Genomic DNA, 144,179 nt, shown 5'->3' with positions numbered 1-144,179 from the left:
TCAACCATTTGAATTTACTCTTTTGAGAATTCTGTTTACATCTATACTCCAATTTTTAATTGAGCTATTTGTTTTCTGATATCTACATTTTGTTTTTAAAAATGCATTTTAGATATTAGCCAAGTATTAGATGTGGAGATGGTGAAAATCTTTTCCCTTTTTTGAATTCTGATCTTTAATTCTATTGATGATATTCTTTGAGATGCAAAGCAGTTTTCATTTCAAGATGACATATTTATTTTTTATTAATCTCACTGCCAGTGTCAATGGCATTCTGTTTAGAAAGTTTTTTTCCTGTGCCAATGAACTCAATACCAATCTCTGCTGTTTATCTTTTGTTTGCTTTGTATTTTTTGTTTGTTCTGTTTTTGTTTTTTATTAGGTGAATCTGTAAAGATGGGCTTATTTTATTCTAAAATCTTATCTGGATAGTATACATTTGGATAAAATTTAAATGCTGCCATTTAAAATTCACTGGGAAATGTATGGACAAAAAAACTGTAATAGTAACCAATTTGGTAAGAGCATTAAGACCTAGGCTCACAAATTTACTGAGAATGCATATATGACAATGACATTTTTGTACCTCTTCAACAGTTTTCAAGATGAAAATAATGTTGTAAATTAGGAAGGGAAAGTTTAGATTATTGTATTTCTATTCATGTTTTCAAAATACCACATATACTACAGTAACTCCTCTTAGTGGAGCCAAATGGTAAAGTTTAAAACAATCCACTATCTTTATTCATGATCTCTCTGCAATAATCATGGACAGATACAAGTTAAAAGTGGTTAACCCACCATACTTCAAATTCTTCATGGTGCCAATAATTTCCTAAATTTTTGAGAAAATTGATAGTATTTGGGGATTTCTGTTTTAGAGCTGTAGGCATCATTAATATGTCCCTTTGCATTTCTACATTATGACGTTTTGGGATATCTTGTATTTAATACCACATTATAGACAGAATACAGTATTTTCTTGAACCTCTCCCCTTGCCCTCTGCAAGCATTTACTTTTAACAGTTAGCATGGGTCTTTGGAATTAACATAAACCAATGTGTAGTATAAAATTTGGCTGTTTGCCAGGATTTTTCCACCAGAATATCAGGACTGCTTTCTGTTCAAAACAATCATTGGTATATAAATTAGCTTATTTTGAAATTTAGGAAAGGATCATACCTTTTGATAGTTGAATTCAAGCTGAACTCCGGTTCACGTGGAGAAAATGTTTTCTCCTTGAATATATGAAGTAAGAGGTTTAGTTGCTCACAATCTATTTCTTGTCGTGAATACTCTGATAAATTATCCAGTGGCATATGTCTTCATGACTCAGATGCTTCTCCTTGTTGCTTTGTCTCCACTGTCTATTAACATAATTACATCAACTTTGGCTTTGGTAGATGTGATGCTACCTGACCCCTGATAACCTGGTGTTGATTTATTGATAAAATAAACAAACCAGAACTTAATAATCAATGCTTTTGACCGAGGAATGTCATTCAGCATATGCACCATATCATTTTACAGGATTCCATTATTCAAAATCAATGCTCTCAATTAACTGTAGATTAATTGGCCTTGGATTTGTTTAGCTTTGTTTATTTTCATCTTTAGAGTTCCATGGTTATATGAGAGATTATTATTCAGGGTATACTTAGAAGCTTTCAATATATATATAAATTTGGAATGTAAATCTTTCATCTTTCATTTCTATTCATTTTCTGACAATAGTAAAAAAAATAGAAAACATTATAAATATTTAGATTTTCCTAAAAATGTTCAAAAGTATTATTTGATTTTATGCTAAATAAGCACCCAGGTTTCATATCTGTGTTCACCAGCCTGTGGCCTATTTAGGACATGCTAGACCCATTGGGAGAAAATTTATTGTGGTATTCAAAAAAAAAAAAAACCAGAAACCACTGTTATTTAGAAAATTTAGAAATAAATTTGATTGTATATGGATTTAGTTAGGTTGTGTATTGCTGTGAAAACTTAATATAAAAGCAACTTGGAAAAAATTCTTTTATTTCCAGGCCCACAATAGAGTATTTCTTTCAAGTTCAAGACAGGAATTCAGGTAAAAACTAGAGGAAAAATCTAAGGCAGAGCCTATGAAGGAATTCCTTCTCACATGGCTTGCTCATCTTGATATATTTTTCCTTTTTTTTTTCCTTTTTCTTTTGGTTGTGTTTTGTTTTCTTTTTTATATTGTATGTATTTATATTTCAAATGTTCTCTCTTTCCCCCACTACCCTTCCCCTTTCCCTCCACCTGCTTCTATGAAAATGCTTCCACTCCTATCCACCCATTCCCACGTCATTTCTCTGGCATTCCCCTACACTGGGAAAACTAGCATTTACAAGACAAAGGGCCTCTCCTCATACTTATACCAGGCATTGTCATCCTCTGCTACACATGCAGTTAGAACCATGGATCTTTCCATGTGTACTAATTGGTTTGTGTTTTACAGTCCCCGAGAGCTCTGCAGGGTTTTGTTGGTTGATATTGTTGTTCTTCATATGGGTTACAAACCCATCAGCTTCTTCAGTTCTTTCTCTAGCTCCTCCATTGGGGTCCCTTTGCTCAATCTGATGGTTAGCTGCAAGCATCCTCAGTTCTTATTGTATCCAAGACTAAATGTCTCAAATAGCTCTGGATTCTATAAGCTTGTCCTTCCTACATCAATCACCAATCAAGAAGTATAGTGCATACTTGTGGATAGACTCGGCTACTTGGTAATTTTTTCAGGTATTTCTATTCCAATATGACTTTAACTTATATAATGTTGATATTAAACTATGTAACATTTATGTGATACATAACATTGAATATTCATTTATCAGAATTTATAATCATAAAGTATGTAGTTCAGCATTGCTAGAGAAAGTATATACTTGAGTGTGGGCTTTGCAATTTATACCCTGAGTTTACTTCCTGTTTGTTCTGTCTTCTTCATATCTGTATTTGCAAAAGTGATTTTTTTAGCTCCCTTTTCCTACAATTTGCCGACGTGTCTTCCCCAATATTTCATATTTTACTTGTGGAACATTTTATAAATAAACTCTTCTACAAGTTGTTTTTCATGATATTTTATCACAATAACAGAAAATAACTAAACATGGTATCTCATATATTTATAAAAAACATTAAATTAAAATTAATTTCAAAAGTGACTTAATGTAAAAAAAGAATATAATTATTTGAGATGGCTGTTAGAATAACCAGTATATCAAAACATAATAAAATATTTCCTCCAAAAATTTTTACTTCAAATGTCAAATTGTAGTATTAATGACTTGAAAAATTATAAGAAAATGCATAAATTGAATATTTTATAATTTTACAAAGAAGGAAACTTGAGTCCTATCTAAAATATATAAAATAATAAGAAAAGTAGATTTTAAATCTCATTTAAAATTGTAAATGTTGTAAGTTCACAATCTAAAGAGATTTAATTACTATGGATAATGCAATTATTTTGACTAATTTAATTGCTTAATAAAATTACAGGTAAAGCTACATTTTAATGATATCTCCAAAATTTATATATCCTATGTAATAAACTAGTTAAAATAATGTTTATAAATTGTGTATTACAATGTTTTAAAATAATCAGAACAACATGCTCATTTTGTAAATATTAATGAACATTATCCAACATCTTTCTGGTTTGATTGTTGCTTGTATTCTGAGCATGGGGCAAAAATGTTAATCAACATTCATATAGAAAAGCAAAGGCCCAACAAAGGCTGTCAACCAATTTCTGGGTAAGAAAGCTGGTGTTTGTTAATTGTACATGTAATTACCCAATAGCACATTCAAGCATTCTCTTTTGAATAGGTTATGACCATAATATGAAATTGTAGGAAGTAAAGATATGATGTTCATACTTAAGTAATATGGAAGAGAAAAGAATGTTTACAAATTATTTCTTTTTTCTTTTTTATCTTCTTTTAATAAATTGATGCCTACAAAGATGAGGGCTTTGCTCAGCCATCTTCTGAAAAGCTTCCTCTGGTAGTAGAGTAGAAGAAATATAAAGCTCAACAACTAGACAATGTGCAGAACCCTAAGAGACCTAGAAACTTTCTGTCCTAAAGGAGATGTCTTCATTATGTCTCTCCTCATAGGACTCAGGGAAATTTTTGTAAGATAGAACAAATATATTGTAACTGTGGGCAGGTAGAGGACACCATGGAACCAAAGTCTTCTAAAAACAAGACCAAAGAACATGTGATTTCCAAAATGGCAGCATGCGCATGATCTGCTCCAATGTGTGATCAGATGATAATCCTAGTCCTAAGAGAAATATGCATAAGTTATTTTTGCTAAACAAAAAGCTATATCCAATAGACAATTTTTCACTAATGAAAAAAATTGTTTTCCAAAATGTAGTCTAATTGAAGATACAATTCATTCTTAAGGTCTGGCTCGAAGTAAGGGTACAGAGTTTCAACACAAAATCAACTCAGTGCAATCTGTGGAGGTTCATTTTCTCATGATGTTTTCTCAGGGCATTTTGAATTTTTCATACTTCTAAATTTAATGTATTTGTTTACTTGTTGATTTGTTTTATAATGCATAGGTTATTTGTGTGTATATTATGATTCGTTTATTGAAGCTCATGGTTCATGTGTGCATGAAAATGTATCTGTGCCTTGATGTATATTTTGTAGTTTTAACTTTGGCTCATTTTCTTGTTTTTTTTTTTTTTTGTAGTATTTGAATTAATTTATTTTTATTTTATCCATCTTGTTTTATTACTAATATTCTAATGCCTGTTTTTTATTTCTAAGAAGAAACATAAAGAATGTGGTTTTGAAATGGCAGAAAGTTAGGGAGGACCAGAAAGTAGTTGGGGGAGGGGAAACTATAATCCAGTGGCTTTCAATTTTCTTAATGTAGCTACCCTTTAATAATATTGCTCCAGTAGTGGTGAACCACAAGCAGAAAATTATTTGATTGCTCTTTTAGGTCTGCACTTTTGCTCGTGTTATGTCTCATAGGACCCACAAGTTGAGAACTGCTGCGATAATCAGATTATAGTATATGAACAAAAACTATTTTTAATTAAAAAAGAACAGGAAAACAAAAGAGTCTTTGGAACTGGTGAGCTGTTAAGAGTATCAATAGCTCTTGTAGAAGCCTGAGCGTTGTTCTTAACATTCACAGGACAGATCACAAGTACCTGCAATTTCACTTTCATACAATTTGATATCCTCTTTGGCTTGCATGTGCAAATAAACCCATTCAGCCACACACAAATAAATGCAATTAAAAATAAACAAATGATCCATTCAAGTAAAGCATTCAAATTCAATATTATATTGAAACCTACTGAAGATATTACACATATAGAGTAAGAAGGCTATGTCCCACAATGATGATTATTTTTTACATAGACAACAATGGATATGTATTATTTCCAACTCAAATAAAAATTATTTCTGGCAATCAAATTCAACATATAGAAGCTTACATTGTCCTATCAAAGAAAAGATGAGACATTAAAGTATGCCTGTGAATTAAAATGCAAATATAAATGAAGTTTTTAATAAAAACTCCATCACTTAAGTAAATGAAGCTGTTGTAATTTTTTTTCATTTAAATAAACAACTAGAAAATCTAAATTCACTTTGACTAATATTCAGCATTTTGGAGGTAGAAAAAATAAAATACTATAGAAAATATACCCCATTTGAGAGTAAAAAGGTATAACTAGGTTTTCAGCCCACAGCACTAGCTGTTCAAACCTGCCAAGAGCCACAAACTACATCCACTCTCTTGCACTCTACATGTTCTACATTCGGGTCATAACTTGCTTAGAAGCCCTCAGCTTGCCCAGAATACACACCAGGTTTTGGGACACTTGTTAAGACACTGTTCATCACCTCCTTAACCTCCTTAAAGTCTACACAGTGGAGCTCAACAGGACTATGTCCCCCAAGGCTAATATTCCATTCTACAACTTTAGTAAAAGACTTCTGCTTTACTGGAGATCATAGAATCCTGGCATTCCAGAGACCAAGCCAGATATCCGGAATTCCAGAAGTCACAGAGGTACTTGGAAACTCAGAGGCAATGTAGGTACCCAAAAACCCCTAAAGTTCACTTGGAAACCCAGTGGCAATTTAGGCACCCAAAACCGCAGAAGGCGTGTTTGCCACAGAAACCTCAGAAGAGACACACTACTGGACTGGAAAACTTCCCAGGCCACTCAGGATAGAAGACAAGGGAGAAAGGCAAATCCAAGGTGAAAAAAAGATTGATCTAATAAAGCCTGATAAATAAGCACCTAAATCTATAATAACTTTATATTCTAAATTAACAGCCCAGGCAATATGCATGACAAGGCCCAGATATCCTATTACAACAAGCCCTGGGTATTCTAACACAGCTAAAGCACAAAAATGACCTTGAATTCAATCTTATGAAGAAAATATGAGTTCTTAAAGAAGAAATGAATAAATTACTTAAAAAAATCAGGAAAATACAAACAAGCAAAACAAATTAAACTGCTCAAGACCTAAAAGTAGAAATAGAAGCAGTAAATATAATCTAAGGAAATTCTGAACATGTAAAATGTAGGTAAGTGAACTGAAAATACAGACAAAAGTATCTCCAACAAAATACAAAATACAAAATCTCAGTGCAAAAAATAGAATGAAACTAACTGATACACCATCAAAACTCCAGTGGCATATGTAGCAGAGGATGGCTTTATCAGGCATCAAGAAGAGGAGAGATTCTTGGTCCTGTAAAGACTCAATGCCCCAGTATAATGGAATGCTAGGGCAGAGAGATGGGACAGAGTAGGGTGGTGGGTAAATACTCTCATAGAGAAAAAGTAGGGGGATGGGAGAAAGGGATTCCAGAGGGAAATCCAGGAGAATGGATAACATTTGAAATGTAAGTAAAGAAAATATCCAATAAAAATAATGATCATATTTTTAAAAAAGAAACTGTTACATATAAAAACTTCCTGACTTAGAATATCCAGGAAATCTATGATACTATAAAAATACCAAATCTCAGAATTATAGGAATAAAAGATGAAGAAACCTAACTCAATGTTCAAAAAAACATTTTCAACAACTTAGATGAAAAATTCCCTAAACAAAAATTATTCTTGTAAACAAACAAGAAGCTTACAGAACATCAAATACATTGGACCAGCAAAGAAAATGCCCTCACACATATTCATCCAAACACTAAATGTACAGAACAAAGAAAGGATATTGGAATCTTCAAGGTGAAAACAGCAAGTAACATAAAGAGGCAGATCTATTAAAATTAATATCAAATTCTCAACAAAATTACAAAAGTGAGGAGGGCCTGGGCAGATGCCTTGCTATCTCTAATGAAGACACAGATAGTATCCAGACTATTGAATTTATCCAAACTTTTAATTATCATAGATGGTGAAAACAAGATATCCCATCAAAGACACAAACACACTTAAACAATATATATGTATATATGTATATATATCCAACTCAACAGAAGGTAATAAAAGGAACACTTCAATCTATGTAGGTAAACCACACGCAAGAAAAACAATAAATCCAAACCATCAAAGCCCAAAGAAGGAAAACAAACATACACACACACACACACACACACACACACACACACACACACACACACACAAACACCACCACCAGCACAACTACCACCACCAGCAGCAGCACCACCACCAATACTGTCATCAAAATAGCAGAGATTAACAATTATTAGTCATTAATATCATGCAACATCAAAGGACTCAATTAATAAAAAAGATACAGAATTTAAGCATCCCCTTCTTTATCAATATGTCTCTGGCATAGCCTCTGAAGAGCCAACCATATCAGGTTCCTGCCAGTAAACACTACTTGACATCAGAAATAGTGCTTGGGTTTAGTGGCTGCATATGGGGTTGTTCCCCAGATGAGGGAGTATCTGGATGATCTTTTCTCTAATCCCTGTTTCCCTCTTTGTCTCTTTTTCTCCTCCCATGAGAGTTTTGTTCTCCCTTCTAAGAAGAACTGAGGCATCCACATTTTGGCCTTCCTTCTCTTTGAGCTTCAAAATTTCTGTGAATTATTTCTTGGTTATTCCAAACTTTTTGAGCTAATATCCACTTATATGTTAATACATAACTTTTGTGTTCTTTTCTGACTGGGTTATTTAACTCAGGATGCTAGCTTCAAGTTTCATTCATTTTACTAGGAATTTCATGAACTCACTGACTTTAACAGCTGAGTAGTATACCATTGTATATATGTACCATAATTTCTGTATCCATTCCTGTATTTGGGAAGGTTATATCATCCAAAATGTACATGAGGAGAATATGCAATAAAAAAAGAAACAGGCTAAGAGAGTATATGCAAAAGTAGGATCCATTCTTCTGTTACATAGAAAACCTCAACATTAAAGAAAGATATTACCTCATAAGAAAGGATTGGAAAAAACCCAAACAAATAGACCAAAGAAGCAAGTTGCAATAGGCCTCCAACCAAAATTAAACAAAAGAGATGCAACTCAAATTGTAACATTTATGCAGAAAATGCAAGAGCAAAAACCTGTAATATATAAGAAACATAAATAAAGCTTAAATTACAGATTTAACCTGACACATTCATAATTGTAAACTTCAGTACTAGACTTTTACCAATAAAGAGCTCATTCAGACAGAAATTATACAGAGAAATAATGGAATCCACAGATATTATGACTCAATTGTACCTTGATACCTAAACTACACAAAAATTAAACAAAGAGATATTCAGGCCAATTTTCCTCATAACCATAGATACAAAAATACTCAATAAAATAATTACACACCAAATCTAACAACATGTCAAAAAACAAAAACAAAAACAGAACAAAAAGACAAACAAACAAAAAAATGCACTTTTACTTTGATCAGATAGGCTTTATCCCAGAAATGCAGGAGTGGTTCAAGATATGAAAATTTGTCAAGGAGATCCACCATGTAAACAAACTGAAACAAAATCAAATTTGGATTTCACTTGATGCTGAAAAAGCCATTGACAAATCCAATGCTCCATCATGATAAAAGTTTTGGAGAGATCAGTTATACTCGGTACATACAAAAAATAATAAAGCCAATATAGAGCAAGTAAGTAACCAACATAAAAATAAAATATAGCAAGAAACATAAAGAAATTTTATTCAAGGAGGGCAGAAAACAAGGCACTTTACTCTCTCTCTCTCTCTCTCTCTCTCTCTCTCTCTCTCTCTATTTCATCAATATAGTTATCAAAGTTTCAGCTAACCCAATAAAGCAGCTAAATGAGACCAAGGGTATACAACTAGGAAAGGTATATGTCAAAGATTACTTGGAGATGTTATGACAGTGTACAGAAGTGACAACTACAGGGAAGTTATATCTAATAAACACACTCATAAAATTGGTTGGATACCAAAATAACTGTAAAAATCAATAACCCTTCTACACACACACAGTAAACAGGTTAAGAAAGAAATCCAGGGAAACAACCCTTCACCATCACCACAAATAACATCAAATATCTTGGTATAACTATAACCAGTCAAGTCTAAGACAAATGTGACAATAACTATAAGTCTTTGAAGAAGAAATCTGAGACGGTATCAGAAAATGGACAGACCTCCCATGTTCATGGATAGGTAGGATTTACACAGTAAAAATGGCCATTTTACCCAAAGCAACCTACAGGTTCAAAAAAAATCACATCAAAATTCCACACAGTTCTTTACTGACCTTGAAAACACAAAACTTCATAAGGAAAACCAAAAGTCCTAGGATAACAAAAGTAAACTTGCACAATAAAGGAATTTCAATAAAGATTATTGATTATCTCTGATTTCAAGCACTGCTACAGAGGTATTATAATAATATAAACCACATGAGATTTGCATAATACAGACAGGCAGATCAATGAAATGTAATCTTTAATGTAATCAAAGACACAGTATAAATCTTCATTCCTTTGGACATTTTATTTAAGACCCAGAAATCAGTATTATACAATGGAAAAAGAAAGTGTCTTCAACAAATGGTGTTAGTGTTACTGCATGTGTCCATGTAGAAAAATGCAGACAGCTTATATATCTGACAACTTGCAGAGATGATTAAATCTAAATGGGTGAAACATGTCAATTCAAAAACAATACACCACACCTGATAGAATAATAGGTGGGGAATAGCGATGAATACACTGGGACAGGAGATCAATTTCTGAACAGAATACTAAGCACAGAATTTATAATCAACAATTAAAAATAGAATATCATGACAGTGAAAAGCAATGGTAAGTCAAAATGCAATTTCAAAATAAAATTGGGAAACAATTCTCTCTCTCTCTTTCTCTCCCCCTCTCTCTCATTCTCTCTATCTCTCTCTCTGTCTCTCTCTCTCTGTCCCTCTCTCTGTCTCTCTGTCTCTCTCACTCTTTATGTCTCTTTCTCTCTCTGTGTCTCTGACCATTTCTGTGTGTGTCTCTCTCTCTCATCATATATATATATACACACAATGAGAGAAAAAGAAAAAGATAGATAGGAAGATAGATTGATATAGAGAGAAAGATAGAGATATATCATATAGATATATATCAAGAAATTAGATATCAACAAATCAAATAATACAATTTAAAAATGGGATACTACTTCAAACAGAGAATTCCCTACAGAGCACACTCAAGTGACAAAAGAACATTTAAATAAATGTTCATCGTTCTTAGCCATCATGGAAATAAAAATCACAATTCTCGAGGGAGCAGAGAGATCTCTGCGGAGTGCACAAGGAAAGTGCACCCCCTCCCTTGCCCTGCCCTGCCCTGCCCGATCCAGCGACCAGGAACAGAAATTTCGAACTTCTGTTTCCACCTGGTGGGGACGTTAGGACTCAGAGCGAAGACTGGCCCATCTGCCACCCGGAACAGCGGCTCCTAGAGGCTGAGCAAGTGGTGGGTGGGAGACCTGGGCTGCACCCCCTGCCTTGCCCTGCAACGCCCTGTCTGATCCAGGACCCAGGAATAGAACTTTGGAACTTCCGTTCCCACCCGGCGACTCTGAGGCATAGAACAGGGCTCGACCCATCTGCCACCTGGACCAGTGGAGATCCAGGGACACAGACCAGATACAAGGGAAAGGCAAGAACATATCACTGACAACAAAATGGCAAGAGGAAAGCAAAAGAGTATATCCCAAGGAAACCAAGACAACCTGGCAACACCAGAACCTAGCTCTCCCATAACAGAAAACACAGGAATTCCAAACATTCCAGAAAAGGAAGACACAGACCTGAAATTATACCTCAAGATGCTGATAGAGATACTTAAAGAAGAACGGGAGGAAAAGCAAAAAGATTCAGAAGCTTTTAAAGAGGAAACAAGAAAAACACTCAAAGAACTCCAAGAACTAGAGGAAAACAGAATCAAAGAGATGAAGGAATGGAAGAGGAAATTTAAAACAGAAACTGACACAATAAAGAAAACACAAAAAGAGATAACCCTAAAGGTAGAACACCTAAAAAAAAATCAGGAATCACAGAAGTAAGCATTTCCAATAGATTAAAAGAGATGGAAGAGAGAATCTTGAGGGCAGAAGACAACATTGTAAACATAGACAAAACAGCCAGAGAAGATGCAAAAAACAAAAAGCTCCTAACCCAAAATGTCCAGGAAATCCAGGACTCAATGAGAAGACTGAACCTAAGGATAATAGGAATTGAAGATGGAGAAGAGTATCAACTAAGGGGCACAGTAAATATCTTCAACAAAATCATAGAAGAAAACTTTCCTACCCTCAAGAATGAGATGACCACGAGCATAAAAGAAGCCTTCACAAGTCCAAATAGGTTGGACCAGAAAAGAAATGCCTCCCGACACATAATAGTCAAAACACCAAGTGCCCAAAGCAAAGAAAGAATGCTAAAAGCAGTAAGGGAAAAAGATCAGGTAACATATAAAGGCAGGCCAATCAGACTCACACCCGATTTCTCAACAGAGACCATGAAAGCTAGAAGAGCCTGGACATACATCATCCACACCCTAAGAGAACACAAGTGCCAGCCCAAGCTGCTATACCCAACAAAACTATCAATCACCATTGATGGAGAGATGAAGATATTTCAAGAAAAATCTAAACTTACACAATATCTGACCACAAACCCAGCACTACAACAAATTATAGGTGGAAAACCCAATACAATGAGGGAAAATACAGTCTAGTAAAAACAAGAAAACTCCTAAACAAGAAAACTAAAAGTAGAAAAAGACACAGGCACAACTCAACCCACAAAAGCAATAATAGCAGGAAACAGAAACAACTATTCCTTGATATCTATTAACATAAATGGACTCTACTCCCCAATTAAGAGACATAGGATATCAGCCTGGATACATAAACAAAATCCAGCATTGTGTTGCATTCAGGAAACTCATCTCAGAGACAAAGACAGACACTATCTCAGAGTTAAAGGGTGGAAATAAAAACTTCCAAGCAAACAGCTCCAAGAAGCAAGCTGGAGTGGCTATTCTAATATCGAATAAAGTAAATTTCCAACCAATAGTTATCAAAAAAGATAAGGAAAAACACTTTTTATTCATTACCACGGAAACCGGTCAGGAGAAACTCTCAATTTTTAACATATATGCTCAAAATAAAAAATCACCCACATTCATAAAAGAAATCCTAATAAAGCTCAAAAAATATATTTCACCTTACACAATAATAGTGGGAGACATTAATACCCCACTCTCACCAATGGACAGATCATGGAAACAGAAACTGAACAAGGACACTGCAAAAGTAGCAGAGACTTTGAACCAACTAGAATTAATAGATATATACAGAACATATTATCCTAAGGTAAAAGAATACACATTCTTCTCAGCACCCCATGGCACCTTCTCAAAAATTGACCACATAATTGGACACAGAGCGAGCCTCAATCGATATAAGAAGATTGAAATACTCCCATGCATCCTCTCAGATCACCATGGTCTACAGCTGGTTTTTAACAACAACAAAGACAACAAAAAGCCCACATACACATGGAAACTAAACAATGCTCAGTTAAATGATAGCAGGGTCAAAGAAGAAATAAAAAAAGGAATTAAGGATTTTCTAGAATTCAACGAAAACGAAAACACAACATACCCAAACCTATGGGATGCAATGAAAGCAGTAATGAGAGGAAAATTTATAGCCCTAACTGCTTCCAAAAAGAAACTGTAGAGAGCTTACATCAGCAACTTGATAGAACAGCTAAAAGCCCTAGAACAGAAGGAAGCAGATATACGCAAAAAGATTAGTCAGCAAGAAAAAATCCAAATTAGGGCTGAAATAGACCAAATAGAATCAAAAAGAACCATAGAAAAAATCAACAAAACCAAGATTTTTTTTTTTGTAGTTCTTTGAGAAAATCAACAAGATTGATAAACCCCTAGAGAGACTAACTAGAGGGCAAAGAGAGAGTTTACAAATTAACAACATCAGAAAGGAAAGTGGGGATATAACAACTGAAACTGATGAAATTCAAGAAATCATCAGATCCTACTACAAAAACTTATACTCCACAAAATTGGAAAATCTGGAGAAATGAATGAATTCCTAAAGAGATAGAAGATCCCAAAGTTATAACAGGACCAAGTAAACGATTTAAATAATCCTAAAACACCTAAAGACATAGAAGAATTCATCAAAAGGCTACCAACCAAAAGAAGCCCAGGTCCAGACAGGTTCAGTGCAGAATTTTATAAGACATTTATTGGGGATATAACATCAATACTCTTCAAACTATTTCAAAAGGTAGAATCAGATGGAATACTACCTAACTCATTTTTTGAGGCTAAAAAAACCCTCGTACCTAAACCACACAAAGACCCTACAAGGAAAGAGAACTTCAGACCAATCTCACCTATGAACATTGATGCAAAAATACTCAACAAAATCCTTGCAAACCGAATCCAAGAACACCTAAAACGATCATTTATCATGACCAAGTAGGCTTCATCCCTGGGATGCAGGGATGGTTTAATATAAGGAAATCCATCAACATAATACACCATATAAACAAACTCACAGATCAAAATCATATGGTCATCTCACTAGACGCTGAGAAAGCATTCGACAAAATCAAACACCCCTTCATGTTAAAAGCCCTGGAAAGAACAGGAATCCAAGGCCCATACTTAAATATAATGAAAGCAATATACAGCAAACCAACAGCCAACATCAAACTTAATGGCGAGAAACTTGAAGCAATCCCACCAAAATCAGGGACTCGACAAGGCTGCCCACTCTCCCCCTACCTAGTCAACATAGTACTGGAAGTCCTGGCTGGAGCAATTAGACAGCAAAAGGAGATCAAGAGGATACAAATTGAAAAGGAAGAGATAAAAACATCACTCTTTGCCGATGAAATGATAGTGTACTTGAGTGACCCCAAAAATTCCACCAGAAACTCCTACAGCTGATAAACAAGTTCAGCAAAGTGGCTGGATACAAAATTAACTCGAACAAATCAGTAGCCTTCCTATACTCAAAGGACAAACATGTGGAGAAAGAAATTAGGGAAAACGTACCCTTCACAATCTTCACAAAAACTATGATATACCTTGGTGTGACTCTAACTAAGCAAGTGAAGGACCTGTATGACAAGTACGTCAAAACTCTAAAGAAAGAAATTGAGGAGGATCTCATAAAATGGAAAGCTCTCCCATGCTCATGGATTGGAAAGATCAAAACCTAAAAAATGGCCATCCTACCAAAAGCAATCTACATAATCAATGCAATCCCCATCAAAATTCCAACCCAGTTCTTCATGGAACTGGAAAGATCAATGTTCAATTTCATAAGGAATAACAAAAAACCTAGAATAGCTAAATCCATCCTCAACAACCAAAAACATCTGTGGGAATCACTATCCCTGACCTCAAGCTATATTACAAGGCAATTGTGCTGAAAACTGCATGGTACTGGTACAGAAATAGGCATGTGGATCAATGGAATAGAATAGAAGATCCAGAAATGAGCCCTCATGTATATGGTCACCTGATTTTTGACAAAGGAGCAGTAAACATTCAATGGAAAAAGGACAGCCTATTCAACAAATGGTGCTGGTCCAACTGGCACTCAGCATGCAAAAGAATGAAAGTAGACCCTTTCTTATCCCCTTGTACAAAGCTCAAGTGTAAGTAGATCAAAGATCTCCATATTAAACCAGACACACTGAAACTATTAGATGAGAAACTAGGGAAAACCTTAAAAACACATAGGCACAGGAGAAAATTTCCTGAACAAAACACCAATGGCTCAAGCTCTAAGGTCAAAGATTAACAAATGGGACTTAATGAGATTGCAAAGTTTCTGTAAGACTAAGGACATGGTCAAGAAAACAAAACGGCAACCAACAGAATTGGAAAAGATCTTTACCAATACCACATCAGATAGAGGCCTAATATCCAAGGTATAAAAGGAACTCAAAAAGCTAGACAGCAGAGAATCAAATAACCCTATTAAAAAATTTTGTACAGAGCTAAACAAAACATTCTCAGTTGAGGAACACCGAATGGCCTCGAAACATCTGAGGAAGTGCTCGACATCCTTAGCCATCAGGGAAATGCAAATCAAAACAACCATGAGATTCCACCTAACACCAGTCAGATTGGCCAAGATCCAAAAATCAGATGACAGCAGATGCTGGAGAGGCTGCGGAGAAAGAGGAACACTTCTCCACTGTTGGTGGGGTTGCAAACTAATACAACCACTCTGGAAATCAGTCTGGCGATACCTCCGAAAATTCGATATAGTACTACCTGAAGACCCAGCTATTCCACTTCTGGGCATATACCCCAGAGACACTTTAATACACAACAAAGATATTTGCACCACAATATCCACTCTATTTATAATAGCCAGAAGCTGGAAAGAACCCAGATGTCCTTCAGAAGATGAATGGATACAAAAATTGTGGTACATATACACAATGGAATACTACTCAGTCACCAGAAACAATGACTTAACCAAATTCTTAAGATAATGGTTGCATCTAGAGAATATCATCCTGAGTGAGATAACCCAGTCACAAAAGGACAGACATAACATGCAGTCACTGATATTGGGTTGCTAACCTCAGAGGCTTGCACTCCCCTGAAACAACTCACAGACTGTTTGAAGTCCAAGAAATAAAAAAAAAAACAAAAAAAAAATGTATTTACAAAACAAGTAGACTTTGACTATTTCCATGTTGCGTTTTGTTTTGCACATACTCTATGCTCATAGTAACTATTAGGTTTTCAATGCATTCCTTCAAGCCCTTGAAAAAATCAAGTACTGACTAAAAAATATATTCTCATAGTTTTATGTAAAAATTATTTTAATATCTGAAAAATCAGTACTGTCCAAAATGTATAATTTTAAGCAAAAAATGTTTAAAATCTGTACATTTATCTTTGTTTTGTAAAATAAAGTCATTTAAATAAAATCACGATTCTCAGACTCCATTTGCACTTCTCAGAAGGCTTAAAAAATCACAAATAATAATTCATACTGGTGAGGATGTGGAGCAAGGGAAGTAATCCTTCTTTGCGGGTGGGAATGCAAACTTGTACAATCAATTTCCAAACCAATGTGCCAGTTTCTCAGATAATTGGAAACTGATCTGTCTTAAGATCCATCTCTCCAATTCCTGGGCTTATATCCAAAGGAAACCGCACCATACTACCAGGACACACATATAACTATGTTTATAGCAGTGTTCTTCATAAGATCCAAGATCTGAATGTGTGAGGAGCACTTCTGGAATTATCTTTTGACTTTTTGTTTGTGATGGATCATGAATGAGTCTGCAACATCTGCCTTTGATTTTAATTAAGACAGGTGTTATAACCTGACAAGTTTCTTTGCTTAAGCATACATCCTTGAGAGACTGTCCTAGCCAGAAGGAAACAGTCTTAGTCAAACATCGATACAGTGTACTATGACTTTACCATGTAAGAATTTGTGGTCATTGTTTCTTCATGGAATTGATCATGCTTTATATTGTTTGCCAATAAAAGACACTGAAAAAATACACTTGCTCACTGGTATGGCATTTACCAGTAATGTTTTTTGTATCTTGAATCTTATTTCTGCCTTTCCTTATCATTATCTTCACTCTCCTAATCAGGATTCCCATGTTTCCAGGCCAGAAGCCCCCACAGAGTAAAGGTCACACAGAAATTGTGGAAGTGCCCCAACTAATAACTTGTCCAGATTGAACCTCATGCCATGAATGGAAACCCCATTATGACACTACTCAATGGAGAGCCAAGACCCAGATGTTAGATAAACTAATAACCAAGAGAACTACAATAGAATCACACACACACACACACACATACACACATACACGCATACAAGGTCAATGTACTGATTCCTAATGATATTCTGCTGTACTCATACATTAGTGCACAGCAAGATTGTCATCAGAATGGCTTCAACAAGCGATTGATGGAAAGAGGTACAGAGATGGTACAGCAATTAATGGAAAGAGTGACAGAGATAGTACAGCAATTGATGGAAAGAGGTACTGTTAAGTAAAATTGTAGAATTGTTAGGTAGAATTGGGTAAAATTGTAGAAACACAGATGAAGAGGAAAGAAAGATTTGAGAAGCCAGAAGGGTCCCAGAGGCTCAAAGAGACTGAACCTCCAACCAGGTAGCTTGCATGGGGTGGACCTAGGCCCTCTGTACATGTTAAAATTGTGCTGCATGGTTCTTGTGGGAATCTAAACAGTAAGAGCAGGGACTGTCTCTGACTCCATTGCCTGCCTATGTCATTTAGCCTCTTAGGAGAGGAGGTGTCTAGTCTTGCCACCACTTGGTATGCCAAAGGCAAAGCTGGCATATTGATAGAAGGCCTGGCCCTTGTAAAGACAAACTGAGGAGTGATAGACGTAGATTGGAGAATGGAAGTTCAGGGGATGTACTACGAGGAGAGGATGAAGGAAAAACTGAAATAAATATGTAAGAATAAAAAACAAATAAATGTCAAAAATTAAAAAAAGAATGATTCAATACTATTTAGTAGGTACTTTTATAATTTAGACATGAAATAAAATTATTTTAGTACAAATCAACAAGTTTAGTAAATGAAATAAGTATGAAGTTCCTAAAATTTTCAATTACTGTTTCTTGCTACCAATTGAAAGATATGTGTACAAGGGCCCATAAAACAGATCTATACCTTAGTATAGATTGCTGTATACATAAATGGAATTCATTCAGAAGAGAAAAAATTTAGATATCCTATGAAAATATTTATATATATGCATGATTAACAATAAAATAACAATGAAAAATATGCAAAACAAAAATTAATTTAATATGTAGGTTTATGTTTGACATAGATCTCTCTAAACATCAGGTCTACCAACTTTTTTGTTTCTTTGTTTACAATGGAGGGATTTTTTTAAAAAACATTTATTGGATATCCTCTATATTTACATTTCAAACATTATAACAACTTAACATTGACATTGTATTTAAATGTAAATCACATTGAAATTACATCTGTAAGTTCTACATTCATTCATGCCTATAATGTGAAATATGTACAATTACAGAGAATATTTGTGAAATATATCACTTGAACTTTGTTAACTAAAACCAGATCTTCACATTTCTGGCCTCTATATTTATATCTTTAAAAATTGGATAATAGAAATGTATGAAAATAAAAATTGATTTTCGTACTGTAAAACACTCTCTCACTCATCTATGAATGTTTTATAATGAACACATTCATATGTATATATATATATATATATATATATATATATATATATATATATATGCACACATATATACCTATATGTGTGTGTATGTGTGTGTATACTGGATAATTAACTATAAGTAGCATAGTATTTAGTGACATTTAATGGAGAATATGCATAGCTTTAATGGAATATAATATCTTTTGTAGAGATTTGCCCATCTTTGGATTTAGACACCCATGGGGATCTAAGAACCTGTCTCTTACAGATAAGAAAGGGTGACTGGATTTATGACACTCAATGTCTATTTAAAATAATATATACTTAGTTGAATAGAAAAATCCCACTAATATACACAAGTAATATGGTAACCTAGTACCTGAAATACATAACCCAGTAATTTATTCAGGAAAGTAGATTGCTGAGGACTGAGTCTATAATGGAAAAAATAAAGTATCAACTTAAGGATCTCCTTGAATGTAAGAAGACTTCCTTTTATATCCATAGTTAATTAAGCTTGAAACTATCCTATCTGTAGGTCAAAGACCCAGATATTGTTTTAAAACTTTGATAAATGTTTGGCTTCAAATTTAATTCAAATTAGACTTTTATTGTACTAAAGCCCCAAGTATCACTAGTTTCCCTTACACAGAATATACTCATTCTTCATAACATACTCCAAAATGTTAATCTACTATAATCTTACATAAAATAATATCCAACTGAAAAACATTCTCCTTACCTAACAATCTCATAAATCATTTGAGGTTTTGTCTCATGATCCATTTGTCTGAAGCAAAGTTCTTTTGATGCTGTGGGACTATGAAACAAATATAAGTGTTTCAAAAACATAAGTAAATGGGTATTTGTAAATATAAAATGTAAGTATAACACACCATCAATTCATTGTAAAAGTTATAAGGAATCATGATGGGAAATTTCAGGTATACCACTATTTATGCAATTAGATTTCTGTTGTTGACAAAGTGATAGAAACTGATTTTTCTATCAAGAAAAACTCAAGAAGTAAATGAAGACTAATGTGCTTATATATTTATGTTTAATTTACATACAAATGTAAAATTTCTTAAGGAATTTTCATGTATAATATTGAATCATCTTTCCTCATAATTATGTATTCCATCTCTCTGTCACCCCAGTGTTCTCATACACACAGGACCACTATTTTCCAGAGATGTCTTACTATATATGCATTGTCTATTATTGGAGATGCAAATTCACTGACTGTCTGGCTCCTTCCATTGTTGTTGTGATTATTCTCCTCAGCTGGAGCTTCATTCAATTTAAAAGGTCCTCAAGAAGAAACACATTTCTTGTACAGCCTCTGAAATTTCAGTTTTTGTAATCTAATGAGAATTACTGTGCCTTATGCATCTTTTCCTGTTACTTTGTCAGAGCCTATTGTCAAAACAATAGGAGTTCTTGGTCAAAGCAATTGATTAGTCCTGTCTAATTATTCTTTGTGTTTGTTACTGACACCGGGAACCAGCCCTGTCAATAAGTTATTTATGTAGTTTAAAGTTTAAGTATGCCCCTTGCTATTATAAATCTCTTTATCCATAGTGGGGTATTTATTATGTGATCCAGGCGTTATTCATACATCCAACTTGAATATTTCCAAACACACAAAACAAAAATTATTTACCTATTTTTCAAGGGCTTCTTGAAAATATCAAACACTGACTCTCATAAAATAGTTAACTCTCAGGTAAATATTTTTGTCTTATTACACAGATCACCATGCAATGCCCTTTTTAACTCTTTTAATAAAAATCAATTTTTAATACACTATATACTTAAAAGGGCCTTCATCCTCAATTCCTGACATTATCCTGACCTTCCTTTCATGCATATCTGCACATGTCCTGTCTCTGTTATGAAAATAAGCAAGCATATAAACAATACAAATAAATTTAAAAATAAAACAAAACTAAGCACACTAGAAAAAGGACAAAACAAGCAAATGGAAAGTAAAATGAACTAAAAAAAAAGCACAAAGAAAACATTAGAGGAAGACAGGAGGCAGCAAGACAACAAGCCTGATGAACATGCTAACTTACAAAGATAATAGTTGTGTGCACAGAACCTGCACAGGTCTGTGCCATGTTCCGCACAGGTCATCACCAAGGCTGAGAGAAGAGGACACTAACGCCATCCATAACCCTGAAGCTTTTTACATTTAATAACCACTTGCAAAAATTCTTGTTATACTGTAAACTTAATGTCCTTTTTTCTAAGGGCATGATAAATTCTTCCACACTTAGATAAAACTGTTTTTTTTCCTTGCTGTTTATTTTTGTTTTCCTTCAATGATCATAGAAAATGATTTATTTTCTTATACAATAATCCTGATTATAACTTTTCTTTCCTCTACTAATTCCAGTCTGTCCCTAACACTCTTTGCTCTGAATCTACCTGCTTTCTGTGTCTCATTAGAAATGATCAGGCTTTTCTAAGACAACCACACATGACACAATATTTTCATGTATACACATATACATTTGTAAAAACTCTCATGTAAAGGTGGACAAGGCAAAGAAATAAGGTAGGGTGAGACTCAAAAGCATACATAAGATGCAGTAGCCTATTCATATCACAATCATGAAACTCGTGAAAATCCTAAGTGAATCACTGATTGCCAGAGAGGTTGTAGCAGTCTTCAGTTCCACCAGCAATGGAGGAATGTTCAGCTCTCTCTATGTCCTGGCCAGCATCTACTGTTACCTGAGTTTTTGCTATTAGCCATTGAGACTGGTGTGAAGTGAAACATTAGGGTTGTTTTGTTTTACATTTTTCTGATTATAAAGATGTTGAACATTTTTTAGGTCCTTCTTATCCATTTTCTAAGCCTTGGTTAAAATTTTTTTGTTTATCTCTAATAAGGTTATTTTGTTCTCTGACATCCCATTTCTTGAGTTATTTTTATGTATTAGATTTTAGCCCTATATTAAATGAAGGATTGGTATTGATCTTTTCCCAATCTGTTTCTTGCCATTTTGTCCTATTGACAGTGTCCTTTGTCTTACAGAAGCTTTGCAATTATATAAGGTCCAATTTGTAAATACTTAATTTTAGAGTATAAGGCACTGGTATTCTATTAAGGAAATTTACCCCTGTGGCCACTCTTTGCAACTTTCTCTTCTATTAGTTTTAGGTATTTAGTTTTATATGAAAAGTCTTTGGTCTATTTGGACTTGAGTTTTGTGCAAAAAAGTAAGAATGGGTTGGTTTGCATTTTTCTACATGCTAATAGCCAATTGAGCTAGAACCCTTTGTTAAAAATGCTGTTTTGTTTTGTTTTGTTTCTACTAGATGATTTTAGCTCTTTCGTCAAAAAGATCAAGTGTCCGTAAGTTTGTGGGTTAATTTGTAAGTCTTCAGTTATATCCCATTGATCTTGCTGCCTGTGTCTGTACCAATAACATGCAGTTTTTATACCTATTGCTCTGTAATATATCTTGAGGTAAGGGTTGGTGATTTTGAAGTTTTTTGTTGTTGAGAATAATTTTTTTATATTGGGTTTTCTGTTATTCCAAATGAATTTGCAAATTGCTCTTTCAAATTCTATATAAAATTGAGTGGAAATTTTGATGGGGATTGGAATTAATATGTGGATTGCTTTCAGTAAGATAGCCATTTTTACTATATTAGTCCTGCCAACTGATGAGTATGACAAGAGGGCACAAAGACAGTATTGACAAAATCAGCTACGACAGAAGAGAAATAGCCACAAAACCAAGTAAATGCAAAACTCTTCCTTGTACTCTTCAAAATATTAGACAAAATGGAAACAGGAAGAACACTAGCCAAATCGTTATATTTTTCTGAAATTAAATTCATACCTAAACCACACAGGCCCCCAAGAGAGAATAAGAACATTAGACCAACTTCTTTTATAAATATCAGTGTATATATACTCAATAAAATACTTGAAAACCAAACTCTAGAACACATCAAAATCAAGACAGCAAATGTTCAAAACAAAGAAAGAATACTACCAACATCAAGAGAAAAAGGACACATAACATATAAAAGGAAGACCAATCAGAATTATACCAGACTTCTCAAAATGTACTATGAAAGCTAGCAGATCCTAGACTGACAACACAGAAACACTCAAAAAGCAAAAATGCCAGCTCAGGTTATTATATCCTGCAAAACTCTCAGTTACTATAGATGGAAAACTAAGATATCCCACAAGAAAAGCAAATTTACCCAATTTGTGTCCACAAATCTAGCCATAAAAAATAAATAAATAAATAACAGATCGAAATCTCCACCACAAAGAGGGAAACATTGCCCTAGAAAAAGCAAGAAATTAACCTTCTTGCAACAAACAGCAAAGAAGAAAAGCACACAAGTATAATTATATCTCTAATAACAAAAATAGGAGAAAACAACAATCACTATTCTTTTATATATCTTAACATCAATGGATTCAATTACCCAATAATGAGACATAGACTATCACACTGGATACAAAACATGACCCAACATTTTGCTGCATACAGGAAACTCATCTCAGCAACAAAGACAGACTCTACTTTAGAGTAAAAGGTTGGGGAAAAGCTTTCCAATAGAAAAAAATGTTCCCAAGAAACAACCTATAGTAGCCCTTATATTATCAAATAAAATGCCTTTTAAACCAATGTTCATGTTTGACAAAAAGATAATTAAGGGCACTTTTTACTCATCAAAGAAAAATCCTATCACGATGAACTCTCAATCCTGAACATCTATGGTCCAAATACAAGAACACCCACATTCATAAAAAAAAAAAATCTACTAAAGCTCAAACTATATATTGTGCCACACACAATAATAGTAAGAGACTTTAACACCCAATTCTCATCAGTGGACAGATGTAAAAACATAAACTGAACAAAGACACTGGTAAACTAACAGAAGATATGAACAAAATTTATTTGACAGATATCTATAGAATATTTCATCTTAAAACAAAAGAACATACCTTCTTCTCAGCACCTCACAGCACCTTCTCGAAAACTGTCCATATAGTCAGTCACAAAACAGGCCTCAACAGGTACAAGGGCATCAAAATAATCCCATGTAATTTATGAGATTACCATGAACTGAGGCTGGTCTTTAATAACAACAAAAACCCACATACACATGGAAGCTGAACAATACTCTTCTCAATACTTTGTCAAGGAAAAAATAAAGAAATAAATCAAAGACTTTTTGGAATTTAATACAAATGAAGGTATAACATACCAAAACTTATGGGATGCAATAGTTAAGAGTAAAACTGAAAAATCTGAGCACCTCCAAAAAGAGAGTGGAGAGAGCATACATGAAGAATTTGACAGCACACCTGAAAGCTCTACAACAAAAGAAGCAGATACAATAAAGAGGGAATAATGGCAGAAAATAATCAAACTGAGAGCTGAAATCAACCAAATTAAAACATTAAGTACTAACAAAGAATCAACAAAGTCAGGCGCTGGTTCTTTGTGAAAATCAACAAGATTAATAAACCCTTCACCAGACTAACTAGAAGGCACATAGCAAGTATACAAATTACCGAAATCAGAAATGAAATGAGAGAAATAACAACAGAAACTGAAGATACTTAAAAAATCATCAGATCCTACCAGAAAAGTCTATACTCAACAAAACAGGAAAATCTAGAGGAAATGTACAATTCCTTAACAGATACCAGGTTCCCAAATTAAATCAGAATCGGATAAACCATCTAAGCAACCCCATAACCCCTAAATAAATAGAAGCAGTCATCAAAAGCCTTCCAAGGAAAAGAAGCCAAGGACCAGATGGGTTTAGTGCAGAATTCTCTTAGACCTTCATAGAAGATCTTACACCAACACTCTCCAAACTATCCCACAATATATAAACAGAAGGAACACTACACAATTTATCCTCCCGTGCAAAAATTATGCTTATTTCTAAGCCAGACAATGACTCTAAAAAGAAAGAACTTTAGACTAATTTCCCTTATGAAGATTGATGTAAAAATACTCAGTAAAATCAGACAGCAAAAAGCATAAGAAAAATACAAATGAGAAAGGATAAAAGTCAAAATATCACTATTTGCTGATGCTATTATATAAAATTAAGTGAATCCAAACATTTCATCAGAGAACTCTTACAGTTGATAAACAAGTGCCAAAGGAAAGAAAGAATACTAAAAGCAGTAGAAAAGATGATCCTAGAACAATTAAGAATGCTGGAATCAACAATGGTAGGGACACAGTGAGTGACACAGTAATATATCAAGCACCACATTACTGAGGTATCAATGTCAACTCCAAAGCAAAAATTGTAGTTTTTGGTTTTAATCTAAGAACCTGAGAGACAGAGACAATTATTCTAAAAGTTTGAAACAAGTCTGCTCTACATAAAGATTTTTGTGCAGCCATGGAAAATGTGGCAAGGCCTTGTTATAAACACAAAGCAAAACAAAGTAAAGCAAAATAACAACCAAACAACAAATGATGACCACTAAGAACAAGAACAGTTTTGAAAGTGATCAACCATGTAATTTATGTGCCTTTAATACAATTTAACAGACACTTTTCTACCTTTGTGATCTTCATGCAAAAGACAAGTAAAATGTCATAGTTATTTCCCTCTAATTCTGTGATGACATCAATAAAAATGAATACAGTGGCCTCATTTATTTGAATGTTTGGCATGAGGAACTGGCACTACTTGTAAAAGATTAAGAGGTTTGGGCTTAGTGGAGTAGGTGGAGACTTTGTAGAGTTGGGTTCTGAGGTTTCAAAAGTCCTAGCCAGGCCCAGTATCTTTTTCTTTCTCTGCTTACAGCTCCAGGTGTTAACTTTGAGCTACTTGTCAAGCATCTTGTCTTTCTGTTAGCTACTATGACCCCACCCTGATGATTATGGACTAAACCTCCAAAACTTTAGGCAATAAACGTTGAGACTAAAAGAGACTCTCTGTCACCTGTGGGAGTTAGGATAGGAATTCAAGGTATGTGAGTGAACCAGAAACTTCAGTGAAGCACAGCTTATAAGCTTGCTCTTCATGGATTACTCAACGTTTTTCCTCAGACATCTGTCACTGTCCACTGAGTGCAGGATTTCTTACTTCAATCGTTAATCAAAAAAGTGGCCCTACAGACTTGCCCACAGGCCAACCTAATGGAGGCAATTTTTCAGCAGAGTTTCCCTCTTCCCAGGTGACTCTAGTTTGTGTCAAATTGACAAAAACTAACCTAAACATGCAACAAAACAACATTTGTGAGATTGTAAAGTTAAAGGAGAATGAGAAAAATATGGACTTTGTTTAATAGTGTTTTAAAGATATTTTGTTAATAGAAATAATCAGTCTTCACTATCAAGTAATGCTAATTAAAAAATAAAACTGAGTTGTAATCACTAATATATTGTTTTGTAATTTCCCCCATAACTCTAAATCTATTTTAAAATGTTAATATACATATTTAAAATTAAAAATAAGTATACATCAATAGACAGACAAATGCTGAAAAGGGAAAAATATGAAGGCAGAAATATTAAGAAAATATGAGGGAAATGCTAAGACTTCAATATTTAAGCAAGAGGTGGGAGCAGTGAGGTCTAGGTAAGGAGTGATGGGGGAATCATTAATTAAAACTGAGGATGAAATTAGAAACATTATGAAATATTATTAGCTAGTAGGCCAATTAAAATTAATTATTTTCTTAATGGAGTTTTAAGAAATGTATCCCATATATATTGGTTTAAACAAGAATGGTTAGAATATTTCAGAGATTCAAAGCATGCTTATTGTCCTGTTGAGTGTAAGAGAAGGATTAGGAAATATGACCTTGTTGGAAGCAGTGTGTTCTCTTTTTTTCCCACATTTTTAAAACCTTTTATTGGATATTTTATGTATTTATGTTTCAAATGTTATCTTCTTTCCTAGATTCCTCTCCAAAATCCCCCCTAACCCATCCCTCTGCCCCTGCTTCTACAAGGAAACTTCCCTATCCACCCACCTACTCCCACATCACCATTGGGCTTCAAGCATTCCCGGGACTAAGGGCCTATCCTCTCACTGATGCCAGATAAGGCCATTCTCTGCTACATATGCAGCTAGAGCCCTTGGTCCCTCCATTTGTACTTTTGGTTGGTGGTTTGATCTCTGGGACCTCTAGGAGTCTGATTGGTTAATATTGTTATTCTTAATATGGGACTGCGACACCTTTCAGATTCTTTATTCCTTTTTTTTTTCTTTTTTCTTCCTTTTCTTCTTTTTTATGATTTTATTGGATATATTTTATTTACATTTCAAATGTTAACCACTTCCTGAATTCCTCTCCATTCCCCTTACCCCTGCTTCTACAAGGGTGTAAACCCACCCATCTGCCCCCTCCTGCCCCCTACGCTAACATTCCTCTACACTAGAGCATTGAGTTATTCTGGAGCAAGTGCTTCTCCTCCCAACAAAACCATCCTCTGCTACATATGCAGCAGGAGACATTTGTACCCTTTGGATAGTGGTTTAGTCCCTGGGAGCTTGAGTTGGTAGGTATTGTTCTTATGGAGTTGCAAACCCTTCAACTCCTTCAATTCTCTAACTCCTCCATTAAGGACCCCATTCTCAGCTGTATAGTTAGTTGGCTGTGAGCAACTGCCTCTGTCTTTGGCATGCTCTGGCAGAGCCTCTCTGGAGACAGCTCTACCAGGCTCCTGTCAGCATACACTTCTTGACATCAGTAGTGTTGTCTGGGTTTGGTGGCTGTATATGGAATGGATCACCTGCAGGGGGTGGGGGGAAAGGGGAACACAGCCTCTGGATAGCCTTTCCTTCAGTCTCTGTTGCAAACTTTGTCTCTGCATTTTCGTCTGAGAATATTTTTGCTCCCTCTTCTAAGAAGCACTGGTACATCCAAACTTCTGTCATCTTTCTTCTTGAGCTTCAGGTGTTCTATGAATTGTATCAGGGGAATCTGAGCTTTTGGGTTAACATCCACTTATCAGTGAATGCATGCCATTGGTGGTTTTTTTGTGATTGGGTTACCTCACCCAGGATATTTTCTAGACACATCTATTTGCCTAAGAATTTCATGAAGTCATTGTTTTTAATAGCTGAGTAGTACACTATTGTATAAATGTACCTATTTCTATCTTTTCTTTCCTATGTATAATAACATCTAGGTTCTTTCCAGCTTCTGGCTTTTATAAATAAGGCTGCTATAAACAAGGTGAATCTGTGTCCTTGTATGTTAGAATATCTAATGCGTTTATGGCCAAGAGTGGTATACCTTTTTTCTCATGTAGTTATTACTATGGCAATGTTTTTGAGGCACTGACAGATTGATTTCCAAAGCTGTTTTACCAGCTTGAAATCCCACCAACAATGAAGGAGTGTTCCTCTTTCTCCACACTCTCACCAGCATCTTCTGTTCCCTGAGTTTTTGAACTTAGTCATTCTGACTGGTGTGAAGTGGAATCTCAGGGTTGTTTTGATTTGCATTTCCCTGATGACTAGGGATATTGAGCATTTGTTTAGGTGATTCTTGGCCATTCATTATTCCTCAATTGAGAATTCCTTGTTTATCTTTGTATCACATTTTTCATAGATTTTTTCCCTTTCTTTCTTTCTTTCTTTTTTTTTTTTTTTGATTCTTTGGAGTCTAACCTCTTGAGTACTTGTATAAATAGGGTATTATTTCTCTATCAGATGTAGGACTTACAAAGATCTTTGCCCATTCCGTTGTTTACTGTTTTGTCCCAATAATAGTGTCCTTTGCTTTACAGAAAATTTGCAATTTTATGAGGTCCCACTTGTTGATTCTTTTTCCTCTCTTTTTTATTAGATACTCTGTATTTACATTTGAGAGGTTATTGCTTTACTCTCGCATGCTCTCATCACCCCTACCCCTCTGTTTACCTTCACAAAGGTGCACTTCCTTCTGATCTCCCTCTCCACCCCATTGCCTTGGCATTCCCTTACATTGGGAAAGGTCCCCTCTCTGGAACAAAAGTCTCTTCTCACATTGATGCCAGACACGTGTCTTCAGCTACATATGCAACTGATCAATAGGTCTCTCAAAGTGTGCACAAAGGTTGGTGATTTACTCCATGGGAGTTTTGGAGGGTTTGTTGGTTGATACTGTTGTTATCTTCCCATGAGGTTGCAACCCCTTTCAGCTCTTTAGGTCCTGCCTTTAGCAAATTCATTGGGGTCCCCAAGTTCAGACCAATGGTTAGCTGCAAGCATGCTCAGCTATATCTATATGACTCTAGCATAGTCTCTGAGGGGTCATCTCTGTCTGATTTCTGTCAGTTAGTACTTTTGGGGATCAACTATAGTGCTTGAATTAGGTGACTGCATATGTGGTGGATCCCCAGATAAGGCAGCTTCTGAATTAACTTTTCTTTAATCTATGTTCCTCTATTTGACCTTGTATTTCCTCACATGGGATTTTTTTTAATCTTTTCTAAGAAGAACTGAGGCATCCCCATTTTTGTTTTCCTTCTTTTTGAGCTTGAAAATGTCTGTGAATTGTTTCCTGGGTATTGGGTATTCAGAATCTTCTGGGGCTAGTATCTGCTTATCAGTGACTGCATATTGTGTGTTCTTTTGTGATTGGGTTACTTCACTCAGGATGATAGTCTCTAGTTCAATCTATTTGCCTATGAATTTCATGATATCATTGTTTCTAATAACTGATTAGTACTCCATTGTGTAATTGTACCTCACTTTCTAAATCCATTCATCGGTTGATGGACATCTGGATGCTTTCCATCTTCTTGATATTATAAACAAGGCTTCTATAAACATGACGGAACATGTGTCCTTGATATATGTTGGAGCATCTTTGGGGTAGATGCCCAGTAGTGGTATAGTTGCATCCTTAGGTAATAATATGTTCAATTTTCTGACGAACCACAAGACTGATTTCCAGAGTGGTAGGATCAGCCTACAAGCCCACCAAGAGTGGAGGAGTGTTCCTTTCTCCACATCCCTGCCAGCATCTGCAGTTACCTGATTTTTTTTTTTTTTTTCTTAGCCATTCTAACTGGTGTGAGGTGGAACCTCAGGGTTGTTCTGATCTGCTTTTTCCTGATGATTAGGGAAGTTGAGCATTTCTTTAGGTTCTTCTCAGCCAATTCATGTCCTCAGCTGAGAATTTTTTGTTAATCTCTGTACCCCATTTTTAAATAGGATTATTTGATTCTCTATACTCCATCTTTCTCAGTTCTTTGTATATATTGAATACTAGCCTTATATCAGATGTAGAATTGGTAAGTTCCTTTCCCAGTCTATCAGCTGCCAATTTGTCTTAACAGTCTCCTTAGCCTTACAGAAGCTTTGCAATTTCATGGGGTCCCATTCCTTATCTTATAGTGTAAACCATTGATGTTTTGTTCAAGAAATTTTCCCCTATGCCAGGGTGTTCTATGATTTTCCTCACTTTCTTTTCTAATATTTTCAGATCACCTGGTTTTATGTGGAGATTTTTGATCCACTTAGACTTGAACACTGTACAAGGAAAAAGAATAGGAATGATCTGCATTCTTTTGCATGCTGACTGCCAGTTGAACCTACACCATTTGGGGATGAGGCTGTCCTTTTTCTGTTGCTTATTGTTTTAGCTCTACTGTCAAAGGTTAAATGACAGTAGGTGTTTGGGTTCATTTCTTGGTACTCAATTCTGTTCCACTGATCTACCTGCCTATGTCTGTACCAATACCATGCAGTTTTTATCACAATTATTTGTAATATAGTTTGAGATCAGGGATGGTGATTTTTCCAGAAGTAGTTTTATTCATGAATATAGATTTTGCTATTCTAGGTTATTTGTTTTTTCACACAATGTGCCAATTGCTTTTTCCTTTCTTTTTTTTCTTACAACTTTATTGTTTAAAAAAAGGGATACATATATAAATTTTTAAAGGCATTTTGGGATAACACTGTATGAATATTTTTGTCAGTACTTAATTCATTTAGAGGTTTGATAGCATGCATTGAAATTTCACTAGTTACCAGAAGCATAAAGGGCTGCTATGAACATTGTGGTGCATGTGCCCTTATTGTATGTTGGCTATTTATAGTAGCCAGAAGCTGGAAAGATCCAGATGTCCTTCAGTTGATTAATGGATACAAAAATTATGGTATATTTACACAATGGAGTACTACTCAGCTATCAGAAACAATGACTTTACGAAATTCCACGTTCCTTTCTCATATTAGGTGTTTCTATCTATCATCCTTTGTAGAGCTGGATTTGTGGACAGATATTGTATAAATTTGGTATTGTCCTGGAATACCTCTTTTTCTCCATCTATGGCAATTGAGAGTTTTGCTGAATATTGTAACCTGTACTGGCATTTGTGTTCTCTTAGGGTCTGTGTGATGTCTGTCCAAGATCTTCTGGCTTCTATAGTTTCTGTTGGGAAGTCTGCTGTAATTCTGATTGGTCTGCCTTTATGTGTTTCTTGTTCTTTTTTCTTTACAGACTTTAGGATTCTTTCTTTGTTTTGAATATTTAGTGTGTTAACTATTATATTTCAGGAGGAGTTTCTTCTCTAGTCCAATTTATTTGGAGTTCTGTAGGCTTCCTCTATATTCATGATTATCTTGTCTTTTAGGAGAGGTAAGTTTTCTTCTATGATTTTGTTGAGGATATTTACTGTGTCTTTTAGTTGATATTCTTTGCCCTATTCTACACCTATTGTCCTTATGTTTGGTCTTCTCATTGTGTCCCAGATCTCCTGGAAAATTTGGGTTAGGAGCTTATTGGTATTTACATCTTCTCTGATTGTTTTGTTTATGTTTTCTATGTTGTCTTTCACCCCTTAGATCCTCTCCTCTATCTCTTGTAGTATGTTGGTGATGTTTGCATCTCTAACTCTTGTTTTCTTTTTTGGTTTTCTATTTACAGGGTTGTCTCTTTGTGTGTGTGTGTGTGTGTGTGTGTGTGTGTGTGTGTGTGTGTGAATGTGTGTGTGTGTGTGTGTGTGTGTGTGTGTGTGTGTGTGTGTGTATGTGTGTGTGTGTGTGTTTATTGTTTCTATTTCCATTTTCAATTCCTTAATCTGTTTAGTTCTGTTTCCTGGTAGTTCTTTGAGTGATTTTTTCCAAGTTCTCCTGTAATTGTTTAAGAATGTTATTAATGTGCTTTTCCAAGAACTTCATCATCAACATGAAGTATGATTTCAAGTTTAGATTTTGTTTTCCTGGTGTGTTTGGCAATCCACCAAGTGCTGTGGTGGGAGTGCGAGGTTCTGATGTTGCCAAGTTGTTTTGTTTTCCATTGTTTAGGATCCTTTGCTTTTCTCTTGCCATCTTGTTCTCTGTGATTACAGGTGCTCTTGTTGTCTCTGACTGGAGCCTGTCTCTGGTGTAGATCTGAGAGCCTGTAGGCTCAGGAAGAAAATTACTTCTGGTTGTTTGTCTCTTTGAAGACAGGTAGTGATTTCTGATTGCAGTGGCTTTGTTCTTTCTCCATGGGCTCAGGTGGAAGAGCTTTTGCAAGACTTCTCTGTGGGCTCACCCATGTGCAGGCAGGTCCTGATTCTTAATGGAAGTCCCAGTGCTCTCTCCCTAGTCTGGAAATATCCCAATCCCACAGTTCACCTCCTTATCTGCTTAGGAGATCACCAGGTGTTCCCTCCCAGGACAATCAGTAAGAGTATCTGGCAGGTTTAGGGTTTACCATGGGCTCAGGTGGGAAAGCACTTGCAAGGCTTCACCACAGGCTCAGCCATGTGCAGGCAAGTCCTGGATCTTGATGGTGGTCACTCTGCCCTCTCATTGGCCTGGAGAGCCCATTTGTTGACTCTTGATCTTAGAGCATAAGCCATTGGTGTTATGTTTAGGAGAATTTCTCAAGTTCCCATTTGTTCAAGGCTCTCCTCCACTTCTTCTTCTGTAGTTTGAGTGTATCTTGTTTTATGTGATCCACTTTGACCTGAGCTCTGTACAGAGCTGTAAGATTATTTCTATTTGTATTCTTTCATATCAGGACTGCCAGTTAAAACAGAACTATTTGTTGGAGATGCTATCTTTTTTTCCACTGGATGGTTTTAGCACCATCACCAGTTGAGAGTTTTGTTTTTTAAATCATAATATTGTTTTTCCAGAGTTTTTGGTTATCCAGGATTTGCAGTGGTGTGGGAACTGTGTTTTTATGATGCCAAGTAGCCTTAGTTTCTGTTGCTTAGGTTCTTAGACTTGCCTCTAGCCATCTGCTTATAATTGGTGTTAGCTGGTATTACTGATTTCAGGAGTAGCTTGATCCTCCTGTTAGCCTTTGTGTCAGCACTACTGGGGAACCAGCTCCTGCCCAGCAGAATTTAGGTATAGAGAGCTGTGTCACAGAGTCAGCCAGCACAAGGCAAAGACAGAAACTAGAAAAAGCATTATCCAACTACTCCTTGGTTGCTGTGTCCTGAATACTCTGGGCATGTTCCTCTTGAGCAAGAAATTGGAACAGGCATGGTGGTCTCTCCTGTGTTCTTAGGTCTGTCAGCACTTCTGTGATACTGGGTCTCTTCCACCAGGATGTGGGTACAGAGTCACATCTATCTCACCCCCCCCCTCTCTCTCTCTCTCTCTTTCTCTCTCTCTCTCTCTCTGACTCTTCTTGCCCCTCCCTCTATTCCTCTTTTCTTCCCTCTCTTTCCACCTTTTTCCCTCCTCCTCTTTCTTCTTTTTTTTTATCTACATGATATGTTTGAAGATCAGAAGGTAATCTCTGTTGCATCATTCCTTCCAGTTTGCTACCATATTGCCATTTTCCATGACTATAATGGTCAAACCTTCTGAAATTATAAGAAATTACATGTTTACTTTTTTCTCCATTTGTGTTTTTTATGTATTCACTGGAGAATGGACAAACTCTTCGTATCTTGCACCTCAAATAGAGCTGTGTCTGTCCCCTCCCACACCCTCTGGAAGCATCAATTTTAGACAGCTACACTTAGTGCATCTTTATCTGACTTTCAACGAGTTTCCTTCAGTGGCTTCCAGTGTAGTTGGTTACTTTTTATTTATTTATATTTTTGTGGGCATGGGAGTGGTGGGGATATTGTTTTTGTTGTAAGTTTGTCACAAAAGACTATCCTCTCCTTTCTTTACTGTGGATCTTTAATCATTTATATCATTGCTAAAGTAGATTCCTTGTCCTTTACCGTAAGCAGGAGAATGGACCATGAGCTTCCTTTTGGCTTTTCACATGGTTTTCAGAGACCTTGAATACAGTCTGCTGCTGCATTAGGGCTACAGACACAGAAAAAGGCTCTCAGAAGTGTTTCACACCACATGGCCTGGGGTGGTAGTGCAGGCAGCTCAGAGTAATATGGCTCCTGGAAGAAGCACAGCCCATGTATTCACTCTATAACACAGACAATGGCTATCTGCATGGCCTTCCATATTAACATGGGCCATGAACATCAATGCAGACCCAGGCAGCAGCAGGAACACAGAGCCACATATGATTCTTTGGCCAAAAGTGCCCAGACATTCCTATGGCCTCAGGTTTCAGCTCTCAGATTCATATGACTCCAAGAGGTAGCATAAACCATGGTAGAACTTTGAAAAGGGCCCAGTCCAAGAAGCTAACTGTTCCTTATCTTAGGTGTCCATCATTGCCCAGAGCCAAGGTGATTCAGCAGTCAGGCATGCTTGTAACTGAATCTGTGCTTGCATAAGCTCCAGCTACTGGGCAACACTGGAGGCTACCAACCCCACATGGAAATAGTATTTTGTACTGTAGAGTCAAACTCACCCTCACTCATACCTGTCACCACCTTCTCTCTCTTTCTTACTTTGCCCACAGTGCATACTGCTCCATTCTTCTGTCTTTTCTACCTTTCTTTCCCAAATTAAGGCCAGCCTGGCCTATAGAATGAGTTCCTGGGACATCCACATAAAAGAACTGCACATATACCTGTAATATTCAATACAATACAATTATGGTACTTAATATTTCATGTCAACTAGGTGACATTTATAATTATCATGGAGACATGCTTCTAGATGTGTCAATGTGGGTGTTTCCAGAAATGTTTAACTGAAGATGGAAATGTCATTCTGAACTTGGATGGTACATCAAGGAGGTACTTTCAATACTGAATAAAAGGGAAAAAGTGAGGACAGGAAAAAAAGTCTGTATATCAGCTTTGCTTCCTAGAGACACACAGTGAGCACCATGTGGTGATGCTTTTCAACCATGATAAAATGTATTTTTAAGCTGCTGAACTTCAATAGTCCTCCCTTCCTCAATTTGTTCTACTCATTCCTTCTATGTCAATATGCAGGACAAGAAGAAATTTCAGGTAGAAAAAAACTCAAAATAAAACAAACAAACAAACAAACAAACAAACAAAAATACCCAAATTAAAAATTGCATACCCACACAAATACAAAAAATAAAGCATTCACTATCAGATTAAAGCTGAAAATCAAATCCTCACAGCACATTACAATTAAAATGGTAAATTGTAACAGAGGATCTGGAGAGCATTAAGAGAAACATCACAAATCACATAACTAGAAATTCTATCAGAATAAGAGCTTACATTTTAATAGAAACTTTAGAAGCCAGAATACTTTGGAAAATACTACATTCTTTCTTATTTTTGGAGTCTACTCCAAAGTGTTAAATGTGAATATATAATCAGAAGCAAACACATGAACCAAAGAAATTGAAAAGAAACATAGTAGAGGGCAGCATAAAAGAGGCAAGGGAGTAGGAGAACTTAAGTTCTACATAAGTGAAAATAGGTTAAAAGGCAAGCTGGTACAACTGCTCTAGAAATCAGTCTGGTGGCTCCTCAGAAAACTGGACATAGTACTACCTGAGGACCCAGCTATACCACTCCTGCATATTTACCCAAAACAATACTCTAATACACAATAAGGACACATATTCTACTATGTTTATAGCAACCGTATTTATAATAGCCAAAAGATAGAAAGTACCCAGATGTCCTTCAACAGAGAAATGGATAAAGAAAATCTGGAACATTTGCAAAATGGAGTACTATTTAACTATAAAAAATGACTACATGAAATTCTTAGGCAAATGGATAGATCTAGAAAATATCATTCTGAGCAAGGTAAACCAATGTCTCTCTCTCTCTCTCTCTCTCTCTCTCTCTCTCTCTATCTCTCTCTCTCTCTCTCTCACACACACACACACACACACACACACACACACACATACAAACAGAACAAAAAAAACAAAAAACACCACCCATGGTATGTACTCACTCATAAATGTATATTAACTCAAAATCTCAGAATACTTAAGATACAGTCTAAAGACATATGAAGCACAAAAAGAAGGAAGACAAAATTAGCTATAAGTCAAACTTTCTTAGAAGGGGGAACAAAATAATCACAAAAGGAAGTCATGAGACAATGTGCAGAGCAGAGACTTAAGGAAAGTCCATCCAGAGACTGTCCCACCTGGGGATCCATTTCATATACAACCAGCAAACCCAGACATCATTGCTGATGCCAAGAAGTGCATGCTGACAAAAGGCTGATATAGCTGTCTCCTGAGAGGCTCTGCCAGCGCATGACAGATACAGAGGCAAATACCCAGAGCCAAAAGCAAATAGTGTCTTTAAGGGAAAGTTAGAGAAAGATTTGAAGAAGGTGCAGGGGTTTACAACCCCAGAATAATAGCAATACCAACCAACCAGAGTTCCTTGGGATTAAACCAATATTCAAAGAGTACACATGGACAGACCCATGTATCTAGTTGCAAATGTATTAGATGATGGCCTTGTTGGGCTTCAGTGGGAGGAGAAGCCCTTGGTCCTGCCAAGGCTTGATGCTCCAGTGTACAGGAATATCAGTGCGGGGAGCATGAGGGGTTGGGTGGGTGGGACAGCACCCTCATAGAAGCAGGGGTGTGTGGGATGAAATAGGAGATATGAAGGATAATCCAAGAAAAAAGATAATATTTAAAATATAAATAAAATATATCAAATAAAATCAGTAAAAAAATAAAACAGAACAATATAGGAGAGTTGGAACTTACTAGGAATGAGGAGGGAAGAAAACAAACAGAATGAACTAGGAACAGTGACAAAAAACACTAAGAACATTTAAAAGACACAAAGACATATGTTACTTATAATTAATTTTTAAATCTGTGTGTATTTGGACATAAGTACCTATAATTTGAATGAAGATATTTAACATGGAGCAACAATGTATTCTCTAAAGTGCTACAAACTATATAGAATACTTATGCTAATAAGGGAACATTGACTGATTTAGGAATTGGGAGAGATGGAAAAGTGATTAAACAATATGTAATTTTCAAATGTTTGAGATAAACCAATATTTCTTACAAATATTTATGTATTTATATAGACACAATTTAACAATTAAAATAACATTCTAATTATTGCTCTAGGGCAGACCTGGCAAAACTGACTCAATTCTTTTAAACAGGAATTTGTAAACTTTTCTATACTCCTCTCAAGGGTACATTAATGAACTCAGTGGCCCCCACATGTGATAATAAAATGGTAACAGCCCTCAAGATTCCATAAAGTCATTAGAAAATGAGATGAAATTGGGGAACATCCAGGAGCTAAAATGGCTCTTGGCAAATCAGTGAGACAAAACATAGGAGCCAAGCCTAGGGCAATGGCCACTCCCACTGGCTTCAGGTTCTACCCCTTTTCCTACAGAGTCATTGGCAAACAGATTAGATTCCAAAGGACAGCGTTTTTAAATAACCTAGTTGGCCCTTGCTTATACAACCACACCCTTGTTGGCTGGAATTTTTATGTAGGTTATCGTACTGAATTGTAAAAGCTAGAGCTGCACTCAGATGCTGGGATCACGAGTGAATTCATGGGTACCTTGGTGGGTTCTGTTTCTCCTCTTCCCTCACTTTTTTCAGGTCTCAGTTTTGAGAAAGCTGTTCATTACAAAAGATTTTTGTCTAGACCTGACTTCAAGTCATTCCATCATGTATAACCCCCAGGAAGGAGTGTTAAATTTAAGAAGTGAGAAAAAAAGTGATCTCTTTCTTAGAAATACTGGCCAAACTACGGATTTTTCGCTCTATCTAAGGACAGGAAAGAAACTGTTTAATTCATGTGATTAACCAAAAAGCTGAGGTCATACTACAAAAGAGACCACCTCTGGAAAAACAACAGAAAAGTTTCCATGTGGAATATTATTTATTTGTTCATTTTTTCCAATGGGCTGTTACGTTTCACACAGCCAGTGCTGTATGTTACAATTACCACATAATCCATATAGCCTTCAATGTTTGCCACTTTTTAGGACAAAAGTGGGATCAATCCTAGGTAAAACTAAACAAACCAACAAAAACCCATGAAACAACTGAAGAAATGCCTCTTGGGGCCAAGGAAAGAAATGAGTATATATATTCACATTTTGTAGGTTTTAAGTTTGTGAGTTTTAGATGTAAAACTGTGTTGCTACATGTAAAACCTATGTGTATGATGTTTACATTGAGCATTCAGACACTATATTAAAATATTCACAAGGAGTATAGAAAAGGAATGAAAAAAAATTTAAAATATTGTATAGGTAGCACAGAGTTCATATACTTCTGAATTTGGACAAAGGAGAAAAAAAGAGAACTATAATTACTCTCCCAGATATTACTCATATCAGAAAACTGACAAAAATAGGTCTTACTTTAGAAAGCTATAAGCATAATATTTACTAACTGAAAGATTTTTAATAATACCAATATAAATACCAAATATAATACCAAAATGAGAGATACTATTCTTACATACTAATGCGATAATATTTAAATACATTTAAATTTTAGCATCATCTAGGGGGAACTCTTGCATTAATTTAATTAAAATGTTGCAACGGGTGTGTAAGATCTTGAAGGAGCCAGATCATCAAAGGAATTATTCTAAAATGCATGTCTCATGTGTATTTTGCCCAGAGATGAACTGGTCAGATCTAATTTATTTCATTTTGAGTGGCTGATCACTTGACCACATGGACAGTTGCTTATAAAGAATAATATTAAAGAAGTAAATGAGTGGGCTCATGGGAAATATAAGTGATGGATCTGTCAGAAAGGATATCAAATATAATAGTATCTGTCTTTTATGTTAAATCTCATAAAATAATAATAAGTCCCTGGACAATCAGTTAAAAGAGATGACTGTCTCTGAACAAAGCTATGTTATTTCTAAGTTGTGTAGGTAAGTTTTTGATGAATCCACAAACAAAGTTCTTAAAATATAAAGTATGTGTGTGTGTGATATAGACTCCCCTAGTGAACTTTCCATCTATAAAGCATAGATGATCCCAATGTACAAGAGCAAATGATAAATGTAGAGATTCAAAGTATGACTATTTTTAATGAGAGGTTTCACAATAGGAGATTAAAAAGTTATAGACGCTTTATATCATGAGAGATATTTTTTTCTATTAAAAAATAGCTTTCAAATGAATGTCTTCCCTTCATGAAAATGCTCATACATTTTCTCCTGCCTCCATAAAGATCTACTTTTATACAGTGACCAGAGACTGTCTGTCTGGAGCTGGTTTTTTACAACTTTTAAAAGAAGCCAAACCTGCTGAATACTGAGCTAAATTTTTTCGTCTCCACAACTAACTGGCAGACAAATACCTGTTGTTTCAACCAATTAGTTTGTAGCACTTTAGTACAGGGGTCTTAAAAAAGTAGGAAAATTAGAGAATTTATGACACATCACTAATTATTTTAAATGTAAACATAAGCAGAGAACTATTTGAAAGTGTGAGGTAGCATGCTATTATCTGCCATTATTTATTACAACTTCTTTAATTGTAAATTCTGGCTTATGCTGTGAGTAAGGAAAATTAAGGTTAATCCTATGGATAAAGGGGATAGTGCAAAAATTGGAGTGTAAATCTGAAACCAAATTCATCCCTATAGAAGTAACAAGTAAGCTCATATCTGTCATGAGAGAATAACCCCATATCTGCCCTCCATCTGGACAAAAGTGGCATTTGCACCAACACATAGTATCTCCTTGTATCACTGGAACCTCCTGATGACTTGAACAGCAGTTATGATTTTTTTTTGGCAATTGTTCCTAGGCTTTCTGACATTATTTTAAGATTCTAATTACTTGTATTACATTCTTGGCAGTTTGCAATACCTAAAATCATCTCCGTATTACTAACCCAAATACATGTTCAATCAAACTTCCTAAAACAAATTACTATTTAGAAATAAGTTTCCTTACCTAATCCAAAACTAATGAAAAACATGACAGAATATTACTGTGAGAGCACAATTGTTCGACCTTTGTGAAGGAAGACCTATGTAATTCTCCTAAGATAAGCACTAATTTGTACTTTTCTTACTCCGGCCACACATTGTATCATGGAATGTGTAATGGATGAATATCTAAGCGTGTTAATATTACTGTCTTATCAACTCTGGATTCACACTTCACAGAGCCTCATGATCCATGGCAAGTGTTCCAACATCAGGATAATGTTCAAGTGAGGAAGTTTAAAAGGATGCTGAAGATTACTAGAAAATATTTTACACACAAGATTATTTTATGAGAAATGAACTGAGACTACTGTCAAAATGAATTTATCTTCTAGAAAATTGTGTTACATTTTCCATCACAAAATAGACAGGTATTAGACACACACGGTGAATGTAGTGAGTAGCTGTCATGAGGTAATAACTACTCTAGGGAATTAAGAAATTTGGTTAAGTTTAGCATCTCTTCCCACCTTGAAAAACAGATAGATTATAAAAAGCATAGGCCTCTTCATTTCTATTTTAAAATACTATTAATACAATTTTTAGTAGTGTTTAAAGTCACATTTCAGATTTCTGTGATGGAGATCATAGGTGCTCAGACATTTAGTTCTCATCTTTCTATCGTACCATTCATGTACGTTCTTTTATGCTAAAGTCCCAGCACAGACTAATTATGTTTAAATGACTTTCTTGTTGCTAAGGCTCTATTTTATTGGGGTATGTGTTTTTGTGCTCAAAACTAGACAGTTCATATATTAAGCATTAGGAATACTTGTTATTAAAAATTCATTTCTAAATAATTTCAAAATGATAATGCTGATAGAAACCCTAGTGAATCTGCATCCTGCATTGTCAGAGTCCCATTAAATATGTAGTCTCTTAGAAACAGGTACTCATTTATAGTTAGAAATTTGAATTATGCAAAATGGCTCCTGGACATACTAATTAAAGTTGATATGTGTACTTTTCTGGAACAGAAATTCCCATATCAGACTATTATATCATGTTATGTTGAAAAACTATGATTTGCCAGGTTGAAATGTCAGTAACTTGAAGATTATATAAGCATAATACACTATTCCTACATAAATAAATGTAGACATAAAAACATATTAAGCCCTTGAAAATGCTGTGCAAGGGCTTGAAGGTTCAAAGAGGAAAGGTGACTGAAAGTTCATGGTAGAAATCTCTTTTGAATATTCCTGAGCTTCTTTAAATTTCTCTAAGGTCTGCAGCCAGCTCTCCAACACATTCCAAAATTATGTAATTTGACATCAACACAAAATCAACACAAAATTATTTAATTTGACACCAAAAATATCAGGAGAGCTTGAAAATCTTTAACTTTCTTTTTGAAAAAATAATTATCACTCTAAGTAACCATGAGATGCAAATGTGTAATATGGGAAATGACTCCTAAAATTAAAAAGCTAAGAAAAGCTAAATTGCAAACAAACAAACAAACAAACAACCAAACACGCCCCTTAGAATACAAAGCTAGGAGTTAGTATTTTGTTTGTTTGTTTGTTTGTTTGTTTGTTTCTGACAGTTTTCCAGAGTCGATGTGGCAAGGAGAACTGAAGATTTTATGGGAGATGTATATTATAATCTAGTACTTCTGGTTAAAGGAGCCAGGAGGGTTGGTACTAGGAAAAGAAGAGAAGAACCACTGAATATATGCCAAATGACTCCACTGAAGATTGTATATATCTAATCCTAGTAAAGTACATGTTTTATTTATTATTTTAAGCACACATGTAATATGTGAGGCTAAGAATAAAACCCATTCTCAATTCACAATGTAACACCCAGATAGGACAGATGTAAAAATGGGTCAGAAGAGCCATCAAAAATCTTTAACATTCAGACAACATTGAAAAAAAATTCACAGTACATGGATCAAATATATAAGCCAAATTCAACTATACCATAAAATTATTAGTAACTTTCATAAAAATTAAAATTTAATAACGATACATTACTTATCTTAATACACACATAATATGTGTATGTATCTCATATGTATCTCATAATAATATGTATGTATGTATGTATATGTATCTCATAATAATGTGGCAAAATAAATATTTAATTTGTATTCTTCCTTTGGAACCAGGGTGGACTCTACAGCTTATACATAGGAATATATATTTATATTCAAATACATATAGGCATGCAGTAATAATTAATAAAATTGACCATAACATTGAAGAAGAGTTAAAAGGACATTTGAGACAATTTGGAACAAAGAAAAGAAAGGAATAAATTCTTAAATTAAATTATAATTTCAAAAATAAAGTTAATGTAGGAATAAAATCTCTCAGTTGTCAAGGATTACAGCTCATCAGTGCAGGGAATACAAGACAGCAAGACGTGCAGAGACTCATCACACAATCACACACCATCCACCAATAGGAAATGGAGAGAAACAAGTGCTGTCCAAACAGCTTCCTCCTTTCAAATTAGACCACCCATGAAATGGTGCTGAATGTAAGGGGTGTATTTGTTCTTCAAGTAAACCCAATACACAAACTCCCTCTAAGACATGCCCAGAGGTTTTTCTTTGGGGTAATTCTAACTCCTGGGAAGCTGATAATAAGTAGTAGCAATCATACCTCTAGAAATGTTTAATATGACTTGTACAATATTACTGAGCTCATGAAAAATGATTGGTTTTGATTTTACAAGTAACAAGTTTAAAAAAGTAAGTATACAATAGCATGAACAACTGGATGGAGCATCAGGGACATGAAGGCACAAAACCAAAAACAAAGTGTATGACATTATTAGCAAAGAAATTCAGCAAAGGAATATTAGCTCTGGCATCAAAATATGAAAGATGGTAAAATTAATGTGTGCTGAGAAACACAGTCTTACCTGAAAGAATCAAGAAGAAAATTCTCCAAACACTTGAGATAAAACAACAACTCAGTTCAAAGTACTTAGAAAGTCATCAAGTCTCTTTCTGAAGGACACTGGAGAATACTTTGAATTGAATAACCATAAAATTACAATATATAAACTTTTGTAGAATTATGCTCAACCAGTGCTCTGAGAAAACTGTATGCCAGAAAATGATGAAAACAAAGAAGATACAAAGTCTCATGTGAGCAGTGTGATGTCTAAGGTCCCGAAAAAGAGATTAAAACTAGATGTGAGTATACATGAAGCAGAAATAAAACCCACAGAGAGAAATAAAAGCAATTACAGGTTGGTCTCCTGAATAAACCTGATAAATTTCATGAAAGACATAATGAAGAATAAAGTGATACATGTGAAGGATAAAGGTGGAGAAACTGTCACAGACAATAGGGAATTAAAGTCATCAGTGTGTATTTCACAGAACTCAGCGTGTTTACATTCAACCATTTAGATTAACTAATAAGTCATTCTTATCAATACCATCCACATTTTGCTAAAAATAAAAGCAAAAAGGGGGACTTAAAAGGCATAGTTAAAACGTAGGTCCAAAACTGCCCTTCTTGGTATTTAACACATTTTTGACAAAAGCATCTTAGAAATAAGTATAAAAATCTCCATAGGTGATAATTACTACATTTAAGGGATATAAATTGAGCCCAATGCTAAGAATGTCTGTGTATTAAGAACCAGCGTGGCTTGGAGTTCCAGGGCAGCTTCTCATGCATTTTGAGACTGTCATAAAACAAATAAAACACAAAAGGAAGAGAGATGTGGAAAAGATAAAAATGATATGGAATACAAAGAAAGCTATCAAGTGAATTTCTCTACCAGGAAAGAAATCCACACAGGTTTCAATTCATAGAAATTAGAATTATTATTATTATTATTTTTTATTTTGTTAATGCCAAGTGAACTACTGTGGGTTCACAATAGTGAAGAAAGGTGCATGTAACTCTTTTTTTCCCATTTTTATTGGATATTCTCTGTATTTACATTTCACATGTTCCTTCATCACCCCTCCCCTTGTTTCCATGAAGGTGGTCCCCCTCTCAACCACCCTCTCCAACCTCAGAGCCTTGGCATTCCCTTACACTGGAAAAATGCACCTTCACTGGACAAAATGTCTCCCCACCCATTGATTCTGGAGAATGCTATCCTCTGCTACATATGCAGCTGGAGCCATGGGTCTCTCCATGTATATTCACTGGTTGGTAATTTAGTCCCTGTGAGCTCTGTATATCTCTGGTACCTCAAAGTGACAAAAGAACACACCAGTCACAAAAGAACACATACACGCATGTACTCACTGATAATCCAATCATATCCTCAAAACTCGGAATACTCTAGAAACAATTCAGAGGCCTTATCAAGGTCAAAAAGAAGGAAGGCCAGAATGTTGATGCCTTGTCCTTCTAAGAAGGGAGAACAAAACACTCACGGAACACATACAGGGACAAAGACTGGAGCAGAGATTTAAGAAAAGATCACCCAGAGACTACCTCTCATGGGGATCAATCCCATATGCACTCACCAAACCCACACACTATTGCTGAAGCCAAAAAGTACTGTTTGGCAGGAACCTGATTTGGATGCCTCCTCAGAGGCTCTGCCAGAGCCATACTGATAAAGATGAGGATGCTTGCAGCTATCCATCGAACTGAGCATGGGGACCCAAATGAAAAAGCTAAAGAAAGGACTGAAGAATCTGAAAGGTTTTGCAACACCATGAGAAGAACAGCATGTAGCTCTTTAGAATACAAACCTGTACTGTCATGAGTGACACAACCTCAGGATTACTATTCTAAAGGCTTTTTTTTTTTTTACTACCTAATGGGTCAATAATCTCACTTGTCATAATGAACTCAAGAAAAGTAAACAGTGGTGATTATGCAAAAACATTGTTATAACTGACTACAGAGGTGCTACTTCAAAATTTTAACAACTGGAACAGTCAAGATATCATTATGTTATGAAGAAGTTAAAAACAAAACACAAAACAACAACAACAAAAGAAAGCACTGTATCCATTGTATCAAATATTAAAGATGTTTGTTTTTAGATGTACCAACATATTAGGCCAAAGCAGAATTTATTGATTTATGTAAAAATATTTGTGTATCTTAAAGGCTAAGGTGATAGTATCTGTTTCTAATGATTACTTATTGATGAGTCCCTTTTTCTGACTCTCTAAAGAAGAAAAAAAAACTTGAAGGAAGAGAATAGATCAATGTAATAAGGAGTTACCAAGAATTGAGAATAGGATGACAGGGGACTACAAAATGGCCCTGGTTGTGGAGAAATCCCTGCATACATTCATTATATTGCTTTTCAACAATATTTGTCAAATGTGAAAATATTATTCTTGGGACTAATTGCAAATTTACTTCGTTTGGGAAAAGGCTAAATAATTTCATTATATTGTGAAGTGATGATTTCATTTTTATTAAACATCATCTAAAATTTATCAAGCTCCAACTCAGGACTCCATCTGAATTTTCTTTATAAGTTTTAAACATGCGTATCTGCTAACAAATTTTCTGACATTTTGAGGGTCATTAGACACATCCAAACATATACACAAAATCATCCAATAGTGACTACCATATCTTTATTTACCATTACATAGGTAGTTAATTAATAATGATTTTATATTTATATTATATTAGTCAAGTAGAATATTCACTAACCCATGTTACTAGGTGAATAATTATTAAAATTTTCAATTTTTTGAAATTTTGTGAGAGGTTGCAGGCCATTTTGAATTTCCATCTGCACTTTGCCAATATAGAAGGTTTTTTTTGATAGTTTATGCTTTCTGCTCACTCAATATTATTATTACTATCTCATAGCTTAGGGGATCTAATATGAAGCAGTTATTCATTCCAGTTGTTGTTGTTATTATTGTTGTTCTTGTTGTTCTTGGTGGTGTTGGTGGTGGTGGTAGAGGTGAAGGTGGTCCTGCTAGTGCTGAAGACAAAATGTATCTGGTTGGTAAACCTACCTAATCCTATTCTGTGTAAGGATTAAACCTTGAAAAATAGACCCGTTCTTATCTCCTTGTACAAAGCTCAAGTGTAAGTGGATTAAAGATCTCCACATTAAACCAGATACACTGAAACTATTAGATGAGAAAGTAGGGAAAACCTTAGAACACATAGGCACAGGAGAAAATTTCCTGAACAAAACACCAATGGCTCAAGCTCTAAGGTCAAAGATTAACAAATGGGACTTAATGAGATTGCAAAGTTTCTGTAAGGCTAAGGACATCTTCAAGAAAACAAAACGGCAAACAACAGAATGGGAAAAGATCTTTACCAACACCACATCAGATAGAGGCCTAATATCCAAGGTGTACAAGGAACTCAAAAAGCTAGACACCAGAGAATCAAATAACCCTATTAAAAAATGGGGTACAGAGCTAAACAAATCATTTTCAGTTGAGGAACACCGAATGGCTGAAAAACATCTGAGGAAGTGCTCGACATCCTTAGCCATCAGGGAAATGCAAATCAAAACAACCCTAAGATTCCACCTCATACCAGTCAGATTGGCCAAGATCCAAAACCCAGATGACAGCAGATGCTGGCGAGGCTGCGGAGAAAGAGGAACACTTCTCCACTGTTGGTGGGGTTGCAAGCTAATACAACCACTCTGGAAATCTGTCTGGCGATACCTCAGAAAATTGGATATAGTACTACCTGAAGACCCAGCTATTCCACTTCTGGGCATATACCCCAGAGACACTTTAATACACAACAAAGATATATGCACCACAATGTTCATAGCAGCTCTATTTATAATAGCCAGAAGCTGGAAGGAACCCAGATGTCCTTCAGAAGACGAATGGATACAAAAATTGTGGTACATATACACAATTGAATACTACTCAGCAACCAGAAACAATGACTTAACCAAATTCTTAAGAAAATGGCTGCATCTAGAGAAGATCATCCTGAGTGAGATAACCCAGTCACAAAAGAACAGACATAATATGCAGTCACTGATAGTGGGATGCTAACCCCAGAGGCTTGCACTCCCTCAGAAACAACTCACAGACTGTATGAAGTTCAAAAATAAAGAAAACAAAAAATATACATATATTCACAAAACAAGAAGACTTTGACTATTTCCATGTTGCGTTTTGTTTTGCATGTACTTTACGCTTATTGCAACTAGTAGGTTTTCAATGCATACTGTCAAGCCCTTAAAAAAAATCAAGTACTGACTAAAAAACATATTCACATGGTTTTATGTAAAATTTATTTTAATGTCTGAAAAAACAGTACTGACAAAAATGTATAATTTTAAGCAAAAAATGTTTATAATCTTTACATTTATCTTTGTTTTGCAAAATAAAGTCGTTTAAAAAAAAAAAAAAAAAAAAAAAAAAAAAAAAAAAAAAAAAAAAAAAAAAAACCTTGCACAATTTGATGACAAGTTGTGTGGAATAATTCTTTTTTTTATAGCTTAATAGGAGGTTCCTTAGATCTGAGGTGATATAAATATTGAAAACTGTGAGACCCAGAAAAGATCTCAAGACTGTTTCTTGGGGTGGTAAAAGTTATCTAATTCTTAGATCCATTGTGTTACAGGAGCATAAAATGAGAAACAAAGGGAAAGAACAAAAGGAGGAAAGAAAAAAGGAGGGCAAGAGGAATATGGGGAAGACAGTGGGGGAAGTAAGGAAAGAAAAGGGAAAATAAAATTGTAAGAAAAGAAGAAACAAAGGGAGGGAGAGAGGAAAGGGGGAATGGAGGGAGGGATAGTAAGAGTGGGGAAGAATGAAAGAAAGTAAGAAAGACAGAAAGAAAGGAAGGAAGAAAATAAGGAAGGAAGGAAATAAAGACAAAAAGAAAGGAAGGAGAAAGGGAGGGAGAAATTTTAAGGTCGGTAGAAGAAAAGGCATATAAAGATATTAGGTCATCAATAATCAAATCGACATGGCTATATGTAACAAGTTCAATGTGAACATTTCCAGTTTTTCTGGGTCATGCAACACCACATCAAAAACTCTTGTGTATTTTTATTTACTTGTGCATGCTTCTCTGTAAATGCAGAAGTTCCTTCTCAGTTAGGGTCCTAAAAAGATGAAAGCTGTTATCTCTGTAAAAGACTTGGCTTTGAAACTATTCTACCCACTGTCTCAGATACAGTAACTATTTAATACCAAACTGGATTCCTCTACGCTGGGCCAGGATAGCACACAGCTCACCCAAGTACATGGGAAGCAGAGGCATGTTATCTCTGAGGACAAAGTCAGCAAGATCCAGGATAGCCAGGGCCACAGAGAGAAATTCTCTTTCAAAGAAAAAGGAAGAGGAGGATGAAGAGGTGGAGAAACAGAAAAAAATTGAAAAATTTAAATGTGTATATAATATTAAATAAAATATAACCAAACTATTTTTATCTTCACAAACATTAATCATAGACTCTTATGCTTCTAGACTTTATTTTAATCAATATTATATATATATTAAGTATATTACATGTTCTCGAAAATTTTTATATTATATAAATAAAATAAGAAGCAAAATTCATTATATGATGACATATATACCTCTAATGGCTCTGTTTTTTTTTTTTTTTTTTTTTTTTTTTTTTTTTCTGGAGTTGGCTATTTATTGTGGAGAAAATGCCTTGCACAAATAATGCTACAGTTACAGTTAATTAGCTCTGTAGAACAGGTTGACTTCTTTGTACTCTCTCTGTAGAAGAAACTCTTTGCCTAGCAACCACTTGTGTAATGTCCATGAACACAACTGAGTTTTCAAAGATTTTATCCTTTAAAACAATAAAATGTATTAAATACACATTAAACTGCTCCTTTTCTGGAGCTGATCCTTCAACATCTGAGATTGCTGTTGATTCTTTAGAATGAAAAGCTGGAAGTGCAGGGCAGTAGTTATTTGCCTTAAAATCTGCAGATGTTGGCCTCACAAGCTTTTCAGCTTTGTTGCTATAGCAATCTCTCCAGGGAAAGAAAAATAAAAAGAGGAAAATTAATCTGCCCTATAGTTTAGGTTCCTAGAGTGATGCCCTGTGTAGTGAGGGAGGTAATTAAGCCTTGTTTACCGTGTTTTCTCTAAAACCTTTGATGGACACAATGATATCATCACTGCCTGATTGATTTTTCAGGTAAGGTAACAACCAAAATTAATTGCCCTAATCTTCACTCAAGGACAACACATACATTTTGTGCTAAAGCAAATTGCTTCTTTGTGGCTTTTAAACAGCTGGACATTTCGAATTTCTTTCTTCAATTTCTTTCTGTATTTTGAGACAACATCTTGTCAGGGAGGAAAGAATTGTTGTAATTTACAGGTTAAAATTTCGAATGTAGAGCATGAAATGGGCAGAACAAAGGGACCTAGTCGCAAATTAATACAACTTCCCATGAGCTGCAGTAAGACAGCAGGAAACAAAAATCTCCCCATACCAAAAAGCTTGTTCAAAGGAAGACACAGCTTTAAGTGGGTCTGACATACCGAATTCTAGTAGAAAATTATGCTTTTAAAATATGGTACCACTTCAAATTTTATTCAAAAGAATAAAGGTCTATATAATTAATTTATAAATGTTGTATAATGCTATTCTAGGTCAGGAGAAAGAATATATTTTGATGCATTAAATGATTTTTACAGAAATCCATATTAAAATTTTGCATGTACATCACTACTCAGATCTACCTAGTGCTTAGTACAATCAAAATAAATAAATTGTTTCTTAGGCAATTAACCTCACCTTCAAGTAGCCAGTCTCAGTATAAGCTGGCATTGCCTTTGATGGTTTTAACACTGATAAACTAATCTTTCAAGTTTACCATTAGTTGTTTTATATATGTTCTCAGTTCCAGAAATTGTTTTATGTTCTCATTCATGTATCTTCATGTTTTCCCTCTTTTATTTATTTATTTATTTATTTTTTGCAAACAGAAACAGAAAAACAGCAAGTCTGGCAATACCTTATAAACACATTGCAGAGCATTTCTTGCATGACCTCCTGTGATTCACTCTGGCACAACAGCAGTGTGTGATAACTACTTCTTCTGAAACTGTTCTTTCCTTATCCTAACAGGAGCTCTCTTTCCAAGTTTGAAGCTAGTGTTGGCACTTCCATTTGTCATTTATATCCTTTTCAGATAGTGAAGGGAAAATTGACTGACATTGACTGACATTCTGCATTAATTTTGTTTGACCTAACATGTGGGTATCTACAACGTTGTTTCCCAGATTCTAGACAGGATAGCACTTACCTATCACTAAGGCACTGATAAACAGTACTAATCCCTGTTGTTCCCCATCAATAATATATTTTACAGTAATGAATATTTATGCTTCAAATATTCTTTGAAAAAAAAAATCTCTGTAATTATGTATTTGTCTCTCCTAGTTTGGTGTCAAGTTAAACTTTGGTCTGTACGAAACAATTACTTTTCTTTTCATTTCTCTGATATGGATTCATAGCCAGATGTCATCACTTCTTTTGATTAATTTTTCTCCAACTCTAGTCTTTGCTTCTACATTTGTATTTGAATTCTTTCAACAAGAAGGATAATTTTCTAATTTGTCACCTAGGGAGAATGAACAATCCCTGCAAATTAGCATCCTTGAAGGAGTTTGTGTATTTGTCTAATGTGCCAAAATAAATTGCATTGCAGAGAATACTTTTTGAGGATGGCTTCTTGTCTTCCTCTCCTATCTAAAAAATGTCAGGGAAGAAGATGTGAGAACAATTGCAGAAGGTCTTCATCATATCATCACCATTTTAATACAAAATGGAGCCAGTAATCTTGTCAAAGAACAAAGTGTTAGGAATACCTGGTTTATGTAAGTTTCTCTCAAGGTCTCAACACTGTGTTATCTGATTAATACTATCTTAGGTAATAATATCTGCACTGTAATATTCCTAGTGCTGGTCCACTGCTGACTACATGTTAGGGTCATTTGTAACATTTTCATTTATATACTTTGAATTCACTGTGAAAATAGCAATACAAACTTAGTGAAGTAAAAATTTCTGGTTTCTTTGGAGACTCAGTTATGTCACATGATGTTTTTCTGGAAATTGTCTTATACGAGGGTGCACTTTTTGAAGCAGACATGTGCAGAATGTGTTGCTGAGAATTGACAGTCAGTCTTTTTCTGGAAGCAGCCTTGAAAAATGTCATGTAATGTTTTCTTAGAGCAGATGCTTCAGAGAACACTTGATGTTTAGAGAGATATAAATATAACCCAACAAACAGTGAATGACTCTGCAGTACTGGTTTGCCTTGCTATTGTTTGTTATCATCTTTAGGCTTTGATAAGGCTGTTCTTCACTGACAATCTTGTATGGTATTGGTTAATCTTGCCATTTTATGTTGATCATCATTTGTTGTGACTTCATGCAGAGAAATACCATTGGAGAACTTCTGCCATTTTGTCTTGGTGTTCTAGTGGTTGATGTCCTGACAAGGACGATTGGAAATGCTCTACAGGTTCTCATGCTCCTTAGAACTATGATCCTTTCCTCTCCACTACCTCTGTGGGTAGTATGCTAGAAGACATTAAAGAATTTAAGTATTCTCATTAAAAGTACATTCTGAAAATCCCAAGACTACACCGCAGTACTATTGCCTGACCTTTAACCTATATATTATTATGAATAAATAATGTGTTTATATGATTATATGACACAGTGTACAATGTCTACATTTCTATCTTATTATTTAATTACTTATATTTGCAGTGCATATAGACCCGAGTGTGTTCCAGGGCAGCATACATGATTTAAAGCTCATTGTTAGAAATATATTTCATCTTATTAATCAGGTCTAAAGTCAAGTCAGTTATTGCTTAGATCCTCCGATGTCCTTTGTGCTACTGTTGCTGTAGCTTGTCTTACAGATAGGACACCATTGTAAATAAGAACTTTTGGCTTGTTTTATGGACAAATCATAGAACAACCATTGTAACCTTTTGATAGTATTTAGAGTAACTTCCTGTACCAAAAATGCAAGAGTAGGGGTGATGACTTTGTGATGGCACAAGGTTCCATTCTGTTACCCTTTCTCATGCAGAACTTTCTGTCTCCCTACTCTAATATTCTATGCCCACTTTCTGTTTTTCCACTGATTTTAGCTTGATGATCATTATCGGAACATCACATTGACACATATAAGCTAATACATACTGTACTTGTCTTTCTGTGTCTGGGAGATCTCACTCAGGATGATTTCTTTTTTTACTTCCACCATTTACCTGTGAATGACTTACTATTTTTTTAATCTATCTTACAAAATTATTTAAAAATAAAAAAAGGTACATATATAGATTTTTAAAGACATTTTGGCATAACAATATATGCATTTTTTGACAGTACTTAATTCTTTTAGAGGTTTGATAGCATGCATTAAAATCCCACTAGTTATCATAAGCATGAAGTACATGTAGCACAGAACATAACATGGAAACAGTTTTCTTGGTGAGTATAGATTAAGCATAATGATGTTTGAATACAAAAAAGTGTCACAAGGCTATATTCTTAGGTCTTGGATTATTAATGATTTAAGGACCAGGTGAACCACACTCTGAAAGCGTCCTATGCATTTATTTTTTCCTAAGAAGGCCTGAGACTTTCATTTTTTGGCCTTTGTTTTTCTTGGGCTTCATATGGACTGTGAGTTGTTTCTGGAGTGTTCAGAGCTTTCTGGAGTTTGTATCAAATTAACAGTGACTGCATATTATGTCTGTTCTTTTGTGACTGGGTTATCTCACTCAGAATGATATTCTCTAGATGCAGCCATTTTCCTAGGAATTTCATAAAGTCATTGTTTCTGATAACTGAGTAGTACTCCATTGTGTAAATATACCACAATCATTGTTTCCATTCATCTACTGAAGAACATCTGTGTTCTATTCAGCTTCTGGCTATTTTAAATGCTATGAACATTGTGGTGCATGTGTCTTTGCTGTATACTGGACTGTCTCTGAGGTAAATGCCCAGAAATGGAATAACTATGTCTTTAAGTAGAACTATGTCAAAATTTCCTAGGAACCACCAGACTGATTCCCACAGTGGTTTTAAAAGTTTACTAGCCCACCTATAGTGGAGGAGTGATCCTCTTTCTTTACATCCTTGCCAGCATCTGCTGCCATCTGAGTTTTTAATCTTAGCTATTCTGACTGGTGTGAATTTTAATAGAATTGTTTGCCTCTGGCATTTAACTTTTTGAATTCTTTATATACATTGGATATTAGACCTCTACCAGATGTAGGGTTGGTAAAGATCTTCTTCCAACCTGTTGGCTGCCTCTTTGTTTTGTCGGCAGTGTCCTTAGCTTTACAGAAACTTTACAATCTAATTAAGTCCCATTTCTTGATTTTTGAACTAAGAGCACAAGCCATTGGTGTTCTGTTCAGGAAAATTTCCCCTGTGCCTATGTGTCTAAGGTTTTCAGTATTTTCTGATCTAATAGTTTCAGTGTACCTTCTTTAATGTTTAGATCTTTCATCCACTTTCACTTGAGCTTTGTACAAGGAGATAATAAAAGATTTACCTTTATTCTTCTGTATGCTGAGTGCCAGTTGAAGCAACAGGATTTGTTGAAGAGGCTGTCCTTTTTCCATTGAACTTTTACAACTCCATTGTCACGAATCAAGTGACCATATGTGTGACGTTTCATTTCTGGATCTTCTATTCTGTTCCATTGATCAACATGCCTATCTCGGTACCAGTACCAAGCATTTTTTAACACAATTGCTTTGTAATGTAGCTTGACGTCAGGGAAAGCAATTCCCGCAGATGTTTTCTTGTTGTTGAGGATGTATTTTGATATTCTAGATTCTTTGTTATTCCAGTTGCACATTGCTCTTTCCAACTCTATAAAGAATTGGGATGGGATTTTGATGGGGATTGCATGGAATTTGTAGATTGCTTTTGGTAAGATGGCCATTTTTACAATATTGGTTCTTCCAATCCATGATCATGTGAGATCTTTCCATTTTCTGAGATCTTCCTCAATTTCCTTCATCAGAGGTTTGAAGTTCTTGTCATACAGGTCCTTCACTTGCTTAGTTAGAGTCACACAAATGTATTTCATCTTGTTTGTGATTATTGTGAAGGGTAACTTTTCCCCAATACCTTTTTTTGCATGTTTGCCCTTTGCGTAGAGGAAGGCTACTGATTTGTTTGAGTTAATTGTATATCCAACCACATTGCTGAAGTAGTTTATCAGGTGTAAAAGTTCTGTGGTGGAATTTTTTGGGTCACTTACACATACTATCTTGTCATCTGCAAATAACGATACTTTTACTTTACCCTTTGATTTGTATCCGTTTTTTTCTTTTTTACTTTTTTTTTTTCTTTTTTCTTTTCTTTTGCAGTCTAACTGCTTCAGCCAGGACTTTCAGTACTATGTTGAACAGGTAGGGGGAGAGTGGGCAGCCCTGTCTATTCCCTGATTTTAGTGGGATTGCTTCAAGTTTCTCATTGTTAAGTTTGATCTTGACTACTGATTTGCTGTATATAGCTTTCAGGTATGGGCCTTGGATTCCTGTTCTTTCCAAAACTTTTAACATGAACAGGTGTTGAATTTTGTCAAATGCTTTCAGCATCTAATGAGATGACCTGTGGTTTTTTTTTCTTTATGTTTGTTTACATATTAGATTACATGGATTTCTTCATATTAAACCAACCCTGCATCCCAGGGATGAAGCCTACTTGATAATGGTGAATGATCATTTTGATGTGTTCTTGGATTCAGTTTGCAAAGATTTTGTAGGTATTTGTGAATCAATGTTTTTCTGTGAGATTTGTCTGAAATTCTCTTTCCTTGTAGGGTCTTTTTGTGGTTTAGGAATGTGCGTTATTGTAGCCTCGAAAAATGAGTTAGGTAGTATTTCATCTAACTCTAATTTGTGGAATTTTTGAAGAGTATTGGTATTAGGTCCTCCAAAAATGTCTGATAGAATTCTGCAGTGAACCAATCTGGTCCTGGGTTTTTTTTTTTTTTTGGGGGGGGGGGGAGTATTGTGAGGAATATTTCTATTTCTTTATGTGTCTTGAGATTATTTAGATGGTTCACCTGGTCTTGTTTTAACTTTAGTATCTGGTATCTGTCTAAGAATTCATCCATTTACTCCAGATTTTCCAGTTTTGTTGGGAATAGGCTTTTGCAGTAGGATCTGGTGATTTCTTGAATTTCTTCAGTTTCAGTTATTATGTCTTCACTTTCATTTCTGATGTTGTTATTTTGGATACTCTATCTTTGCCCTCTAGTTACTCTGGCCAAGTGTTTATCAATCTTGTTAATTTTCTCAAAGAATCAGCTCTTGGTTTTGTTGATTCATTGAATGGTTCTTTTTGTTTCTGTTTGGTCAATTTCTGCTCTGAGTTTGATTACTTTTTGCCTTGGGTATATCTGCTTCCTTTTTTTCTAGAGCTTTGAATTGTGCTGTCAAGTTGCTAATATATGCCCTCTCCATTTTCTTTTTGGAGTCACTCAAATCTATGAGGTTTCCTCTTAGTACTGTTTTCATTGCATCCCATAGGTTTGGGTATGTTGAGTTTTTATTTTCATTAAATTCTAAAAAATCCTTAATTTCTTCCTTTATTTCTTTTTTGACCATGCTATCATTTAATAGAGCATTTTTCAGCTTCCATGTGTATATATGCTTTTTGTTTCCTTTGATTGTTTTAAAGACTAGCCTTAGTCCATGGTGATCTGATAGAATGCATGGAAGAATTTCAATCTTCTTATATTGATTTAATATAGCCAAAACACTGAGGCTAGTTTTGTGACTGACTATATGGTCAATTTAGGAGAATGTGCTGTGTGGTTTTAAGAAGAAGGTTTATTCTTTTGATTTAGAACGAAATGTTCTTTATATGTCTATTAATTCCAATACGTTCATAACCTCTGCTAGTTTCACTGTGTCCTTGTTCAGTTTCTGCTTCCATAATCTGTCCATTGATGAGAGAGGATTGTTAACTCTCCTACTATTGTTTTTTGTAGTGCAATGTATTTTTTGAGCTTTAATAGGGTTTCTTTTATGAATATGGGTTCCCTTGTATTCAAAACATATTTGGTAAGGATTGAGAGTTCCTCCTGATAAATTTCCCCTGTAATGAGTAAAAAGTATACTTCCTTATCTTTTTTGATAACTTTTGGTTGAAAATTTTTATTCGATATTAAAATGGCTACTCCAGCTTTCTTCTTGGGGCAGTTTACTTGGAAGTTTTTTTTTTTTTTTGTTTTTTTTTTGTTTTTTTTTTTGTTTTTTTTCTTTTTTTCCAGCATTTTCCTCTGAGATAGTATCTGTCTTTGTCTCTGAGATGAGTTTCCTGTATGCAGTAAAATGCTGGGATTTGTTTATGTATCCAGTCTGATAGCCTATATCTTTTTATTTGGTAGTTGAGTTCATTTATGTTAATAGATATCAAGAACAGTGGTTGCTGTTTTCTGCTATTTTTGCTTTTAGAGGCAGAATTATGTCTGTTTGTCTTTCTTCTTTTGTTTTTTTGTTTGTTTGTTGGTTTTTGTTTTGTTTTGTTTTGTTTTTTTTTTTTTTTTTTTTTTTTTGCTTAGTTAATTTCTTGTTTTTTCTAGTATGTAGTTTCCCATTTTGTCTTATGTTTTCATTTATTTTGCTTTGTAGTGCTAGGTTTGTGGTCAGATATAGTGTAAATTTAGTTTGGTCCTGTAATATCTTGGTCTCTTCATCTATGGTGATTGAGAGTATAGCTGGGATTAGCAGCCTGGGCTGACATTTGTGTTCTCTTAGTGTCTGCATGATGTCTGTCCAGGATCTTCTAGCTTTCATAGTCTCTGTTGAGAAGTCGGGTGTAATTCTGATTGGTCTGCCTGTATATGTTACATGACCATTATCCCTTACTTTTAGTATTACTTCTTTGTTTGGAACACTTGGTTCTTGGACTATTTTGTGTCAGGTAGAATTAATTTTCTGGTTCTGTCTATTTGGAGTTCTGTAGGCTTCTTTTATGCTCATGGTCATCTCATTCTTAAGGGTAGGGAAATTTTCTTCTACAATTTTGTTGAAGATATATACTGTGCCTCTTAATTGATATTCCTTGACCTCTTCTTTTCTTATTATCCTTAGGTTTGGTCTTCTCATTGTGTCCTGGATATCCTAGACATTTTGGGTTAGGATCTTTTTGGTTTTGCATCTTTTCTTACTGTTTTGTCTCTGTTTGCATGTTCTCTTCGGCCCCTGAGTTTCTCTCTTCCATCTCTTGTAGTCTGTTGGAGATTCTTGCATCTGTGACTGTTGATTTCTTTTTTAGGTTTCAGTTCTCCAGAGTTGTCCCTTCTTGTGTTTTCTTATTTGTTTCTAATTCCATTTTGAATTACTGCATCTCTTTGTTTCTGTTTTTCTTCATTTCTTTGAGTGTTTTTCAAGTTTCCTCTTTAAATAGTTCTAATTTTTTATGGTTTCCCTCCTGTGCTTGTTTGAGGGAGTTATTCATGCTCTTCTCAAAAATATCCATCATCTTGAGGTATGATTTCAGGTCTAAGTCTTCTTTTTCTCAAGTGTTTGGCAATCCACTGCTTCCTGTCTTGGGAGAGCTGGGTTCTGATGTTGCCAGGTTGCCTTGGTTTCCGTTGCTTATGTTCTTTCGTTTTCCTCTTGCCATCTTGTTGTCTGTGATTATATATGTTCTTGTTGTCAGTGATTGTTACCTGTTTTTCCCATGGACCTGAGGGTCCATGGGTTCAGGAATAAAATCTCATTCTCTCTTGTTTTGTCGTTGGTGGTCAAGCAATCAGTTATGGTAGCAGTGACTCAGGTCTGCCTTTGTGGGCTCAGATGTGGGAACTTCTGTGAGGCTGTTCTGGTAGCTCAGCCCTGTGCCCACAGGTCCTGAGAACTACTGGCAGGGACCTGCCTCTTGTAGAGTTCAACTTCAAGCACTTTTTTTTCGGGGTAAAACCAGGATCTCACCGAAAAGGGCTTTTCAACTGATCCCGAGTCTTTACGCCAGAGATCCTCTCCCCTGAACCAATCTTAGGGCCGTGTTTTTCTGCGTGCTCTGCTTAGCCCTCTCCATGTTTTGGTTACTCACAGTGCCTGTGTCCTTGGATCTCTGCTGTTCCATGTGCCAAATGGCCCATTTGGTCCCTGTACAAAAGCTTTCTGGGTGGACGCCGATACCCTATGCCAGAGATCCAGCTCCACTGAACCAACGGTATGGCTGCATTTTCTGTGTGCTCTACCTAGCCTTCACTGTGCTTTGGTTACTCACAGCACAGTCTCACCAGGCCTGTGTCACATGTAATTTTCTCAATGGCTACATAATATGTGTCCAAGGGTTATATAGTTTTATATTACAGAAGATAAATTTCTATCATTCTGAGAAACTGCCACAATAACTTCCACAGTGCCTGGATAAGGGTACATTTTCCCAACAATGGTTGAATATTTCCTTTACATAACATTCTTTATATCATTAGCTGATACTTGTTATTCTGATCTTTGTCATCTGCAAAATTAAATCTCAAAGCAGTTTTTGTGTGTATTTCTCTAATGATATAGGTTTAAATATTTTTAATTCTTTCTCATAACTCATTTTAGTTTTTTTTTTTTTTTTGAGAATTCTCTGTTTAGATTGGTATGCCAATTTACTTTGGATATTCGTTTTTTTGTTATCTAGTTTTATTTTGTGTTCATTTATATTTGAATATTACCCTTCTATTAGATGTGTAGCTGGTAAAAAATAGTTTTCCACTCTTTAGGCTGCCCTATTGTCCAAATGATGGTGTTGTTTACCTTACAGAATATGCTCAGTTTGTTGATCACAGTGCCTGTGCTAATGATATTTTCTTCAGAAAGTCATTTTTTTTGTGTGTGTGTCTGTGCATTCAAGGCTGTGTTTTACTTTCTCTTCATCTATATGGAATCTGGTTTCATGTTTATGAATGTGATCCACCTGGAGTTATGCTTTATGTAGAGTGATAGATATGCATATAGTTAGATTCTTCTGGGTGATATCACCTGGTTTCACCAGCACCATTCCTTAAAGATGTTTTTTCTGAAGTTTCATAAAAATTCAGATCTTCATAAGTGTGTTAATTTATATTTGAATCTTCAATACTATCCCATTTATTACCATGTCTGTTTCTGTGCCGCTACTGTTTTCTATTATTGTAGCTCTGCATTACTATTTAAGATCAGAGATCGTGATACTGCCAAGAATTCATTTATTACTCATGATTTTATTAGCTATCCTGAGTTTTCAATACAAAAGTTAAGAGAAAAAAATGTGCTTTGAAAATCTGTGAGGAATTATGTTTGAATTTTGATTGGGATTACATTAAATCTGTAGGTAGCCTTTGGTAGAATAGCTGTATGTACTGCAGTAATCCTATCTATGCAAGTGTATGCAAGATATTCTGCTATTTTCAATTTTTCTGAAAAGACTTGATGATTTTATGCAATAAGTTTTTCTATCCTGAGATATGTGATATGATTTGATGGTATTTTGCTAAGTGTTTGTTTCCCTTATTTCTTTCTTCATCCATTTATCACTGGTAAATAGGAAGAATACTGATTCACTTGAGAATTCATTTTCTATCCAGCTATTTTACTGAAAGCCTTTATAAGCTATAAGGACTATTTTTTCATCATTTATATAAAGTATTGCATCATCTGAAAAAAGGTACTTTGATTTCTTCCTTTCAATCTGTATGTCTTTGACCTTCAATTTTTCTTATCAATTAACTAAGACCTCAATTACTATATTGAATAGTATGTAAAGACTTGAGCTCATGATGTTTCTGAGTTCAGTGTTATCACTTTAACTTTCTTTTCATTAAGTTTGTTCATGTTGGTTATGGGTTAGCTTTGAAATAACCTTATTACATTGAAGAATGTCCATGTATCCCTAATCACTCTCCAGCAATGTTATAAAGCAGTGTTAGATTTTGTCAAGGGCCTTCTCTACATCCCATGAGATGATAACATTTTATTTTTTAATCCTCTTTTTCCCACTCCCATTCTCTCTCCCACTTCCATTGTCTCCATGTAGGAGCCCCTACCTCCCAACCACACAAATGACATGTTGTTTTAAGGGTGAATATATATTGTGGATTGGATTTATTGAATTGCATTTATTTTATCTTCCTGGCTTTTATTGAATGAAGCCTATTTGATCACAGTATATTCTGGGGGGTGGAGGCATGTTGTTGGACTTGCCTTGCAAGCATTTTATTGAGAAATTTTGCATCTATGTTCATAAGAAATAATGGTGTATAAATTCCTTTTTTTGTTGGGTCACTATGTCTTTGGGGAATCAGTGTAGCTGTGACTTTATACAACAGACCGTGTGATGTTCCTACTGTTTCGTTGTAATCTTCTATTTTGTAGAATAATCTTTGAGGAGTAATGGTATGAAGTCATCTTTGAAAGTCTGGAGGAATTCTGTGTAATGACCATCTGGCCCACTGGGTTATGTGGATGGAAGGCTTTAATGGCTGCTTTTTTATTTTGATTTAATTTTGTTGGTAGTAGTTATTCAGAACAATTTTCTATTTTAAAGATTTATCTAATATGGTAAAATGATAGTTCTCATGTCTCCACCTTCATTTCTACTTCTGTTATCTTGGGTATGTTCTCTCAGTCTTTTTGGTAACTCAGTTTCTCTAAGTCATTCATCTTTTCAAAAAATAAACTGTTTAATTGATCTATTATAGTTTATTATTATTAATATTATTATTTTATTGATTTCTAAGTCTTTATTGTTGTAAATTAATTTAAAATGTAGAAGTGTTTCAGGACATTCTGTTACTTATTATTTTCTTTGCGTCATGATTGTCAGTAAATTCTTCTTACTCTCATGACTTTCCAAAGCATGTAGAAACAGTAAATACTATCTAGTGATATTATTAAGACATAGTTGTTTTAGTAATGTTGTACTACCAAGTTAAAAACAGTTATGCCACAACATATACACATATGAAGACCTACAAAGTGATATCCATATTTATTTACATATATACACACTTATATAGAATTATGGTTTGTATATATATATATATATATATATATATATATATATATATATATATATATATACACATATATATCTCAATATTTATAAACTTTCATGTGAATGATCTGTATATTCATTGAAGTACTGTTTATTTCAAAATAGTACAAATAATATATTTAAAACCTGAAATGATGTTTTATTTTGTTACAAGCACTAAATGGTAGAATTTTTTTTTTTTTGGAGGGGCTATGTTCTTATAATATATTCATTATCTAGAATTGCCTATCAAGGAGAGGATATTTCATAAGATTAGTTAAACAGTATTGTAGAATTTATATTAATAAGTGCTCCATACAAAGAATAAATACAATGCTTAAATTCTCCAAAATGTTTTTTAGATTAAGAATATTTATCAAATTAAATTATTCAGCAATTTTCAGTGTTTAATTGAGCACAGACAACTCTTTCCTTATTCCTTCCTTCCTTTCTTCCTTCATTATTCCTTCATTCCTGCCTTTATTTCTTTCAATCCCTCCTGGTCTGCACCTCTACCATCACAGAGTCCTGCCCCTACTACAATGTGAGGAAACCCACTACACCCCACATACTACCAACCCTAGAGAATCAAGACTCTGCATGAGTAGGTGCAACCTGAGTCCAGACAAAGCAGCCTGGTTATGGAGAGGATTCCAGAATCAGGAACAGCTTTAGGGGCACCTCCAGCTGTAGTTATTGGGGATACACATGGAGACTGAGTTGTTCCTAATTATAAATCAAACTATTTCTATTTTAAAAACAGTGAATTAGGATTGAGATGTCTACCATTCTTAAACAATTGTATAGTTTTCTCAAAGCATTGGCTTTCATTCATAGCATACCAAAAATATCAAAATCTAATACATTTATAGAAAATTTACATGAAAAACAAAACTAAATTCAGCAAAAAATATAGTCAAAAATTATTGTTCATTCTGACCACCTCAAACATGTTTTTCAAAAAAAATATTGTCGTCAAATAAAATTTTGAACTAAGTCATAAATTATCTTTAGTCATTGAAACATTAGAAGATAGTCACAATTTTATAAAATAAAGTATATTATTTTAAAGTAATACAATTTTTATGTTTTTAAAGGGAATTATTATAACAAACTCTGTACTTAGTTTTTAGGACTCTCTGGATTATGCAGATTGTATGTATCCACTCTGCAGCTGATATAATATAAACTAATTCCCTAGCAAATGTGTATTCATTAGCATCATGAAAACACTTATTAATTCCCCACATACCGAACATTAATTCCTAATTAGAGACTAAAATGCCAAAGCCAAATGGGAAAATCTGTATAAATTAAAAATAAATGAATCACTAGCATTAGTCACCAAATGGAAAAGAAACCTAAAATTGTTTCTTATTATATGGCAAAGAAGTCTGTTAACATTCATAATCATTTTAATTATGTTTTGATTATTAAATTCATGATAATTAGATTAATAGTGAATTATACTTATGCATGAATTTGTATTAAAATAAAAATAATGATTTGTTACATTTAAATCTATCAATCTGCATATTTTCTTATCTATATACATATATTTAATTTTCTAATGGAAAATCATGGGGAATAAGAACCCTTAAATTGATGGTAACTCCATTTCTTCCCTTGATGCCTTACTTTTTTACTGGAGGTGAAATCTACAAGTAAATATGTCATCAAAGGTCCCTCTCTTTGAGTCCTGATTATCTTTCACCCCTGAGATCTCTGGTACATTCTAGAGCACCAAGAAGCCTCCTACTTCCCAGGTTATATATTTTCATTCATTCTGCTGGCCCTTGGGGATTACAACTCTTCCCCAAGTCTTACCCTATCTATATCTCACAAGCGTGTCTCTGTTATATAGTTCTTTCTTTCTTTGTTTTTCAAACTTCAAACACCTTTCATCGGAAGACCATGCATTGCTTTCATTTCTTGTATTTGAAATCACTGAACTGTTACTTTTGTGAACACACTGCCTGCATTTACTAGTACAAAAAGAAAAACCCCAGAACTGTTGCAGGAATGTGGAAAATTATCTAATTCAAGTAGCAAAAATATTTCACCAAAATTATACTTATTTCATTAATCTAAGAATACTTTTAAATTTTCTTTCCAACTTTGAAACTTTGTGTTTTATTTTTAAACCTAATTGACAAATATCTGTTTCTTAACAACACCATTTTATCATTTCCTGTTAACTTGTGGAAATTAAACATTATTGTTATTAGCTATCTTGATTAGTGTGAATATGATTCAATAATATTTAACAGGTATTGCAAGAAATAATTAATTCTGGGTGTATAACACACCTATTTTATTGGTTGAATTTGTTCATTGACAATTTAATGCATGGAGGTAGTTCATTCTGATTACTGGGATAATGACTCCAATCTCAGGCCTGCATTAAAAAAAACTATTGGTTATTTGGTTAATTTACATTTGAAATGTCATCCCTCTTCCCTGTTTCCTCTTTGAGAATACCCCATCTCACCCCCTCTCCCACTGCCTCCCCAAGGGTGCTCCTTCACCCAAGTACCCACTCCCACCCCATTACCCTAGCATTCTCCTACAGTGAGGTATCAAGCATTCACAGGACTAAGGGTCTACCTTGCCTTTGATGCCAGACAAAACCATCATCTGTTACACTTTTATCAAATCTACCAATATTCTGGTTTTCATGTTGCTATCTCTTTGATTGATTGTGTTTTACTGAGTTTAATAAAAGCTATCTGTGTAACAATGGTTTTGCAATATCTATTGTAGTCCTGTAGACTTACAAAGGGCCAAGAAACTGAAAATAAGAACACTGTTCTATATCTGAAAACATGGCTCAGCAGAATGAGATGTTCTTGCCGAGGATTCTGGTTCAATTCAAGAATCCAAATGGTAGTTTAGAACTTTCTGTAAATCCATTTCATATCTGATGCCCTCATTTGGCTTCCATAAAAAGAGCATATTTTTGATACATAGACACACACATAAACAATACACTGAATCAATACACATAAAATAAAATACAAAACTTCATGGCTCAATAATTCAACAGTGAGTAGTATGGTTATATGGGCAACTCCTCCATCCATGACTGACAATTGACATGGCCAGTCATAGGCAAAACTAGTTTAGGTAACCACAGCTGCTACAGGGTGGTGATTGTATCACTTGTCTTGATTTCTCATCAAAAGTAGTTGATTTGGTTTTTTTGCTAAAAATGCCATAAACCTAGATAACAAGATACAGATAAATCAAGTTGAACAAATTTTTAGATGACCATTTTCTTGCTAGTTTTCATAATGCTATGCAGACTACTAGAGTATATAAAGCAAAAATTGTCTGCTGTGAAACATGCTGACTATAATTGCAATTTATAGATCAAGATAAACCTATTTGTGGAATAAAGGCCAAACTCTTATGAGAATTAACTGCCAGCTGTATGATTAGATTTGAGTTCTGACCAAAGTAAGGAATCTGTGACTAATACTATAAATCCAGTCAAAATGTATGCCTGGGGAAATCAGTGTTTCCAGTGGCAAGATGCTAATAATTATTTTTGTTATAATTTCAAACAAACATCTAAATATATAATTTTTTATATATATTGTAGAATACTATGTTAACCTTAATCATAGAAACATATCTTTCTACTTAATAGAAATGAATGCTGAGTCATGGCTGCATAAGGTGCTGAGAGTACAGGTTGTATGGAATGCTCAGCTATAACCAAGATCTCTAAAGTTCACAATCTCTCATGCTCAGAAAACCTTTCAGAAGAGTCATAGAAACCATGGAAGAGTCTGAAAATAGGAGAAGGGCTGTGAAATTACCCATTACTTGACATAAGGTAAGTTCAATAATAGTGGAATTCAAATTTTCTGTTATTACAGATTCCACTGTTTAGGTTCTCTATTTGTATGTGTGTGTGTGTGTGTGAGAGAGAGAGAGAGAGAGAGAGAGAGAGAGAGAGAGAGAGAGAGAGAGAGAGAGAGAGAGAGAGAGAGAGTCTGTAAACTGGGTTCTATGACTACTATGTTTCACTATATATTTATTTTATTGTCTTAATTTATAATTTAGGCAATTATGGTTTTGTCAATAGTTGAATACATGTTTATATTACTGAAAACTTCTGCTTTAGTTATATTTTAGTATTTAACTAAATGATCTAAAATTATATTCTATGGTTATGTGGGTTTATTTTTATTCCTGTTAAATCCCTTTGGACTACAACACCAGATTGGGGATTCTGAGACATCCAGTCTTGTAGATTTATCAACTATGAAATTTGTGTTTAGTCATAAGAGGACAATTGTACTGGATATACAACACCCTAGAAAGCATTGCAATCAATTTCACAAATATCTTCATTATATCCATTGTCTTTGGGGAACAATGACTTATACATGTATTTAGCAATTTCCTAGATTACTTCTCTGGTCATTGTTTGTCTGAGTATATAGCAAATAATATAGGTGTTTGGTTGCTTTAGATAAACCAGAGAGCAGGGTGACGTAGAAAGACACATAGAGAGAATGATGGAAAGAAACAGTCATAGTGAACAGACTTAATATTCAGTGACTGATAATAGGATACTCACCCCAGAAAGCTCTGAACATGCCAGAAACAACTCACAGACTGTGTGAAGTTCAAGAAAAAGAAATGAAAAGAAAAGAAAAAAAAAAAAAACAATTATGCTCAATCCTTACACACCAAGAAAACTTTAATTAATTCCGGGTTACAACCTGCTTTACATGTACTTTATGCTCATTGTAACTAGTAAGACCTTAATGCACACTATCAAACCTTTGAAAAAAAGCCAAGCACTGACAAAAATGTATTAGTATGCTTTTATGCAAAAATGCTTAAAATTTTTCATTTATCTTTCTTTTTCAAAATAAAATTGTTCAAAAATCTATTTCAATACAAAAAAAGAAAAGAAATAGTCATACTAAAATTTCTCTATCAAAAATAAATTTCTGCAACAAGGTTCTTCAAGTATTATTTTCATTTTTTCCATTTATATTTAATAATTTCATTATTTTTAGCAGTCATTAACTTTGGGAAACTACATCAAGCAGGTGTGTTCAAGGTGTTTTATAAAATGACTAATAAAATCATAGAGACTTCACTGAACATTCCACAAATGTATTTGTGAAAACTTTTATTTCCTTGTATAATATAGACCTGCTGTGATTTTGAATAATAATAATTTGACATGTGTTTCAGTCAATACAAAAACGAGACACTGATATATTTTAAGGAGAAGAGCCTTCTCCATTGAATTAATGGCCTTTCAATACAAATCTGTTCCCTTCTAAATAGTACAAGTATCATCTCAACTTCAAAATAATCTTTTCAGATATGAAAAAAATATTAGACACTGAAGGCAGGGTGCTACAAAGAATAGATCTGTGCTCATGAAAGTTCCTAATTAATGTAAAAACCGCTTTTCATTTCACTGTCTGTGATTCAAAAACTTAATGCGTTTTTTTTTTTCCCCCTGAAAATAGGCAGTATGTGTCCACTGTTAGAGAGTTTGAAGGAAGGCTAAAGGAAGATTCCTTGATGGGTGAACACTAAATTGATACAGTCAACTTCACATTTGCATCCCTGATCTGTTACAAAAGAAGATAGATACATAATACATACACAATAGCTAGAAGGATAAATCATTTTAATTTCTAAGTCGTTAAAAGAACTTTAATAAGTGCTGAATTTTGAGCATAACAAATGGTATATAATGGTCAGCCCTGAAAACATACATTGGAATAAAATTATAAAGACTGAGAAAGCTATATATAGCTTTATCACATATATGTTCATTATATATAGTAATATACATTACATTAGGAATATATATAATGTTAATTATATATATATATATATAAATATGTTTATATATAAAAGGTATACAATATATTTTACACATAATTAATATACATTAAATATATGTAAGAAATATGTAAGTGCATGTAAAATCCATTAATTTGAAAATGTTTCAGGAAGAATATATGAGAAGTTGTGGAGAGAAGAAAAGTAAAGAGGAATGATGTAATTTTACTATAATCTAAAAAAGTAAAAGAAGAAAAAATATTCTCTCTAATCACCTGGGGAAATACTGAGCTTGAACTGACAATTTCGGTATTCAGGCAGTTAGCACTTGTGAGATTGGGACATGAACCAAGCCACAAAACCTTGAACTTACAATCTTCCTTGAAAGATGTGCTGGGACAATAGAGGCACAAAATATGTGAGAGTGGTTAGTCCATAAACTTGAGGCCTATGTCAGCAAACAGAGTCATGTCTGACACTTAATGTCTGTTTTATATTCTTCCCTTTGTCTTTTGAAACCTGTGTGTGTGTGTGTGTATTTGTGTGTGTAAAAATGAAACTCTTAGTGTGAATAAGAGAAATGTATGTGACATCATTGAATGAAACTGACTTTAAGAACCAGGATGAAGCAGTAATCCAAAGTAAAAAGAAAAATTGTTGAATAAATATTTCTAATTTTTGTGTCCAAAAAGTATTTTTCAATAGGAATAAACCATGCAGTTTGCATTTTGGCAAGACTTCTACATTAAATTAAGACAAAATACATTTTAGAGGTCTTTACATTTTCAAGCAATGGTTTTAAATAGATTATTGATAAATAATTCATAAAAATAGAACCCCAAGAATGCTAAAGAACATTGAATTTAAAAATTACCCACAGTTTCTTACTTAAGGCTCCTATTGCTATAAATAAACACAATGACTAAAGCAATTTAAGTGAGAAAGGTTTCATTTGACTTACACATTCACATCACTGCTCATCATTTGAGGTTCTAGGACAGAGACTCAAACAAGTGATTTGGAGGCAGGATGTGATGCAGAGGCCATAGAGGAATGCTACTTACTGGCTTGTTCATTATAGCCTGTTCTGTCTGTTTTCTTGTGGACTCGAGAATTACAAATTCAGGGGTGCCCTCATCCATAACACATTGGGCAATTCCCCATCAATGAATACTTATGGAAATTCCCTGTAGGCTTGCCTGCAGGTTGATTTTATGAGCATTTTTTTTTTTCAATTGGCAGTCCATTTTTTCAAATGATACTCACTTGCATCAAGTTGACACAGAGATAAGCAGCAAGTATAGTATCTATTAAAATAGCACAGCAATATTTTTAACGATCAATAAACACACATTCAGGTTTATTTATGGTTTTACATTTTTTTTATTTTTTTCCATTTTTTCTTGCAGGAAAACCAATTGAAGAGTAGTAAAATTGAGTGTTCATATATGTGAGACTATGGAAATATATATTGGTTTTGTTTTTGTTTAAAAAACAAAACAAATTATAGTCTTTTAAGAGATGTGTAGGTAATCAGACCTAAAAAGACTTTTATAGTATGGACTCACTAATATATGGATATTAGCCAAAAAAAAAAAAAAAAGAAAGAAAAAAGAAAAAAGATCCTTTCTTATTCACCTGCCCAGTTCTTAGAATAGTTATCATTATACAAGTTGATGGAAATATTCATAGTTTGTTAATTTTGTAAGTAAAATTTTGTCTCTCAAGGAAGCTTAACGATTGCGAGTCAGAGCTTTTCAAATATCAGTGTGCCTATCAATAAAAACGTTGTCAATCTTTTTTTCAGAGGATATGTGAACATCAATAACATATTTTTATGTACTTAATAAATAATATGACAACCATTTTTCAAATTATTGTATAAGAGAAATCTTATTTTCTAATTAGTGGGAATAATTTCTTTTTCTTCAGAGAAATATTAACAATAAGAAATGAGCCAAGGCAACATTATAAATGTATAAATTTAGGAATATTTCCTGAAATTAATTTCATAGGTACATAGGTATCATGTGTAAATAGTGTTTAAATGTCTCTATAAGTTGAATGCAAGCCATGAAATCATGAATTCTTCTGGAAATTTGCCCAGCTCAATGAATAGGTAGAATTGTGAAATGTGCAGTTTGAACATTCAATAGCTGTAATTAGTTTTGGAGTCCTGCCTAATACTGGGCTTACTGTAATCCACTTATGGATGGGAATTTAGCCCAGGAAACCCCCAAAATGGGCAGGCAATGAACAACAGCAGGAGAGAGACTCCTTCTCAATGGGGATACTCTTGAAATTGTATATGCCTCTGCAAGGAACTTTTTTTGTCCCCATTTTTTTTAAATTGGAATTTCTCTGCATTTACATTTCAGATGTTATTGCTTTCTAAAAATCCCATCACACTCACCCTTTCACGGCCTCCATGAAGGTGCTCCCTCTCCCAATCATCTTTTCCCACCTCAGCACCTTGGCAATACCTTACACTGGGAAAACAAGCCTTCACTGGACCAAAGGCCTCTCCTCCCAGAGATGTCTGAAAATAGTATCCTCTACTACATATATACCTTGGGCCATGGGTCTTTTCATGTGCACTCACTGATTGGTGTTTTAGTGCCTAGAAGCTTTGGTGGTTTTGGATAATTGATACTTTTGTCCTTCTCATGGGGTTGCAGACACTTTCAGTTCCTTAAATCCTTTCTCTAGCTCCTTCATAAGGGTCCTCTTGTTCAGTCTGATGGTTAGCTGCAATCATCTGCTTCTGTATCAGTATGGCTCTGGCAGAGCCTCTGAGAAGTATTTATATCAGCTTATTGTCAGTAAGCACTACTTGGCATCATCAATACTGCCTGGGTTTACTGGGCACATTTGGGGTGTTTCCCCAGATGAGACAGTCTCCAGTTGATCTTTCCTCCAATCTCTGCTTCTCTATTTGTCCATTTATTTTCTCCCATTAGGTTTTATTATTCCTTCTAAAAAAACTGAGGCATGCACTTTCTGGCATTCCTTCTATTTAAGCTTTATTAGTTCAGTGGGTGTTTTCTTGGGTATTCAGAGCTTTTGGGGCTAGTATCTACTTTTAAGTAAGTACATACCATGGCTGTTCTTTTGTGACTGGGATACCTCTCTTCAAGTTCCATCCATTTGCCTCAGAATTTCAGAAAATCATTGATTTTGATAGCTGAGTAGTACTCCATTGTGTATATGTAAAACAATTTCTGTATGGAATCCTAGGTTGAAGGACAACAGCATGTGTCCCTGTTATATATTAGAACATCTTTTGGGTATATATGCAGAGTGGTATAGCTGGGTATTCAGGTACTACTATGTCAAATTTTTGGAACAGCCAAACAGACTATTTTCCAGAGTGGTTGTACAAGACTGCATACCACCAAGAATGGAGGCTGTTTCTTTTTCTCCACATCCTTATCAGCATCTGTTGTCAACAGGGTTTTGACCTTAGCTATTGTGATTGGTGTGAGGTAGAATCTCAGGAATGTTATGATTTGTCTTAAGCTAATGACTAGGGATGTTGAGCATTTCTTAAGTGCTTCTCGGCCATTTGATATTCCTCCATTTAAAATCATTGTTTAGCTATGTAGCCAATTTTTAATACAATTATTTGATTCTATACCCTCTAATTTCTTGAGTATTTTGTATAGATTGCATAACGGCCTTCTATCAGATGTAGGATGAATAAAGATCTTTTCCTAATTTGTTGGTTGCTGTTTTGTCCCTTTGACAGTATCCTTTGCCTTCCTGAAGCTTTGCAATTTCATATGGTCTCATTTGTCAATTTTTGATCTTAGAGAATAAGCTATTGATGTTCTGTTTAGAAAAATTTTCCCTGTGCCTATGTGTTCTCAGTTCTTCTCCTCTTTCTGTTCTATTAGTTTCAGTGTACCTGGTTTTATATGGAGGTCTTTGATCCACTTTCACTTAAGCTTTGTAAAAAAAGATAAGAAGGATCAATTTCCATTCTTCTGTATACTGACTGCCAGTTGAACAAGCACCATTTTTTTGAAGAGGCTGTTTTCTGTTGTTGTTTTTGGGTTTTATTTTTGTTTGTGTTTTTTGCTGTTGTTCCTATTGAACATTTTAGGTCCTTTGTCAAATATCAAATGACCATAGGTGTGTGGCTTCATTTCTGGGTCTTCATTTCTATTCCACTGATGTATCTGCCTGTCTCTGTTCCAATACTATGCAGTTTTTTTTTTTTTTTTTTTTTTTTTTTTTTTTTTTTTTTTAATCACAGTTGATCTATAATAGAGCTTGAGGTCAGGTATGGTGATTCCCGAGGATTTTTTATTCCTTTTATTGTTGAGAATGGTTTCAACCCTCCTGATTTTTTATTCCAAATGAATTTTCAAATTGCTCTTTCTAACACTTTAAAGAATTGAGTTAGAATTTTTAAGTGAATTGTATTGAATCTGTAGACTGCCTTAGGCAAGATGGTCATTTTTACAATGTTGATCCTTCTAATCTGTGAGCATGGGAGATCTTTCCATCTTCTGGGTCTTCTTCAATTTCCTTCATCAGGGACTTGAAGTTCTTTTCATACAGATACTTTATTTGCTTGGTTAGGGTCACACCAAGGTATTTTATATTCTTTGTAACTATTGTGAAGGCTGTCGTTTCTCAAATATATTTCTCAGTTTATTTGTCTTTTAAGTAGAGGAAGGCTACTGATTTGTTTGGGTTAATTTTATATCCAGCCACATTCCTGAAGTTGTTTCTCAGCTGTAAAAATTCTCTGGTAGAATTTTTGGGGTCACTCAAGTATACTATAATATAATCTGCAACTAGTGATATTTTTACTTCCTCCTTTCCAATTTGTAAGCCTTTGTCATTTTTTTTAATCTGGTTGCTCTGGCTAGTCCTTCCAATATTATATTGAATAGGTAAGGAGATTGGGCAGGCTTTTCTAGTCCCTTATTTTAGCATGATTGCTTCAATTTTCTCACCATTTATTTTGATGTTCGCTACTGGTTTGATGTATATTGCTCTTACTATGTTTAAGTATGACACTTGAATTTCTGACTTTTCCAAGACTTTTAACATGAAGGCATGTTGAATTTTGTCAAATGCTTTCTCAGCATTTATAGAGATGATCATTTGTTTTTTTCTCCTTTGAGTTTGTTTATATAGTGTATGACATTAATGGATATCCTTATATTGAATCACCCTTGCATTCCTGGAATGAAGCCTACTTGATCATGGTGAATGATCATTTTGATTTGTTCTTGGACTCGGTTTGCAAAAATTTTATTGTGCATTTTTGTATCAATGTTCATGAGTGAATTGGTCTAAAGTTCTCTTTTTTTGTGTAGGGTCTTTGTGTGTTTTAGGACTGAGCATGATTGTGGCTTTGATGAATGAATTCGGTGGTATTCACTCTATTTTATTTTGTGGGTTATTTTGAAATGTATTTGTATTATGTCTTCTATGATGGTCTGGTAGAATGCTGCTTTAAACCCTGCAGATCCTGGGCTTTTTATGGTTGGAATGCTTTTGAATACTGCTTCTAATTTTTTTTAGGATTTATGGGACTGTTTAGCTGGTCTACTTGATCCTACTTTAACCTTGGTAATTGGTATCTATCTAGAAAATTGTCCCTTTCCTCTAGATTTTCCAATTTTGTTGACCATAGGTTTTGTAGTAGGATCTGATAATTTCTTAAATTTTCTCAATTTCTGTTGTTATGTCTCCCCCTTTCATTTCTGATTTTGGTAATTTGGATACTCCCTCTGCACCCTCTAGTAAGTCTGGCTAAGGGTTTATCAATCTTGTTGATTCTTCAAAAAACCCAGCTCCTGGTTTAGATGATTCCTTGTATAGTTCTTTTTTTTTCTACTTGGTTGATTGGAGCTCTGAGTTTGATTATTTGCTGCCTTCTATGTATTCCTCTTAGTTGTATCTGCATCTTTTTGTTTTAGAGTTTTCAGGTATGCTGCCAAGCAATGAATGTATGCTCTCTTCAATTTCTTTTTTGAGGTGCTGTCTATGGGTAGGCTGTAAGTTCAGATGACAATGGGCCAGCTCTAACTCTTGGTGCAGATAGAGGCCCTTGGGCTCTATAGGGAGCGTGGTTTGGTATCTCCTCAGGGTGCTCAGTTCTCTACATGTAGGCCTCAAGTCCTGGCATTGTACCTGATCTGCCTGTGGCTCTGGACAAGTGGAGTCTACACCAATCAGATCCCAGACTGCACCATCATCCCAGTGTCCCAAGAGTTCCTGTCAGTCCTCTGCAAACAATCAGTGGAGAGAGAGCTTGGGATCACCCATGGGCTCAGTGGGGAGAGAGCTTCTGTGTCTCACCTGGGCATTCAGTTCTGGCAGGCTGTGAGTCCTGACGGCAGTGATCCTGCTCTGCTGTGACTCTGGCCTCTTCAAGGGCTCTTAATTAAACTCATTGGATAGTCATGTTGTACAAGGTTTCACCCATTTCTTCTATTCCTCAGCAGTATTATAATTTTCTGCCAAGCATGATTTTTTGTTTTAATCTTTCCAGAAAATTTTGTACAACAGGTAAAAACAAACATACAAATGAATAATACTGTACCAAAATGCTCACTTCCAAAAATTCCATATAAGTTTTGGAAGTACATGGATACCACAACTAGAAGGAATCAAAAGCTCTTATAATTTTCAGTTATATTCTCTATAAAAAAATATGAATTGAAGAAAAATCCACATCAATGACATCATAGAAACTCGATAAAATAATTAAAAAATAAAACATTGGAGCCTAAAATATGAGCACAATTCAGAGACATAATAAAATGAAAGTGGGCTGAATGATCAATATGGATTATTCATATGTTAATCTGTATTTATCTGTGCAGCAAGTCCTAAAGTGTGAGTTTGTTTTCTGCTCTAACCTCTATGACGTCTTACTCAACAACTTGCTTGAACTCATGTTACTTATACTTTTAGCTGACTTTTTGTCAGCCATCGTCCTATGAATGTAAAAGGAAACACAGTTTGAAACTTAATGTACTTGATATATTTTCTAAATACACATGTAAAATTATATGTTCTCATTATTTTTCTGGTTAGGTCACAATTTTATTACATGAATTTTTATACATTTAGATTAATATGTACAATATCCAACAAGATCATTCTAAAAGAAAATGCATTTTTTTTTTCATTCTTTACATAGATGAAAGAAGGCTTTCAGATACAATATTTCTGGAAGTAAATAAGGCCTACATTATTAATAATTGTATAATTACTGCAATCCCTTTTAAAATGCACTGTCTGTTACTAGTATGATGATCATAGATATAAAAAAAATTCAATAATGACTAACATTTTTATTGCCCCTTATAACAACAGTCTTTCATTTTATTATCTTCATTATCATTTTTTGACTCTGTGATTTATCCATTATTTTGTTTTGAATAAATCTATGTGATTGCCATAATTATTACAATGTAACATGCCAAATACTGGGATTCAGTATAATAAAATCATGCCGAGATCAATCTATTTGTATTTATCTATCAATAAGTCTACACCAGAATGTTATTATAACCTACATGTGACTTTTAAAGAGATGAAAATAATATAATGATTTCCAAATTATGTATTGGCAGAATATCTCCTAATAAAACAATTAGCTTCATGATTTAAAAAAATTATTAAGGTTCAGAATTAAAAATTGGGGGAGTCTAATACTTTTGGAAATTAAGATTATTTTGTTTATCATCAGTGATTTTCTTTAGTCTGTTGTCATTTTATTTTCTTTTTATTTTTTTTTAATTTTGTGTTAGACACTCTCTGCATTTACATTTGAAGTGTTATCCCCTTTGACCACCCCACTCACATACCCTCTCCCCCTCTACTTTTCTCATGAAGGTGTACTAACTACCACTCACTATCTCCACCTCAGTACCTTGGCATTCTGCTACATTGGAAAAATGCACCCTTACTGGATCAAAGGCCTCTTCTCACATTGATGCCAGACACTGCTCTTCTTTGCTGCCTATGCAACTAGAACAATGTGTGTTCAATGATTCGTATTTTATTCCATTGGAGTTTTGGAGGATTTGGTTGGTATTTTCTTAATGATCTATACAATCTATGATATATATATTTGAGTCTCATTTAACATTTTTAGTTTCTTTTCATCATATAATTAATTTTTAAGTTTGAAAATTATTTTGAAACACATATTCCATTATATTAGAGCTATGAAATTGGATCACCACAGAAATATTAACATTTTTAGAGATACCTGTTAATAGTGAATACCAAAGTGCTGGAAATAAGCATCAGATGTTAATGCTGGTTCAGTTCCTGTCACCTATGTGGCTATCATTACAGTTTATAACCAAAGCTTGGAGTTTCTGACAGCCTTGCAGACCTCCATGTACACCAAGCAGGCACCACATAATGTATGTATTCATATAGCACACATACAGACACATACACACACAACACACACACATGTAATAAAACTAAAAACTAAATAGATAATTGAAAAAAAAGAAATGCATAGAATGCTTAAATTTCATTTTTAAATGAGTAGATAGTTCTCTCAGTTGCAGAGTACTTATTTTAAATGTCTATGGTACACAGTTGAGTACCAGCTGGATAAACAGTTTAACATAGATAAATTCATAATATTTTCATTGATAATTTTTGTGTTTATTACTCTCTATAGCTGGTCCCTTAGAGAAGAGTTTCTATACTGTCGCGCGCCCCACTTCCCGCCGGCAGGAAAAGGCGTGGAACAGGATTCTTCTGCGAACAACCTTTATTGTATGTTGAAGAGGAAGACACCGGGCAGGAAAAGGAACCCTAATTTATACCCCCCAAGGGTGGCATGTCGCTGTGTGATTGGCTGCCCGCCAGTGGTCTGATCGTGACGCCCCGAGATGGGCGGTGACTTAGCTCGCACCACTCTTTGCACATGTGCCCAGTGGTTATTTACCACACTTTAGCTGATTCATGGCACCTGAAACCAGCGCCATCTTGTAAGGGCACAGCCTTCGGCCCTCAACACTATACCACATTTTTATCCTCTGAAAGAAATTCTAGTGTATATGTATATAGTTGTGATTTTAATTCATATTCATAATATCTAATTTTACTTTAAGTGAAACGATCATGTTAATTATATTCTTATTTGTTTCAGTTCTTAAAATTTAATTTGATAGCTCTGACAGAAATACTATCACTAGGTTATTTTAAAGTACAATTAAGATGTAATACGTTTTGTAAAGTAACACTGGATTTTCCCCCTTTTTATTGGATATTCTCTGTATTTACATTTCAAATGTTATCCACTTTTCACCAACTCCTATCTCCCCCACCCTCTCCTCTTACCTCCCTGAAGGTACTCGCTCCCAACCACCCTCTCCACCCTCAGCTTCTTGTCATTCTCCTACACTGGGCAAACAAGCATGCACTGACCAAAGGTCTCTTCTCTCATTAATGCCAGACAGTGCTATCCTCTGCTACATATGCAACTGGAGTTGAGTCTCTCCATACATACTCATTGGTTAATGTTTTAGTCCCTGGGAGGTATGAAAGGTTTGGTTGGTTAATAATGTTGTTCTTCCCATGGGATTGCAAGCCCTTTAAGCTCCTTCAGTCATTTCTCTAGCTCCTCCATTTGGGTCCTTGTGCCCAGTTCGATGGTTAGCTGCAAGCATCCTCATCTCTCCAAGTATGGCTCTGGCAGAGCCTCTGAGGTGGCATCCGTAATAGGCTCCAGCCAGTAAACACTTCTTGGCATCCACAATAGTGTGTGGGTTTACTCTTTCCTAGGGGATGGATCCCCAGGTGAGGCATTTTCTAGATAATCTTTTTTTCAATCCCTGCTACTCTTTTTCTCCCTTAACTTCTTCCTGTGAGTGTTTTGTTCTCTCTTCTAAGAAGGACTGAGGCATCCACAATTTAACCTTCCTTCTTTTTGACCTTCATAAGGTCTGTGAATTGTTTGTGGGTATTCCGAGCTTTTTAGACTAGTATCTGCTTATCAGTGAGTGCATACCCTGCATGCTCTTTTTCAGTAACACTGAATTTTTATGTTGGGATTATGTATTTTAGGAGTAGATTTAGAAAGCTGAAAATATCTATGCAGCAGGACAGATTTTATCACTATTGACCTTGAATAGGTAAAGCAAAATTAAAACGTTTCTTTTATTGTTTCTAAAGGGAGAAGGTAGAGGAAAAGAATTTTTACCTATAGTATAGCAGAAATGTATCAGGTATACCCTGTATTAAAATGATCAACTATACTGCCAAGTAACTACTAGCCTTGAATTGCTGCTCAGTTTCCTTGTAGTTAATAATCCTGAGTGTTATAGGGTAATCTTTGAAACATATTAACTGTGCTACACTATTAAATGTCTGTACATGGAATGTGTGTCATTATAAATGAAGAATATAGGTCTATAGACATTTGAGGATAATTTGATTTTTCTTCATGACGTATAGGTATATGCTGAGATAAGTTAATCTTTAAGAGATGTGTAAGTAATATATTTTCAATCACTGGAATAAAACAGGATAATAATTTATATGGCTTTTAATGGGATGCTGCAGCCAAGGTAAATAGGACATTCAATTGCGCAGAGATGTCAGCAGTGCACTCTTTCTCTTTTGCTCATGTATGTGGTTCTTAATATTGAAGCATCAAGTTACTTAACGTTAATGCATGCAGAAACACAACCTCAATCGCACACACCCAGAGAATATTTCATACCCTATTCTTAGTACAGTTTAAATAGACATTACACAATTAATATTCAGTGTTGCATATTTTTATTTAAATTGTCTACTTGTCATTAAGCAATCAAACATATTACAGAATTATATTGCTAAATACATAAATATTTACCAGGTTATAAATATTCATGTTTATTTATATACAAAACATTAAAAAAATTTTATTTTACAAATGAAAAAATATGCCATTCCTATTCTTAAATCATTTCAGGATTTTCTTATTATTTGTAATTATTACTTGTGATTATATTATTGTTTCTTTCTTTTCTGCTTCCTTTATTTTCTTCTTCCTTCCTTTCTTCCAACCGTCTTTTCTTCCTTCCTTCCCTTCTTTCTTTCTTTCTTTCTATTTATCTTTCTTCCTATCTTTCTTTCTTTCATTCTTTCTTACTCTGTTTGAGTTTAATTTGCTAAATAATGTATCTCTGTGTAATACTGACTGCCCTGGATCTTGCACTGTTCTGCCTCCATAGTGCTGGTATCAATTAAAAGGCATATGGTATCATTGCTCAACACATCATTTTTAAATAAAAATATTATTTATAACATTTATATTTATTTATTTACTGAGTATCTAAAATATTGTGAGGATCCAAATTGAATACTAATTACATACTTTGATAAGTTTATATAGTAAAATAAACAAATAAAGCACATTAATTAAATACTAGTATAAATAATATATTATAGATTTTATTAGACACAGAGCTGATATTCACTCAACATATAATGTCATTTTCTTTTATCAGCATTTATTTCTAAATAATTCTAGCCTAGCCTTCCAATATTAGCTGCAATATTTACATAATGCAAATTTTCTTGTTTGATTGAATGATTGTATTTTGAAATTTATTTGCTGCAAGGTGATGCAAACCCATAAGGGATTAGTTTTCCCACAGCCCAAAATTCAGCCTTTTGGATGGGTTTCTTAAATCAATTTTCCAAGGACTTCAAGGGCAAAAAATATTCAAAGAAATTGAAAGCTTGAAAAAAGAGCTGTAAACAGTAATGTCATTTCCTTGTTCTTGTTTATTTACCCAAACTTTTATCTAAGAATTGTTTAGAATGCAAGAACTGCATGATATGCATAAAATTGAAAAATCCACAGGTGAACCCAACATTTTTTAATGATAAGTTTAAAGAAATGCACTCATTAATACAGGGAGACTATGAATGGAACCTAAATCGGGGTCTATGGAGATGTTCTCATTTATGATTTTTATTTATCTAGGGTTCCATAACTTTAGAATAAAACTTGAATAATTATCATGTACTCCATGAAGAAAGTCATCTGTAATAGCTAGTAAACCAGGAAATGTAATATGTAATAAGGATCCAGTAAGAAGTATGGGACAAGAAAATATTTTTTCAGCACATTTTTCATTTTACTTGTTAACTGCATAGCTGTGGAAAATAAATGTATATCATAGTACCCAAAGAATTTTGTATATTGATATGAAGACCATGCAGTTCTGAAATATATTAGCTTATTTAATTATATATACATATATATGTGTAAGCTGGTTCTTTTCACACACACACACACACACACACACACACACACACATATATATATATACATATATATGATTTTGAGTTGCATGAGCTGTTTAACTCTTGTAGCACAACTTTTGTATAAATAGGTATGACTCTTCCATGTTATATTTAACATAGATATCAAAGAAAGAAGAGTCAAAGGCATTTAGTCGAGAGCAGCATAGAAAATGGAGTAGTTTGATAGTGTGAATATTTTCTAGAGAATGGACTTGGCCATGAGAGAAAGAGATGCAGTAATGGAGAGAGAGAGAGAAAAGAGGTAATGGGGGTTGGAAAAAGGAAGATAGAGTGAGGGTAGGCAAAAGAGAGAGGCCATAATTCAAAAGAAAGCATGTACAATATACTTGAATTATTTAAAAAATAAAAAGAAAGAATAGATTCAGAAGGGAAGCTTAGGATCTGGGGAAGTTTAGAGACAAGAGAGGTCAGAGGAAATGAGAAGAACCAGAATGCTATTGTAGACTGTGCAATGTATATCTGGTACATGGGATGATACTGCGAGAGCCTGGACAGAGGCCAGATGTGCTTTGGTATGCAAATAAACAACACATAATACTATTTGTTTCTTTTTCTAATGGTTAGGTAATGGCTCCCATGGTAGAGGTGAACAGGCTTCATATGTTCCTGAGAAATTCTGGCTTTTCTTGACTCCTGAGCATTTGAGAAACTGGAGCTTCCTTTCTATGTTGATATTAGTCATGCAAATGATATTAGAAATATTCTCGACAGAGCGGAGCCTGGCCCAACTGCCAGCCAGAAAGGCAGCACTTACAGGCTGAGCAACTGTAACCGGGAACAGATCTTAGGAACTTCTGTTACCACCCGGAGACGACTTCAGGACACAGAGCAGAGCCTGGCCCAACTGCCAGCTGGAAAGGCGGCTCGTACAGGCTGAGCAACTGGTGAGTGGAAGACCTAGGCTGCTGGGGAGCAGAGGGATCTCTGCGGAGTGCACACGGAAAGGGCACCCCTGCCCTGTCCTGCCCTGTTCTCCCCGATCCAGTGACCGGGAACAGATCTTAGGAACTTCTGTTCCCACCCGGAGACAACTTCAGGACGCAGAGCAGAGCCTGGCCCACCTGCCAGCCGGAAAGGCGACTAGTAGAGGCTGAACATCTGTGACCAGGAACAGATCTTAGGAACGTCTGTTTCCACCCGGAGGCGACTTCAGGACGCAGAGCAGAGCCTTGCCAAGCTGCCACCCAGAACCTGGGATGCTGGGGAGTAGAGAGATCTTTGCGGAGTGCACAAGGAAAGTGTACCAGGGACACAGACCAGATAAAAGGGAAAGGCAAGAACATATCACTGACAACAAAATGGCAAGAGAAAAGAGAAAGGGTATATCCCAAGGAAACCAAGAAAATCTAGCAACAGCAGAACCCAGCTCTCCCATAGTAGCAAACATCAGAATTCCAAACACTCCAGAAAAAGAAGACACAGACCTGAAATCATGCCTCAAGACGCTGATAGAGTTACTTAAACAAGAAAGGGAGGAAAAGCAAAAAGATTAGGAAGCTTTTAAAGAAGAAACAAGAAAAACACTCAAAGAACTCAAAGATCGAGAGGAAAACAGAACCAAAGAAATAAAGGAATGGAAGAGGGAAATTAAAACAGAAATTGACACAATAAAGAAAACGCTAAAAGAGATAACCCTGGAGTCAGAACACCAAAAAAAGAAATCAGGAGTCACAGAAGCAAGCATTTCCAACAGATTACAAGAGATCGAGGAGAGAATCTCAGGGGCAGAAGACAACATTGCAAACATAGACAAAACAGCCAGAGAAGATGCAAAAAACAAAAAGCTCCTAACCCAAAATGTCCAGGAAATACAAGACACAATGAGAAGACCGAACCTACGGATAAGAGGAATAGAAGAGGGAGAAAAGTATCAACTAAGAGGCACAGTAAATATCTTTAACAAAATCATAGAAGAAAACTTCCCTACCCTCAAGAATGAGATGACCACGAGCATAAAAGAAGCCTTCAGAACTTCAAATAGGTTGGACCAGAAAAGAAATACCTCCCGACACATAATAGTAAAAAGATCAAGTGCCCAAAGTAAAGAAAGAATTCTAAAAGCAGTAAGGGAAAAAGGTCAGGTAACATATAAAGGCAGACCAATTAGACTCACACCCGATTTCTCAACAAAGACTAGGAAAGCTAGAAGAGCCTGGACAGACATCATGCACTCCTTAAGAGAGCACAAGTGCCAGCCCAAGCTGCTATACCCAGCAAAACTATCAATCACCATCGATGGAGAGACAAAGATATTTCAAGACAAATCAAAATTCACACAATATCTGACCACAAACCCAACACTACAATGAATTATAGGTGGAAAACCCAATACAAGGAGGGAAAATACAGCCTAGTAAAAACAAGAAAACTCCTAAACAAGAAAACTAAAAGAAGAAAAAAACACAGACACAACTCAACCCAAAAAAGCAAAAATGGCAGGAAACAGAAACAATTATTCCTTGATATCTATTAACATAAATGGTCTCAACTCCCCAATAAAGATACATAGACTATCAGACTGGATACATAAACAAAATCCAGCCTTTTGCTACATACAGGATACTCATCTCAGAGACAGAGACAGACACTATCTCAGAGTAAAAGGGTTGGAAAAAAACTTTCAAGCAAACAGCTCCAAGAAGCAAGCTGGAGTGGCTATTCTAATATCGAATAAAGTAAATTTTCAACCAAAAGTTATCAAAAAAGATAAAGAAGGACACTTTTTACTCATTACTGGAGAAATCTCTCAGGAAGAACTCTCAATCCTTAACATATATGCTCCAAATAAAAAATCACCCACATTCATAAAAGAAACGCTACTAAAGCTCAAAAAATACATTTCACCCCACACAATAATAGTGGGAGACTTTAATACCCCACTCTCACCAATGGACGAATCAGGGAAACAGAAACTGAACAAGGACACTGCAAAACTAGCAGAGACTTTGAACCAACTAGAATTAACAGATATATACAGAACATATTATCATAAAATAAAAGAATACAACGTCTTCTAACCACCCCATGGCACCTTCTCGAAAATTGACCACATAATTGGACACAGAACGACCTTCATCGATATAAGAAGATTGAAATACTCCCATGCATCCTCTCAGATCACCATGGTCTACGGCTGGTCTTTAACAACAACAAAGACAACAAAAAGCCCACATACACATGGAAACTAAACAACGCTCTGTTAAAGGATAGCAGGGTCAAAGAAGAAATAAAGAAAGAAATTAAGGACTTCCTAGAAATCAACGAAAACGATAACACAACATACCCAAACCTATGGGATGCAATGAAAGCCGTATTGAGAGGAAAACTCATAGCCCTAAGTGCTTCAAAAAAGAAACTGGAGAGAGCTCACATCAGCAACCTGACAGCACAGCTAAAAGCCCTAGAACAAAAGGAAACAGATATACCCAAAAAGAGTAGACGGCAAGAAATAATCAAAATTAGGGACGGGATTGGACCAAATAGAAACAAAAAGAACCATTGAAAAAATCAACAAAACAAAGAGTTGGTTCTTTGAGAAAATCAACAAGATTGATAAACCACTACTCAGACTAACTAAAGGGCAAAGAGAGAGTATCTAAATTAAGATAATCAGAAAGGAAAGTGGTGATATAACAACTGAAACTAAGGAAATTCAAGAAATTATCAGATCCTACTACAAAAACTTATACTCCACAAAATTGGAAAATCTGGAGGAAATGGACGAATTCCTAGACAGATACAAGGTCCCAAAGTTTAACCAGGACCAAGTAAACCATCTAAATAACCTTATAACACCTAAAGAAATAGAAGAAGTCATCAAAAGCCTCCCAACCAAAAAAAGCCCAGGTCCAGACAGGTTCACTGCAGAATTTTATCAGACATTTATTGGGGATATAGTACCAATATTCTCCAAACTATTCCAAAAGATATAATCAGATGGAATATTACCCAACTCATTTTTTGAGGCTACAATAACCCTTGTACCTAAACCACACAAAGACCCTACAAGTTAAGAGAACTTCAGACCAATCTCACTTATGAACATTGATGCAAAAATACTCAACAAAATCCTTGCTAATCGAATCCAAGAACACCTCAAAACCATCATTCATCATGACCAAGTAGGTTTCATCCCTGGGATGCAGGGATGGTTTAACATAAAAAATCCATCAATGTAATCCACCATATAAACAAACTTAAAGACCAGAATCACATGGTCATCTCACTAGACCCTGAGAAAGCATTCGACAAAATCCAACACCCCTTCATGTTAAAAGTCCTGGAAAGAACAGGAATCCAAGGCCCATATTTAAACATAATAAAAGCAATATACAGCAAACCAACAGCCAACATCAAACTTAATGGTGAGAAACTTAAAGCAATCCCACTTAAATCAGGGACTCAACAAGGCTGCCCACTCTCCCCTACCTATTCAACATATTACTGGAAGTCCTGGCTGGAGCAATTAGACAGTAAAAGGAGATGAAGGGGATATAAATCGGAAAGGAAGAGATAAAAACATCACTCTTTGCCGATGACATGATAGTGTACTTGAGTGACCCCAAAAATTCCACCAAAGAACTCCTATAGCTGATAAACAAGTTCAGCAAAGTGGCCGGATACAAAATTAACTCAAACAAATCAGTAGCCTTCCTATACTCAAAGGACAACCATGTGGAGAAGAAGTTAGGGAATACGTACCCTTCACAATATTTACAAAAACTATACCTTGGTGTGACTCTAACTAAGCAAGTGAAGGACCTGTATGACAAGAACTTCAAACCTCTAAAGAAAGAAATTGAGGAGGATCTCAGAAAATGGAAAGATATCCCATGCTCATGTATTGGAAAGATCAACATCTTAAAAATGGCCATCCTACCAAAAGCAATCTACAGATTCAATGCAATCCCCATCAAAATTCCAACCCAGTTCTTCATGGAATTAGAAAGATCAATGTGCAATTTCATATGAAATAACAAAAGACCTAGAATAGCGAAATCCATCCTCAACAACAAAAAAACATCTGTGGGAATCACTATCCCTGACCTCAAGCTATATTACAAGGCAACTGTGCTGAAAGCTGCATGGTACTGGTACAGAAATAGGCATGTGGATCAATGGAATAGAATAGAAGATCCAGAAATGAGCCCTCATGTATATGGTCACCTGATTTTTGACAAAGGAGCAGTAAACATTCAATGGAAAAAGGACAGCCTATTCAAAAAATGGTGCTGGTCCAACTGGCACTCAACCTGCAAAAGAATCAAAATAGACCTGTTCTTATCTCCTTGTACAAAGCTCAAGTGTAAGTGGATTAAAGATCTCCACATTAAACCAGATACACTGGAAGTATTAGATGAGAAAGTAGATAAAACCTTAGAACACATAGGTACAGGAGAAAATTTCCTGAACAAAACACCAATGGCTCAAGCTCTAAGGTCAAAGATTAACAAATGGGACTTAATGAGATTGCAAAGTTTCTGTAAGGCTAAGGACATTGTCAAGAAAACAAAACGGCAACCAACAGAATGGGAAAAGTTCTTTACCAACACCACATCAGATAGAGGCCTAATATCCAAGGTGTACAAGGAACTCAAAAAGCTAGACACCAGAGAATCAAATAACCCTATTAAAAATGGGGTACAGAGCTAATCAAATCATTTTCAGTTGAGGAACACGGAATGGCCGAGAAACATCTGAGAAAGTGCTCGACAACCTTAGCCATCAGGGAAATTCAAATCAAAACAACCCTGAGAATCCACCTCACACCAGTCAGATTGGCCAAGAACCAAAACTCATATGACAGCAGATGCTGGCAAAGCTGCAGACAAAGAGGAATACTTCTCCACTGTTGGTGGGGTTGCAAGCTAATACAACCACTCTGGAAATCTGTCTGGCGATACATCAGAAAATTGGATATAGTAATACCTGAAGACCCAGCTATTCCACTTCTGGGCATATACCCCAGAGACACTTTAATACACAACAAAGATATATGTACCACAATGTTCATAGCGGCTCTATTTATAATAGCCAGAAGCTGGAAGGATCCCAGATGTCCTTCAGAAGATGAATGGATACAAAAATTGTGGTACATATACACAATGGAATACTACTCAGCCACCAGAAACAATGTCTTAACCAAATTCTTAAGAAAATCGCTGCATCTAGAGAAGATCATCCTGAGTGAGATAACCCAGTCACAAAAGAACAGACATAATATGCAGTCACTGATAGTGGGATGCTAACCCCAGAGGCTTGCACTCCCCCAGAAACAACTCACAGACTGTATGAAGTCCAAGAAATAAAGAAAACAAAAAATATACATATATTCACAAAACAAGAAGACTTTGACTATTTCCATGTTGCGTTTTGTTTTACATGTACTTTACGCTTATTGTAACTAGTAGGTTTTCAATGCATTCTGTCAAGCCCTTGAAAAAAATCAAGTACTGACTAAAAAATATATTCACATGGTTTTATGTAAAATTTATTTTAATGTCTGAAAAAACAGTACTGACAAAAATGTATAATTTTAAGCTTAAAATGTTTAAAATCTGTACATTTATCTTTGTTTTGCAAAATAAAGTCATTAAAAAAAGACAAAAAAAAAAGAAATATTCTGTCACCTTTTTTTTTTTTTTTTTTTTTTTTTTTGGTTCGGTTAGCTCACTGTTTCTTTTGTTGTTCTTTCTACTTCTTCACACATGTGCAATTTCATTGCTTTCTTACACAATTGCAACTTCTCTTAATTTAAATTCTGAATATATGTATGTCTGTATAATGATCAAGTTGGTCATTTAATTTGTAAATGGAGGTTCTAAAATTGTTACATCTCAGAACCTTAGGCATTTGATAAAGCAGCCTGCCTCCCCTTTAAGGCTTAAAGCCATCTTAATGATAAAGACAAACTAGGCTCAATCCTGTTTATGATTATGTCTCTGTTTTTCAATGTTGGGATATACCCAACTTATAATCTTAACTACAAATTATTCTGTACTTCCTGTTTCAGGAAATACCCACCATATCTTTGTTTAAAAAGTTATTATGACAAACTTGCAAATCTACATTTGTTTTAAATGAAGTTATCACTCTCTTGTTATGATTACCTGTTGTTATGACTACCTTGTTCCAATACCTTGTAATGATGGTATTGGTTCAGGACGTAATTATGGCTAACTTGCTACCCTTAGACTTTCTCCAATAATCCTGCCTATTTTGCCTGCCAAAATCTCTAACCTTGACAGGTTAAAAACCTGTCTTCCTCAAATTCATTAGTTAAATTGTGGTTCCTGTTTTGAGATAAAGAAATCATGTGTACATGAAGAAACAAAACTTGCTGTACTTAGCTGTTTGCTTTAATGTGGATTGTGTTGTATGACTTTTTCTGGGGCAAACATGAATGCATGTTTATTCACACCAGACAAAATACTAATATAGATTGAAAAAAATGAAAGCACCCACAATTATATAATGAGGACAATTAGGAGATTGCATGTTACTCAAAAAGTGATGCCTCAGATGAACACTGGGTCCAGTCCTGGTGACAACTGACAATATCCATATCCCTAGAATTTTCTACAGAATTTGCAAGAAGCGTGACCAGTTTTCAGTCTCCTTTTCATTAATCACCACAGACCTGATGATTATTTTTAAAAATCTTGTAAATTTTAGTATATTATGAGTCATTATAATCTGACACTTATTCCTGGGAGGGAAAAGAAAATTTTTTTAAACAAATCATTCCATCCATGCTTTTTACATTTTGATTTCCTTTTAAACAATTGTACGTGGTTTAAGAATACTTTATGACTAAACCTACAGAGTTCATGAAATATAACAGGAATTATATATTATAAAATGCAATGTAATATGAATTAGTAAATGGTAAGTGTATGATTAACTTAAGTTTCTGTTTGTTGGTACTGTTATTAAACTTCCTAGATTATTTCTCTACTTGTACTTTTCAATCTTCACCATTTCAATCTCTGAGTTATTATTATGTAAGGTGTTTCATCCACTGATTAAATCATATCCATTTGTTTTACATCTTATCTCTATACTGATGGTATAGTTTGTACCTCAGCTAGAAGGCAATATCTGTGGTCTCCAATAAACTCATATGTCGATCACAACTGAGGCCACACTCAAAATACTTGTTACTATATGTTTTCCAAATTCAATGTATGCCTATAAAGCATTAACCATAATTTTGTATAAGCTTACAATCCATTATAATTTCGTACTTAATGTCTCTTTGGACATCCAATGTGTCCAGCCAATCTTCATTGTATTGAGAGGGTGTTGAGCCCATCAGAGGGAGGACTAGTAGAGGTTCTCAGACAATCCATGCTGGGAGTTAAACATGACTTCCCTTTTGTTGCTGTGATACAAAGCCATGTGCAAAAGCAGCTTAGCAGAGAAAGAGTTTGTTTAGGATTAAGGTTAGAAGCTTTATCCATCAAGCCTCTTCCTCCAACAGGTTTTACAAAATAGCAAGTTGTCACCAGTGAGGAACAGAAAATCAATTACGTGAATCTGTGAGTGGTGCATTGCTTACCCAATCCACTGCAAGGGAGTAAGGGATAGAAAATTAAAGCTGCTGCTTACTACAGTTCAGTACTTTCATGACCCAGAGAAGGAGTGGTTAGTTTTGCTGTACCTCTTGATTAGTCTTTGATATCCCACTTCATCACAGACCCAGAGCAAATACCAACCTCTCAAGGGCTACAACCTCTGAAGCTATGACTTACATAATCCTTTTGTCCTCATAAAGCCATGATATAAGTAACAGGAACCTAATGACACTTAGTTTCTCTTACCAAATTATCTTGCTTTTCCATTTCTTCCTTCTCCTATGTCATCTTTCTTTGCATGTTGTTAAGACTTTGTACACCATTCAATAAAATGCTGTTTATATTAGTCTTTAAAAATTCAGAACAGTTTCATGACCAGTTTTGTCATTTTCATTCCCAGTAGTGAAACTCATGAGTAGAAACTTGACATCATCACCACACACAAATCATTGAAACAATTCAAGTAAAGCTCATCTTCCAATCTTTATTTTTCAACCAATACAAGTGAGGCAAACAGACCTATAATCTCATGGATTTTAATCGTAGGAACCCAGATACACACTACAAAGTAACTACTGGCAGCTACTGGCAAAGTCTCAGGAGCTTTTGTTGATCTAATAGCAGTCTTTAACCAAGAGGAAATATATATCTATAGTACCTTGAGAGTAACTTTAAATTATGTTATTGTTTGACTCTCTGACGTTTTCTACCATCTGAAATAAATTTATTTTTCTATTTTGAGGTATAAAACATATTTCAGAAAGGCCAAAAATTACTATTGTTTTAAAAAGCCTTAAAACAAAAGTTTGGGTTGTACACAAGTGCTTTTGATGTGTGCATGATACCAACTATGGTATTAATGGATATAAATTATTTAAGTATTATCAACTGGATGCCCTTCCATGTACTTAATTAAATGGTCATTAAAACCCCATAAAAAGTAATTTTTATATTTTCCTCTCTGAACTTTTACATATTCTTAATTATTATACAATTTTCAAATGAGTTAATATGATATACCAAGAGGTAGATCAGGGAGATATTCTAAATTGAGCATGAAAATTAGATTAGATTAATTTAAATCTAGCGTATCTTTAAGCTTTAGTAATGGCAGGCAGCATCATATATTAGAGCATCCAAATAGCTTGTCTACTGAACCATTGCTCCACCTCTGCTTCTGGAAATCTTCCCACAGACAGAGATATTAATCTTATCAATGCAATACTTATCCTACCCTCATTTTTCAAATATCAAAACCTCTAGATATTAGTGCTTTAAAAGAAGATTTTCAATTTTTTCATTGTGGCCTACATTCCAAACACATAAATGACTGCAATATGTAAAATAAATTATACATTAACTATGAAAATGTAATCTCACATGCTACATAGAATTTTACTCCCATATTTCTCACTTTTAATGTAAAGTAATAATTTATTACTTTAAAAACAAAAGCTGTTTCAACAGTCTATATAACTATTGTCTAACATTTCAGAGTGATACAAGTAAAACCTTACAGAGTATCACAGAAATACTCTTAAATAAATACATATTCTTGCTTTTATTTCTTTTTAATGAAAATACTGTATTAGAATAGCATAAAAGCTGAGAAACAAATGTAGCAAAAATTAAAAAAAAATAAAGGATATGTAACATATATATTATATGGGATTTCTTACTGTAGTTTGTATATAAATTGCATCCATTAGCTCACAGACTTGAATGTTTATTTATTAGGCAGTAGTACTGCATGAGAGGAATTAGGAAATATGCCTTAATGGATTAGGCATAGCCTTGATGGAGGCAGTATTTCACTGGGGGTAGACTTTCAGCATTTTAAAAGCTCGAGTCAAGCCAGAATCTCTTTCTTCTTGCTTCCTGAGGATCAGGTTGTAAGGCTTTGAACATGTCCTGAGCCATGATATCTATTTACAACATTCTAAGCTTCCTACTATACCAACAATGAACTAAGACTCTGAAACCATAAAGAAGCCCCATTTAAATGCTTTTCTTAATAAGACTTGCTGTGGTCATGGTGTCTCTTCACAGCAACAGAACACTAAGACACTGAATATTATTATTTAGTATCACCGATTAAAACAGACAAAATTGTAACATTTTTAAAATTTAGAACAATTCTTTGCAAATTATTAATGTAATGATGAATGAAATGTTTGAAGATGTTAGAAATACAGTCCAACTAACTGAAACAAAGTTCATAAATGAAACTTTCTCAAATAAAGCCACTGTCCTTTGGGATAAAATTATGGCAAATTATGTTGTAGTTTTCGGGTTATAACATGAGTACATATTCTACAAACAACAAGATTAAGTATTTGTTACTTGTTAATAGTTTTGATATCTCCATTAAAGCTTCAAAAGTAATTTGTCATATACTTAATTAGACCATAAGTTCAACTGTGTCTAAAAATTGTTCAGAATATGCACAAGGAAGAAAAAATAGTTATTTATCTTTAAACTTTTGTATATATTTTACAAAATTTTAAATTGATAAATGTGTTGTATCATGAGGTGTGACAAAAAGATATTCTAAATTGAGAGTTAAACTTAGATTCGATCAATGGAATTTACATTAGTCTCTGGGTTAGTTTGGAGAGACAAATCCTAGTTTCAACTTTTTGAAAAGTAGAAGTACAAATTTGTTTTATTGAGCCTAATACTTTAAAATGTATCTTAAATAAATAAATAGAATAAATGAGAATATACCAATGCTTATCAAGGGTAAACGCCACCCTACTATATTTAATGGGACCACTGAGAGTCATAAAGCCAGAACAACTGCTTGACAATGATCCCGCAAAGCCAAGTCAATGATGCAATTGCTAGTCTGCAATTCTTCACTATTCGTCAGGATCTCCACACGCTGCATTCTTGGGGAAGGTTTTTAATATTTGTACAATTTGGGATATTAGATTGATGAAAATTACCCTATGAGTCATTCACTCCTCTTCCCAGAATGCTTCTAAGCATCTCCATGAATATCCTGAGAACATTGACACTCAAGCTCTTAAGGAGATACCTTTATCTGCCCTACCTGTAGGTTTTCCTTTTTCTTTGGAGGTTGTGAGTCAAAGATGCAACAGAGCTCCATATGATGTTCTGACTTAAAGAAACTCTTCAAACATCTGCCCCTGTACTTCTTCAGGAACAAGATAATCAGAACAACATAAACTTAAAATGTAAAAGTAATTTGGTTAGAATTTGGCAGCATATCAAATTAAATGCCTCTTCCTACTACATGCACTCTGATCATTAAGACGTAATAACACACTGTCTGGGACATTGGCAATAGGCCCAGGCTGGCTGGGAGATTTTCTTTCTGTCTAGTGTCCTTACTGCCACAAGATTCTTACATATTGTGTTCCGGGGTAGCTGATGGAAAATGATTATAAAAAATGTAACACTGTCCTGTCACAGTTTATCAATGATGACTAAACTTATGACCAAGAGGAAGTTAAAACACATCTTGGGAAAAATGATATAATCTATGTTTTTGAACAGGACTCTATCTTTGCCTACTGAGCTCTGTATAAATAAAGTCACACTCTGATGACCAGTCGGTCAAGATACAAGATCTCTCTGATCTCTGTGCCTGAGTCATTTATCTCCTGCTGTAACCATCATTTCTTCAGTGTCTCACAGACAATATGATATGTCATAGATTATGTAAATTAAAGATGAACAAATATTCTTTAATTGCAGAAGGAACTAGACTAATATATTATGCTATAAATAAAACCTTATCATTATTTTGATTTTCTCTAAATTTCTGCTTGGATACTTATTTTTTATTATCTAAAAAATAATTTAACATTTCTTACAGCATTTTAAACTCTTAAGTATTTTATTATTAGATATTTTATTTACTAAATTTTCAGATGCATTTTTGCTTATTGTACCCAACCTATTTTTGATACTTAAGATACTAAAAAATTTTCTATGATTTGTGTTTTGGCATTATTGATTTATGTATTTGGGGATACATTCTAGAAGACACAAGTAAAAATATCTTGAATTGCCTGCAGAAAAGATTATAATTCAGAAAATTCACTCTAAAAATATCTCTTGTGAAATGTAATCTAACTTTATCAGCTTCAATATGTTGGATTTTAATGGCAAACCTTTAAACATTGGTTTTTTTAATTTAAAGAAATTGATTGTTGACTATGAATCAAGATCATAGTAAATTGTGCTTCTATTAAGAAACAGAAATTTATAGCCAAGTTTCCACAAAACTAAGACTCGTTTCTGATATTCTAGTACACTGTTCTGAACTCTTCCATTAAAAAGAAGACCTCAGACACCAAGAAAAAGCCTTCATTTATGATTATTCCCATGTTCCTGTTTTATTCACTATAATTTTATAAATGTCTAGTGTTGATCTCAAGTTTAAAATATAGTAGTGTGTAATTTTTGGTACAGATTGTATTTTATAATATCATCTTCACCTGAGATCTGTTTGAGTTGAAGATGAGATATGTAAAATGTCTCTTTTGACAATAAGGTGTAATGACAATAAAACAATATGAATATTATGTGTACATATAAAAGCATATTTGAAGAAGAGAAAAAGAAATCAAAATAAAATTAGTAACTGACATATTAGGCCGAGACAATCATCTTTTATAAATGATTTTAATGAAAATGTACAGAATTCTGAATGTACGTTTGCATTTGGTATTATAACTCTATCTACATACATTATTTTGTAAATATATAGATGCAATATTCTAGAGTGAGGCTTAGAAAGACTGGCATCCTTCAAAAATGACTTAGAAATATGTAAAGCCAAAAACCTTTATGCAGTTGAAATTATATGCTTTAGTTAATCCTAACTCTTTAAAAATATATTATATTATATTATTTATCTACTTATATTGTTAATTTTTCATTTCTATAGTTTTCACTTCAATTTAACACTGTGTATGCCTGTTGGCTGCAGACACCAAAGGAAGTTGATTGTTACACCCCCTGAAACTGTAGTGACAACTAATTGTGTAAAGGTGTTGTATCTAAGATGGGTGTTGTAGATCCAATTGTGTACTTTTGACTTCTACTAAAGATCCATTGAATTATGAGACATCTGTGGAGTAAGCAAAGCTCAGTAATGTATTTTCTCATTTTGAAGGTTGTTTCACTCTGAAAGTTTATTAAACTTCTTACATCCTTGTCTTTTCCTAGCTTTCTCTCTCTCTAGCCATAAGCATTTCAGGTTTTTAAATGGCATAGGACAGTACTTTCTGTAGTTAGGCAAATATACGTAAGCTGGCCTCCTTAACATTTAATAGACCCGAGAGCCCAATGGTTTTTTCCTTCTCTTACATCATAGATGGACAGACAAATGACACAGTAAGGCCAGGTCTGTGCAGGGAATGTTAGATCAATCATTCTTTCTTGTGCTATAGGGAAGTGTGAAAAAGATAGGGGTGCACAGCAACTCTATACAGAAACAACGGTTCATCCTGAGATTTCTGCCTAATGATTTTTATCATTTATTGAATGCTTGGAAACACTATAGGGACAGACTCACTCAGTTAATTCTGGCCAATGTGTTTTAATTGAAATATCTTTTAATCTTCGAAAATAAGCATTTTATCACTGAGAATTGTCATGATGGATATTTTGCAAAAGATTATAACAATTTTTGCATTTGTTGGGACGATGATGCAAATAGTATATCATGAAAGTAAATAAAACCCAAGCGAAGTTTTATGTTAATATTTTAGAAATTATAAAATTAACAGGTGCTTTTAGGGGGTGTTGCTTGTGGTTGGGGGAAATGCTATCACTCACAAGTTTGGAGACGTAATTATGAGATATTTGCTGAGATACCACCAGTGAAATATAGAACAGGGTTTATAAAACACTCTCAATAACTGTTGGCTCATGGTTTGTTACTGTTAATATTGCTTTAACAAAAGCTCCACCATTTGATTTTATCAATAAAGGATATTAAGATGAACACCTGATAGCTCAGAGAGGAAGATAAAGTACTCAGCTGACCTTCCTCAGCCAATATCCCAAAATACAAAAATTTAAAACTTTAGTGTAAGTAGGTTCTTTCTGTAACAGATTAGAAAATTGGGGTCCATGTAGATGACGTGACTTTTCCAAGGTAATAAGCTTAACAATGATGATGACAATTAAATGGTGTGGAATCCTGTGAAGTCTCTAATGTGCTGATAAATGAAATATTTTTAAGGCTTTTAATTATGTTTATTGTATTGAACCTATGTTGAAGGTCAATTTTGAAAACTGTATTATAGTAAAATATGGAAGTTAATATTAGAGGAATTTGAAATACTATTACATAGAAACATCATACATTCTATTCTCTCTGTGAAACTTTTCACTGATTTCTATTTGTTTAAGTGTTAAAAATTGCAGGATATTTGATCACACTTTAACCTCCAAGATTGTGTAGTTTACTGGAATAATCTGTTTCTAGTTGTAGTGTGGTTCAGTCCTAGCAGAAACCTTTAGTCTAAGAACTTTCTGATTATTGTAAACAGGATTAAACAAAGTCAACCATAGTTCAATAGGCAGGTAAAGCAACCATTTGTTAGGAAGTGAGCATAGGAAAATGACATGAAGTAGGAAAGGAAGTAGGGAGAGCAGATAGAGATGCACAGGAAGTAGAGAGGAGGGATATTTAGTTTGAAGATATTTGTGATAGTGTGAAGAAGAACTACACTTTTTGATTTTTGGAACAGGTGCTTTTGAAAACTCGTTAAATTTTGTATTGTGATTAAAATGCTTTGTACAACTAAAATATATTATGATAATAAATCAAAACCCACTTTAATGTTTTAATTTTAAAGTGTTCTGATACAGTTTCTAATTTACCTCCTTTTTAGATGTTCAGTCAAAACTCTCAACTATTTGTAAACTGTTTTTCTTGCTTAAAGGGGAAATTTTTTGTTATTTTTTTGCTTTTTTTATCAAAATCATCTTGGAGAGACAAAATACATTGGCAAGCATTTTCTATGTTTTTTCTCAATCTTGCCTGCGAGTCTTAGGCCATGATTTCTATCGCATTTGAACTTGTCAAACATGTCAGGCCTGAGTGCAAGAGGTCATGTGAATCTGATTGTTACTGATTTTAGTAAAACTAACAGAGAAGAGGTGAAGCAAACAGCCATCCATAGTCTTGACATTTACATAACCTTCAACCACGTCTGTCATTTTTGAAAGATAAAATACATTTTATCACATTTAAGATCCATGCTATGCGCGCTAAAATTATACCTGGTATTTAATTTATAAAAATATGACTCAGTGATTACACAGGAAGGTTACTACCATTTAAAGTAATATTTCATTCGCTCTTTTCTAAAATAATGGGTACTAATATGGTACATAGTGCTTCTCTGGAGGCAAATAATGTTCAGAGTGCAGAATACAGGAGCAAGGACCACGCCTTTCCAAAGAAAAAGGCTAAGAATGGACATTTTAGGATTGGTAATGCAAATACTTCCAAATGGCTTGAAATGTAGAGGGGACAGTGTTAGTTTCATGGTACCTAGTAGCCATCCTCTATCCAAAATTCCTATACTTTCGTACTTTGTTCTTTTAATATAATTACTAAAAAGTTTAATGGGACTTAATGAGATTGCAAAGTTTCTGTAAAGCTAAGGACATCGTCAAGAAAACAAAACGACAACCAACAGAATGGGAAAATATCTTTACCAACACCACATCAGATAGAGGCCTAATATTCAAGGTGTACAAGGAACTCAAAAAGCTAGACACCAGAGAATCAAATAACCCTATTAAAAAATGGGGTACAGAGCTAAACAAAACGTTTTCAGTTGAGGAACACCGAATGGCCGAGAAACATCTGAGGAAGTGATCCACATCCTTAGCCATCAGGGAAATGCAAATCAAAACAACCCTGAGAATCCACCTCACACCAGTCAGATTGGCCAAGATCCAAAACTCAGATGACAGCAGATGGTGGCAAGGCTGCGGAGAAAGAGGAAAACTTCTCCACTGTTGGTGGGGATGCAACCTAATACAACCACTCTGGAAATCTGTCTGGCGATACCTCAGAAAATTGGATATAGTACTACCTGAAGACCCAGCTATTTCACTTCTGGGCATATACCCCAGAGACACTTTAATACACAACAAAGATATGTGCACCACAATGTTCATAGCGGCTCTATTTATAATAGCCAGAAGCTGGAAGGAACCCAGATGTCCTTCAGAAAATGAATGGATATAAAAATTGTGGTACATATACACAATGGAATACTACTCAGCCACCAGAAACAATGACTTAACCAAATTCTTAAGAAAATGGCTGCATCTAGAGAATATCATCTTGAGTGAGATAACCCAGTCACAAAAGAACAGACATAATATGCAGTCACTGATAGTGGGATGCTAACCCCAGAGGCTTGCACTCCCCCAGAAACAACTCACAGACTGTATGAAGTCCAAGAAATAAAGAAAACAATATATATATATATATATATATATATATATATATATATATATATATATACAAAACAAGAAGACTTTGACTATTTCCCTGTTGCACTTTGTTTTGCATGTACTTTACGCTTATTGTAACTATTAGGTTTTCAATGCATACTGTCAAGCCCTTGAAAAAAATCAAGTACTGACTAAAAAATATATTCACTTGGTTTTATGTAAACATTATTTTAATGTCTGAAAAAACAGTACTGACAAAAATGTATAATTTTAAGCAAAAAATGTTTAAAATCTGTACATTTATCTTTGTTTTGTAAAATAAAGTCGTTTAAAAAAGTTTATAAATATATAGTAAAGTGGTAATTAATAAATTAAAGCTGAAGAATGAGTGAGACATAATAACATTAAAAAATCAACTATAAAACAGCGTGAAAACTGTTCACATGCTCTTTCCTTTAATATCCTTAGTAAATAGCATTCTAAACTTACAATTTGGCAGATTACCAATTCAACTCAATTATTACAAAGATCATCTAAACTAGGTCATTAGTTGTCATTGTTTTTGTTGATGTGACTTGTTTTTAAATTTTTTGCATTCTAGTAAATTGATACTGAAATTTTTGGTATATATATATATATGTATATATATATATATATATATATATATATATATATATATATATACATATATATATATACTTATATATATAATTGTTTTGACTTTAATGTGTTTGACTCCTTTCTCGTGTAAAGTGCTTTTATTTTGAATATTCATATCATTGATTAAGGTTGTTAAATTTATATTCTTGCTATTCTGAGCAAAATAACAAACTTTTCATTTTTTATCTTTTCTTACAGTAGAAAATGTATATGTTTTCTTTTTGACAAATTTAAGTAAATAGAACACAATATAACACTAACTAAAATGTGGTCAGTACTTTATTGCCATTTTGGTTATTTCTCTGAATTGGCATTCCATACATGTATACAGTGGAATATAATCATATCCATTCCCCCTCATAAGCAAGTATGCATTACATTATATGATTTCTATTCATTGTTACTTTTCCAGACCTGAACAAGCCCATTATGTACAGTCTATATGTGCATTGGCATATGAATTTCTCTGGGAGCATAAACCTGCTATAGGCCACTTAGACAATGACTTCACTGGTGTTACATTCCACATCCTGAAGTTTTCTTTTTAATTCATCATACCATTCTTAGATGACTTCAACAATATAAATTTGTATTGCAGATTCCTTTACATTTAATCTATTATCTTCACCTGACTCTGAAGATAATGTGTGTGTGTGTGTGTGTGTGTGTGTGTGTGTGTGAGTGGATGTGTGTTTGTGAACTCACTGCCCTCTCTACTTTATTCTTTTTTTATGTGTTGTGTATCTCCAGCCCATGTTCATATATATCCCTTTTTAGCAATCTCTGATTAATTTTTTCCTGCTCTGTATTATGTCCTCATATTGAATGAGTAGAATATTTAGCAGAGGATAAACAACTATTATATGAAGGTGTTTAAACTTTAAGGAAAATATATCATTTCCCCGAAGAACTCCTGAGACTCAGTGACCTTAAAATGCCTCACAAACTCAATGATTTTTATCAAAGCCTTGCATGATTTTCAACCTGCAAATATCAGTGTGTAGGCTTCATCCACAAATTTTAGCCAGATAACAACTTCATGTTTATCAACCATGAACAGAATCCATTGCACTATGACAAGGAAAGTTCAGCATCTTTTGCTTGACTTCTTTTAAATGTTATCAGTTACTTCGCAGATTTATTGCATACATATTTTACAATAAAAATATCAAAATAAAGAAACTCTGTATACTAACATTCCTGTTGTAATTAGTACTGGTTAATTTTTTCTTTTGTACACATTAGTATTAAGTTGAAATATGTAGGTGAATAGGAGATATTATTATAAATGATTCTGTATTCTTGAAATATTTTTTCTTTCTAAAAGGAAGAATGTAACATCTTTTTATCTATACTATATACAGTCACCAAACCCAGACAATATTGTGGATGTCAAGAAGTGTATGCTGACAGGAGCCTGATATAACTATATCCTAAAAGGTTCTGTCAAACTCAATAAATACAAAGTTAGATGTTCTCAACCAACCGTTGGACTGAGAATATGGTCCCCAATAAAGCAGTTAGATAAAGGACTGAAAAAGCTGAAGGGATTTTCAACTGAATAGGAAGAACAACAATATCAATCAACCAGACACCTCAGAGCTCCCAGAGACTAAACCACCAACCAAAGAGTGCATATGGAGGGACCCATGGTTCCAGCCCAATATGTAGCAAAGGGTGGCCGTATCGGGCATCGAAAGAGGAGAGACCCTGGCCCTGAGAAGGCTCAGTACCCCAGTGTAGGGGAATGCAATGGCAGGGAGATGGTAGAAACTGGGTTGGCAATGTAGTCACTGATAATTGGATATTAAATCAAGATAGCTCTGAACGCCCCAGAAACAACTCACAGGCAATATGAAGGTAAAGAAAAACAAAGGCCAAAAAAGAAAGCCTTAGTCCTTCTTATAAAAAAATAAATATAAAGCACCCTCTCAGAGTGTGGTAAACCTGGACATTAAATCATTAATAATCCAAGAGCTAAGAATATAGACTTGTCACAATTTTTGTTATTCACAGATCATTATGCTAAATATATACTCATCAAGAAATCTGCTTATGACCCCTTCTTTTTTAAAAATAAATTTTTAAGAGAAAAAAAGAGAGAGTAGATTTCATTTAAGAAAGAAGTTGTGGAGAAAGAGAAACATTTCTCCACTGTTGGTGGGGTTGTACACTAATACAACCACTCTGGAAATCAGTATGCCGATTCCTCAGAAAATTGGACTTAGTACTACCTGAAGATCCAGTTATTCCATTTCTGGTCAAATATCACAGAGACACTCCAATATACAACAAAGGTACATGCATCACAATGTTCATAGCAGCTCTATTTATAATAGCCAGAAGCTGGAAAGAACCCAGATGTCCTTCAGTAGATGAATGGATACAAAAAATTGTGGTACATTTACACAATGGAGTACTACTCAGCTATCAGAAACAATGACTTAATCAAATTCTTAAGAAAATGGTTGCATCTAGAGAATATCATCCTGAGTGAGATAACTCAGTCACAAAAGAACAGACATAATATCCAGTCACTGATAGTAGGATGCTAACCCCAGAGGCTCGGACTGCCCCAGAAACAACTCACAGACTTTGTGAACCTTAATAAAAAGAAAGAAAAAAATAGCCAAGCACTGACAAAAATGTATTTGTATACATTTATGCAAAAATGTTTAAATTTTTTCTTTTATCATTGTTTTTTAAAATAAAGTTTAAAACAAAAAAAAAAGACAGAAGCAGTAGAGAAGTAAAGTATTAGCCTCTCAACTGGCAGCTGGTAAGACTATTAGTAATATTTGTCAGCAGCAGAAATCCATGAAGAATTTGTGTGAGTGTGTGTGTGTGTGTGAGTGAGTGAGTGAGAGAGAGAGAGAGAGAGAGAGAGAGAGAGAGAGAGAGAGAGAGAGAGAGAGAGAGAGAGAGAGATTTGTGCCTTTTCTTAGTTCTTGATATAGGAGGTACAAGCCCATTGCAGTCAGTACCACCTCTGGACAGCTCCAAGGAGGTTTAAGAAAGCCAGCTGAGTGAAATAGTCTCTTCAGGTTTCTGCCTTGCTTTTACAAGATAATCTAGTGCAATTTGTGAGCAAAAAAAAAAAAAAAAAAAAAACCACAAACAAACAAAACAACAAATAAATACGCTTTTTCCCCCTAGAATTTTCAGCAATGAAACCAAAATAGGACAGTAACCTTACTTATTCTGTTTGTAGATTGTTGGTAAAATTAGCTAACATTTAAATGTTTATCATAAAGGCAGAAGTATTTAAAATAAACATCAACAAACCGTATTTACTATATAGTAAATTAAATTTTGGTAATTATAAGTTTAAGCTTATGCTGCAATCTATAAGTGTGAAAACAATTAGTTGTTTTTTAAGTCATTTCTCATTCTGTGTACCATCACACACAGGCCAAATAGATTTTCTGTAATTTTCTATGGTTTTAAAATCTTTTTATTAGATGATTTTTCTGTTCTGTTTCTCAGTAAAAATGGCCAATATTAAAAAAATATTTGGTATAACAATTTTGATAATAATGCATAAGCTCTAGTCATTTGATTAGTAGATGAATTTTATATGAACTCTTTGCTATGTTGTCACATGATGATTAGTGTTTCTATATTCAGGATTCATTGGCACATCTACAATTTCCCACAGGTCATAACGATGCTGACAGACACTGACTGTCCTACATATGTGTCATATTTTTTAAATTGTTTTATTAAAAAGTTCTTTAATTTTTAAATATTTTGTTAGTAAAGTGTAGATAAATCACTCTCATACTGTTATATATCCTCTTTGTTATTTTTCATATGAATGTGAGCCTGTTACAACGTTAAATGGCTAGACTGATAGGCTGATGGGTATGTAATAGAAAAAGTAAACAAGAATCTCTTCATTCTAGAAATTTTATGCTATTTTTTAAATTTATGTTTCAACATAGCCCTCAGTCTTGAATTAAATTTCAGTGGTCATGATGGTCTTCAAAAACACATTGTCTATTGAAATTATGCATACTGTTTATTGTTACACTAGATATCAATTTATTTATTAAAATTTCGCATATGCTACACAGTGCTTACAAATTGAGGATCTTTTTCCTTAAATCCATCCATGGTCGTCTTCAACTAGCACCGAAAGAATTTCTCACTGCATCAAACTATCTGTTCTAGGCTGGGATTCTTTTAATATAAACACTGACACTTTTTTCCTCTATATTTTATATCTGAGTTTTCTCATAAAAAACTCATTTTTAATATATTTCTAAGGAGTTTTGGGAAATAAACTTTGACCTGAATTTTTAAGTTTATCAAATTATCTTTTGGCTGAATCAGTTTTCTTATTAGATACATCCATGGAACTTTATTTCACTCTATACATTTACTCATATCTGGTCTTTTCATTCTCCTGGTATCTTTTCTTGTTTCTTTCAAGATGTTTATTTAGTTTACATGTAAATCTTTTTCTTCTCCAAAGTATTATGCACAGAATTGGAGAGCAATAAAACCTGAGCAGGTTTACAGATATGTCTTATTCATAAATTCCTTTTGTCAATTTGCCTTGTCTATTTTCTTTTGTCTTTCTTTTATTCCGTGTTAGAAATCTTTCATCTCAGTTTCCTCATTTTAGCTCTGCTGGGAAGTGTATATGAGGAAACCTTACTGGGTACAGCAAGAAGGGCTTAATTGTGTTACTCACACAGTACCAAGCCCATAACTCATCATGGCCATTGCGAGTTAGGGACTGTCACTGAGAAATATTAAACTGTGCAACTAAAAGTTAAGCAATTTCTGAACAAAAGCAGTTTATCGCTTTATATAAATTATTTCTTGCCTTCATTACGTTGTTCTTTGCTCTCTGTTTGGCCTGCAGCAGGAATCAAAATGTAAAGCAGGTTAACCAGACAATAAATTTGTTATTGTTCTCACTCCTATTGTCATGGAAGAGCATATGTGATGAGTTTTGCTCATAATTTTATTGTTGTATCTTTGACAACTAATATTATAAAATTATTACCAAGATCGGACTAAATAATCTATTAACTTTATCAATCTATCTAATCTTATCAATTTTCCCCTGTATATGTGCTGTCTGTGTAAGATCTTATGAAAGATTTCTATTATTGTAAAAATGCTTGATTGTATTAGCTTGTGTATAAAAACAATGTTTGAAAGTTTTTTTAAAACTTTATTATATATATATATATATATATATATATATATATATATATATATATATATATATCCATATACATATTTTCTCTATGTGTTTATTTACCTATGTGTCCAGTGTATGCCAAGGCCAGATGGCATAAGAACGTTTGAGGCTTGAGTTATAGACAGTTAGGGAATCCTGCATATTCATGCTAGTAACAATTTAAAAGTGTCTGAAAGTGCCCGGATATTTGTTAATCATTCTTATGAACACTTAACTTGAACCAATTTGATGTGGAGTCACAATCCACTGATATAAATATACAATTCAGTGTTTTACTTAGACTTGATATTTATTATTTCCGTGATTCTTAGTTTAAGCAAACAAAAAGACAGTGATAAATAAAATTTAAATGTATGTTTCCACATATTGCAAAAGGAAAAATACAAAAAAGTTACCTAGTAATGCTTTTTATAATTATTTATCTTTAAAATAGTGCTTCCTTTTGAAATCTGATTTTTTGTTATGAATATAAGGGTATGTGTCATAAAGCACATGCCATCTGATCATGGTTTATTGTTGACAGTCTATTGATGTTTTGTGGCATGCTGCAGAAAGACATAGGGAATATTTGACCTTGGTTTTACTATTCTTTACGAAGCCCAGCCAACCCAATACGGAACCTACTCATTTCCTGAAGACCAAATATGAACACTATAATTTTTATGCATTTCTTTTCTTCTTAGATTACAGCAGAAGGTAAACTTTTTCAAATCTTTCCAGAAACAATCATCCCCTTACAATTTGTCAAAGCACATTATTTTCTGATTTGTGGGCTTATGCCTAATTTTACTGAATTAACTCTTTTTACTGAAATTCTCATTCAAGGTATAATTTTCTGAGTCCTGTCTGGAAAATAAACAATTCAAACTTTATAGGACAATTGATTAAGATACCAATTCTTTGAGACTGCCTTCCCAGAGCCTTAGTGTTTTTTAGGGCCTACCTGTCCCTGCCTAGTCCCCATATTTACCAGGTTCTTTCTTGTTACTTTCTTTGTTTTATTTTGATTTTCATGGGTTGTTTCTGCTGTTGATTTAGTTTTGCTTTGCTGCTTTTCTATATGTTTTAAGGGAGGGAGTTTATATATGAGGTGTGGTAACAAAGTGAAATTAGTACATTTACATGTACACACACACACACACACATAATACATACACATAATGTGTGTGTGTGTGCGTATATGCACTATATATGTGTGTGCATTTGTGTATGTTGTTAAAGTCATCCACCACTTTTAATACAATTTTAGTTAACAGCAAACACAAGATTAACAAAAACGTATGCTGGGCTTCAGTCTACTACAACTAGGAGATATGCCATGGTGGGTGGATCTCCATGGAAGACCTCCTCTACTCTGAAAGGAAAAGGAAAAGTAGATACCAGGAAAAGATGGGGATGTAAACTAAATAGATATATTAATTAATGAAGAAAATCAATATGATAAAAACTGTTACTGTATCTCCAGGATATTTCAATGTACTGGAAATCATTCATGTGTCTGTTAACACATTCACCTAAATGTAAATATTCCACCTGTGTGATATTTAGTGCAATGCATTTATTGTAATTTTGCACCTCTTATTATTGTCCATTTATTTATTTTATCTTTAAAAATCATAGATAAGATTATTTGACACAGGATCACGTTGTTATAATTACTACCCTACTTATATTAAAGGATCTACTGTTAATTAGAAATGAAACACACGGCTACAATGATTTATTACTTAACTTTTCTCCATCAAAGCTTTTAATACAAATAACAGTTCAGGCAAACAAAATATACACGACGTGATACTTTGACATCTACCATAAAAGTATCACTGTAGTAAACATAACTTTTTTTGAAATATTTTAAAATAATTTTTCATACAATAAATCTCAATCTTATTCTTATTTTTAATTATTATTATTTTTTACAGTCCAGTCACTGTTCTCCAGGTCTGTCCTCCATTAATCCCATTTCTCATCCCATCTCCAAGAGGATGTCTCCACTCTACCAGGTCTCCAGCAGACAAAACATTTTTTAAAGAAATATTCCTACCTTCAACTCTAATTCTCAAATATTACAGCTTTTTCAGGCCAGTGCATACTGTGTTACTGTGGAGCAAATCACCTTGCATCGGAAAGTGAACTGATGGCAAAACTGAACTGATGTTCATTTGTGAGATTGCTGTCTTACATATCCAATTCCAAACAAAGCCTGATTAGTGTTTCCTCTGGTAAATAAGCAGCAGAAAAAAAAACCATAGACTTTTGTACATTCCTGCTTTTCAGGTGCCTTGGATTCAGCCTTCTTAATAGAAAAGCTTTGTATGATTTAACAACATACATGCCACGTGACTTGCTCTGCACACTAGTGATTATTTGTTGACCCACTTGAGTTAGATGCATTTCAATGTATATTTGCCAGTGTCACTGTTACAAGGGCATCAAGAGGCTAAAGTCTGAAGAGCATTCCTAGTTAAATTACCCCCAAGGACAAGCACTTGCTAAGAGAGTTCCAAGGCAACAAATTATAAATCACGCAAAGGCAATTAGGCTTCTACTCATATCTTATTGAGTACATCAAGATTAAAACTTTAAGCAACATGTTTAATTAATTATGTTTAATCGGATTTCTGAATTACTTTTAGATTTATCATCAAGCCCATGTAAATAGGATTGCTATGATATACAGCAGAAAGCTAATAATCATTTAAGTCACATAGCTTGACTTTAAGTCTTAGATATACATTATTTTTGAAAACTTGGAAGCATATTTTAGTATTACTATTAATCATTTTTAATATTTATTGCTCTCTGTTATAATAATTAAAAGACTTACCATATGTATACATTTTGCTAAAATGAAGAACATAAACATAAGTTGTCTTTGAAAACATGAGAGAGTATGTTTGAGTTTATAGTCAGTCTGAAAAGGTATATAGCCTTAAAAAGAACTATGCCATTTGAAAATAAAATATATGATACGTGTCTAATTCAGTAAGATTCATCATCAATTATCTGCCAAATATCAAAATCCAATCCTATATTGATGAGTTCACAGTGAGTGCCTGGGTTCACTTTGTACTTTGTACATAAATGATGACACAGGACCCGCAGGGACCCACAGTGCCTACTGAGAATTTCTTAGTTCTAATGAAAGCAGGAGAGAGTAGTAATCCCCAGTGACTCAAAGTCCCTTGCTTCTCAAGGCAGCATTAGCATTCACCAGAAAAGGTGATGTTGGACCACACTCTAACAATGAGTTCTCACCAAAGGGCAAGGTAAGGAAACGTGTTAAAGAGTTTATCACTGTGGAGTTACTGTTGACGGAAAAAGTAAATAAATAAAATTCTGCACTCAGTCTTCCAGTTGAATCATTGGAAAAAATATTGAAATTTCACATAAACAATACCATCGAGTTAAATATTTGTTCCTGTGCTTCTCATTTCAGAATCTAATTTATTTTCAAGCACACTTAAGTAGTGAGCACCAGAGAATTAGTCTATGACTCACTAACCTGTTTTTTCAATTTGATTGTACATAACAGGCAACATTTTCAGGAGCACATTCAATCCAGGAAATTGTATTTTAACTGAATTTTACTTAACTAATTCTATTTTCAGACTGCAAACAAAAATATATGTCTTTTTTCATGTTTTTAAATTTGTCAGATATGGCTTTTCAGTATCTAAATATAGGTTAATAAAAATCTTCTAAAATAGATAAATAAAATGAATTAGTTAAGCAGAATATACCTTATAAATTACATAATAGCATATAAACTGTCATATTAATAATCAAAGAAATGAGAATGCAATGTGAGTTTTTGACAGCTAGAGTGCTAAAATCTATTATTAATGTCTATGAACATGACCTTTATTGTCCACACATCTGTTGCTATCACTAACTAAAGCATTAGTCCTTGCTTTTTAACGTCTTCATGTCTCTGCACAAAAAGATGTCCAACATTCATCAATTTTGTCTCCCATTACTTAGCAAGACTCACTCTAATAGTATGCCCTGGTGCTGTGCTGTTCCACAAGAAAAGGGAATAAGCTTCCAGACACCTACACAATATCATGTATGTGTTGTCAGAGATTTTTAAAACATGTTTCAAAAGCTATACATTTTAAATCATTACTTTACACTACCAAATATATTATTTTGGGATTGTATTCCAATTAAAATGACTGGATTTTAGCATAAAATAAGTTATCTTGTGATGAAGTTGGAGCCCATTCTACATATACCTTTTAAACTGAAATCATCTTTTCTCTTGGAGAATATCTACCTTTATGAGGAATCAGAGCAAAAAATAGAGATTTATTATTTCTCTGTCTCTATGTTCATCCAATCTCTATTAACAGTAGCTATGAGAGTTAATTTATGAAACACTTTGTTTATTTGCTTTCTAACTATTTTAAATATACATAATCTGAAACTTTTTATTTGCAATGTGTTGAACGTCTAATTTATCATCATTAAGTTCACTCATTGTACAATGTACTCTGAGACTTGTTACCAGGATGATTGACCTTACATACCTGATGCATTGTATCAATAGACAGTAATTTTCACTCCCTCTAGCTCCTCTCAAATATTCCACTTCTGTCAAAGCAGATTACAATATTTCACTTCATATATGTTTAACAGTACAGTACATTTGCTTTTATGTATGGCTTATTTTAATTCCAATGGTGTTTTTATGGTTCAACTGTACTGAGTTAACTATCAGAATTTCTTTCAGTTGTAAGGGTAAGCAGTTCTGAATACTGAATATCTCCTTCTCTCTGTTACTCCTTCTCTCTCCTCCCTACTCCCCCTTTGCCATTTCCCTCCATCTACCTCCCTCCCCCATGTTGTTCTGTCATTTTGTTCATATTAACTTTAATTATGGGCATTTGGGTTTTGTTTTCTCCTTGATCATTCTGAAAAATAATTCTATGAATATGGAAACAAAGTTTAAAGTTCCTGCTTTTTTTATAATTTGAATAAACTACTATGGAGTAGACTTGCAAGATGATGTAGTAACTTTTGTAATAACTTTTAAGAAAATCACTTTCTGGGATCGTATAATGCTATTGTAGCTAGTCCTAAAATTTAGCTAGTCTCCTAGAATGGCTAGAAGCTATACACATAAAATTTCTTGAAACATGAGCTGCAGAAGATCAAAAGAAACCATGCCCATGTGCTAATTCATTCAGAACAAAGTAACACAAGTAAATAACACTCGGATAGAGTAAGAAATAAAGGTCTAGTTGAAAGATCATTCCAACTGGTTATACATTTATGAAATGTATAAACTTGAAAATGTATGTAAGACCAACATCTTGCAGACTAAGTAACTTGTAATTATTCCCTTTGGAATGTATGCATTCAGGTTTGCATGTATGCTAATTATTAATAAAAATGAGGCCATACATTTGATGAAGATCAGAGGAGGGCATATGAGAGAGTTTGCAAAAGGAATAGGAAAGAAAGGGAATGGTGAAATATGTTATAACCTCAAAAATTAATACAAACTACCTTTAGAGTATGCTTCTCAGATCAAGTGCATCAAGTGTATCAGGTGAGGACAAGAAAGATGGTGCAATGACTGTAAACATGTGTTGCTCTACCACGAACATGGGTTTGATATGAAGCATATAAATGGTATTTTACCACCATCCATAACTCTATTTCTGAGAGATTTGATGTTCTACTCCTATCTTTACAGGATCTAATCACACATGTGTTACAAATACATCCATGCAGACTAAACAGTCACAATTTAAAGGAATTCATATAATAAATGAAAAATTATTTGTATATGTTGTTTTCATTTCTTTCTTTTGAGTAATTGTTTTTCTGAGCTTATAGCTACAGTGAGGCAGGACATTTGGGGATTTCAGTTTAAAAGATCAAACTCACAATCCTGAAAAATTATCTTTTCTGTTATGAACATCATTGAAAAAAAAACAATATTCCATAACATTATAATGAGATTTCATAAGATGAGCATTATAAATATAAGTGCAGATTTTCAAGTTGTAAAAAGAAAAGGTTGGTCTTTATACGGAAACTATAGAGGAAGAGCACACTACAGAAACAGGCTGCCAAGGTGCTTTAGGTTTTACTGAAAAGTAAGACCCATGCATCCAGTCTTTCATGATCTCTACACATACTCAAGTAATAGATAGTCCAAAAAACAAGAATGGTAAATACTAGACTCTTCACAAAACAACAATATTTAGCAAATTTTATATGAACTATAAGCATTACTTTCTGCCATTTATAAAATATCTCAAAAAAGAGACTGAAAAAGAAATAAGAATATAATTTAGGGCCCTGCTGTTCACTTGTACAAATAATAGTATAATATCAATATGGACTAACAGATTAAACATCTTATTGTAACTTAGTCACATATTTAAGACTTGTACTCTTAGACAAAGTTAAACAGGATATGTTTTACTTTTTTCTCTTCTCTCAGAATGTTCTAAAGTTTAAATAAATCTAATTCATACTGTTTTCAGCATGCCCTGTAAAATGTATTTTATATCAAGAAATAAACAAATGATGACATATTGCTCTGCGAGTTTTAAATGAGCACTCTGCAAATGAATATGTTTCTTACTCATCCATGTCGGCACTTGTTCCATGTGTTGCTCTTTTAGAAAAAAAAAAAAAAAGTTGTCATTCTGCCAGATTTATATCATGCTTAAACTCAGAACTCTGACTTATGACTAAATTCTTGATTTTCAATAAGATTTATGATTAATGTTTTTTTCATTTGCTTAATTCATGTACTGTGTGCTTCTGTAAGAGGCTCTCAATGGTATATTTCAAAAAATTGCTATTACTGGTGATGACATAAAACACATTTGTTGCAGTTGCTTATAAACAATAATTTTCTATGTAGATATCAGTTGTTTTGTCATTATACATCTTTAAACCACAATTTCAATATTGTTACTTTTAGTTAATAGATTTTTTATCAACAGTGGCGATATAATCATTGAAGTTTAAACTTGTTTATTCTCATGAACATTGTGAATTTCTTCAAGTATTAGTGCATTCTGCATTCATGGAGTTTGTGTTTTCAGTTCACAGTTAGATCGGAGGTTGCCCATTTTGCCATCTCTGCTTTCTTCTTGATCTTGGTGTCAATTTTTTTTTTAATCTACATTTATTCTATGGAAGAAAAGATTGTGAGTGGTACCTATAACTTACTGTAACATTTAAAGGAAACCTATACCTGACTGGTTATATGACTGAAAGACAATGCTACATATAGTTCAATATCTGTAGAATATAACTTTGAGAATAATAATTTAAAAATCATAGAAATTGAGATTTCCCCAAAACCATTGGAGGAGTCTTTGTACCAAATCATATGCTCTGTAGAGTTTCTTTACTTCTTCCCAGTTATTATAACCTTAGACTCATGGTCCCCTTTGAGAAAACCTAGGAGTCAACACTCTTCTCTAAGGAATTCATGATCAAAATCAATAGTTATGCCTTGGAATGTGACTTTGCAGTAGTGATCTTGCTGACCATGCATACATTTTTTGGGTCTGATCTCCATAACTTCTAAATATATAAGCAAGTAATTTTTTAGCAATAGCCTATTTCTGAATGACACGGTATAGTACTACTTTGGCTCCTTTTTAAAGTTTTTATGATTATCTCAACCACATTTGCAAAATAATGCATCTGTTTTGTATATTTCTAATCAATTAAGAAAGGGTAACTCACAAGACCACATTAAAATAAATTAAAATGGAATATGTGTAATAGCTGAATATAAGCCTGATGTTATGCTTTTTAGCTACTAAGCTGATTGTTCAGTGCATTTCAAATATGAATTTACTTAAATTATATTTTAATTCTGAGTGAAAGCTCAAATTTTATTTGAAAAACTTAGAAGTCTTTAGACTACAACTTAATCTGGTCTATTTTGTTACAACTGTGAAATTGTCAAAATGAAATATAAGCTGAAGTAGTGTAGCTTTATACATAACTTTGATAAAAAGATCAACATGAAATTCATCAGTATTCTTCTAGCTCTTTCATTATTGTAGGTTTTCATTTTGTTGATTTATTAGAGTATAAACGATTTTCCTTGGGATTCTGTTCTTCCTGTGGTTCTGGTTACGTATAAGCACAATGCATATTTTAAGGATATGTCACATATCATGTGATATTTATTAAAAGTTTTGTATTCAAAGCTAAGATATTTCATTAAAATGAATAATTTTCTAATTGCTTTAAGAAATTTAACAAATATTTATACTCTGATGTTGTCATTATTTTTAACACCTTTAGTGAAGAGTTCAGCAAAAACAGCCTCTACATTGTGTGACTGTTCAAACAAAGCCTAGGAAATGATTACAAGCAAATAAGATGAACTTTTTCAGATGAAGAGTTTTCTGTACAGCCTAAGAAAATAAATTAAAAAAAAAGTTCAAGAACAGACTCATCACATTTGGCTGTCATCTATGATCTTATACATGCATCTTTTCAGGGAATAGCCTGTAGGTTTTGAATTGAATTTGGATCCAGCCATAGTGGAATTTTTCCTTCAAACAAATATCAAATTAGCATGTTTTAATCTTAACTGTATATTTGCATGATTGTCTTATTTATGTGAATTACATCTTAGTGTTAGTACTGAACAGTATAATGAGATGCTGGTCAAATTTTTAGACCAGCGTATTGCCATAAATCATTCTAGGATTTTAAAATATCATCAATTAAAAGTAACTCCTTCTCTGTTCCACTTCAATTTAGGGTATTATGACATAATACACTTAATAAAGGACAAGGGAATACTCATCTTTCACAATACATTTCAAAAATAGAACAAATTGCCACATTTCACTTGTTGGATGAACCTATCCAGCTTAGGTAGGTAAGGGTTAAAAAAGAAACTATATTATTCTGAAAAATTTCCAAGTCCCAATATTTTTGTCGGTTTTTATTTTGTTGATTTATTTTATTAGTTTAGGGATCCAAGTGTGGTTTCTTTTTATCTAGCTATTTTAATCTTATTTTTGGTGTAAATGCATATTATTTTTGTCTTTAAATAAACATTAAACAATTTTTCTTTGACAATTTCATATGGATATAAAATTTAGTCTTATTGAAATCACAGGTAAATAGATTTTATTTAGTGTCTACTTCCATTGCAGTGGGAATCTAAGAGAAGGTGTTAATTAGGAATGAACACTGTTTTAGGCTTAAGGCTGAAGCAATATAAGAAATGGTTATATGATTTCCATATCAAATCATCCCAGTTTAGATTTGTTTGTTTGTTTAACTTTTTATTGGTTCCTTGTAAAATTTGGAACATGCACTCAATTCTGCTCATATCCTCTTCTCCTGACATCAACAACCAATTTGTAACTTTTGCAAGACCAGAAAACAAATCTCATTTTATAAGCTGTAATATGTCACACTGTTCCACAACATATACTCTATTTTTATTCATAAAATTTTTAGGAGGACAAATAACATATTAATAATTAGGGTATTTTATTTGCAAAACGTGGGATTAACTTTTGCAACATTTTTGCCACTTTATTTTAAAAAGAGGGATAAATATACAGATTTTTAAAGGCATTTTGGCATCACATTATATGAATATTTTTGTCAGTACTTAATTCTTTTAGAGGTTGGCGAGCATGCATTGAAATCCCACTGGTTACCATAAGTATGAAGAACATGTAGGACAGAACTTAACATGGAAACAGATTTCTGGATGAGTATAGATTAAGCATAATGATCTATGAATACTAAAAATTGCCTCAAAGCTACTATCTTAGCTCTTGGATTATTAATGACTTAAGGTCCAGGTGTAACACACTCTGAGAGGGGATTATACATTTATTTGTTCCTAAGAATAACTAAGGCCTTTTTTTTTGGACCTTTTATTTTATTGAGCTTTATTTTTTTTAACGACTTTATATTACAAAACAAAGATAAATGTACAGATTTTAAACATTTTTTGCTTAAAATTATACTTTTTTGTCAGTACTGTTTTTTCAGACATTAAAATAATTTTTCACATAAAACCATGAAAATATATTTTTTTTAGTCAGTATTTGATTTTTTTCGAGGGCCTGACAGTACGCATTGAAAACCCAATAGTTACAATAAGCGTAAAGTACATGCAAAACAAAACGAAACATGGAAACAGTCAAGGTCTTCTTGTTTGTTGAATATATGTATATTTTTTGTTTTCTTTATTTCTTGGACTTCCTACAGTCTGTGAGTTGTTTCTGGGGGAGTGTATGCCTCTGGGGTTAGCATCCCACTATCAGTGACTGCATATTATGTCTATTCTTTCATGACTGGGTTATCTCACTCAGGATGATCTTCTCTAGATGCAGCCATTTTCTTAAGAATTTGGTTAAGTCATTGTTTCTGGTGGCTGAGTAGTATTCCATTGTGTATATGTACCACAATTTTTGTATCCATTCATCTTCTGAAGGACATCTGGGTTCCTTCCAGCTTCTGGCTATTATAAATAGAGCCGCTATGAACATTGTGGTGCGTATATCTTTGTTGTGTATTAAAGTGTCTCTGGGGTATATGCCCAGAAGTGGAAGAGCTGGATCTCCAGGTAGTACTATATCCAATTTTCTGAGGTATCGCCAGACAGATTTCCAGAGTGGTTGTATTAGCTTGCAACCCCACCAACAGTAGAGAAGTGTTATTCTTTCTCCGCAGCCTCGCCAGCATCTGAGTTTTGGATCTTGGCCCATCTGACTGGTGTGAGGTGGAATCTCAGGGTTGTTTTGATTTGCATTTCCCTGATGTCTAAGGATGTCCAGCACTTCCTCAGATGTTTCTCGGCCAATCGGTGTTCCTCAACTGAACACGTTTTGTTTAGCTCTGTACCCCATTTTTTAATAGGGTTATTTGATTCTCTGGTGTCTAGATTTTTGAGTTCCTTGTACACCTTGGATATTAGGCCTCTATCTGATGTGGTGTTGGTAAAGATCTTTTCCCATTCTGTTGGTTGCCGTTTTGTTTTCTTGACGATGTCTTTAGCCGTACAGAAACTTTGCAATCTCATTAAGTCCCATTTGTTAAACTTTGACCTTAGAGCTTGAGCCATTGGTGTTTTGTTCAGGAAATTTTCTCCTGTACCTATGTGTTCTAAGGTTTTCCCTAATAACTCATCTAATAGTTTCAGTTTATCTGGTTTAATGTGGAGATCTTTGATCCACTTACACTTGAGCTTTGTACAAGGAGATAAGAAAGGGTCTATTTTCATTCTTTTGCATGCTGAGTGCCAGTTGGACCAGCACCATTTGTTGAATAGGCTGTCCTTTTTCCATTGAATGTGTACTGCTCCTTTGTCAAAAATCAGGTGACCATATACATGAGGGCTCATTTCTAGATCTTCTATTCTATTCCATTGATCCACATGCCTATTTCTGTACCAGTACCATGCAGTTTTCAGCACAATTGCTTTGTAATATAGATTGAGGTCAGGGAGAGTGATTCCTGCAGATGTTTTTTTGTTGTTGAGGATGGATTTCGCTATTCTAGGTCTTTTGTTATTTCATATGAAATTGCACATTGATCTTTCCAATTCCATGAAGAACTGGGTTGGAATTTTGATGGGGATTGCATTGAATCTGTAGATTGCTTTTGGTAAGATGGCCATTTTTAAGATGTTGATTTTTCCAATCCATGAGCATGGGAGATCTTTCCATTTTCTGAGATCCTCCTCAATTTCTTTCTTTAGAGGTTTGAAGTTCTTGTCATACAGGTCCTTCACTTGCTTAGTTAGAGTCACACCAAGGTATTTCATAGTTTTTGTAACGATTGTGAAGGGTACATTTTCCCTAATTTCTTTCTCCACATGTTTGTCCTTTGAGTACAGGAAGGCTACTGATTTGTTTGAGTTAATTTTGTATCCAGCCACTTTGCTGAACTTGTTTATCAGCTGTAGGAGTTCTCTGGTGGAATTTTTGGGGTCACTCAAGTACACTATCATGTAATCGGCAAAGAGTGATGTTTTTATCTCTTCCTTTCCGATTTGTATCCCCTTGATCTCCTTTTGCTGTCTAATTGCTCCAGCCAGGACTTCCAGTAAAATGTTGAATAGGTAGGGGGAGAGTGGGCAGCCTTGTCGAGTCCCTGATTTCAGTGGGATTGCTTCAAGTTTCTGGCCATTAAGTTTGATGTTGGCTGTTGGTTTGCTGTATATTGCTTTTATTATGTTTAAGTATGGGCATTGGATTCCTGTTCTTTCCATGACTTTTAACATGAAGGGGTGTTGGATTTTGTCGAATGCTTTCTCTGGGTCTAGTGATATGACCATGTGATTTTGGTCTTTGAGTTTGTTTATATGGTGGATTACGTTGATGGATTTCCTTATGTTAAACCATCCCTGCATCCCAGGGATGAAGCCTACTTGGTCATGATGAATGATCGTTTTGATGTGTTCTTGGATTCAGTTTGTGAGGATTTTGTTGAGTATTTTTGCATCAATGTTCATAAGTGAGATTGTTCTGAAGTTCTCTTTCCTTGTAGGGTCTTTGTGTCTTTTAGGTACAAGGGTTATTGTAGCCTCAAAAAATGAGTTGGGTAATATTCCATCTGATTCTATCTTTTGGAATAGTTTGGCGATTATTGGTGTTATATCCTCAATAAAAGTCTGATAAAATTCTGCACTGAACCTGTCTGGACCTGGGCTTTTTTTGGTTAGGAGGCTTTTGATGACTTCTTCTATTTTTTAGGTGTTATAGGGTTATTTAGATGGTTTACTTGTTCCTGGTTTAGCTTTACAATCTTGTATCTGTCTGGTAATTCTTCCATTTCCTCCAGATTTTCCAATTTTGTGGAGTATAAGTTTTCGTAGTAGGTTCTGATGATTTCTTGAATTTCCTCAGTTTCAGTTTTTATGTCTCCACTTTCCTTTCTAATTCTGTTAATTTGTATACTCTCTCTTTGCCCTATAGTTAGCCTGGCTAGGTGTTTATCAATCTTGTTGATTTTCTCAAAGAACCAACCTTGGGTTTTGTTGATTTTTTCAATGGTTCTTTTTGTTTCTATTTGGTCTATTTCTGTCATAATTTTGATTATTTCTTGCTGTCTACTCTTCTTGGGTATATCTGCTGCCTTTTGATTTTGGGCTTTTAGCTGTGCTGTCAGGTTGTTGATGTAAGCTCTCTCCAGTTTCTTTTTGGAAGCACATAGGACTATGAGTTTTCCTCTCAGTACTGCTTTCATTGCATCCCATAGGTTTGGGTATGTTGTGTTTTCATTTTTTATTGAATTCTAGAAAATCCTTAATTTCTTTCTTTATTTCTTCTTTTACCCTGCTATCATTTAATAGAGCATTGTATAGTTTCCATGTGTATGTGGGCTTTTTGTTGTCTTTGTTGTTGTTAAAGACCAGCCGTAGACTATGGTGATCTGAGAGGATGCATGGAAGTATTTCAATCTTCTTATATTGATTGAGGCTTGTTCTGTGTCCAATTATGTGGTCAATTTTCGAGATGGTGCCATGGGGTGATGAGAAGAAGGTGTATTCTTTTACTTTAGGATGATATGTTCTGTAGATATCTAGCAATTCTAGATGGTTCAAAGTCTCTGCTAGTATTGCAGTGTCCATGTTCAGTTTCTGTTTCCATGATCTGTCCATTGGCGAGTGTGGTGTGACAGTCTCCCACTACTATTATGTGTGGTGAAATAATTTTTTGAGCTTTAGTAGGGATTCTTTTATGAATGTGGGTGCTTTTTTATTTGGAGCATATATGTTAAGGATTGAGAGTTCCTCCTGACAGATTTCTCCGGTAATGAGTAAAAAGTGTCCTTCTTTATCTTTTTTCATAACTATTGGTTGGAAATTTACTTTATTCAATATTAGAATAGCCACTCCAGCTTGCTTCTTGTGACTGTTTGCTTTGAAGTTTTTTTTTCCCACCCTTTTACTCTGAGATTGTGTCTGTCTTTGTTTCTGAGATGAGTTTCCTGTATGCAGCAAAATGCGGGATTTTGTTTATGTATTCAGTCTGATAGCCTATGTCTCTTTATTGGTGAGTTGAGTCCATTTATGTTGGTAGATATGAAGGAATAGTTGTTTCTGTTTCCTGCTATTATTGCTTTTGTGGGTTGAGTTATGTCTGTGTCTTTTTTTTTTCTTTTGGTTTTCTTGCTTAGGAGTTTTCTTGTTTTTACGCGGATGTAGTTCCCCTCTTTGTATTGGGTTTTCCACCTATAATTCATTGTAGTGTTTGGTTTGTGGTTAGATATTGTGTAAATTTAGATTTGTCTTGAAATATCTTCTTCTCTCCATCTATGGTGATTGATAGTTTTGCTGGGTATAGCATCTTGGGTTGGCACTTGTGCTCTCTTAGGGTGTGCATGATGTCTTTCCAGGCTCTTCTAGCTCTCATAGTCTCTGTTGAGAAATCGGGTGTGATTCTGATTGGTCTGCCTTTATATGTTACCTGACCTTTTTCCCTTACTGCTTTTAGTATTCATTCTTTGCTTTGGGTACTTGGTGTTTTGACTATTATGTGTCGGGAGGTATTTCTTTTCTGGTTCAACCTATTTGGAGTTCTGAAGGCTTCTTTTATGCTCGTGGTCATCTCATTCTTGAGGGTAGGGAAGTTTACTTCTATGATTTTGTTAAGGATATTTACTGTGCCTCTTAGTTGATACTCTTTTCTCTCTTCTATTCCTATTATCCTTAGGTTTGGTCTTCTCATTGTGTCCTGGATTTCCTGGATATTTTGAGTTAGGAGCTTTGGTTTTTTGCATCTTCTATGGCTGTTTTGTCTATTTTTACAATGTTGTGCCCCCCCCCCCATATTCTCTACTCCATCTCTTGTAGTCTATTGGAAATGCTTGCTTCTGTGACTCCTGATTTCTTTTTTAGGTGTTCTACCTCTATGGTTCTCTTTTAGTGTTTTCTTTATTGTGTCAATTTCCTTTTTAATTCCCCTCTTCCATTCCTTCATCTCTTTGGTTCTGTTTTCCTTTAGTTCTTTGAGTTCTTTGAGTGTTTTTCTCGTTTCCTCTTTAAAAGCTTCTTTATCTTTTTGCTTTTCCTCCCGTTCTTGTTTAAGCATCTCTATCAGCATTTTGAGGTATGATTTCAGGTCTGCGTCTTCTTTTTCTGAAGTGTTTGGCATTCCAATGTTTGCTGTTATGAGAGAACTGGGTTCTTCTATTGCCAGGTTGTCTTGCTTTCCTTGGGACATACTCTTTCTCTTTCCTCTTGCCATTTTGTTGTCAGTGATATGTTCTTGCCTTTCCCTTTTATCTGGTCTTTTTCCCTGGCTCTCCATTGGTCCAGGTGTCAGATTTGCCGAGCCCTCTTCTGCGCCCTGGTGTCACCGCTGGGAGGAAACAGGAGTTTGAAAGTTGTGTTCCTGGACTCTGGATCAGGCAGGGCTGGGGGTGTGCTTACCGTGTGCACTCCGCAGGGATCTCTCTGCTCCCTGGCTGCCCAGATCTCCTACTCACCAGTCTTTAAAGGTTTAGGAGCTGCTGATCCCTTATTCTTAAGTTTCTAGCTTCTGCCTATCATAAATATGGCTGCTATAAACATCTTGAAATATGTGCCCCTGTGAAATGGTTGGGCGACTTATGAGGATTTTCCCAAGAATTGTATTTCTGGGTCTTTAGGTAGATCTATTTCCAATTATCTGAGGAACTTTCAAATTGATTTCCCAAGTTATTGTATGAGTAGGTAATTCCATCAGCAATGGAGGGGTGTTCCTCTTTCTCATGTTCTTGCCACCATGTGTTGTCACCTAAGGATTTGATCTTAGCCATTCTGATTGGTGTAAGTTAGAATCTCAGGGTTGTTTTGATTTGTATTTCTCTTATCACTAAGGACTTTGCAAATGTCTTTAGGTGCTTCTTAGACATTTAATAATTCTGTTGTGAATTATCTGTTTAGTTCTATACCTTTTTTTTTTTTTTTTTTTTGATTGGGTTCTTTGATTTTTTGGTGTTTATCTTCTAGATTTCTTTATATATATTTTTCATATTAGCCCTCTATCAGATATGGGACAAGTAAAGCTTTTTCCAGATCTGTAGGTTGCTTATTTGTCTTGAGTGTGTCCCTTGCCTTACAGAAACTTTCCAGTTTCATGAGGTCTGATTTATCAATTCTTTCCCTGTCTCTCTCTTTTTTTTAAATTGGATATTGTGTGTATTTACATTTCAGGGGTTATCCTCTTTTCACCCTTCCCCATCTCATTGCTTCCATGAAGGTGCTCCCTCTCCCAACCTACCTTTACCACCTCAGCGCCTTGGCATTCCCCTACACTAGGAATATGAGCCTTCGGTGGGTCAAAGTCTTCTTCTGTCATTGACACCAGAGAATGCTATCCTCTGCTGCATATTCACCTGAAGCCATGGGTCCCTCTCAAGAACTCCTGGGAATAACAAAATTATTAACTAACAAATCCCACCACAGTTCTTAAAGACTAAAACACCAACCAATGGGTTCTTAAGATTTATCAATTCTTGATTTCAGAGTTTGAGCCATTGGAGTTCTGTTTAGTAAAATTTCCCTTTTGCCAATGAATTCAAGGCTTTTTCCCACTTTTTCTTCTATTAGATTGAGTGTAGATGGTTTTATGTTTAGGTACTTGATCCACTTGGGCTTGAACTATGTAGAAGGTGTCTACTTTCAATTTTTTTTTCTACATGCAAACAGCCAGTTAGACCAGCACCATTTAATAAAGATGCTTTCTTTTTGCACTGTGTACTTTTTACTTAATTGTTAATGGTCATGTGTGCATAAGTATATGGTTTTATTTCAGGGTCATCAATTTTATTCCACTGATTAATATGTCTGTCTCTGTACCAGTATGATGTAGTTTTTATCCTATTTGGTGTAGTAGAACTTGACCTCAGGGATGGTGATTTCCTCCAGCCATTCTTAAATTGGTAAAACTTGCTTTTTCCTTTTTTTTTTTTTTTTTTTTTGCCTTTCCAGGTGAATTTGAGAGTTGCTTTTTCTATGTCTTTTAAAAGTGGTATTGGGATTTTGATGGGGATTGCATTGAATCTGCAGATTGATTTGGTAGTATGATGATTTCTACTATGTTGATTCTGCTAAGACATGAGCATGGGAGATATCTTCATTTTCTGAAATCTTTGATTTCATTCTTAAAAGACTTGAAATTACTGATATACAGATTTTCACTTGTTTGGTTAGTGTTGTCCCAAAATGTTTTATATTATTTGTGGTTATTGTGAAGAGAGTTGTTTCTCTAATTTTTTTCTCAGCCTGTTTATCATTTGTATAAAGGAAGGCTACAAATTTATTTGAGTTCATTATATATTCAACCATTTTGCTGAAATTTTTTTATCAGCTTGAGAAGTTCTCTTATACAATTTTTTTGGTCACTTAAGTATATTATCATATCATTTGCAAATTGTGATTCCTTTATTTCTTTTCTGCCAACTTGTATTCATTTGACCTCTGTTTGAAGTCTTCTTCTACCTAGCACTTTAAATACTATATTGAATAGATATAAGGAGAGTGGACATACTCATATTGTCCCTAATTTTAGTGAGATTGCTTCAAGTATCTCCTCATTTAATTTAATATTAGTTGTGTGTTTGCAGTAAATTGCTTTGAGTATGTCTAGGTATGGGCATGGAATTCCCAATATCTCCAATACTTTCAACATGAAGTGGTTTTATACTTTGTCAAATGCTTTTTTATTTCACCTAAGAAGATAATCATGTAATTTTTTTAGTTTGTTTATATAGTGTATTATGTTAATGGACTTTTGTCTATTGAACCAGGGTTTCATCCCTGGGATGAAGGCCACTTGACTCTGGTAAATGAAGGGTTTGATGTGTTGTTGAATTCAGTTTGCAAGAACTTCACTGAATACATTTGCATCGATATTCATAAGGAAATTTTGTCTGAAGTTGTACTTTTTGGTTGGGTCCTTGTGTGGTTTTGGTATCAGAGTAAATGTGGCTTCATAAAATTAATTAGGTAGTTTAATTAGGTAGTATTTTTTTCTATTTGTATTTCATGGAATAGTTTATGGAATATTGGTATGAGGTCAGGTCTCTTTTTGAAGTAAGAATTTTGCACTAAATCAGAATGGCCCTGAGCTTTTTTTTTTTTTTTTTTTTTTTTTTTGATTGTGATGTTTTTACTGGGCCTGTTTAGATTACCTTACTTGTCCTAACTTTGGCATATGGTATCTGTATATAAAACATCTATTTAATCTTTGTTTTCCAGTTTTGTTGAGTATAAGTTTTTGTAGCAGGATTTGATGATTTAAAAAAAAATCCCAATTTATTTTGATATCTCCCTTTCCATTCCTGATTTTGTTAATTTATTTAGAGTTTCTGTGCACTTTGGTTTGTCTAGCTGAGGGTTTATCTATCTTATTGATTTTTCTCAAAGTTTCAGCTCCTAGTTTTTTTTGATTTTTCGTATGGTTCTTTTATTTCTACTTTGTTGATTTCAGTCCTGAGTTTGATCATGTTTGAGGCCTGAAAACTGCATCCAGGGCCAGCTTAACCTAGGTACGGTGTAGGCAGAACCCTCCACAGTTGCTTCTGGTAAGGGCTGATGAAGGTGAGGAGGTCATCTCTCCCACATCCAGGTTACCATATGACAGGAAAAGGTTGAGCCAGGCTCTCTGAAAAAAAAAAGTGACCTTGAGACTGCCACCATTCCAGCACTAGAAAGCATGGACAGGGAGCTAGACTGAGACAACCCACAGTTCAGCCTTCCAGCTCTGCACTATGTTGGAAGAATTTCTACCTTAGAAAGAGGGAATGAGGCAGAGAGGACACTAACTACTTAGGGCTTGGAGACCTAGAAAGAGTGAGACTTAATGTAATAGTGAGCCACAGACAGAGAACCTCAGCACCACAGGACAATGTATGAGGGCCTAGAAGACGGGCAAACCCAAGATAACTACTACTAAAGGGTCTTGGGACCCAAATGGGGAGTTAGCCTGAGATGACTAAAAGCCCAGTGCTGCACAGGCATAGGGCCTGTGAAGACCAAGCCTAAAATAATTCCTGCTCAGTGGCTAATGCTCAATTAGTGCATACCACTCTTAGACCAATCCTGAGATGACTCCAGACACTTAGAGACCCTGGGCAACACTAAAGGAACAAAGAAATGATAGAAAAATGGAATCTAAAAAAAACAGGAGGATGCAGGCACAGTGAAGAAAGGCAGACCTTGAGCCTGAAGGGTAGTGAGTAGCCAAAGATGCCACCTAGGTCCATGACCTGTGCTGCCATCAGGAGCAACTGAGCACTGCATCTCCAAATGCCAAAACTCTAGAGCTTACACTGTTGCCCTCGGAAAGCTGATCTAAGGATACTGAGCATGAGGAAGATAGTATGTTCATTTTTAACATGTATCAAATTAGCTTTTATTTACCTTATGTAACTAGAGGCTTACTGCTTTCATATGCTAATTTAGACCTAGCCCTGAAAGCTTCTAGCCTCTGTTCTACCTAATCACAGCCGAAAAAGTTTTAGCCGCTGATACCTACTGCTGAATAAGCTCACTCTTTCTAACTCTGGCTGATTTAATTCAGCAGTTCTGACTCAAACTCCTCTTTAAGCTGACTAATTCAGCCTGGCTTTTCTCAGCTTCTCACTAAATTGTTCTCCTTAGCATTATACTAAGTTATACAATATGTTCCAGTCTTCTTGCTTCTTCTAATTTTCTGGATCATTCAGTCTACTCCTGTGGCTATTAGGTTTTTACATTTATTCAACCTGTCTTCTTATAACTGTCCTGGTAAATCCTTCCCACTCCCTCTCTTTCCTCTTTCTCTTCCCTTCCACTCACTATGCCTGACCCTCAATTAGCTTCCCGTTCTTCTCTTGTCTACGAGAGATAGGAATATCCTATTTTCTCAAATTGTTCTTTGGTTTGCCATTGTGTCTGCCACTCAACTAGACAACACTTTCAAACACAGGTGCTTATTATTATAAACTAACTTTTCCTTCATTGTTTGGAATTAAGGGTGTTTACTAAGAGTTTGTGTATATTAAAGCAGATGGTTGAAAGATGTATATTAAGCATGAGCCATACCACAACTAGAAATAAGTTTCTCTAGTAAACACAGAATCTCAGTATTCACAATGTAATCAAATATCCCCCATCAATCATGACCAACAATGAGAAACTGTGAAGAACTATAAGGTAGTAAAGTGTTTGATGGTAATGTAGAAGGATGTAAGTTCAACTTACATCTTGGGTGATGGGACACAATTGACACAATATCAGCCTAGAGAGATAGAGAAAAGTGGGCGCCTACGGGCTGTTCGTTAGTTTTGCCAAATAGTCAGGTCTACGTACTTTCTAAAAACCTAAGAAGGGATGCATTTGGGAAAGACTTTAAGATTAATTGCTGGTTTTTCCTTTCATTTTTATACACATACAACACCAATCGAAAAATGGACACACACATACACACACACATACACACACACACACACAGAGAGAGAGAGAGAGAGAGAGAGAGAGAGAGAGAGACAGAGACAGAGACAGAGACAGAGAGATAGAGAGACAGAGACAGAGACAGACAGACATGGACAGAGACAGAGATCTGAAATGAATATAAACTCCTTTGACATTTTTATATTTTGTATATTATCAGGCTCATGTTTTGAGTCACACTGACGATTAAATTACTCAGAACACTTAATAATCAAAATAAAATGTGGGAAATATTTAAAAAGGCTGCAGTGGTATTTATTTCTACAATATGGACCACAGACTAAATATGAAGATGAAATGAATTGAGGGGTTTTTATAACAATTTTAAATGAGAGTGATAAAATAATGGAATGTATAAAAGCATGTAAAATAGGAGACTTCTCATTCCTGTAACCCCCATCTCCTCATTATTTTCTGAAATGGTTAGACATAGGGCTAAGTTTATGGAATCTAAAGAAAAAGAATGGCAATGACCATTGAACAAGAAAGATGTCCTTGAAATTGGCATTGTATCTCAACAGAGCTATTTTAAGATGGGTCACTTAGTTCATGGATCAAATAAGATATGACTGCAATGTGTTTCCACAATATTCTCAAGATGTCATCATAGGCTTGTTTCAGACATAGCACCACAGGATACTAGTCTGAAACCTATAATTGTTTGCCTCAAAGGGGGGAAAATCACTTTTCTGGAGAGCTTATAATTATGAACTGACATGAATTAGGAATAGACAGTTTTTTAAATGTTGCCCATGGTGGAAATTTCCTTACATCATTTATTCACTTGGCTTTTATGTCTCACTATAGTAAATTTGACTTTAAAATATGCAATCAGAGCTGGCTTTTCATTCGTATTATATTCTGAGCTTCAATACTCACTTTTCTTTGGCTACTTTCTACTATGTTGCATTCCTCAGGTATTATCAAAACTGTCTCAAATATTAAGACACTGAGCAGATATCCTCAAAGTAAAACTTAATTAAGGCACTCATTTAGTGACAAATAGATGGTTTAAATTTGTCTTGGAATATTTTGGTTTGAATTGTGTATGATTGTTCCTGTTTGGATTTTAAATATGCTATTTGATTTAATGGCAAAACAAACTCAGCAAGGTGGGCATTCTGGTTAACTACAATGGAATATTCAGCTTCTAGCAGAATAAGAAATAGATTAGGAACTTTATTTTAGTCATTTTGTGAATTTTGTTTAATTTTTGCCCTCCCTTCCTTTCCTTTTTTTCTTTTTTTAATTGAACAGCATTATTTTAAAAATCAAATATAAATGTATAGAATTTAAAAACGTTTTTGCATAACAGTATATTAATACATTTTTCTCATCACTTAAATTTTTAAAGGGTTGATAGAATGCCTTAAAATTTTAATACTTACAATGAGCATAAAGTACATGTAAAACAAGATGTAACCTGGAAATAGACAAAATTTTCTTGGTGTGTAATGATTCAGCTTAATGATTTTCCATTTTTGGTTTTTTTTTTTTTTTTTGGCCTTTTTTTTTTTTTTTTTTTTTTTTTTTTTTGAACTTCATATAGTCTGCAAGTTGTCTCTGGGGTGTTCAGAGCTTTCTGAGGTTAGTATCCAATTATCAGAGACTGCATATTATGTTTGTTCTTTTGTGACTGAATTAACACATTCAGGATGATTCTCTAGATGCATCCATTTTCTTAAGAATTTGATAAAGTCATTGTTTCTGATAGCTGAGTAGTACTCCATTGTGTAAATATACCACAATTTTGTATCCATTCATCTACTGAAGGACATCTGTGTTCTTTCCAGCTTCTGGCTATTATAAATAGGGATGTTAGGAACATTGTGGTGCATGTGTGCTTACTGTATGTTAGAACTTCTCTGGGGTATATGCCCAGAAGTGGAATAACTGGGTCTTCAGGTAGTTCTATGTCCAATTTTCTGAGAAACCACCAGACTGATTTCCAGAGTGCTTGTACCACTTTACAACCCCACCAAAAGTGGAGAAGTGTTCCTCTTTCTCCACATCCTTGACAGCATCTGCTATCATCTGAATTTTTGATTTTAGCCATTCTGATTGCTGTGAGGTCGAATCTCAAGGTTGTTTTAATTTGTATTTCCCTGATGGCTAAGGATGTCGAACACTTCCTTAGATGCTTCTCCACCATTCCAGATTCCCCAATTGAGAACATATTGTTTAGCCCTGTACCCCATTTTTAATACGGTTTTTTGATTTTCTGGTGTCTAACTTCTTGAGTTCTTTGTATACCTTGGACATTAGGACTCTATCAAATGTGGGTTTGGTAAAGAACTTTTCCCAATCTGTTGGCTGCTGTTCTGTTTTCTTGACAGTTTTCTTAGCCTTACAGAAACTTTGCAATCTCATTAAGTCCCATTTGTCAATATTTGACCATAGTGCATGAGCCATTGGTGTTCTGTTCAGGAAATTTTCCTTCTGCCTATAGTCTCTGTTGAGAAGTCGGGTGTGATTCTGCTTGGTCTGCCTTTATATGTTTCATGACCTTTTTCCCTTACTGCTTTTATTATTCTTTCTTTGCTTTGGGCACTTGGCCTTTTGACAATTTTGTGTCTGGAGGAATTTCTTTTCTGGTCCACTCTATTTAGAGTTCTGTAGGCTTCTTTTATGCTCATAGTCATCTCATTCTTAAGGGTAGGGAAGTTTTCTTCTATGATTTTGATGAAGATATTTACTGTGCCTCTTAGTATATTCTACCCTTTCTTCTATTCCTATTATCTTTAGGTTTGGTCTTCTCATTGTATCCTGGATCTCCTGGACATTTTGGTTTAGGAGCTTTCTGGTTTTTGCATCTTCTCTGAATGTTTTGTCTATTTTCCATGTTGTCTTTGGCCCCTGAGATTCTCTTGTCCATCTCTTGTAGTCTGTTGGAGATGCTTGCATTTGTGACTTCTGATTTCTTTTTTTTTCTATTTCCAGGGTTGTCTGTTTTAATTTTTTTTATTGTTTCCATTTCCATTTAATTCCTTCTTCAATTCCTTCATATCTTTGGTTATGTTTTCCTCTAGTACTTTGATTTCTTTGTTTTTTTGTTTCCTATTTAAAACTTCTATTTCCTTATTCCTTTCCTCCTGTTCTTGTTTAAGGGTCTCTATCATCATCTTGAGGTATGATTGTGGGTCTGAGTCTTCTTTCTCGGGTGTGTTTGTCATTCTGCTGTTTGCTGTGATGGAAGAGCTGGGTTCTGGTGTTGCCAGGTTGTCTTGGTTTCCGTTGGGTAATTTCTTTAGCTTTCATCTTGCCATCTTGTTGTCTGTGATTATACGTGGTCTTGTTGTCAGTGATTGGTTTCTGTCTCTCGCATATACCTTGTCTGTGTTCCTGGGTCTCTGCTGTTCCCGGTTTTAAATGGCCTGCACATTTTATCTGCATGAATGGCCCCTTTGTTTGGAAACTGAGTACTTACAGCAGAGTTCCTGCTCCCCTAAACCAATCGGGGGTAGTGTGTTTTCTATGTGCTTGGCCCAGACCTCTCTATGCCCTGGCTGCCGGCAGCACAGTCTCACCAGTCATGTATGCCTGGATCTCTGCTGTTCCTGGTGGCAGATGGTCTGATCATTTGGTCAGCATACATGGCCCCTCTGAGTAGAATTCAAGTACCTAAGCAGAGTTCCTGCTCCCCTGAACCAATATGGAAGGAGGGTGGGTTTGCTTTCCATATGGTGGGCCCAGACCTCACTATACCCCAGCTACTTGCAGTGCAATCTCAGCAGGCCTGTTTCCCTGGATCTCCGCTCTTCCTCTTGGCCTTGTCCTCCCTTTCCTTTACTTTCTTTTGTTCTTCATATTTCTTTGTTTTTATATTTTTATTTATTCTTTTCTCACAAATTACACCCCAACTCCAGCATTCTTTTGAAAATATTGAATCAAACATTTTAAATAGGGAAGTCTGTATTGAATTGACTACTTTGTTAAGGTATAAAGGAAAAACCTGGAGAACTTGTTATGGAATTTTTCTACATCTTAGTCATTTATTAGGTTAATGAAAATAATTTTTAACTGAAAGTGGACAAAACTAATGGACACATAAATGTGGAATGTGAGACCACAACAATATTTCAATTCTAACTAAAGAAATATAGGAAAATGAGGAATGCTGGGAACTTACCAGAAAACAATAAACAGAACAGTGTCTTGTCCAGAACCAAATGTTCAGCCCTGAAAATTTTCATACAAATAAACAGGTTATATTTAGAAATGTAATAGGAATAACAATTTATTTAGGTATTTAGGCACACACACAGACACACACACACACACACACACACACACACACACACACACATATATATATATATATATATATATATATATATATATATATATATATATATATAAAATTTATGTATGCAATAACAATTAGGGTAAAGAGGCCATGGTTTGTAGAGTAAAGGAGCTTATATGGAAGGATTTAGATACATGATAGATGATAGATAAAAAAAAAATAATGTAATTATAATCTCAAAAAATGAAAGAAACAACGAAAATAAAATCATCTGCTTCATTACAGTAATGTGATTTTGCTTTATGCTTTCAGTACATGATCATCTAACATATATTTGGCTAGAGAAATAAATGACATATTTCAAAAATGCAATCATCTATATCAATCATAGTTTAATGAAAGATGTTTAAGTAATTAATATATCTTAAAGATCTGTTGCATAAAAGCACACACAAGCTGTAAAACCTCAGTTTATAAACATATTCCATTAGTTATAGGTTCCACAGATGTACTTAGGAAGCCCAGATTATCCTCTTTGTTCCTTTGTTGCCAGTTCCTTTTAAGAGTACTGTTTTGGAGCATGACATCTCTAGATACAGGAGAGCTATGTGAATAGTATGGGCTGTGTTTCTCCTTCCACTTGAAGTAGGCTTTGCTTCAAAGGATTATCTATGAGCTGTGATTCTATGAAAGACAAGAAACATAGATCATTTATTTTCCATGTGACTTTCCGTCAAGTAGTACTTAGTTGAAGTAGTTCTGGTTCTCCAAGGCGGGTTGGATTTGATACTTTCACTTTGTAAGTAGAATCAGGTGATAATATAAAACATTGCAATATGAATGCAGAATGTCAGCACAGTTCTATTACACAACCAACAATGCAGTCTAAAATAAAATGTGGGGAAAACACAAACTAAGAAAAGATCAAGATTAGTGAGTGATCTTGTAGCAACAGGAAGAAACAGAGTAAACAATTCTGAGTGGTTTTGTTAGGCATGACCAAAAGCAGATAGCAAAAATCAGAAAAGAGTCCTAGTTCCAAACCCACTACTGAATATTTATGAATATGGATCTGCATGACTGTTGACTTGTTAAGTTATGGTAGTTTCTTTTGGTAAATAGCTGTATGCTTGTATATAAAAGAAACATTCACTTCCCAATTAAAAGTATACTTAGGAACAGCCTATTGAGCTTCAAAAATATTTTATCAAAAATGCATCCTTCCTTGCTTAACATCTTCATATTGATTTTAAAGTCAATCTCTATGTGTTTTTCACCTCGTGCATTTTATAATACAGAATGTAATATTCCAAGAAAACTGCTACATTCATTTTACTTAGAGTATACAAAATTAAGATCTGCCATTGTTTACAAAGAATAATATGACCATCTTCATAAGTTGTTGGCATTTTATTTATTTATTTTTTAGGAATCTAAAATCTGTATAGTATGAGTTTGTTTGTACATGTGTGCATGCACTGTTTTATGTGTATGTGCTTATGAATGTTGAAACTAAAAGCAGGTATCAAATTCCCTGCATTTGGCTTTATACACAGTTGGCAGGTGTTTCAAACCAGTGCTAGGAAGAAAACTATGGTCCTATAGAGGAGTAACATGCATTTTTAGCCAGTATCACAACTTCTTAGCCCCTGTCTTTTAGACTTTTAATACAATGATAAGTTTTAAGTGAAGTATGTCAGTATTATATATTGATCATTTACATACAAAGAAAAGAAGCATTGTAAATATTTCAATATACAATAAAATATATTTTTATCAAATATAATACTTTAACTTGAACTGAGTGAAGTACTATTACATCAATAATATAACTAGCATAATGAGTGCACATATCAAGCAGAAAATTTGAGTTCAGACAAGTAAATATGATGGCATTCTCTACAGAGTACAAAGTCTAATAGTTTAAGTATTCAGTGACAGTATTGTTTGACTTTCAAAATAAATAAGTTACAATACAAAAATCCTTTGAATCAATCTAATTGAGATACTGAACATAATATGTCTGTCATTAGATCAATTGTATATTGTAATTCACTGTCATTCCTAAGTAAAATGAATGTAGAATTTTCATTGGAATATTACATTCTGTGTTATAAAATACACAAGATTCAAAACACAAAGAAATTGATTTTAAAATTAATGTGAACATCTAAAGCAGGAAATGAAGCATTTATATGAAATATTTTTGCAGCTCAATATGCTGTTCCTAAAGATGTTTAGCTGTTTGAGGAAGGGAGTGATATTTTGATAAGGTAATAACTGATGTTACAGGACAATTAGATTTGGAAGTATAGCAATAAAATAGAAAAAATATCAAGAAATTATTGTCATCCAAACTTTTCTAACAAAACAGGATCAGAAGAACAAATGGTATAAAGATTAAAGTATACAGAGTTTTTGGATAAACTGCATGTTCTTGATGAAAAATCAATGTGGTATATTCTTGGTTTATATTCAGGGATGAAGAGTATATATAAAATGTAGAGTAGTTTTGTTATTTTTAAAGGAATATAATCTCCACTCCTATAGCCTTCCAATTAAGAGGTGCAATGAATCACAAATAATGACTAAAATATGCAACTTAAATTAAGAAATAAAGATGTCACATTTGAACACACTAAACAGTAACATTATTTTATGTATAGATAATGATTGTACAGAGAGGATAAATATAGAAAATGTGGTATATTTACACAACGGAGTACTATTCAGCTATTAAAAACAATAACTTCTTCAAATTCTCAGGTGAATTAATTGAACTAAAAATTATCATCTTGAGTAAAGTAACCCAATCCCCAAAAACAAAATAAAACAAAACAAAAACTCACACATTGTAAGCTCTTTACTGATAAGTAGAGATTAGCCCAAAAGCTTGGGTTACCCAAGATACAATTCACAGAGTACATGAAGGTTAAGAAGGAGGAAGACCACAGTGAGTATGTTTCAGTCCTTCTTAGAAGGGGGAACAAAAATATTCACAGGAAGAAATATGAAGACAAAGTTTGAAGCAAAGACTAAAGCAAAGGCCATGCAAAGACTGCCAGACCTAGGGATCCATTTCATATTCAAACACCAAACCCAGACTATACTGTGGATACCAAGAAGTGCATGCTGAGAGGAGCCCGATATAGCTGTGTCCTGAGAAGCTCTGCCAGAGACTGACAAATACAGATGTGGATGTATGTAACCATATATTGGACTGAATGCAGGTACACTAATGGTGGAATTAGTGCAAGGACTGAAGGAGCTGAAAGGGTTTGCAGCTCCATAGGACAAACAACAATATTATCTAACCAAACCCCCACAAAGGCCCCACAGAATAAACAACCAACCGCAAAGTACATATGGGGGGCCCATGGCTTATACTGGATATGTGACAGAAGATTGCCTTTCCTGGCATCAATGAGGGGAACCCCTTTGTCATGTGAAGTCTAGATGACCCAGCATAGGGGAATGCTAGGGAGCTGAGGCAGGACTGGGTAGGCAGGTGGGGGTGCAGAATCATTGAGGCAGGGGAGAGGGTTCAGGGACTTTTGAGAGGAAAATGAGAAGGGGGATATCATTCCAAATGTAATTAAATAAAATAACCAATAAAAAAGATAAAAGAAAAAAAACATAAGGAAAAAGGATGTCAAAATTAAGAATTGTAATAATGACCAAAGTTAGCATTGAGGAAATACCCAGAACTCAACTTTTTTTTTTTTTCACCAAATTGAAACAAATGATGAACTGCCACCGGAAAATTCATGTTTCTTAGAACTTAAACAGAGAGCAATCATATATAGCAGACACAGACTGTGTGGATGTCAGAAATACTTAAAATTGGGTTTATACAAGAAAGATAGAAAGAAAGAAAAAAGAAAGAAAGAAAGAAAGAAAGAAGAAGGAAAAAAGGAAGGAAGGAAGGAAAGAAGGAAGGAAGGAAGGAAGGAAGAAAGAAAGAAAGAAAGAAAAATCCCTTTTACACACTAACCTTGGTTGCCAGTCCTCCACCAACTTTCTCATGAAAATAAAAACTAAATAAAAAATAAAAAGGACACAAATTTCAAATGGATTCCAAGGAAAAGGAAATTAGCAAAGCCTCTCTGAGTATCACCTGTATATCATCTACAGAAGGCATATGAGGAAGTATTTCTGATCACAGAAATCCAAGGATCCACCAAATAAGTAAATGAAGAAGAAACATTAATATTTCCTCTCATACTTGCTGGTACTAGGTAGATGGATGTTGAAAGGGATCACACTACCAAATCTTCAGTAACAAGCCACCTCAATATATGTGTCGATTATCTATATAGAATAGCCCCGTTACACCCTAGATAAGTAAACTACAATCTCAAAAACACAAGTACACAGGAAACTGGTTGTGACCAGAAGCAGATTTTTAGACAATAGTATATTTGATGGATAGTAGCAATTAAGGGAAGATTAAGGCCTCTTTCAGTTTGGAACTGTACCTTAGGATCAGACAGAGGAGAGAGGATGGATATATGTGAACATAAGTGTATGTTGCCTAGGAAAACCACCATGGCTAGGGAACAAAGAGTCTGTTAGTGTCACATGCCTCAGCATACTCATGAAAAATGTTTGGATCTGATTGTTTTCTACATTCAGTACTCTAGAACCTATCCGCAATACTGCTTATTTACAATTTCTGGATGTAAACTGTTGCATAAATTGAAAACAAAATATCTTAAGATTCCCATGGAAACACACAAAAGACCAAAAATAGAAATAACAAGTAATAAAATCATTGTTGCTTGTGTAACTATAGCTCATTTTAAGTTAGACTACACAGAGCAATAGTAAAAAGATCAATATGTATCTGACAGTAAAACAAAAATAATTAATTAATGACATAAATGTGGTAAAGCAAAGCAGAGCTTACAGCTTACCTTACAGCTACCTCATTTTAGATAGAGTCCAAAATTATGGCCTGAATGTTAGTTAGTTTCCTTCACCTTGATAGACATTACAGTCATTTGGAAATAGGGAAAGTCAGTTGAGACTATTCATGCATCAGACTGGCTAGTGAATAAGTCTGTGGAGACATTTTCTTGAGTAATGATTAATGGTTGGTGACCCAATCTACTGGAAAAAAAATGCCTCTTTTAGATGGTGATTCTAGGTGGTTCAATAACAAACCACAAGAAGTGGAGAGCAAATAATGAAAGAAACACAGTGGTCTCTGCCTCAGTTCTTTCTTCCAAGTTTCTACTGTGAGTTTCTAACCTGGCTTGCCTACATGGTAAACCAGGTTATATAAATCGAAGAGTCCATATTGTTTTATCTCAGAGTAGAGAGTCAACTGTAACACTGGAGAAAAGATATCATTTTCAGCAATGGTCCTCCCAAACAACACAAATGGCCCTATGGAACTAGATCTAGAAAATTATCTCAATATGTTCACAAAATATAATCCTATATAGATCAAAGATCTTAATGTAATTTCAGAACCTTGAACCAGACAGAGAAAAAGGTAGAAAATGTGTTTCAAAGCACAGGCAAAAATATGAGTTTTCTGAACAGGACTTGATTAGTTCAGACTTTAAGAAAGTCAGTTGATAAATTATACCTTTTGAAAACAGTATGATTATGTATAGAAAATGATCATCAACTGAGTGAAAAGACAGCATATTTAATAGAAAATATTCTTCATCACTCATACATGTAAAAGAGGATTGGGACCTATAACACACATACCACAAACAACCTAAGAACACATATCAGCCAAACAACATTAGCAAGATTATTCATAGAAAAAATATGAATGGGTCACAAATTGATTTTAAAGTTCAAAATACTTAGGTATTTGGAAATATCTGAGTAAAAGTATTTTGAGATTTCACTTTATTCCAGTCAGAATGACAAAGATATAGAGATATGATATTGCCATTGCACACAAGTCCTCAAAGGAGGATTAAGTTAAGCCAGAGTCATACAGAAACAGTTGAGGACGTATGCAGCTAACCATCAGACTGAACACGGGGTGCCCAATGACAAAGCTAGAGAGAGGACTGAAGGAGTGAAAAGAGTTTGCAACTCCACGGGAAGAACAACATTATCAAGAAAGCACATTCTCTAGAACTTCCAGAGACTAAAACCCCAAACTGAGCACATCTGGAGAGACCCATTGATTTAGTTGCATATGTAGCAGACAATAGCATTGTCCATCATTAATGGGTGAAGAGGCCTTTGGTCCAGTGAAGGTGTGTTTCTCCTGGCTCTGGAATGCCAAGGTGCTGAGGTCAAGAGGGTGTTTGAGAGATGGAGCACCTTCATGGAAACGAGTGAAGGAATGGGGAGATTTGAGTAGGGGGAAAGGGGATAATGTTTGAAATGTAAATACAGAATATTCAGTAAAAAATTAAAAGGAAAAGAAAAGAAAAAGCATTATGCTTTCATACATAACTCTTGATTATGTTTTCTCTACTCCCCAACCCCTTTCTGGTTTCTCCTCACTTACATGCCTCTCCATATTTCTATCATATTACCAAAACCAAACCAACACAAACAAACAAACAAAAAACAACAAAAATCAGGATTTTGAAATCAAATTAAAACAAAACTTGTCACATTGAAGCCGAACAAACCAACCCAACAGAAAAAGAAGAGTCACAGGAGCAGGCAAAAAATCTGAGAAATACTCATTCACACACTAGGAGACCAATAAAGAAAACATAGCTGGAAGCTACAATACATATGCAAATGTCCTGCTGCAATGTAGGTCTGGGCTTGGTGCTTCAGGCTCTCTGAGGTCATATGAGCTTTGCTTACTCTACAAAGAGACATGACAAGTAACTTGATTGGCTTGTAACACAGGCTTCATGCAGCAGTATTGTATACGATCACCCATGCAAGTGTGAAGTGAGATAAATCAATCTGTTTTTATAGGTGATATTCATCTACTTTGCAAGTAAGGGGTTGCAGGAATCCTTTGAATATTTACATCAGAGCACTTGGAAGACAACACTACTGCTTAGACAATCATAGACAAATGAGAGACCATTTTTATTTGTACAAGTCAATATTCTTTGCAGAGTGTTATGCCATCAGCCAGCCAAGGGTTGGAAAGAAAGTTTAAAACTTTCTTTGAAAGTCAACCTCAAGTAAAACCACTGAATAAATTCAGGTTGCCCTTTATATTAATTCTTCAAGCTTTCATTAATGTGATTAACTGAGGTAAGTTTTTTTTTTTTAATTTATATATTTTTATGATAAGTTTAGCTGTGAAACCAAATTATCCAGTGTGTTTCAAACCCCTGGTTCTTACAATCATTCTACCTCCTCTTCCATAACAAAAAAATGTATAAGAAGAACACAGAAAGAATTTAAATTATGTATAGCAACTACTATTCCTTAATATCTGTTAACATAAATGGACTCAATTCCCCAATAAAAAGACATAGGCTATCAGACTGGATGTATAATCAAAATCCAGCATTTTTCTGCATACAGGAAACTCATATCAGAGACAAAGACAGACATTATCTCAGGTAAAAGGTTGGAAAAAAAACTTTGAAGTGAACAGCTGTAAGAAGCAAGCTGGAGTGGCCATCTTAATATTGAATAAAGTAGATTTTCAATAAAAAGTTATCAAAAAATAAGGAAGGACACTTTTTACTCGTTAAAGAGAAAATATTTCAAGAGGAACTCTCAATCCTTAACATAAATGCTCCAAATACAAGAGCACCCATATTCATAAAAGAAACCCTACTAAAGCTAAAAAATACATTACACCACACACAATGGTGGCAGACCTCAAAACCACACTCCCATCAATGGACAGATCATGGAAACAGAAACTGACCAAGGACTCAGTGAAACTAGCAGAGGTTATGAACCGATTGGAATTAATAGACATCTACAGAATATTTCATCCTATAAAAAAGAATAGACATTCTGCTCAGCACCTCCTGGTACCTTCTCCAAAATTGACCATATAATCAGTCACAGAAAAAGCTTAAATAGACAGAAGAAGATTTAATTACTATGAAACATCCTATCAGATCAACATGGTATAAGGCTGTTCTTTAATAACAACAAAGACAACAAAAATACCATATACACAGGGAAAATAAACACTGCTCTATTAAAGGATAAGATGGTCAAAGACGAAAGAAAGAAAGGACTTTCTAGAATTTAATGAAAATGAAAACACAACATACCCAAACCTATGGGATGCAATGAAAGAAGTACTGAGAGGAAAACTAAAAGAAACTAGAGAGAACATACATGAGCAATTTGACAGCACAGTCAAAAGCTTTAGAACAAAAAAAAAAAAAAAAAAAAAACAGATACACCCAAGAGGAGTAGACTGCAAAAAATAATCAAACACAGAGCAGAAATAGACCAAATAGAAACAAAAAGAACCATTCAAGGAATCAACAAAACAAAGAGCTGATTCTTTGACAAAATTAACAAGATTGATAAACCCCTTTCCAAACTAACAAAAGGGCAAAGAGAGAGTATCTAAATTAACAAATTCCGAAAGGAAAGTGGAGACATAACATCTGAAACTGAGGAAATTCAAGAAATCATCAGATCCCACTAAAAAATCCTATACTCCACAAAGCTGGAAAATGTGGAGGAAATGGAAAATTCCTAGACAGATACATGATACTAAAGTTAAACCAGAACCAGGTAAACCATCTAAATAATCCCATAACACCTAAAGCAAAAGAAGCAGTCATCAAAAGCCTCCCAAGCAAAAATAGCTGAGGTCCAGATGGGTTCAGTGCAAAATTTTATCAGACATTTATTCACAACCTAATACCAATACTCTCCAAACTATTCCACAAAATAGAATCATATGTAACACTACCTAACTTATTTTTTGTGGGCACAATAACCCTCATTACTAAACCACACAAAGACCATACAAGGAAAGAGAAATTCAAACCCATCTCACTTATGAATATTGATACAAAAATACTCAACAAAGTCATTGAAAATCAAATCCAAGAACACATAAATAAAATCTTTGAACATATCAAGTGGGCTTCATCACTGGGATGCAGGGATTGTTTAATATATGGAAATCCAGCAACATAATCTACCCTATAAACACACTCAAAGAAAAAAACCACATGGTCATCTCACTAGATTCTGAGAAAGCATTTGACAAAATTCAACAACACTTCATGTTAAAAGTCTTGGAAAAAATAAGAATCCAAGATCCATACCTAAACACAATAAAAGAAACATACAACACACCAATAGCCAGCCTTAAACTTAATGGTGAGAAACTTGAAGCAATCCCACTAAAATCAGGGACAAGACAATGCTGCCCACTCTGCCCTTCGCTATTCAACATAGAACTGGAAGTCCTGGCCAGAGCAATTAGAGAGCAAAAGAAAATCAAAGAAATACAAATTGGAAAGGAAGAAGTAAAAACATCAATCTTTGCAGATGACATGATAGTATACATAAGTGACCACAAAAATTCCACCAGAGAACTTCTACAGCTGATAAACAAGTTCAGCAAAGTGGCAGGTTATAAAATTAACTCGGATAAATCAATAGCTTTCCTCTACTCAAAGGACAAACATGTGGAGAAAGAAATTAGGGGCAAGATACCCTCCACAGTAGTGACAAACAATATGAAATACATTGTTGTGGCAATAACTAAGCAAGTGAAGGACCCGTATGACAAGAATTTCAAATCATAAAGAAGGAAATAGAGATCTCAGAAAATGTTATTATCTCCCATACTCATGGATTGGAAGGATCAACATTGTAAAATTGCCATCTTACCGAAAGCAATCTACAGATTCAATGCCCTCCCTATCAATATTCCAACCCAATTCTTCATAGAGTTGGAAAGAGCAATGTGTAATTTTTTTAAACAACTTTATTTTACAAAACAAAGATAAATGTACAGATTTTAAACATTTTTTGCTTAAAATTATACATTTTTGTCAGTACTTTTTTCAGATTTTAACATAATTTTTACATAAAACTATATGAATATATTTTTTAGTCAGTACTTGATTTTTTTCAAGGCTTGATAGTATGCCTTGAAAACTTAATAGATACAAAGAGCATAAAGTACATGTAAAACAAAATGTAACATGGATATAGTTAAAGTTTTCTTGTTTTGTAAATATTTTTTTTTGTTTTGTTTTGTTTTCTTTATTTCTTGGACTTCATACAGTCTGTGAGTTTTTTCTGGGGGAGTGCAAGCCTCTGGGGTTAGCATCCCACTATCAGTGACTGCATATTATGTCTGTTCTTTTGTGACTGGGTTATCTCACTTGGGATGATATTCTCTAGATGCAGCCATTTTCTTAAGAATTTGGTTAAGTCATTGTTTCTGGTGGCTGAGTAGTATTCCATTGTGTATATGTACCACAAGTTTTGTATCCATTCATCTTCTGAAGGACATCTAGGTTCCTTCCAGCTTCTGGTTATTAATTTAATCTGGAATAACAATGGACAAAAATAGTGAATTTCATTCTCATCAACAAGAAAACATCTGTGGGAACAACCATCCCTGACCTCAAACTATATTCAAAATCTGCAAGATACTCGTACAGCAATAGGCACATGGATCAATGGAAAAAACAGAAAATTCAGTAATGAGTCCTCACATATATGGTTATTTGATCTTTGACAAAGGACCTCTAAACATTCAACTGAAAAAGGAAAATTGCCTCTTCAACATATGGTGTTTATCCAACTGGCCCTCAACAAGCAGAAGAATGATAATAGACCCTTTCTTATCTCCTTTTACAAAGCTCAAGTGCAAGTGGATCAATGATCTTTATATTAAACTGGGTGCACTGAAAATATTAGAAGAGAAATATGAAAAACCTTAGAACTAATAGGTACAGGAGACATTTTTCTGAACAGAACACAAATGGCTTGTGCTCTAAGGTCAAATATCAACAAACGGGACTTGATGAGTTTTCAATGTTTCTGTAAAGCTAAGGATGCTCTCAAGAAAACCAAAAAACAGCCAACAGATTCAGAAAAAATCTTTTCTAACCCCACATATGATAGAGTCCTAATATCCAAGGTATACAAAGAACTCATGAAGTTAGACACCAGAGAATCAAACAACCCTATTAAAAAATGGGGTACAGAGTTAAACAAAAACTTCTCAGTTGAGGAATATGGAATGGCTGAAAAGCATCTAAGGAAGTACTCAACATTCTTAATCATCCGGGAAATGCAAATCAAAACAACTGTTGGATTCCACCTCACACCAGTCAGAATGGCTAAGTTCACAAACTCTGGTTACAGCAAATGCTGTTGAGGATTCAGAGAAAGAGGAACACTTCTCCACTTTTGGTGGGGTTGTAAACTGGTACAACAACTCTGAAAATCAGTCTGATTGTTCTTCAGAAAATTGGACATAGTACTACTTGAAGACCCAGTTTTTCCACTTCTGGGTGTATATGCCAGAGATGCTCCAACATACAACATACAACAAAAACACATGCACCACAATGTTCCTAGTACCCCTATTTAGAATAGCCAGAAGCTGTGAAGAACCCAGATGTCCTTCACTAGATAAATAGATACAAAAATTGTGGTATATTTACACAATGGAGTACTACTCAGCTATCAGAAAAAATGACTTTATGATATTCTTAACAAAATGGATGCACCTAGAGAATATCCGGAGTGAAGTAACCCAGTCACAAAAGAACAGACAGAATATGTAGTTACTGATAATTGGATAATACCCCCAGAAATCTCTGAACACCCCAGAAACAACTTATAGACTATATGAAGTTCAAGAAAAACAAAGGCCAAAAAAAAAAAAAAAGAAAAATCATTATGATTAATCTTTACACACAAAGAAAACTTTGAGTATTTCCAGATTACATCTTGTTTTACATGTACTTTATGCACATTTTAACTAGTCAGATTTTAAGATATACTATCAAACCTTTAAAAAAAATCAAGTACCGAAAAAAATGTATTCATATACTCTTATGCAAAAATACTTTTAAGATCTGTACATGTTTTTATTAAATAAATTTGTTTAATTAACAAAACAAGAATAAATTACAGGGCATCTATGATGAAAATTCTAAAATCAAACTAGTAAGAGATTATTGAAGAAACAAGACAATGCAAAAACTCATATGTCTAGGATTTGGCAGAAATTATACTATTTAAATGTTCACGCTCTCAAAAGGAATGTGATTCCCATGTTTGTGTTAATTTCATTTTTTACTAAAAATGGTATCTTAGATAGACACCAACAAAAATTTCATAGTGCAAATTAATCTGAAGAGAAACCAGTTATGCCGTCAATAGCTCAGTAGGTCTTTTCATGTTATTCCACAAAGTTCCTTCTATGAAAGCCTGTGCTATATGTCTGTGAAACTATTTCCTCTAAGTTGAAACTTCCCCACAAGGGAAAGGGAAAGGAATCAAGTAAAAGTAAAGGATCTCATGAACCTATATGTCTCAAGAAGTTCATTAGGTTAAAGAGATCCTTGATTTAGAAATACTACTAGGGAAATTAACCTTCCTGATGGAGCAGACAGTTGAGTTGGGAATATCAGGACTGGTGTTATCCTATGGGTGTGGTTTTATGCCTTTGAATCACAGACTGTTGCTGAAAATATCTCATTGATGATCCCCTTATGTTTCTTGTTGTACAACTTGGTCTGCTAAGCTATGTTTTGCTATTGTCATATCTTGTATAAATATGTACTTTTGAATGTTTTTCTAGGAAAAGTTTGATCACATAATATAAAGGAAGTTCAAATGTGAACCAATATAACTATATGAGCTCCAGAAAAAAATGCATGTAGCTAAAGCACTATATTTTATTTTATAGAGTTGAATTTTTTTAAGTACAGATTTTCTAACAATGAACTTGTAGAAAACTGTGTGTTTGTAAGTTAGAGTCAGGCTATAGTGGCCTATCTCTTAGCATTCACAAATTTCTATAAGCGAAGTTATTGAGACTGCTATTTTAATGCAAAAAGCAAGCAATTCAAGATGGTTTCTCTGCTGATATCAATTCAGAGCAACTGGCCACATTAATGCAAATTGTAGCTGGGACTCAATGTTCTCGAAACTCTAGGAAAAAAAAAAAAAAAGTGCTCACAGCATTGTTATAGCTGTTGATGGATGTCTACATTACAGCTGCTGTGCAAAACATAAAATTATACATTTCAACCTTCTGAAGTGTCAGCGATGATACTGAATTAATGGATGTTTTTATTGGATTTTAAGTGAGAAAGAAGGCTGTAACAGGGCTGTGACCCTTCACAGTTTTCAGTGCAGAGTATAGTATGCATGGTGGAAAAAAATGTACTCTACTCTAATTTCTGATGGCCATTCCAGATGGTAGCACAGGGATAATCTTAAGAAAACACAAGTAGTTCAGGAAATAGAATAAATAGTTATCAATTTTATATGTGTTGACAGAACTGGTTTCTGATCCTGTAATTAAAAGCAAAATAAATGTAAAAAAAAAAAAAAAAAAAAAAAAAAAAAAAAAAAAAAAAAAAAAAAAAAAACAATGTAATAGAGTGGAACATTTTGTTAAACTAAAAAAGGGTCAATAATAACGGAATAAAAGACAATTAATGGAATCGGCCATTTATCTGACAGAAAGAATAAATAGTGGAAAAAAACCAAAACAAACCAACAAACAAAAAACAAAACAAAAACTCTTAATTCAAAAGAAGGATCAATAGTCTAGTAAAATATATACTAACAAAAATTTAAAAATATTTTCAAATAAAATTGAAAAGACCACAAATTCTGGTAAACAAATATTTTATGCAATTGTCTGTCAGAAAATATAAGATCCGATCACATCACAGGAAAAGAAACAATGATAAAATTAAAGAATGAAGTTAGCAGGGAATTGAGAAGAAATAGAAGTCATACGTCCTCATTGAAAAAGTAAAATTAATAACTACATTACGGTGATTAAAATATAGTTTCCTAAACAAAAACATCAAAACCACAATTTTATACAGCTATACCATCTCATGGAATCTCTATTCAAACTCATCAAACTCATCTTACTATAGAAGTGCATGTATTCTCAAGTATAACTTCAGTGCTCCCCATTGTCACATGTTTAGAAGATTAATTTAGATAATTCTAAATGAAAAATATGTAAAGCAACTGTGGTACAATGTGCAAAAGAAGTGATTTAAGTAATGACTTGAAAAAATGTGCTGGGCATGGTGAGAAGGAAATCTGAGCAGCCAGGGAACAGAAAGATCTCTGCCGAGGGAGCACAAAAAGCACACCCCTGCCCTGCCTGATCCAGGGACCAGGAACCCAGCATTAGGAACTCTGTTGCCACTCGGTGGCTTTGGGGCATGGACCAGGGCTCGGACCCTCCGACACGTGGAACAGTGGAGATCCAGGGACACAGACCAGGTACAAGGGAAAGGAAAGAACATATCACTGGCTACAAGATGGCAAGAGGAAAGCGAAAGAGTATATCCCAAGGAAACTAAGACAACCTGGCAACAACAGAACCAAGCTCTCTCATCACAGCAAACATTGGAATGCCAAACACTCCAGTAAAAGAAGACACAGACCTAAAATCATACCTCAAAACGATGATACAGATCCTTAAACAAGAACGGGAGGAAAATCAAAAAGAATCAGAAGCTTTTAAAGAGGAAACAAGAAATAACACTCAAAGAACTCAAAGAACTAGAGGAAAATAGAAACAAAGAAATGAAGGAATGGAAGAAGGAACTTAAAACGGAAATTGACACAATAAAGAAAACACTAAAAGAGATAACCCTAGAGGTTGAACACCTAAAAGAGAAATAAGGAGTCACAGAAGGAAGCATTTCCAATAAACTACAAGAGATGGAAGGGAGAATCTCGTGGGCCGAAGACAACATTGTAAACATAGACAAAACAGCCAGAGAAGATGCAAAAAACAAAAAGCTCCTAACCCAAAATGTCCAGGAGATACAGGACACAATGAGAAGACAAAACCTGAGGATAATAGGAATAGAAGAGGGAAAAGAATATCAACTAAGTGGTAAAGTAAATATCTTCAACAAAATTGTAGAAGAAAATTCTCTTACCCTTAAGAATGAGATGACCACGAGCATAAAAGAAGCCTTCAGAAATCCAAATAGGTTGGACCAGAAAAGAAATTCCTCCTGACAATTAATAGTCAAAACACCAAGTACCCAAAGCAAAGAATGAATACTAAAAGCAATAAGGGAAAAAGGTAAGGTAACATATAAAGGCAGACCAATCGGAATCACACCTGATTTCTCAACAAAGGCTATGAAAGCTAGAAGAGCCTGGAAACACATCATGCAGACGCTAAGAGAGCACAAGTGCCAGCCAAAGCTGCTAAACCCAGAAAAACTATCAATCACCATAGATGGAGAGATGAAGATATTTCAAGACAAATCTAAATTTACACAATATCTGACCACAAACCCAGCACTACAATGAATTATAAGTGGAAAACCCAATATAATGAGGGGAACTACATCCAAGTAAAAACAAGAAAACTCCTAAGCAAGAAAACCAAAAGAAGACAGAGATACAGAATCAACTCAACCTACAAAAGCAATAATAGCAGGAAACAGAAACCAGTATTCCTTGATATCTATTAACATAAATGGACTCAACTCAGCAATAAAAAGACATAGGCTATCAGACTGGATACATAAACAAAATCCAGCATTGTGCTGCGTATAGGAAACTTATCTCAGAAACAAAGACAGACACTATCTCAGAGTAAAAGGTTGGAAAAAAACTTCCATGCAAACATCTCCAAGAAGCAAGCTGGAGTGGCTATTCTAATATCCAATAAAGTAAATTTCCAAACAAAAGTTATCAAAAAAAGATAAAGGACACTTTTTACCCATTACAGAGTAAATCTGTCAGGAGGAACTCTCAATTCTTAACATATTCCATAACACCTAAAAAAATAGAAGAAGTCATCAATAGCATCCCAACCAAAAACAGCACAGGTCCAGACGGGTTCAGTGCAGAATTTTCTCAGACATTTATTGTGGACATAACACCAATCCTCTCCAAAATATTCCACAAGATAGAATCAGATGTAATACTACTTAACTCATTTTTTGAGGCTACAACAACCCTTGTTCCTAAACCAAAGAATACCCTACAAGAAAAGAGAACTTCATACCAATCTCACTTGTGAACATTAATGTAAAAATACTCAACAAAATACTTGCAAACCAAATCCAAGCACACATCAAAATGATCATTCGCTAGTACCAAATAGGCTTCATCCCTGGGATGCAGGGAATGTTTAATGTAAGCAAATCCATTAATGTAATCCACCATATAAACAAACTCCAAGAACAAAATCACATGGTCCTCTCACTAGATGCTGAGAAAGCATTTGACAAAATTCAACGCCCCTTCATGTTAAAAGTCCTGTAAAGAACAGGAATCTAAGGTCCATACCTAAACATAATTAAAGCAATATACAGCAAAACAACAGCCAATATCAAACTTCAAGGTGGTAAATTTGAAGCAATCCCACTAAAATCAGGGACTTGACAAGGCACCCCACTCTCCCCCTACCTAATCAACATAGTACTGGCAGTCCTGGCTGGAGCAATTAGACAGCAAAAGGAGATCAAAATCAGTATGGAAGAAGTAAAAACATCACTCTTTGCAGATGACATGATAGTGTACTTAAGTGACCCCACAAATTCCACCAGGGAACTCCTACAGCTGATAATCAAGTTCAGCAAAGTGGCTGGATACAAAATTAAATCAAACAAATCAGTAGCCTTCCTATATTCAAAAGACAAACATATGGAGAAAGAAATTAGGGACAAGATACCCTTCACAATAGTCACAAAAACTATGAAATAACTTGGAGTGACTCTAACACAGCAAGGGAAGGACCTGTATGACAAGAACTTCAAACCTCTAAAAAAGGAAATCAAGGAAAATCTCAGATAATGGAAAGATCTCCCATGCTCATGGATTGGAAGGATCAACATTTTAAAAATGGCCATCCTTCCAAAATCAATCTACAGAATGAATGCAATCCCCATCATAATTCCAACCCAGTTCTTCATTGAGATTGAAAAATCAATGTGCAATTTCATCTGGAATAACAAAAGACCTAGAATAGTGAAATTCATCCCCAACAACAAGAAAACGTCTGCAGAAATCACTATCCCTGACCTCAACCTACATTACAAAGCAATTGTGCTGAAAACTGCACATTATTTGTACAGAAATAGACATGTGCATCAATGAGAAAGTAGTTAAAACCTTAGAACAAATAGGCACAAGAGAAAATTTTCTCAACACAACACCAATGCTTAAAGCTCTAAGGTCAAAGATTAACAAATGGGACTTAATGACACTGCAAAGTTTCTGTAAGGCTAAGGATATTGTCAAGAAAACGAAACAGCAACCAACAGAATGGGAAAAAATCTTTACCAACTCCACATCAGATAGAGGCCTAATATCCAAGGTATA

Source organism: Micromys minutus, assembly GCF_963924665.1.
Source record: "Micromys minutus genome assembly, chromosome: 5".
Lineage (NCBI taxonomy): Eukaryota > Metazoa > Chordata > Mammalia > Rodentia > Muridae > Micromys > Micromys minutus.
Note: the sequence above shows the minus strand (reverse complement) of the source record.